The sequence below is a fragment of the Haliotis rubra genome, unplaced genomic scaffold (genome assembly GCF_003918875.1).
Source record: "Haliotis rubra isolate DU_JTF1 unplaced genomic scaffold, ASM391887v1 Scf574, whole genome shotgun sequence".
Lineage (NCBI taxonomy): Eukaryota > Metazoa > Mollusca > Gastropoda > Lepetellida > Haliotidae > Haliotis > Haliotis rubra.
The window spans coordinates 92,164-226,468 of NW_025767273.1; the positions used below are offsets into that span (position 1 = coordinate 92,164).

At 40.5% G+C, this 134,305-nt stretch overlaps 1 protein-coding gene across 1 annotated transcript; it reads left to right on the forward strand.

The window, feature by feature from the left end:
* Positions 1 to 6,364: 6,364 nt before the first annotated feature.
* Positions 6,365 to 104,226, forward strand: LOC124254527 (girdin-like). The gene is given in 28 exon segments (XM_046688342.1): positions 6,365 to 7,044; positions 7,431 to 7,519; positions 22,833 to 22,941; positions 54,646 to 54,715; positions 56,169 to 56,311; positions 64,712 to 64,831; positions 68,063 to 68,217; positions 77,616 to 77,697; positions 79,384 to 79,455; positions 84,760 to 84,846; positions 85,662 to 85,808; positions 86,278 to 86,413; positions 87,032 to 88,264; positions 88,267 to 88,418; positions 89,026 to 89,153; positions 89,888 to 89,977; positions 90,652 to 90,690; positions 90,692 to 90,769; positions 90,887 to 90,983; positions 91,391 to 92,161; positions 92,547 to 92,586; positions 92,589 to 92,691; positions 93,328 to 93,417; positions 93,552 to 93,606; positions 93,731 to 93,845; positions 98,998 to 99,096; positions 100,132 to 100,283; positions 100,883 to 104,226. Coding segments are annotated over 28 exon segments (5,481 nt in total). The 5' UTR covers positions 6,365 to 6,999; the 3' UTR covers positions 101,867 to 104,226.
* The last annotated feature ends 30,079 nt before the right edge of the window (positions 104,227 to 134,305 follow it).

A 134,305-nucleotide genomic window follows, 5' to 3' on the forward strand; every position in this document is an offset into this window, starting at 1 on the left:
TATACATACATAAACACATACACACACAAAATCAATGTGTGTGTGTGTATATATATACTTGTTTAACAAGGATTACTCAAGGGAGCTCAGAGTAATCCTACTCCCATGGCTATTACTTGTCAAGGTTGGGCGTCGCCGCTTCACTGGACCAGGATTGTGCACGTGTCTCACGTGTCTCACGTGTCTCACGTGATACAACGTTCACGTGGTTTTATTAATGCTATGGCATCGTTCTTCCAACATAATACTTCTTTGAACGGCGAGCTACCGATGGCTCTTCAGAGCGGATTGAGTGTTAATAAACAAGATACCACCCGATACAGCAAGAAGAATGAGCTCTTGTCCACTTCCTCAAATAAATTATGACAAAAATACAACCTACAGCTTTTTACAACTGTATCTGCGAATTATACCGGCACTGTTGTTGTCTGGACCCGTCACTGTTGATATCCTTTTATAAAAAAACATAACCAGAAAACTATTCTTTAAAAAGTATTTTCTTAAGTTTTCATATTTTGAAGAAATCAAGAAAATATATATATATACAATGTAAACACACTCTCAACTGTCTCTCTGAGTATCCAATAAAAGTTAAAGGTTGGCGATCCACAAAATAGAAGATTATTATTGGAACGGGTTCAAAATGAGTAAAAATGATTAAAAATAGTAAACCTTTAAACTATTTACGTACTACATATACAAATTATTGTGTTAAGATATAAGACGAAAATATTCAATTCTCTTCGTGCGGAAGACAAATGTAACTCTCCGCGTTCCACGACTGAAATTCGGGTCGACCAATGTTACCACATATCTGGTAACAAGTGTGGACTAAATTCAGTATGAGTTATGCAGAGTGAACCATAGTGGTGATCCGATTAATTGAAATAATCGAAGATTGGTCGCAGTGACTAAACGACCAAGCAATCGATCATGTTTTCTCCTAATCGATCACAAGCAATTCTGGAACACTTGTTTTGATCAACAATATTTTTCACAAGGTTGGTTTTGTCTGTTGCATTTTATAAACACTATAAGCTCGTTCCAAGTCATGATTGAATTTATCTTAAAGACACTAAGAAATTTATGGTAACATACTAGTCATCCTTTAAAGATGTGAAATTTTGCCCAAACCCCCAAAATAACTACATGTTTTTTTCTTTATTTTTGTGTGCATTAACAAATTTCATAAATGAGGCTAACCAATTATTTTCAATGATTGATCGGTGGTAGTGAACCAATCATCAATTATGAGATTTTAACAATTCCCAACACTAGTGAATAAGTATATATAACCTAGGGCTGTATACTCCCTGTAACACCGATGAGTTGTGAGTATAGTCCAATACGTCATAGAGAGCATGAATATGGAACTCGTTTCTCCTTTCGTGTTCAGATGTAATAGGATTTGGCATGTTTGGGAGTGCTGGTAATCAGTTAGAAGACCTGCCCAGAACCAGGCGTATTTTCTGTTCATATGGATTAATGCCAGTGAATGTTGTGTGTGCGTTTGTAGTCTAATGATTCGAGAGTATTGTGACACTTCTGATATTTAGAATTATTTTATTATACACCCCAGTTGTGTTACTATTTGCTGTATACACATGGAATATATGCGGTAAAAATAGAGATATCGCTTGTCTTTTTGGTTTCCTTAACCGTTCTAAAGGTTAATTGACAGGCACCCCGTAAAGTGCTGGCACTGGCTTATCAGTGTTATCACCAATCAGCACCTTCCTACCTGTCTGAACTCACACAAGTCTACCACCCATCTAGAGTCCTCCGATCTGCCCAACAACATCTCTTCTCTGTTCCAACCCCACGTCTGAGACGATTTGGTCAGAGATCATTTACTTACAATGCCACCACTCTCTGGAATAAACTCCCAGATTATCTTAAAGGAATCCCTACTCTGCAAATGTTCAAAGACAGTCTCAAAACATTTCTCTTCACTCAGTTCTATAGACTCTAATCATTTCTAGCCGCTATCTCTTAACCTCGTGATGTCAGAATCTCTTATGTAGCGCTATGAGCATACACTTCGTGTCTGATTTGGCGCAATATAAATGTACTTATTATTATTTTTTTATTAAATGTTGTTATTTTAAGGCGTCTGTGAACTGCCTGTCTGCGTTATGGGAGGATACCGTTCTAAATTACCTATTCTAGGAAACTATATTCGACGCGACCCCCTAATTTTCCCTTTTCTACTGTCCCAAACTGATCGATACTGACGCGAGTTTCACCAGAACGTTATTCAGTTGCATTCAGGAGAAGATTGAGTGAGGTTTTATGCCGAGTTTAGCAATATTCCAGCAATAACACGACCGGGTGAACAAGAATTTTAGCTTCACACATTACACCCCATGGGTAATCGAACCCGTGTCTTTGGCGTGACAAGCGAACGCTTTAACCACAAGGCTAATGCACCTTCCCCTTCAGGAAAAAGAGGAAACACATGTGTACTGCTGTAATATCAAGTATAACATTTCTGGCCAAAGCTGCCATTGTACCATTTTTAGTAAAGTATGTAAACCGACAAGAAAGGTCAAATAACGCGAAGAATATGAAACAATGATGCAAAGTCGTCATTCAAGTTGGTTACAGCGTTCGTTCGTCAGGCCGAAGACCCGGGTTCGAATCCCCACATGGGTACAATGTGTGAAGTCTATTTCTGGTGCACCCGCCGTGTTATTGCTGGAATATTGCTAAACGCGGCGTAAAACCATACTCACACTCTGTAATCTTGGCTGATAATTACTGTCAGTGGCACTTAATGAGAATGGCGACTTAATTAACGCTTTAGGATACGTGTTGATACAAAAAGACAGATTGAGAGGCTCTGACTGTGAGCAGAGTTCAGCGTTAACAGGAGCTAAACATATCAACATGATAAAGATAAATTTCGTTAATAGTGTCCGCAACACAGCTGATTCCGCGTTAATTAGTTCCAGTGAGATTCAACTGTTTCCTTAGAGGCTGTACCAGGGGGCGTGTGTTGTGCCCTTTACACGTGCTTTTGGACCTTCAGAGTGATGGACCGAGTAATCAGTAAATTGATTCCAGTTAGGTTGAGCTGCCTCATAAGTATTGTGTCAACGGACCAACGTTAACCAAGTGAATTTCAACAACCCTGGTATGACTGTCAGTTGGTGTAAGCTAAACTCACTTAAATATATGTTTTGAAATCCAGAATCTTTGGAGTTTCGTTCTTCACAATTGATGTCTACAAAGCAATGACTGCCCCAAACTCAAATCAACTGATCTGACATATTTTCATTTTATTTTTATCACATACAGTATAGCGTTTCTCTTTCCATTTCAACCACATTCCTCAGTATGGCATCAGAATTCACTTACGTCAATGCCCACACATCCGGGTACCGCCGATCATTCTCATCGACCGCACAATCATTGCCGTCTTTCCAGGGCTATCCAAAGCAGGAGAGTCGGCTATAATAAAGGAAGCGCCAGTAAAATATTACATAGTTCTTTTCGATCAGCTCTCTGCGCGCGTTATTTGGCTGTCAGTGTCACAGTGACTGGAATCAATGGATGCTTTGAGTGTGGAAGCAAAGCAAAAACTTTTCACTGTGTAGGATTTGTTGGATGATGCTCTTGGTAAACTTTCATCTGTGCAATGTTTTTGTTTAGAAGTATCCTCCATTGTTGGTTTGTCACTGTAAGTAGTAACACCTTTCACTGTTTTTCAGTTTAAGAGTTCTGGACAAATCGCCTGAATCGGATGGTGATATCCGATGGTAACATATTTACCTTCTTACCTGAATTCAATAACCTTGTGGAAAGTCGTCAAACTGTTCTCGTCTAAACAAACGCGCAATCTTAAAATCTTGCTATGTACATTAATGTAATATTAAGTCTACAAAGATACATTAACCTTTGGTTCTTTTTCGCTTTTATCTGCCATCTTGACATATATATATTTATATGACTATAGTAATATTGTATTCTCATGTACCACCGTTGGTGGTGTTTTGAGTAATAAATTGAATTGATAACGAAACTCTGAGCTGTACAATTTCTCTGTTTGGAAGTATCCTTTGCATTTTTAAGCAACATTGTTGGCCGTATTCCAGCTATGCGACGACAATATTAAATAACGTCTGGATCAGACAGTCCAGTGATTAATATCATGAGCATCGATTCAATAGGATACGGCATGCAGTCAACCACGTCACCGAGCTTAGACGCCTTTTACGACAAGCGCTGGTTGCAAGGTGCATTAATCTCTAAAAGTACTTTCTCTGAAAACTTAAGAAAATGTGCATGGGTCGGTGACAATATCACTTGAAAGCATTTGTTCCACCATTAACAGTAAGAAAAGTAACATTAACCGGTGAAAGCACTGTCCACTTGCATAAAGCAACGTAACTGCTTGTGGCAACATTATTCACGGTTAATAATACAAAATATAATGATTATTCCGTTTTTTAAACAAAAATCCTAAAAATAATAGCAAGATTCAACACGAATAATAAAATATGTATATATTTTTTTAATTAAGCAATATAGGTAATTAAATACAGTATTCAAAAGGAATATCCAAAATTATAATAATCATACATGTTTGAAGAATCAAAACGGGCCTAATTCAAAACGAATTTAAATTAATGTCACACCTTATCGTATCTTACTCACTTTCCTACCGAGAGCCTGGAATGATGTTGTTTTTTGACATGCGCTCATATTTGTCTCAAGCCATGGCCCTTAATTACTGCAATTACTGCCACCGTGTTCAGGGGATGTTGCCACGGTGCCTTAAAAACATGTTGTTTTTTGGCACGTGTAACATATAGATTGGCACCAACTGGTCTCCTCGTTGTGTTTGTTTAACTGTATCAACATAGCGACACCTCTGTAGCAACTCTTGATCGATGTCAGCAACAGGTTGTTACAAAATAGATTAGTTTTGACGCTGTGTGTAGGAGATACGATCGTGATTGTCATGTGTCTATTATAGATAAATATATAAGGTTTTGTATATATAAATCTTGATTATCTGTCGAAACCGAATCTATTGCGCGTAAATTGCAAAGGTGAGGTGAAAAGTATCAAATGGAGCCCTGAAAGTCAGTCACGGCAACAACTTTTCGCAAAAAGGGTATGTCCTGTTCTACACCACACAAATTGCGTGAAAGGTAAGCATTCTTTTACTGGTTAACACCAAATTACAGCAATCGTAGAATACGACAGCCCTTGTAAGCAATCGAGTCTTGAAGAGACAATCAAGTGATTGTGAACCAGAAAATTCTGTGATCCTCTTATCAGATATGTAAATCGGATAAACAATTATATTTTCACTCAAGTCAATTATATTTTCAAGTCAGTAAGAAATCGAAACTTTTGAAATCATAATGTAAGTGTTGTTTCCATCCAACCAGTCATGAAGGTACGTATGACATTTGTGATGGAATAATCTCATCGAATATGAACCTGATTAAATTCAAAATTCGATTTAAAATCAAAATAAATTGGAAGTGTAACGACTCCATCAATGCATCTGTGGTAGTTGAGACGTGCAGAATCTATCGCAACTCTATCAGGATCTGCTGGTCACGACCATATCTGTTTATTTCCGAATATGGGTTCAGAAATAGAATCATGTATATATGCACTGAACTGAGTGGGAACAGTTCTCTCTAAGACATCGCTGAAATTCAATCTTAAACGTGTACAGTAGGCCAAATATGTCTGACACGTGGTAATCAAACATTGTTTTGGCATAGCATTTTTACATCAACTATTACCTTCTGTACACAGGTCCTGTGTTATACTTCTTGTATTAATCATGATTGTAGTGCATAAATGTTTTAAATGTCTTTATCATTGATGAGTTTAGGAGATGTGAGAAATATTGGAGGAATTTTTAAATACCTTCGGCTAGACAAGTATCACTTAGTGCCAACTTATTTGTAGTAAATATATTTTTCTCTTACCTTCGAGTATGAAATTATGAAATTTTAATTTCAGTGCATGATTTACCTTAGACATTAGCGTTATTTATAACAACCCGATACGTAAATATTTTGCAGATACAGAGATGTCTCGAGTTGTCTCCCTTAGATTACACAGCATTTTCGACAGGTGTCCGTTTAGTCAACATGGTCGCTTCAAAGCGAGTACAATGCTGCAGTTCTAAGATATTTTATGAACGAAGAATTTCACCCTTCATTGAACTCCTACGAAGCAATAACCCGCCTTCTGCAGAGCTGAAGGCAAATTCATAACACTCGGTTTACGCGCCACTAACAGAATACCATAGTAACTGGTAAATATTCCCTGCGGAGTGATACACTGTCATGTCAAAGGTCATATAGCACTAACGTGATTGGCTGGACCTGAATGCAATGGCGTGACACAGTTTAGAGAAAATGTGAGGAAGAAACCGCGGAGACTCGAATGTATGCAAGTCGCATATATGTGTCATTTCCTGTCCACTATCTTTCCAAGACCGCACGTACACAGGACTTGACAATGTAAAAGAAAGTTGTCCTTTCCATTGAATTCAGCGAAGTGAACCGGCACGCAATAAGCTGAATGATCCCCCGACGTAATCTGCAAGCTTATTGCCGTCTCAGTGTTGTGAATTTCAAGGCCTGTGCATGCTTCTACCTGTCTGAGATTCTGAGCCATTGTAAACACTGAGTCAAATGGAATGTTATTCATCAGACCAGAAGGAGTATGTGTTTTCGGTGCGGTTAGGACATTCGGATCTTACTTACTCTCGCCTTTTCTCAGAAGAAATTGCAAGATCGAGAGTTGTCAACAACAAATGAATGACATCTAGGAGCTGGATCCCCACGTGTGGATTGTGTGTGTTTCAGTGGAGGAATTTCTTTATCTATTTTGTCTTGATCTTATGGTTAGTTCTATATCTAGTCCAGTGTTTACAAAGCCAGCATCAGCGTGAGTATGAGGCTGATAGAGCGACCAACGAGGATTTACCTGTGAGAAAACCCAAGCTTGAAAATTTTGAAAATGGCAGAGGACAGGGCCTACATGACGAACCCTCTTGTAGTGTGGGTGAGTGTTTTCAGCGGAGTCTGTCGTGTTACGACTGAAATTACATGTATTTTTTATTTTTGTTTCTGACATTATGCAGCACGATAATAATGAATTCATAACCGAGGTTATTGAACTGCGAGCAAGAAAATAATAGGACAAAAATGTTGAAGTATTTTCAACATTTATTTTCGTGTATTCCTTTTGTTTTGGGATAGATGCAGCACGCCAACACATAATTTACGCTAGAGCCAATTTAACGGAAAATTAATTAGACAATTATGTCTTCTGAGGTAATTTTAACATTTAGTTTACTGGCAGTAGACCTAAATATGATATGATTTTAATATTCTTCATATCTACAGGCCAACACTGAATTAAGATTAATTGTGTTATTTTCAATTCAGGTGGAAACTTTTCGAGGCAGTGACAGCCCACCTCTGAAATACAAGGATTTATACGATGGAGTTTTCCTGTGTGATGTCATGCAACAGATGTGAGTAGAATCTAGAAACAATGCCGAGTAAAATTGTGTCCATATCACGTTACCATTGTCAAATTCTCATAAAATTGTGTTAATTTGTTTTAAGACCATTCCATGATATTCCCATTCTGGACATGAAAATCACTCCAGTAAAGAATGCAACAGAATGTCCCCAGCAGCATGGCCAAGTTTCTTTGTGGAGTATTGAGTTGATCACACCGGTTATTCCTCAGATAGGATAAATAATTGATTGTAAAGTGAATAGTCTCATGCTAGCAGGTGCTATATATGTGACTGAATATTTCTCGACTGCGCTTCATACCTGTTGTGACCTTTCATGTCTTGATGCTGGTATGTTACTGATTTGTATTAACTCATGTTGAAATATCACACAATAACTCAACATGGACTATACTAGTATAGTTAGACTAATGCTTAGTTTCTGAATATATATAATTTTGATAGTAACAAACAAGCCCATTTAAAGTGAAAAGGAGCCCTAGGGAGACCAGAGATTCAGAACCTGAGGAAATCTAGACTTACTTATTTAGGGCTTTAGCACTGCAGAGAGAGCTTGGCAGTAGGGAAAATAATGTGGTTCAGGGACTGAGACAGACTATAGTATAGTCATCCAGTCTCTAGTAAATAGATTAGCCTGATAAGGGAATATAAACCGGATATTGTTTGATAGCCATCAATGTGTGGATATTGTTTGATATCGTTCGATTATGTCCCTTATCAAGAAAAACAAAGAGTAGTTGCATTTTTTGCACTTTTTTTAGGTAAAAAAATTAATGTATGTTTTCTTTAAATACGACATGGAAAGTTTAAAGATATATTTGATTTGTTATAATTGGTTCATTGAGTGTCTGTGTCTTTTGGCAGTAGTTTGAAGCCTGACTCTGGTAAAAGTCTGTTCGGTCTAGGAAGCTGAGCAAATAATTGTCCACATAGTAACTTAAACTTCTACTGAAAATGATATCGAGCCATGGGCTAGTAGACTCAGGATTTTTTGCCGTAAGCTGCATCAGTTTCCTATTGCAGATATTCTTTGGTACAGCTTATTGTCTAAATAAGAAAACTGGTTCCCCTGACCTACCAACCACTGACCCTTGAAAAACGATTGCCAGCATAGCTTATCTATCAATCGATTAGGGGGTTAAACTGAAGTGATTTGGTTGTCAAGCCGGTTAAGTGGGAACTATTATTTTAATTCGATATTCTGGTCATTTTGTGTCCATGTATTTAGCCACAGGCACCTCAGTCAGTTAAATTCAGCTAGCCTTGCATCATTAACCGTCATCAGTGCCTGCATGTTGGTCACGCTTCACTGACCATGTACAATGGTGAGGAAGTGCGGAGGTGGAGGTAGGTGGGGAAGGGGTGTTTGTTCCCAGGGGTATTGTAATCTCCAACTGGCTAAACTGCACTCAGCATGTTCACGCTCCACAAAGGTCAATGTCACCCGTGGTACGTGTCAGCGTACCTGTAGTTGCACCTGTGGTTAGATAATTACTTGATTACAGGTAAGAACTTCAAAGGCTGATCTGGGCAGGTAGAGTGTGATGGGAAGAAACTGTGGAGGGGAATACTATAGATATGGGGGATCAGTAAGATTATTTGCACAGATGAGAGGACAAGGGAATTCCTTCAAAATAAACAGAGGTTTTACATATCAGACAAGTTGTTATCATATCAGCAGGGTTATATATTTGCTGGTGCTGTCATGTTGCATCTGGAGACTGATTGAGCCAAGAATGGACCTAAAATTAGTAAAAATGGACAGCCTGTTTTGTTTTATAGATTTAAATAATGAAAGCTTTTGTCAGTTGGATCAATGATGTCAATGTTTCACATATTAAAATGTTTTATTCTGTCAATAAATTGAATTCACCTACCTTTCATCAATAGCCACCATCTGTTTTTCAGGAGTTTTAGTCACCTTAAAGTTTTATTTGAATCATTTTGTGATAAAAATAATTAACCAACTTCACTTGGTCTAGGTTTTTGTAAAAATCATCAGACAAATTGTGAGGTCGGCATCATTTCATCGTCATCTATATTGTCCAAGCACCACAATCAGTGGGAGAAGAAGAACTTTGTCATCTGGATTATATTTTATTTTTATGGTCGATGGATCTGTAAAGTAAATATAAAGTCTGTTTTTATAAGCAATTCTGTTAAGTAAAGGGTGTTTAACATGAGTTGAGTCTGTCTGGACAAATGTACCTTCAAGGCTGGAGTATGATTTTAAAAGGGTGTGTCTCAGTTGGCTAAACTTGAAGTGTTTGCTGAGATCATTCAGAATATTTTTCTTCTTTGAAGATTTACTTTAACATGTCTAAGAAAACACAAAACACACCAAGTAATCAAACAGTATATACATCTTGTTCAAACTTCCAGTTGCATTATTACATCAGTCAAACAATATTTGCTATTTGGTTTTCGTTGTGGAAGTTTTGTTGAGTCTCTCAGAGTAGGACTATTTACACAAAGTATTCTGTTTACTTATATTGTAATGATAATCTCCAAAACAGTCAGTGACAACTGTCAGCTGATAAGATATTGTATTATTTCCTCATTTATTAGAGGCAGCATTTAGACAACTGGCCAGTAAAATACCAGCAATACTGAGCATGTTCAAATTATATCCTGTAAACAGAAGTGTCGCAGAAAGAAACTTGACTGTCACTGTCAATGGTTCACTGTAGCATATTTGAGTATTGAATTGAAATTTTTAACAATAAATGTGTTAATTAACTAGGGTGAAAGGTATATCATGTAACAGTTTATTTTGTCAAATATAATGCACATCAATATAATTTGGCTTTACCTTTTCTATTTTTAATTAAGTTTATGAATGGCTTTTAAAGCTGTGTATTACCTGAGATCTTGTGACTATTGTGATGCTGATGTGCAACAAAAGATAGCAATAAATACCTGTTTAAAACCTCTTTCTAAACACTTATTGTTATCATAAAATAATAAATAACAATATGCATGAAACCCACTTTTGTCTGATGATGTTTTAAACCTGAAATGTGCTGAAACTGAAGGCTTAAATGTCACCAGCTCATTTATGTGTTCACCATACTTACACATGGGCTATGTTACTTACGAGAGGGAACTACATCCATTCCTGTTCTATAGACAGCATATCATGATTCCATAAACCAGCATTTAAAGTATTGTTTTTACCTAAGTATCTATGACATCATAAGCATCAGTGTATCGTTATCACACAAAATTGTTGTAAGAAATGTTTTTACATGTATGTGCAGAAAGGTATGAAAAGGAACTGTATAATTATGCAACAATAATATTCATCACTTGTATATAGAACCATAGAATATAACAATTATTAATCCTTGAAGATAGCTTCCAAGGGCTTTAGTTTAGAATCTCGAATGCAACCAACAGTATGACCTTACCCCTGTTGCCTGTGTTGTACAGAACACCTTGAACAATGATTCTGTTTAATGTCTTCTGGAGAGGACATGACAAACAGAGCATTGTTTTACCATGCAATTACATTAATTTACAGGTCTGTGATTAAAATCTGTCAGTGCAGTATTGCATGTGAGTTATTATCACTAAGAGATAATGGCTTTGTTCAACTTGAGGTGAAACGCAAGATAATCAGTGTTGTGTTGCTGAATTAATGAGGCTGGAGGCGTCTGACATTGATGTACTGGTCAGTGGTGATGTAAGAGACGCGTCTGCTCATCAGCACGGCAACACTAACCCAATGGGGATTCCAGGAAATAATAGGTCCTCAGTTTTCCATGCTTATTATAGGAGTGTGCTAATGAAAATCCTTTAGTCCTTTCATTGACTTTTGTGATGGCATTAACACTGAGATTTACTGAAAAAGATATTAAGAGATTTGGGTCACTAACCCCATGGGGATTCAGGAAAGAATAGGTCCCTAGTGTTCCATGCTTATTATAGGAGTGTACTAATGAAAATCCTTTGGTCATTCATTGACTTTGTGATGGCATTAACACTGAGGCCTACTGAAAAGGATATTAAGAGATTTGGGTCAGGTCAGGCTAGCTGGTACATTCAAAGTTTTGGAACAGACTGCATGGCGTCATACCTGATAACATGGATCGGCTCTTTAAGTTTAAGTCTATATCAGGTCAAGAGAATCAGCCACCTCATAGTGCTGATCCACTGTCCTTGCACCCTATTGTATTCAAAGTTAGAACTTGTCGAAGTAAGAACCTATACTGGTCCTCAGTGGTGATCCAAGTCATCTGTTGGTCACGCAGTGATTTGGTTCATAGCTTGTCATAATCCCAACAGGGTGGATATATCGATCACAAGATCGCCACAATACAGATCACCAGATTTTCTGGTCCAGATTCAATGATATACAGGCCACCATTATAGTTTTTATGATATTGATGACTGTGGGATAGATGCAGCACGCCAACAAATAATTTACTTTGAAGCCAATTTAATGGAAAATGAATTAGACAATTGTGCCTTTTGGGGTAATTTTAATAATCTGCTGGAAGTAGACCTACATGACACTGTCCTTGTTCTTGAATTGCGCCTGTTCTATATTTTTATCTTTACTTTAAGCAAGTTGACATGACTGCAATAGTACAATGGTCAGAGAGCTAAAATAGTTTGGTTTTTAAAACAGGACCCTGGTCAAGGGGTCAAAAGCAGGGTCTCAGCTGACATGATCTCCTTAGGTCATGTGTTTGCCTAACCTTGCACAATCAGCAACAGAACTGTCCACCAACATCAACAAAGCCAAGAGGGGCAAGTGGGCTATGGTCGTTACATGTCATTGATCCTCATGAGGATGTGGACATTGACAACTACAGCACCAACATCAGCGCTAACAACAGCATCAATACAGTTACTCAGTTGTTGCAACTTGCCGCCAGGGTGTCACTTTTCACAGCTTCAGGGGAAGTGTTGTCAGACATGTAGTGTGTTATTTTACATTGGCAGGAAACTTGCAACACAATATGTCTAGTGACAGAGGGGTCTCGAAGCCCTTGGGGTCAAAATCATTACGAACCAAAATAAACACTCTACAAGCCCCCCTAATAACTTGTTGAGAATGTTTTAGCAGAGATGCTGAACATTTTGTTTCTTTAAATGGAATAAAATCCTATTTAATCATTCTTCAAAATGGATTAAAACAAGAAAATGTGCATTTTTTTAGAACATATGCTTATTTTTGTCAACTTGGTCATTGCAGCTAAAGTGTTATATTTGTCTGAATTATGGTGAAGACAACTTCGCTAAGTGAATCGATTTCAGTTTTAATTATCAATCTTAACTGATGGTATAAGTGTGTTGCTTCCAGATGTTGCAGGTAGTTTCTTCTATTTCAACATGTTCAGTGTGAATGTGACATTTAGTTTTAAATTAAAAGTTTTAAAATTGTCTTGAGTTTATAGACAAAAATCAACAATGCCCCATTGGGCTACATGCTTTCTACATCAGTACATGTGATTCTTTGACAAAGAAACATGGCAGTCCAGTACTACATCAATACCATGCATTATAGGTGAGGACTCAGTTAATATAACAGGGAAGTTTTTTCAAGGATGAAAGTCAAATTGTTTCCAGAGTCAATGAAATATTCCAATACTTCCATGAGACTGATGTTATGTAGAATTTTGCCAGTCTTCCATTTGCGAATGTGCAAGTGTGCAGCATGTGATACCTAATCGTTCCAGTTCCCCTATCTCTACCCACAATGCACCAGCTTGCTTTAATCACAACCACAGTCTATTTGGGGCAGTTTATCCTATACCTCTCACCTGCTTTGTATTGATTTTATTTCCCATTGGAAGTATAAATGCCAGTGCATTATAATGTGCTCTGGTTAAAGTAATTCTTGGCCAGGACAAGCACCCCTTTTGTTTGCTCACCATTGTGATTGGGGGTCATTCACCAGCAAGAGAAAAGCCATTTACTGAAGCTTGGAGATCAGTCTGACTAACAAAGAGTTTTCTCGTTCAGGTTTGATTTTTATATCTCCATCATGGTGGATAATAGGTGCCAATTCTGAAAGCAGGGTAATATAAATGTCAAGCCGTCAAGATCTTAGATTTTGAAAAGTGCAGGTGTACATATCCCTCCTCACAAAACAAAAACACAAATACATTGACTCTAGAGTAAGGCCTAGTCTCTGAAAATATGCAATTTTTAAAGGAACAGGTAACCACATTTAAATTGAAAAGGAGCTCCATTGAGATTAGACTAACAACTAGTCTCTGAAATGAACATATTTTACTGAAAAAGTTCATAGTAAAAAAAAATAATAATAATGAAAAGGAGCCCTGAGACTTTCTTCATTTTCCTGAAGCTGAGGAAATCTAGACTTGCCACATTTTCTAGAATTGTGTTGGCTTTCTTGGATATGTTTGCTTCAGGGTCTGTACGACAGACTACATTGAGATGTAAGCTTCAGCAATTGAACATGTGGAAAAAAATGTAGATTTGCTTTATTCTACAGCAATATACCAAGGATGGAGATGCACACCCAATTCACCGTCTATCTGGATCAACCAGACCTTCATTAGACTAGTGTTTAGTCTCAGATTTTAATAGAAACAAGCAATTTCATTTATATTGAAAAGGAGTCCCAGTGAGATGGGAGATTCAGAACCTGAGGAAATGTAGACTTTGCTTCACTTAGGGCTTTAGCATTGCAGGGAGGGCTAGGCAGAAGGACAAATATTGCGGTTCAGGGACTGTGCAGTAAAGGTGAGGAGAGGTGATATGGGGTTTAACGTCGTGCTTGAGAATATTTCGCTCATATGACGACGTGCATGCGTGTGTATATGTATGTGTATCTGTGTCTGCTTGTACAAGCCCAGACTTAAGCTGGTTTTATAGTGCTAGCCCACTGAGATACCATGCCGCAGTGAAGCATGAATACCCCACTCAGACACAGTATACTGACTCCGAGCCGACCAGTCCTTGTTGTACCCATTATTGCCAAGTGCCAGGCAGGGACCAACAAGTACCATATTTTAACGTCTTTTGGTATGATGCGGTCGGGGATCGAACCCGCGACCTTCCGCTCTCCGGGCGGTGCTCTAACCACTACACCACGGAGGCGGTCTTCACTTAAGGCTTTAGCATTGTGGGAAGGGCTGGGCAGAAGGGAAAATAACGCGGTTCAGGGACTGTGAGACAGACCAGACCATCATCGCCATAGAAATGTGTCAGAGTTTGGTTCATGTATCAGTTCAAGTGAATAATTGTTTGCAATATTTTGGTCAGAAGTATCGATACAATTAAGAATCTGGTCATCTCTTTTATTGTTCATGTTCCAGCATTAGAGTCAGTATAATAGCATTACATGAGATTTAATGTGTAAACCTACTTAGCCTCACAGCATGAGGTGTGCAGCCCAGCTTGTCCAGCTGAGGTCATTTAATACCTTCTCATTATTCTCCACGAATTCAATCAACACCTTTAGCCCATTCCTAATTACGATCACTTAAATTCATTCATCATTCTGAATCCGATTCATAATTACACCTGGTTGAATCATTCACCTGCTGTTTCCTGTGTGGGATAGTTCAGGCCTGATTACAACCTGCTTATCTGTAAACCTGGTCGTCTGGAACATGACCAGACTGGCTGGAATCTCCTCTCAATCAGAGAATTCGTTCTGGCAAAACCATTGCAAATTTTAGCATTTCCTTGTAATCATAGTATTCTGTAGATTGGTTCCTGAGGTTGACAATGACACCATGGTTAAATATCAGTTGTAATGGTGAAGCTATGAGACTGTGACCCTGCTGGTAATCTTGAGACATGCTATTTGTAGATTTTCTGATTTGTGTTTGCTGTCATTAACATGATTAATAGATTTGGGATGTGGCAGGATTGATTTACACATGGGCATGATAGGATCTTAGATACCAGTATTTCTACCTAAAGCGTGTTCAGATATGTCTATGCTATCTGTGATGTCCCAAGCTGTAACTTGTCCACACTAGGTAACATATTACTGATCACAGCATTGCCATAATTTGAAGCATCTTGATTGCATGGCTGACCAATGGCTTCATCCTTCACAGGCAATGTGGTAGCCTAGTGGTTAAAGCTTTTGCTCGTCACACCGAAGGCCCAGGTTCGATTCTCCACATGGGTACAATGTGTGAAGCCCATTTCTGGTGTCCCCCGCCGTGATATTGCTGGAATATTGCTAAAAGCAGAGTAAAACCCAATTCACTCACTCACTCATCTTCACATGCATTCATTGCAATGGTTTTACTGTAAGATTTAGATCTGAAAGTATGCTGCGAGCAGCTGAAAAGTGTTTAACATGGAACATCATACTCATAGTTTAAATGTATTAATTATTCATTTTCATTTTGATGTGAAAAAGCACTAATAGTACAATGTAGTTTTTCTCCTCTCTTTGTTAAGGAATCTGGTTCATTAATGGCACAAATGTTCTGTATTCAGAACATTAAATTATTTGAATGCGTATCAGTATCAGTCACCAATATGCTTTGTATCCCCTGTTCTTTATGATGGCATGAGTATGACCCCTGTAAAGGTCCAGGTGAGAACGAGAGCAACCCATGTTTGGCATAAGAGGCAGCAGAGGAGAGCAAGTGGTCAGACCCGCTGACCAGGTTATGTTCTTGCCATCCCATTGATGTAGATTGATGCAGAGTCTTGTCCAGACTCAATTATTGACAGACCGCCATATAAAGCCTTATTATTGCTGTGTGTGGAGTTAAAGAATGAACGAAGAAACCAACAGAATTCAAACCCTCTTATTATCATGATGCTATCCCCGCTCCATGATAATCATGATGCTGCCAGGAGAGAATAATGCTATGCCATTTACTCACATAGGTTGTGACTATATAGACTGAATTTTGAAAGAAAAACAACAATTCCTTATGAATTGAAAAGAAGCCCCAGTGAAAAAATGAGTCGAGATTTAGACTTGCTTCATTTAGGGCTTTAGCATTGCAGAAAGAGTTAGGCGGAAGAGAAAATAATGCGGTTCAGGGACTGTGAGACAGACTCACACTTAGTCTCTGGAATATATATAATTTTGCCAGAAAAAAATAAAATTCTTTTTAAAATCGAAAAGGGGCCCAAGTGAGAAGGGACATTTTAGAAATCTAGACTTGCTTCATTTAGGGCTGTAGCATTGCAATAAGGGACAGACTAGTAACTATACAACAGTATACCATTCATCATATTCCTTGCTCATCATACAACTCACGTTCCCCTCTGTGTCTCCACATACAGTTTCTCTGTGTTTAATATAGCTCTACCTGGTCCACAAGCCACCTTTTCATTAGAGTTATTGCTTCACTCTATGTGGACATGAGTTGTGAAGAATTCAGGGTCCATGAACACAGACTCACCAGATCACTGGTCAGGTCCTAGTCTGTCTCACAGTCCCTGAACCACATTAATTTCCCTACTGCCAAGCCATCTCTGCAGTGCTAAAGCCCTAAAAAAGCAAGTCTAGATTTCCTGAGGTTCTGAATCTCTGGTCTCCCTAGGGCTCCTTTTCAATATAAATGGGCTTGTTTGTTACTATCAAAATTATATATATTCAGAGACTAAGCCTTAGTCTAGTCAGGTCCCTGTCTGCTGGATTGGAAACAGTTCGCTGTTGGCAGTTTGCCAGAGGTGGTTCTTTGTCGAGTTCTGTCATAAATCATATGTGAAATACACACTGTGAAATTAAGTTTGAATGACAGAAAGGCAATATGACGCTATTGAAATATTAAGTGACCTCACTTGAGCAGATTCGCTAAGATTAATGGCAGGAGATTATGAACACTTTTTCCGACTCTTGCTGATATTGTTGTATTGTAGTGTTGTCATTGACTCTAGACCTTAGTACATCATCAGTCAGCTCCACAAGAGCATAAGCAGGAAATATATATGCAAGACAAATATGAAGTGGTTATTGTAGTGACAAAAACACTCAGAACCTAACAGTGACAGTGATATACTGGGCCTGTGATTGTAGTGGCATGTCTGTCACAACTATGGCTGAAATATTGCTGATGTGACGTAAACTTAACTCACTCACTCACTTTGTTGGTGTTGAGAGTTACATCAGTCTAGCACTAAGATATTCCTGTGAAAGAGACCAGAAGTGAACCCTTCATTGATGCTGCCTTCGGTCAAAGATATTCATGACTCTTGTACCTTATCAAATTATTTCAACAACGGCATTGCTGCAATCACGTTTTGAAACACAGCCATATCAGTGATGGGATTATGGCTTCTGTGGCTCCAAGTTGGAAACCAGTTTTCGTCAAGGGCATGCACTTACAAGAACATTGGGTAAGAGGAGGAACAAAGCAATGGTTGTGCAGGTCACCAGGGGTTTGTGGAGACCTGGTCACCTCACTTGACCCTGAAGTGAAGTGACCCCACTTTGTACTAACTTGGGACTTTTGAAGTTTCCAAATGCAAGTGGACCTAGTGATTTAGAACAGCTGCAAGAACATATGCTAAGGAAGTAATTTGATTTTGAGCCTTGGTGCTTTGGACAGTCTTAGGAATTCCAATTCTGAGGTTTTGTTGGCTTCTACAGCTTGACTGGGACATTGCAAGATCGTATTATCCTTAGTGAAGCGTCTGCTTATCTGGCTGCACATCCACCTGTTCCTCCAGGGCATGCATGCATACACATCCATTAGAGACTTACAGGTGTGCAATATTACTCGCAATCCACCATTTCGGATGCATAGAAATTAATGGTATATTATGTTTATCAAAGGCATGCATATTTTCAGCTTCTTGGTAAAGTCTATATAATCAAAAAGCAGTAGAACTGTCTTCATAAAGATGAAACTATTGGCAACCATATAATGTGTCAATACAGCATCCAACAAAATAGCAAACGACTTTGAGGTTGCTATAAATGTGGGTTATATTTATTCAGAATCTTCACAAAGTACTTGTGATTGAATGCATGCAATATACCATGGTATGTATTGCAGTTTATGAATCATTATTGTTATTCATTGCAATACAAAAGTCTGGCTAATACTCATCGTCACTACACACACGCACACATTCTGCTCTCATCTGGCAACGCGTTCAGGATCACCTCAAGGTGCTCCCTGCGTCTGCTGAAGCTCTGACTTGAACTCCTGCCATCTGGTTCCAGTTTTGATAGTTTATGCCTGTTTTACAAACAAAACAAAGTAATGTCTCCTCCAGGTATTTAGGGAGATATTTCAGCCATGAAGTCTCCAGATCAAACTGTTGGAACAGAGATGTACAGATGGCATCAATCAAGTCTGGATGAAGACTAAACAAGGTTCAAGGGGATACTGGTCAGTTCTTTCAACAGATGATAATGGCCATTTACATACATGCATGGATTACTTACATGTCGGCCTTCAAGTTGTCTTCAAGAGCAGTTAAGGGCCATTACTGTGAATCTGACCATTGCAGTGACATCTGCTGATGCTGCTTGAGGCTTTAATGGGTTTAACTCTCATGGTAATTGTTGGGATTAGGTCTTCCTGGGTTTAATGGGTGCTTTGTGGTTTGATTAGAGTTTCAGGTGACTAATACTGATGGACTGACAGATTAATTCAGTGTAGATACAGGTACTGCTTTTGAAGATAGCCTATCCCTGAGACTGACAACACAATAAGGCCAAATTTAAAAAAATGTTGTAGTTCCAATTACACCTCTTTAAAATTTAGTGTAGGTAGGTCGGATATTTAATTTTTACATATTTTTTTTGAGAAGTAAAGTACAAACTAATGACACATTTATTCAATCAAGCCAAATGACCGATGACCATCGGTGCTGGGAAAGAAATCAGTGGTTTCTGAAAGCTCATTTTATTCATACCGCTTTAAAAAATAGGATCTGCACCAGAATTCAAGGGTTGGTCAGGTAATCGGAACCACAACATTTTCTTTTTTAGGCCTAAAAGGCAATGCATACATCTGCCTTTATCAGGGTTTTACACCACTCAGAAATGTGCATTTAGTCCACAGGAATTTGTAAATGACACAAAAATATTCATTGTCCCATATTGTTGACAAAAAGTATAAGTGTCCCTTAAATTCAGTACTCATCAAACCTTACGGTAAAGGTGCTCTATGCATCAGTGTACACCATTACCATACTTGACAGGACGTCATATTTCCTACAGGAACCTTTACAATCAATAATTGTGAACTTTGACCCACAGTTTTGTAAGTCAAGGTGAAAACCTAACTATATTCAATGGAAATAATGCTCAGAACTACTTTTCTCTCTCTTAGGATAGTAGGAGTAGAATGTAACATTACTTGAAACCATTTGGATTAACAGTTGATTAAATTTCGGTTTTAATCTGATGAATCAATGTTGTGTACTGTTAAAGTTTTGAAACATGTTAATGAATGGTTGTGGTTTCTCGGGACCTGTGAGTCCTGTTTTCGCATGTGATATGTAGTATGTATATTTGTTAGGCTCAAATTTCTGAAGGATTGGAATTGACTATAAAAGCACTGACAATACTTACTTTCAACTAAGGCAGACCCTGTTCAATATAGACATTACAGTGTTATCACCTGTCTTACATCATGAACTTCTACACAGATAGCTGTCGTAGTGCTGAGAAAGCTTAAGGGAATAGGGCCAAGGCTGTTTAAATTGTCGTTGTCAAATGACAAACTTTTCCTGTTTAGAAGGACAGGAATAAAGGGGTATGCACAAATTAATCCATCAAATGTGAAATATGTTCGAGAATTGTTAAATCTCTTTTAGCACTCTGCAAGTTCAGATGCAGGTAGCATGTGTTTTTAACCCATAAATCTGGTGTTGGCATTATGGCCATTGGGTGTGAAAATGGTGACCTTGCTTTGTTTATAATTAATGCTGGTTGGTGGCAGAGTCATATTGCTTTAGTACACAGCGAGACCTCCTGACATCAGTGACACAGTATTATAAACATAGCATGCCACATTCCAAATGCAGCTAACAGGTTTTGTATGTCTGTAAACATGTATTTCAATAAGCACCAAGATAAAGAATAACATAAATTTTAAAACTGATATGTGATTTTCGATGTGAATGTAGAAACTGTGTCATTTTTAATCCAGTTCATCAGTTGGTTTTAGTTTTGGTTTCACAGAAGTGATTAACATCCGAAGTGGCGGTGGGGTAGCATAGTGGTTAAAGCGTTCGCTCGTCACGCAGAAGACCCGAGTTTGATTCGCCACATGGGTACAATGTGTGAAGCCCATTTCTGGTGTCCCCTACTGTGATATTGCTGGAATATTGCTAAAATGAGTGTAAAACTAAACTCACTCAATCACTCACTCATTGAAACTTACTCAGTAACCACATTAAGTTGACCTACCTTGGTATTACCGGAATACTTTTCAACTGGTATAAAACTCACTCACTCACTCACTCACTCACTCACTCACTCACCTTCTCACTCACTCACTCATATACAATCTACACAGTTATTTCCTGCATAACTTCCCTCAAGTGCAGATTTATGATAGTGTTTGTCAAGCAGCAGTAAAACAATTCAGCCCGAAGTGTAGGAATTGATTTACCATTGTGTTGTGTGAAGTTCCTAACAAGGAGCCGTGAATGAAGATATAAACATTATAGACACACTAACACAATGGACCAAGCTACAAGCACCCTCCAACCATAATATGTCACTGAAATGCTCTTATAACTCATGCCCCTCTACACTCATGTTTACACAATACTGCACAAGGTTTGGTCAGTTACTAACCTTTGAATGTGTGTATGTGTGATGGTACCATGGAAACACAGTAAACAATATAGTCTTTGAAATTCTTTATTTGCATATCTAGTGCCCACTTGGTGTGAAAACAAAATGGACATTGATAAAGCAACTCTGACGTAGGTATTGGATTTCAAGTAAATGGCGATTTGTTCAGGCTGCGAGGTTCTGTTACACGCACCGGGTAGAAACATGGTTACTAAGCTTGCATTGATAGGTTGTCTCGTGTGTGCCGCGTATAGGGGCACAGATAACCAGGTAAATTATAGTTCTGTAACTTTAGGAGTGAGTAATCGGGGTGTAAGTACTTGAAGCGTGTGTCACGATGTGATTGTACAATGTGGAGCGGAACAGATGTAGACACTCGCCCGATTCAAGTCGGGTTGACGTTCACTACGGAAAACTCATGGGTTCCGTCAGGTGTGGTGACACAGTATAGTGAACAGTAATACTTATCATTATCCGATACCAGTTATTACCACAATCAAGATGGTTCATGACTTGAGCATAGAGGTATATCATTGCAAAGATGATGAAGAACACACGTTCCTTGATAGCTGTGTTGCATTAACCACAAGCCAGTAGTAACAATAGTCAGTGAAAAATTGGGGTTTTCTTTACCTTCTTTCAGTAGTAAATATCCAGGTTTAATTTAGCTTGACATAATGTAATAAAGTTTTAATATTTATGGTGAAGACTTTGTGTTTCACCAGGTTGTGAGCACTGGAGTTTTGACAGTAAACATGTTAATGCTTTCATCCTCGATGAGTCAAGAGCTGCTTTATACAATTTGCTGTGTTTAAGTACAAAGAATTGCCATTCCTTCATGAAAGCCCAATAACTTGACAAATTCCTGGGCAGGTCACCAGTAGCTTGTGTTGGTTGTGGACGTAGATCAGTGGTTACGATGACTGAATCATCATCTTTCCATGATACCATTTAAGGAATGTTGTATCTATCAGCATATGTATCTGGTCCACAGACAAATGCAGGGCTTTTCAGGGTATATTTGGAATGACACTGACACACCACTCAATAAGGAAAGATGTTTCATACATTTGGCACCTTCAAGAAAGTGACCAATGAAGTTGTTCAAGCTTTTGTTCGAGTCTGTTCTGTGTCATATTTTATGTATTGTTATTGTTGTATCATATCACAAGCATAAAATTATAATACCCTTTCATCCATGATAGTAATGGAATTATTTATTATCCTGATGGCCTCAACTTAGGAATTCTGGATAAGAAAGGTCGCATGTGACCAATGTTGGTTATAAGAGGTGACCAAACCGTGACTCAGATGGTTCCCTGATTGTAGAGGATGTTTCTTATAATATGAACCACTGATGTACAAACTTTATGGATTACAGCATTTTGTGAGTGCGACGTTTTGATGCACATCCTTGTACCGAATGGTACCTACTTTTCAAATACAACTCGAAGAAGTCGACCATTGATGTGTCTGGCCCCGACTTCATTATGTAGAGGTCGAAGTGATATAAGCTAATTATTGCTGGACAAAACAGCAAACATATAAAATACGATTTTGAGATATGATTTTGTGTTTCAGTGACCCCAGACCTGCATACCAGAATCTACATAGGGTAGTGGAGGATGACGCTTCTATCCGACAGCTGAACTGGGATTTGCTCATCAAGAACATCCGAGCGTACTATCTGGTGAGTCCTTGTTTTGGGGGAGGTTTTGTCTCTTGTTATGTCATGGTCAGGTTATATTAAACAGAACATTGCTTCCAAAGAGACATGGATGCTCTTTGCTTCATATCAAAATCATACCTTTATCCTATTTTTATGAAACACCTCATTTTTGAAAATGCTGGTATTTTTATATGCTTTGTACTAGCAGACATGTAAATTTATTAGCCTGTGACTTCAGCCACTTGTTCGAAGCTCAGACTCGTAAAATTATATTTGATCTAGAAAGTTCACCTAATAATAATCCTTATCATAACACTAAAACCTAGTCAAAGTAGTGTTGTGAGCCATGTTAAGGCAAACATACTGAGACTTTTCTGGAACAAACTGCCATTTCCAACCCAGGCACCCTGTATATTTCTATGGATGGAATTGCCAATTAGAAATGCAAGCCATCGTGAAAAGTCAATAAGTATTTGCCAACTCAGCACTTCTTGAAAATGTCTGACAGTGCAAGTGTAGCATTGCTCCTATATGTGTGTCCTCTTTCCCTTTATCCCACATCCTAAGTTTTGTCAAATCAGTGATATTTCCCCTGCTCTGTTCTGTACATTGTCTGAGACATCGACCTGAAACTGGTGATGTTGATATTGGACCCAAAGATGTTCTAGTTGTTACCATGGAATTTGCATTGCAAGAATCACTGATGCCTGGCGTGGTATTATTTACCCGACAGATCCGGACAAGGAAGAATAGCTACCAATATCTTATAATTACAATTGATGGCAATCAATGACATTCCTGTACTCATGACAAACTTATGAATTAATTATGAAGAAATTCATTGTTTACACACTCTTGAAGAAATACAAAAGGAAATCAATTGATTGGATGATGAAAGTGTCAAATTGTATGTGATAAATGTTTTCAGGCACGATATGAAAGTTATTCATTATAAAAGGAAATAAATGAAAGAAAGGACAGACAGTTAATGAAAATATTTTTATTTTTGTTTAAGGGTCAAAGGGGCGGTGGGGTAGCCTAGTGGTTAAAGCGTTGACTCGTCACGCCGAAGACCCGGGTTCGATTCCTCACATGGGCACAATGTATTAAGCCCATTTCTGGTGTTCCCCGCCGTGATATTGCTGGAATATTGCTAAAAGCGGCTTAAAACTAAACTCAGTCAGTCAGTTTAAGGGTCAAACTGACTTAATTTGATAAAAAGGCAACATATCTTTGAGTTCTTGAAGAAAGTCTAGAGTAGAAATTATTAAAGACTACAGGTCTTGTTTTCTTGATGCTTTTCATTTTTGTTGGGTTTTTTCTGTTATTTTTTAACTAGGTCTTTGTCATGCCAAGGAAAATATCGATGCATTTGATGTAATAACTTAGGTTCCTGTTGGCATGAAGAATGGTAGTTTTCAACAGGAATTTAGCCAACTGGAACCCTGATGTAAGAGATGTATTGTGATAGTCCAAGGTTGTCAGTGAAGTCAGTGTTTTCCTTTCCCACCAGATAGTGGTGATTGGAATGTCAGTCAGTCAGTGGCGTGGATAGCCCAGATAGGTGCTGCAATCATACACTGGGCACTTGTCCAGCATTATCATTTTATGGGGTCATAATATGCCAAAATCTCTGTCCAGGACACTTTGTATCAATATGTCCCTGTTGCCGAGCATGTGTCGTAAAAGTGTGATATCTGAAGCCCAATTGTGGTGGCATTTCACTTGGCCACCCATGTTGGCTTGAGACGTGAACCAACATGGCCACCATAGGCTGGCATGGATGATTGTGTAACTTGAGTGTGGGTTACTTCATATTGAGTGACCAACACCCAATAACAGATTATTATGACTGCATATTTACAGGATATGTTCTCATAAAGTGAACATTATATGAAAGTCTGATGAGGCTAGATTGGAACATTGTATTGCAGTCTGTTGAGGCTAGATTAGACTTGCACAAGTCTCTTAGGTAATAATTCAAAGTTTACATGATAATTTCTATAAAATATGAATAACAGACTGGCATCCATAGACTGTCAGCTTTTCTAGACTTGCCTCTTTAAATGATAGAATTACTATACATCCATGGACTTAGCATTCAGTACAGCCTTGGAGCAAGACTAAGGCTAGATGTGGACTTTGTATTACAGTCTCTTGAGACTAGATGTGAACATTGTTTTCTTGAGACTAGATGTGAACATTGTTTTGCCGTTTGTTCAGGCTAGATGTGAACATTGTTTTGCTGTCTGTTCAGTCTAGATGTGAACATTGTTTTGCGGTCTGTTCAGGCTAGATGTGAACAGTGTATTACAATCTGTCCATGTTCCATGTCTGTGACACCTCCGTGGTGTAGTGGTTAGAGCATCCGCCCGGAGACCGGAAGGTTCCTGGTCTGTTGCCTATCATACAAATAGACGTTATTTAGGTACTTGTTGGTCCCTGCCTGGCGCTCGGCATTAATGGGTACAACAAGGACTGGTCGGCTCGGAGTCAGTATAATGTGTCTGAGTGTGGTATTCATGCTTCACTGCGGCATGGTATCTCAGTGGGCTAGCACTATAAAAACTGGGCTAGTACAAGCAGCCGCATACACATACACTCATCGTCATATGAGCGAAATATTCTCAAGCACGACGTTAAACCCAATTTCCCCTCACCTCACTTAGCACTCAGTACAATCTAGACGACTACAGTATGCTACAATGTAGAAGGCGCATGCTACCAGGTGTCAAAACCAACACAACAATCTCATCAAGAGCAAATGTAAACCACAACCTGTTCACGCTGCATGTAAACATCCTACCAAATGTACTGGCATGTTTTGCATCTAGCCTGACCTCTGATCGGGTAAGATTTGAGGCCTGTATGGAGGGTCAGCTTTGACAAGCAAGTAATAAGGGGATATTGAATGCCCAATATGAATGGTGAACCAGTGCAGGGCTTTAATCCTGTTATTGATTGTGTGTTATGGGAGTGTTGGGCAGGGAGTCGTATAGCAATCGGAGCTAGTCAGGGGTGAAATGTATCCGACAATTAAGGGCATAAACGTCTGCTGTCTCAAATACACATCATGGTCACTCATTTTGGACGAACATGGACAAATCCTATTTTATGTGCTAGATTATTGTACTTGTACAATAAATGTTTCTTCAGGTTTGTGTGATTTCTAATTTGCACCTGTTCATGTGCTGGCCCATGTGAGTCACATGTCTCTTAAATTGACTACTTGAGTTACAATAAGTGGGACAAAGAGCTTTTGTGAATTATTCATGATAGTTCACGTAGTGAGTTCATGCATTTCATCAGTAAATAAAACTGTTAAAAATGGAGGCAGGCTGAAGAAGTTACATTGCAAAATATGCACAGTGTTGTAACTGTAGGGTTTAGAAATGGCTCATCATTGGGTAATGGTGGTTCATGTTACCAGGCTAGCTATTCTCGAAGCGTTCGTAGCCCTACGAACTTCTTAAGCCCATTCTTAACACATTGGGTATGATCAAAGTTAAGAATTCTTAGGGCTACGAACGTTTCGAGAATAAGAGCCCTGGTGTGTCCGGGGCAAGTACTGTGACCCTTCTTAATTCAAGTTCAGATTTTCCATAAACGGTTGTAAAATATATATTGACTTATTAATTCCAAATGGCCTGGTTATAACAATTTTAATGTTTTTATCGAAATATGCACTTTTCCGTGAGCTCAACATAGCCCATCCCATAATATGGACACTTTGTGTAAGTCATGAAGATGGGAACAGAAGTTCTTAGAACAAATTAATTAATGGCAGCATCAAGAATGTTTTTCATATTGTTTGATTAACTTAGATATTTTGACAGGTTTTATATCCCTGGATAAGCATTAATCGTTAGGACAGTCATATTTATCAAGTTTAGTATCCATATATGTATATACATCCTGATAAATGTAGACTTGGAGAACTGATGGACTCAACAAATCTGATAATTTATCATTCTTATCTAATACATGATACTGAATTGAGCATCTGTTGTCCATGTTTATTACATTCAGTATTCTGGGTGTATCTTCTTGACATGTAAGCTGGATTTGATAGGACAGAGTACTTGTCCTATAGAGTAACAGATAATCTAACTAATTCATCTAGATCGAGTCCAGTCAGTCTGACACAAGGCTGTTGTTGTCCTGGTCCATGTGTAACATAAGCAGATGATGGTGTACGCGACTTCTGTAATCACATCACTGTGTGTTCACATTCATCAACAGATTACAGTGACATTTACTGCAGTGTTTATGTTACCAATTGCATTGTCTCCTACGGGTTCTGGGAAAAGTACAGGTTCCCAGCGACCTGCGAATGTCGTGAGAGGCAGTTAAACGGTCAGACTCAGTGGCTTGGTTGATTGCATGTCATCGTGTTGCTCATGTTCTTAACCACTGGATTAGAAGATCCTGACTCGATATTTGCAGAAGGTCGTCCTAATCTTTGGGTTTAAACAACAGAAAACCAGGGCAGACGGCAGATGAAGTTCAAACTTTGTAAACAGTTCTAGACTAACGGGATCAGGTGGTCAGGCTTCGCTGACTTGGTTGACACGTCATCAGTTCCCAATTGCGCAGATCAATGCTCATGCTGTTGATCACTGGATTGTCTGGTCCAGACTTGATTATTTACAGACCGCCGCCATATAGCTGGAATATTGCTGAGTGCGGCGTAAAACTAAACTCACTCACTCACTCAAGAATAATTGTTGAAATTTTTGTCTAAGTTGATGATCAGAATGATTTGGGAATTTTGTGTACCATTGTCGAAATTCCATGATATAGTTCCATGGTCGACCAGCTTTCTACCTCAGCATGCTCTTTAAAAATACCGATTGCATTGCAGTAATCTCAATCTGTAATACACGTTGTTACCACTGACTAGAGAGGCAGTAGTTAAAGAGAAGTCTGGTGTGTCACTAGGAAGATTGGGAATAATCACCTATAGTGTCTAAATGTACGATATCTTGGGGTTGGATATGACAATTATAAACGTTAGGGAGAAGTTTGGCATCCAAACTGAATGTGTTTGTTACTTAGGTGGAAAATTCATTACCATCAACAGTCATAGCCAAAATAGGAAGCTACCAGACAGAACTTAAATTTTAGCATCATTACAAGTACATTTTACCCTCGATGCATTGACTGTTGTTTCTAGCCTACTGGACAGAAATCCATTTAACGGTGGACTAGTGGAGGTAAGATCGCTTTAGTACCCTGTAGGGTTGATGTATTTAGTTTCTCTGGCCCCAAACTATGCATATAAATCTTTGATCTGGATCCTTGTGATCCGAGTTCATTATCTCGGATTTTTGAACACCGATGGTATGGCTGTAGCCTGATTGTTTTCTTGTGTTTCAAAGAAAAACATTGTCATGGTGCCACCAGGACTCGCACTTTAGATGCGGCATGTCCTGACTGAACTCTTAAGGCCCTCGTGTATAAGCTACAGCTTTTTGTGACATAAAGATCAACACATGATAAAGTCAGTGCAGGTTATAAGGACCCATACAGATTTGAAACTACGAGCCTGACATGGGGTATTACAGGACACAAATTCCTGCGTCCTAAACACATAAAAATTGACAATGGACCCAACGAAAGTTATTAGCATATCCACAAGGATGCAGAAAAAGTCCAAATACTTTTGTAAAAATTCCAATCAAGTATCAATAAGTTATCACTGAGTTATCTACTAGCTGAGTTATGGTATCATTTGCAATGTCATTACTGTAACAATTAAAGTGTTGATCATGATGCACAATACAATAACAGTATTAGTAATAATATTTAAGTGTCTGGGACCCCCATTTTGTTGTCCAAGACCCCTGAAAATTATAACCATGAGTCCCAAGGACCCTCAAATACAGGACTCAAGGTAAATCCCTGCTGACACAAGATCTTCCTGCTTCTGTCCTTCAGGGAGGAGCATATTTTGAACACTTCCCTTTGGAAGATTTGATAGGGGATGTTCAATATGACTTTTCAGGCTATGTGGTTCCAGGTTGTCAGTGTTAACCCTCCCTAATGGATGTCAATATACACACTGCCTTCAAGCATCTATGTCTTGTTGTATCTGTAATTGATTGCATTCCTGGAACTGTTTGAAATACTCTTATTTGACTGGCAAATTTATTCATGGTAAATAGCCCAGCTCCACACATTGGACAGGCTTCGTGTGCCTGGTCTGTTGTTTGGGATGTGGTTCCATATTGGCATGTTCATTAAACAGCCTCGTTTAATCAGCAGGAAGCACGACAGGAAGCACCTTCCCAAAATAATAATCATAATGTTGGAGTCGATTGATATATTCCTGTGACCTGCATGAATCTGCCAGACGCTGTGTGCTGAGATGTCTATTTTGTATCCTGTCCACTACAGTAAAACAGCCTGATAGTTTATCATCGGGGTCACTTGTGGCGCAGTTGTCTCATCCCTGATTCATCCTGATTATTGACCTCACACTCTCTAACTCATTTATCCAACCCTCACTCACTCACTCACTCACTCACTCACTCACTCAGCTGTGAAGATCCGGGTTAGAATTGGTCTTCTGTAACCCATGCTTGTCATAAGAGCTGACGGGATCAGGTGGTAGGGCTCACTGACTTGGTTGACACATGTTATCATATTCCAATTTCATAGATCAATGCTCATGCTGTTGATCACTGGATTGTCAGGTCCACTCTATTATTTACAGACAATATAATAGCCATATAGCTGGAATATTGCTGAGTGTGGTGTTAAACAACAAACAAACCAAACCACTCACTCACTCACTCCATCACTCTGCAAAAATTACTGAAATGTTGAACATTGATGAGGCATCAATGTAATACCCTCGTAAACATGTATACCAGCTCTAAAGACTGTTGAACACAGAAAATGATGGTTTCAAGACTAAATCATGAAGTATTCCTACAGATACCCCAAGTTTTTTATGTCTATTTTATTTGGGGATTTGTGTGGCATGGGGCAGTTTGAACAATCAATTTGTCTTGCAACAGTGGAAATAGACATATTCAACCCTAAACTCACACAATAAAAGATGGCAAACTGTGAAAGCCCCAGAATGTCGCAGCCCAGATTGCCGGTGCAAGTCACATTACGATCTACCTTTGCTTCAGCTTTTCTCTGATCTTGCAGCTTTCAAAGACAATCTACATACAAATGACCACGGCTTTATCCCAAACAGGCGTTCCCACAGGTAGTCAGGGTGCCCCACAACCCCTGTCGAGAAACTGTTAAGTTTAGGGATTTATTGACCAGCTAAATATACCCTGTTATTGTCGCTAGATTACAGGTAGGTAGTGCTGGCATGTGGGGCTATGGTGAGGATCGGTTTCCATTCTCAGCATATCCAGGGTAAACTCAAGTACCATGGTTCGGGACTTGTCCAGAAATCTTCATTTGGCCCGTTGTTGTGTTCAGGATTATGCGATTATCTCAGCTTTAATCTGCAGCCATGCTGGACTTATCCTGTTGTGACCGATTCGTCGGGGTCATTTGTCACTGTTGACCCCCTGTAAATAGAGGAAAATATGGTGTAGCCTTTATTCTGTTCTTTGTGAATGAGTTTGTCAGAGGTCAGTTCTCCAATGTTATATGACAGGATCATTATTGATAACAACATGGCCTCTTTATGACCTGTTGGTGGTAGATTTGGTGAGATACTGGTATCTCCAGGCCTTTGTTGTAGCCGATAACCCAGATAGTCATCTGTTTGTGTAGTGAGGTATATAACATGATTCTCATCATCTGATGATATTGGACAAGGAATGCAGATACAGGTTAAGATTTCCATAACATGTACCCACTCAGATCCCAGACGATGGCTGATGTATATATATTATGTCTGACAGTGTACTGGGAAGATGACTATCACCTGTCAGTCAGTCACATGCTGTCACAGTCAGGTCTTTGATGTGACACGGTGCTGTCACGAGAACTGCTCGTGAAAACATTTCCCTCATTAATCAAGGTTATGGCCATCATCTCAATACAGTGCATGTAACATGAAACTTGGGTTTGATTCCATGGCTGTTCAATCGGCTGGTAATGACAAGGAGGGGATTAGTTGCTTGTTCAACATTGTCCACAAATAGGAAGTTAAGTGCCCATGGTATTGTTATTAGATGGATAAATGGTAATAGAAGTTTGTATTTGTTTGTTACTGGTTGCCAGTAAGATATAGTTTTCAATAGAGATAGGTGAACAAGAATTTAAGCATTTCATGACAGCTTTCCCAAAAGGGGTGGTATGATAAGGTAATGATAAATTAAGTTCCAAAATAATATTTTTTCTTTATTAGCATGAAACTTATGAGACGTATACTAATGGCTTGGGACAGGTGTTTTTTCTATTGTTTTTGGTTTGGTTTGGGTTTTTGGGGGGGTAGTTATTAAAATGCAAATGCAATTGTTTACCTCCCTCATTGCGAAATGCACAAATGTGGGAAAAATGCTTGTAAATGACATAATTTTCAAACTTCAAATGAAAATCCAAGTAAGAGCATGTCCCTGCCCTAAGATAAAAATATTGTCATTAGTTGCAAACATGCAGTTGTTAACTTTCTTAACAATATCTACAGGGTTTGCTTAATTCTTGAATCCTACAGATAATGCATGCATCGTTTAACACAACTCACTCACTCACTCACTCACTCTTATCAAAATCAAATCAAATCAAATCAAATCAAATCAATCATATCAAATATTTATTGTGCAAACGTTCCATACAGAAACAGTGACAATATTCTATAAACTACATAAACAAGATATATAATGAATCACATATATATGATAAGCAACAAAACATATAATAATACAAATGTGTATAATAATAATAATGGCCTAGGACAATCAGATCTTCTATATTTGTTTAAAGTTATACATGTGGTAGCAAATAATTTCTATACTATTTGGATCATTATTTCTAAAAAGGAGGTTCAATTTTTCAGTGGTAGTAAGTCTGAGAAAGTTATTAATTTTAGAGGAAAGGGAGTTAAGTAAGGATTTTCTTGCATCTGAATATTTAGTGCAACACATGAAATGTGGAGCAAAACTGAAACCACAAATATATACAAGTACAGACATGATAGACAGAAAATGATCAGATTAATTACATTTTCAGGCTGAAAATTATTGACTTCTTAAAATCTATCCAGAATTGATCTGGTTTACATTCCATCATACAGGTTACAGCATGACTGCTCAGGTCATATTTTACAGCCCTGGAAGGCCATTGTTGTAGAGAAGTTCAATATGTTAATCATTGATACATTGACTGTTCTACTCCACATATGTTACCAGTGGAACGTGCTCGGCCTTGTAATGTTTAATACATATCAGTTAACATACCTCTCGTATACATGTGTTACAGTATGTTTATGTTAAGAGCAAGTTTTGTTCGTGTCAGTGTGTCGATCACCTATTGAAATCCACTGTTGACACAGTCAGGTGCTCCCATGTTGATCTTTTGAAATCTTAAATGGCATGCGAAGAAAAATACTCTGAGTAAATCAATCTCCATTATCCAATATTTACTGAGAAAATACATTATGATTGTAATGGTGAAATAGTGTGTAGAACAGGCTTTTGCTGGGATAATAAACACAGTTTTTATGAAGGCACATGTTCCTACTATAGGGTTCAATGTTTTAGGGTTCAACCCAACATATTATTTTATTTTGGTTATTTGATTATGTTTGCTGAGTCAGTTCATCTAGTGTAAGATGTATTCCCTGGATTATTACGATTTTACAATTTTTAAGTGACATTGTGTTATAACTAATCAAGTGAATGTTTTTTAAGTACATGTTCCTTCTCTGCCTGACAATGGCGTTGATTGTTGCTCATGCTTTTAATCATTGGTTTGGCAGTGCAGGGCAAAAAAAGATGGTTGGTTGGTTGGTTGCTAAATGGTGCAGCTCAACAGCACTCAGCATTGTTCCAGCTATATGGTGGCGGTCTGTAAATGATCAAGTCTGGACCAGACAGTCCAGTGATCAACAGCATGAGCATCGATCTACGCAATTTGGATACGATGACATGTGTCAACCAAGTCAGCGAGCCTGACCCCCCGATCCTGTTAGTCGCCTTTTGAGACCAGCATGGGTTGCTGAAGACCAATTATAACCCGGATCTTCATGGGTCTCATCTACTGAGCTGTATACAGTAGTATACTGTATATATACATATGTTCTTTTCATAGTTATAATGTAAACATTAGTGATTGTTATTAGAGAACATTTTCTATTCTAAAATCAAACATTTAAATGCCGCAAGGAACACAGACCTCCCTTTGTATCTAAAACTGTTTGTGATGTTCCGATGTAAACCTGAAATTAATCTGATCATCTGGTAGACATTTCACCTGCAGTCTGTATTTACAGTTGTCAGTTGAACACTGTTCTGTTTCTGTTAGTCTTGTATCTGTAACTACCGTGGACGTTTAACTGTCAGCTGGGTTCAACACTGTTGTATTGCTCCTTGTATCTTTGCAAAGCATGGGTGTTAACAGGTGTTGACAACATGGTGTATTGGAATTGTATCAGCTTACATGATGGTCACTCCTAGCTTGACCTCATCTGACCTGATCCAGACCAGACCATGTGTAGACCATTAGTGGACTCATTCAGTGAGGTCTTGCAGGAAATGATGGTGGAGATCTGGTGCAAGTGAAAGGAGATTGGCATCCAAGTTCATGATTCCACTGAAACGTGCAGTAATTATGGATCTGATAGCTTCTGAAAAAAGGGCCATGTTTGTCTTGAGGCATGGGAACAAATTTCTTGAATGATTTGGCAACTTTAGATTGCTTCAGCTCTGCAAATAAGCATTGTTCTAGCCCTATAATCTATATGATTATATTTTCTATATTGGAGATCTGTTTTTATGCAAGACGAGTATTTCTAGGACTAAATGTTAGTCTCCAGACATGAGTATATCTCTCTGTACTTGTGTTGGGGGTGGGGATTCCATTAAGCCAACAGGGTAGCCTACTGAGGCAATGGCTCATCATAACAAAGACCCAGGTTCAATCCCCAGTGTGTGAAGACCATTAAACCCCACGTATATGACCCTGGAATATTACACCAAACATGTGAATCCTCTATTCACTCCCTTCTTTACTGTTAGAATGTTCACTGCAAATAACTGCAGTGTTAAGTACCAGTAGTATTCACTGACTGACTGTTAGAATGTAAAGAACGATTCCATGTCATGCTGATAGTTGTAACCACTGTGGTTTCAAGTCACAACTAAGAATACCTACCACAAGAGGATTTACATTAGATCGTTTCCCTCGTGATCCTTGCTGAGTGTGATTGGCCATTGTGAGTGCAAAGCCTGGAGCAATGATGTTACTCTGGTGTGATGTTTGAGCTGCCTGTTAAACCACTGTTTCACCTCTGTTTACCAAACCATGACAAACTCTTGTGTCAACCTGTGTTTCTCTTCTGCCTTGCCCACTGAACCAGTGACTGATTGTGTGTAAACGGGCAACAAGCGGACAATTCCAATATCTGAAGTTAGATCTTTCCAACTTGTTCAATTTTAAAAGATTTGAGAGGCATTTTAGAAGTTGTCAAGATGAAAGAAAACTAAGTTCTATGGATAGTCAACTTCTTTATTGCAATATATGCGACATTTTGGTGTAGATACTAACACCACTTGCTGGATAACTTTGTTAGTGACCCCTCCGTGGTGTAGTGGTTAGAGCGTCCGCCCGGAGAGTCCGGAAGGTTGCGGGTTCGATCCCCGACCGCGTCATACCAAAAGACGTTAAAATATGGTACTTGTTGGTCCCTGCCTGGCGCTCTGCAGTAATGGGTACAACAAGGACTGGTCGGCTCGGAGTCAGTGTAATGTGTCTGAGTGGGGTATTCATGCTTCACTGCGGCATAGTATCTCAATGGGCTAGCACTATAAAACCAGCTTCAGTCTCGCCTAGTACAAGCAGCTGCACATACACATACACACGCATGCACGTCGTCATATGAGCAAAATATTCTTCAGCACGACGTTAAACCCAATTTCACCTCACCTCACCTCACTAACACCACTTGCTGGATAACTATGTTAGTATCAGCACTGAAACGTTGTATTGATTGCAGTGAAGAAGTTGATATCCATATAACTTAGTTTTCCTTGTTCACTATTGAGTGAGGGATTGATTTAATGCCACATTTGTATCACAGCTTTGTAGGGGAAAGTTAAAACAAAGGTCATGCATGTCTCTAAAACTTTTGAATCTTCCTGCTCGAACATCATTGGTAAAAGCATAAATTTCTGCAGATTAATATATATACATTAGAATATTACTAGCTGAGCATACAAGATGGAACAGAATTTGATGAGACTATATATACTGAGGTAAACAAATAAGGGAACACCACTTCATGGCAGTGTTCCTTTATATATTCTCAGATTTCTTCCCACAGCCCTATTCAAAGTTGGTGATGAAAACTGGAAAATATTAAAAGGAACGCTTGAATTTTCCTGTGTTCCTTTTTTTGTCTCTCTCAGTATATATCCTTTGGAGAAACCCATTATCCTCAGATTGTACCGACAGACCACTGATTGTTATCAGGGTAAATTCTAGGATTCGAAAGGGGCGGTGGGGTAGCCTAATGGTTAAAGCGTTGGCTCGTCACGCCGAAGACCCGGGTTCGAATCCCCAAATGGGTACAATGTGTGAAGCCCATTTCTGGTGTCCCCCGCCGTGATGTTGCTGGAATATTGCTAAAAGCGGCGTAAAACCAAATCAGTCTAGGATTCGATCCTGAGATAAGCAGATCCTAGGACAGCAAAGTATAGTGAATGGTAGTGCTGTAGGCAACAAGGCAACCCACGCCCTGCACTTTTAAGGAACAATAGATGGGCTGTTTGAGCAGTGACTGCATTGAGCAGTGTCTTTGGAATTGTCCATCACTGGCCTGATCTTGTGATGGGGTAATGTCCACACTGTCAGTGACCATCAGGATGTGTGAAGTCATGTTGGCTGTCCACTGTCGCCTACTCAAACAGGAACAGATCAGGGGAGGATTGTTTTAACATGGCGCTGACCCGAGACATTTCACACCTACATGTCCATAAGGATGTTGGCGTCTAGAGGTAGAGTGATGGCTCATGTATGTATATATATGGTGACCTGTACATAATGGGTATGAAAAACAGTCAGATATGTTTTGAAAGCAAAATGGCTAAACAGATGTAGTTAATTTATTATTATTATTTAACCCTTTTTTGTAGTATCAGTAGTATTTCAATAAGCACACAAAATTATATTTGTCTTTTGAAACCAGTTAATTTCAAGGATGAATTTCTTCACTTACCGGATATTTTATTTAGGTTCACTATGCCAATACAAGAAATGTAACAACCAAGATAAAAGTACTGACTTCGTCAACTCATACTCCGTAAAAAGTTTCTGACTACTGTCACAAATGACTAGTCACATTTTCACCCTATTTCTGACCCTGAAAAAGCTTCTGGAAACCCTAATTTATATTTTCTATGAAATATGTCATGCCATTGTTTTCTGTTAAATTACTCAAGTATCTTTTGTCTGTTGAATACAAATTTCCACACACATGAAGATTAGTTCCAGTATGGCAGCAGCTCATACCCTGTGTCCACCGCCTTCAGAACAGGTCATCTCTCAGCAACACAAACATGGCTGCCTTGGTGCCTGCATACCAAACATTGACATCTTGCTCCAGCAAACTTTGACCAAAACCAAATTTTATTTCATCTTTGTTCATGTGATGCTGACACAAGGAATGGACATATTTCTTTTATTTTTTCCTTCGTTGGGTTTTTCAACGAGTGCCTTGTGGAGGTAACCAAACTGAGTCCAAATATTGTGATTAAAAAAATAAGATATTCAAAGATTTAATGATCGCATACCCGTGTGTTGACCATGGGCATTTGAACAGTCACATCAAACACAGGAGCTTCTGGTTAGCTCAGCTGAAGCAACATAGTTAACTCAAATGAAACCTTTGATATTTCAGACATAAAATTTTATAGAAAATAAACTTGCCCTGAAATGACCTTGAACTGAACCAAAGGTGCCATTGGCAACAGTTCCATGGGTATCATTTTAGTGTTTTCCCAATGAAGATTTGCAAGTGATTTGTAAAGCAGTGATGGAAGGAGAGGGGACCCTCAGGTTGTGTTTGATAAGATTTGCTTTTATTATCTCCAGTTTTCGACAAGAACCCCATTACTTCAATGCTGTTTTGAGAGCACAGCATGACAAACATTCCGTCGATGCCATTACTACAACAGTGTTCTTGATACTCAATGACAAAATGCTGGGGGGAAAGTGAGGATGGTTGTACTCAAAATCTTTATGAATGTATACTGGTACATCACAACCTTCTATAAAACTATGTATGATTTTGTGTTAGGATAATGCATGAGGGGTTAAAGTTCTGATCCTGTTCCACAAAGAGATATTAGTGCTACGATGATCATAAGCCTATGTTAACATATTGCAGTTACGATCACCCTCGCTAAAGCGTTATGGAACGTCCCAGATTACCATCATTTGGGTTGTAATGATTCTGAAGAATGTCTTTAGTCATTGGGACTTGAAAGCGTGGCATCAATGATTAGCTGATGCTCTCTGTGGTGAAGAGCCATGCTGGAACTCTTTAAGTCATTGTTATTGATTCCTCCATATGTTGACCTTGAGTGCATGGTTTATGACTGCTGGTATTGATGGGGGATGAAGTATGCATCATTACGTGTGTAATTCAACGTCATGTCCGTGTTGCAGGAAACTCGCATAATGATCACTCCACAAACAGTTCCAAGGAAACAGGTGTTTTTATCTTGTTATATAAGTACAATGGATATAATCAGATTCCAATGGCCTTCATACGTCTTGCGAATTCCTTTGTTGTTGCATTGAATCCTACCAAGCCGGCATTTGAAATTAATTTCCTTACAAAGCACAAGTGTCAGCTGTTCAGGGTAGCTGAAATAAGTAACCGAGGACAACACAGGATCAATGCCATCTTGTTTTATCTACTGGGTAATTCTTGTTGTGGTAATAAACAAGGCGTGAGACGTATTTCAGGTTTTAGTGGAGCAGGAGGATCGTTACATACATGTAACATGAAGCAGACTGTTGAGACTTAATTAGCATGACAGAGCTTATTGCGTCTATTACTTAATCAATTCTGTCATTCTGACGGTAAAAGAATCTGTATCCAAACATGGCAAAGATATAAGAGAACTTGTTATCCATAAAGTGTTGTACTCCCCAACTTCCTAAATGCCTCTCAAGGAAGGTAATTTCCAGTAAGAATTTTGATTTCCTCATGTAGGTTTAAGTTGGACAAGACTGATGAAGTTATCATGTTTCAGTTTTTCATTTTGCCTTCTGTCAGTATTGGGGTGGTGGGGTAGCCTAATGGTTAAAGTGTCCTCTCGTCCCGCCGAAGGCCCGGATTCAATTCCCCACATGGGTACAATGTGTGAAGCCCATTCTGGTGTTTAGAAAGGCAGACTTTCTGGGTAGACTTAATTACACTTTTTCCACTAATCCATAGAGTTTATATGGTTTTGAACCTTCAATTCAATTATAAGCAGCAATGTCCACAACATCCATCAGTTTAGGCTTTCCTCTGATAGTGACCCTCTTGCATGGCTGTAGTTAGGCTGAAGGGGTCGTTGTCGGCACGGGTACTACAGATATGTACCCCAGATACGTTTCTATATACAGATATGTACCCTGGCCATAATGAGAATACAGAAACGTAGCCTAGGATGATTCCATTCCCATTGTGTCGTATTCTTGATCGGAACTGTCATACTGTTGTATTAGATACATGTGATTGCGTTATGTAATTAATGAGAATACACAGTAACGGATATTTTGCGATGCATATGAATACCAATCGCAATCAGTTGAACGGGAACAACTACATGCGGTTTTGGTTTCGGATTGCGGAATATGGACTCATCCGCCTTTTAGGGTACCGGCTACGTTTCTGTATTTTGACTTTGTTTAGGGTACATATCTATATACAGAAACGTACCTGGGGTACGTATCTGTAGTACCTGTGCTGACAATGACCCCTTCAGCTGTAGTTAGTGTTCACAAGTCATCAAACCCTACTTAAAAGAAAACGGATAATAGAGTAATCACAGATATAGGATCCTTTGTATGCAGAAGAAAACACAGAATATGAAACATGTTAAGAGTTATCTGCAGAGTGAGTGGTGATGTTTGGACACACCTAACCCCCAGGTCAGCAAACAGAGACTGACCACAGAGTATGGAGCTTGACCCTATACACTTGTGTGGGAGGACCCCACCTGGACAGTCCAAACACAGCATCTCACCAGCACACCTGCCTCAACACAGGCTGCCCTGCATGGTGAAGATGGTCAGGGTGTTCACACCTTTTAATGAAGTGTAAATTCCTGGTGAATAAATATTTGGAAGGGGGCCAAAGCTGATTGATAATGTTCGACAAATGGTCATTGATCGATAATTATCTTTGAGTAGTTTGTGTAGTTAAATTGTTATTTTTTGGTTCGGGGATTGTTAGTGTTTGATACATATCCACTTTAAATATGTTCATGTTTAATCAATGATACATATTTGAGGGTGTCCTGCTTATTGACCCCTATAAGAATATGGCCCTTGGATTTGATTTTGAACAGGCCATCAGTGTCACATGTACTTGGGAAGGCTTCACAGGTACAGGCTTTAACTCATACATATTCGAGTCAGAAACTCGCCAATTTGTAACTAGCTCATCTTTTGTCCAGGTGCTGAAAAGTCTTCTATTTAACATGCAGTTTGTATAGGCACACTCAACAATGTCCGTCTAACTCCCCCTCGCATCACACCCACGTCTCTGGAGTGAAATCAGCAGGTCACGACCCTTACAATCGGCTGCGATAATGACATAGAGTTACTTCTCTGCATCAGCACGTCCTGCCACTTAGCGACTCTGAATGTTTCATTCGTTGGTGTTGGACAAGCCGCGGTCCATCATTGTCCTTGCTGTCTGCTGTCAATACAGAGTCTTGTGTTGGAGAGGCCATAGCAGTCATTGGTTCTTGCATTAGAGCTGAGTTGGGGCATTTATTAAAGACTTGTCACCCATAAAGCTGTGGAAGGTTTTCAGCGTCATGCTGAGCATGTCCCTGGTTTGAGAGCAGGTGATTATAGTGGTTTATCTTGACTAATGATGTAATTTAGTTTAAAATCCTGGATGAAAAATGTGGCCAAGTTCGACATTATTGAATCTAATTCTGAAAATTTATGTTTGTAAATTGTGTGTAATTTCAAAGAGTACAAAATTTTAAGATTTGTTTAATCCACAAGCATCCACATAAAAATCTGAAACTGCATCACACACTCCATCCAAAAGTCTGAAGGCACAAGCTACTGCTGCTCTAAGTGTCCCTGTCTACAACCAGCAGTCCAGAAGACATTGTCTACATTGGGCCTCCACAGGGCCTCCGAGTCACTGTTTATCTTTGTTCTGCTTGCTTCAGTGATCCAGGGAATCACTCTGGCTCAAGGCTGCACTCAGGAACCATTCAACTGATACTAATTTATAACATCAAATTGGCATGAACAGAACTTCAAAACCAGCAGTCTCCATATTGGTACAAGTTAGCCTGGCAGCAATGACCAGTGACCGTTCCCCCTTCCTTGCTCACCGTTCTCTGTTCCCTGCTCCCCATTCACTGCTCCATTCCCTGCTCCCCGTTCCCTATTCCCTGTTCCCTGCTTCCCGTTCCTTGCTCTCCGTTCCCCATTCCCATTTTTCCCATTTTCCCTGTTCCCTGCTCCCCGTTCCCTGTTCCCCATTCCCTGTTCCCTGTTCTACAAATAAATTTCAGCAGTTGCATTTCCCCTGCTTTAACATAACTTATGACTGTCATTGTGTTAAAATGGTTTCCTGGAATGGGGCCAAGGCTACAGTAGGGCAGGGGTGATATAGGTGGTTGTTGCTTACAGGCCTTGTAAGGATGACTCATTGAAGGTATATCTTGGGGTGCATGTCATACTCGGGTAGGTTTTACTCCACTGAAGATTGTCAGGTGTCTGGGTTTTTTCAGGACCTTAGGTTTTATTGAGGTTAGTCAAGCAAAAATATACTCTTGCTAATTCTTGAATGATATCAAACAACAAAAGTGTCTATAGATTTCCACAAAAATATAAGTTGATAACAAACCCACATTTAATAGTATTGGAGACAGGGTATTTATTCAGTCTATGCTTCCAAAGATTTGTTTTCATTACTATGTTGGAAAAGTTTAGGATATCCACCATGTCCAGAAATTAAAAGAATATGTTGTTCCCCAAGCCCTATCCTTTAGACAGTCAAATGCTTGCAGACTTGGTTGTGATCTTTTGATCAGTGTAACTATTGAATGTCTGGGGAAAGCAGATGGGTTTCTGTACATCATCCATAGTGTAACTATTGAATGTCTGGTGGAAGCAATGTAGAGTTTCTTTACATCACTTACTGGATAACAATTAAAGGCCCTGTTTCCTGCCTGGGTGAGCCAGGTACAGATATGTATGTTGTCGCCAGGGATGTACCTTAGACACAGTCACACACAGTGTGACATAATGTGCCTGTGTCACAGCTAATAACACTGCAAATATGGCCTCACCTCGTCATGGAGCTTCTCACGTTTGCTGATATCCCAGCCACTCAACAAGCGTTGATCAAGTCACTAAATCAATCAGAGGACACACAACTGTCTCTAGAGTTCTGAAGGATGGAGACACTCCGATGTTTTCTTGTTGACTTGAAAGTTTGCCTCTGTCTCTCGAACACACCCAAGGACATCAGCCAAATTCATGGTTGCAATTCTTAGCTTTTAAGCTTTTAGTTAAAATGTGATGTAATGGCAAATATTCCCATTTGCTTGGTATTAGGTTTCAGAATGGAGATAAGTAAGTCAGTGTGTTCAAACCTGGCCCAAGGCCCATCAGGTTTGCTGCTCCAATCACTGGTTTGTTGTATCCATCCCTATGTCATGAGTCTGTTGCTCAGCTCAGGCTATTAATCACTGGTTTGTCTGGCCCAGATTTCATCATTTTCTGTTGTATCCATATGTCATGAGTCTGGTTTGCTCAGGCTCATTAATCACTGGTCTATTAATCACTTTGTCTGGCCCAGATTTCATCATTTCCTGTTGTATCCATGCATGAGCATGTTACAGCTATTAATCACTGGTTTGTAAAGTTCACTGTTGTATCCATGTGTCATGAGTCTGTTGTGTATTAATCACTGGTTTGTCTGGCCATTTCATCATTTCCCTGTTGTATCCATGTTTCTATCTGTATCCATATTTTGAGTGTATTGATCCATGTATCATAGTCTGTTGCTCAGGGGGTAATCAATGTGGATCAGATCATCCACAATGAGCTGTTCTATACCAATCACGGGTTTGTGTGGTCATTATTTCCTGGATGCAGCATAACAGCTATGCTAAAGGTTACTGTACAACTCTGTCAGACTTTAGTGTCAGGGATGTATCCAGGATTGAACTTCAAGCCATGCTGAGAAACTGAGGGGGAAATTGGTTTGTTCTTTTCAAAGAGCTCTTCTAAGATTGCCAGCAGCGCAATACTGGTCTGGTGATTGGTAATTACAGATATTCCTGCAAGCCTCAACTTGGGTTTGGTGTCTAGTGTTTAATGAAACTTAAATGGAATATCTGTAATGTGTGAACTTTCCTGACTGCTAATCTTCTGGTCAGCAGAGGCCAGAAATGGTTTCAGTTATGGGATCAGAGGTATTTCTAAGCTGTTGTCCACATACTTCCAACACGACATTGTGGTCAAGCCTCTTACATGGGCTTTGATGGTATAGCTAATAGGTAAACTCAACACACTGTCTTTATGCCACACGAGTATTCACCTTGTGCATGGATATGTGAAAGCCCCATTAGACTTGGAAAGTCCTTCAGTAGATAATCATGGGAATGTGTGTGTTAATGGTTGGATTTACTGAGCTTAATCCTCAGTTTGAATTACAAACTTTAGTGTTTTGTTACATAAGGTCTTTGAATTGGTATAACAATACATTGATAGAGAATTATATCACGATACAAGGTCCATGATACAATGCATTATTTACGACAACTGTATTGTAATACAAACGATACATCACATTACAGGTTAAATTAGTGTAAAAACATGTGAATTATAACAGAAGCTGTCCATGAACCAGTTTATACAGATGTCCAGGCTGGCTATAAGTAACAGCATTCACAATGCCATCTAAACGAAGACCCTGGTTCGAATCCCCACATGGGTACAATGAGTGAAGCCCATTTCTGGTGTCCCCCGCCATGATATTGCTGGAATATTGCTAAAAGCGGCATAAAACCAAACTCAGTCAGTCAGTCCTGATGCATCCAGATGATATTGTTACCTGCAGCATGAAGATGATTATTAAATTCAGTATTGGTTATTGAATGAGTTATTTATAGAGTCAAGTTGTTGAATTCTACATGGTTACTGTTTGTGAAGTCCGTCCTTGGTATTCTCGTCTGTAGTACATCTTGCTGGTGCAAGGAAACTTAAATTATACTCATTCCCCTCCAGATGAAAGCATGTTGACATATGCTTCCTTATCAGTTGCCCCTAGCAAAGATTCAATGTTGTTTTTTGAGTTATTATTATTTTTCATTTGTGATGAGTGGTTAAATAATGGGATCAGCTCACCTGAAGACACCTGTCGGTGGCTGAAACACACCTGCACAACACACCTGTACAACGCACCTGTTCAGTGACAGTCAGAGGTCCCATGCAGCTGTCTACAAATTATCACTGCACTGATGCAGGGATTATTCCACTCAAATGAATTCATGTCCACTTTAGTATGTGTCTTGATTTAGGTCAATGCCTAAGTGATCATAAATCTCATGATTGGCAGTCAAAAATAAATCTGTGTGATCTGTCTTTGCACGGAAACCAGCGAAACTGGTGTTTAAAATCTTAATATAGATGCTCACTTCTGCTTGACTGTGGACTTTTCAGATACAAGGGACTCACATTATGAAGCGATAAATGGAAAGATGTGTTTTCCTACGTAAGTGGGCATCTCATTGTGAACTACTTAAGAGAAATTAATCTGTATCATAAATTGTAATGCCAGGGGTGGAAATAACCCATTGCCCGACGTCCGAGTCCAGTGTTTTTTTCTGTTGGGCAAGCAAATTTGTATATCACACTGTACCAGTATCCAGTTGACTTTCCAACGTTAATTATGTTGTTTATTTAAAAAATCAACAAGAAAACGGCCGGTATAGTGGAAAAATTATCAGGGCAAGTGATGTTACATGTGCCACTGTACCGGAGTACACTAGCAATTTTAAAGTTATTTCCACCCCTGAATGCATGTGACAAATTGCTTGATAATTAAATTTGTCGCGATGACTTTTTCTATTTGTAAATTAAGTAATGTTATGAGGAAATGTGTATTTTAAGAAACTGCTTAAACTTTGTAATTAAAATGTTTATACATGCAGACTTGGTCTCGTCACTATATGACTGAAATAATGCCAATGCAACGTAACATTTTAACTCACTCACTCCCATACACTAAGACCAAAATGTACAGAAAATGATGATGAAATAATAATGATGATTATAATGGTGCAAGTATGTGTACTCTGTGATGTTGATGTTAGCAGGAAGAATGGAGGTAAGAAATGTGATACTGATAAGTAGAGTTTCATCCAAAAAGATACAAGATTTTGGTTTGTTGACTGATGTTTTTGGCACAAAATGGAACAACAACATGCAACCAATTTATGGATACCAACTTGCTTGTCAGTTGAATTAAATGCTGTGACAGAATGTACTATAGGTGAAGCAAGTCGAGATTAAAGACTGAACCCCTGACTGTCTGGTGACATTTCCACATCAGCTTGTGACACAGGTGTAGGGGATGTGGTCGAGGAGATCCTCTGTGGGGCAGTGGGGTGTGGAGGGAGGCAAGGTTCAGCTTCAGTGATGGGTGTGAATAGCAGTCCTGACTCGCTGAATGCAGGAACATTTTTATTTGAATTTCAGTTCATAATCAAATAGACGGCTTTGTTAACAGACTGCATGAGTAGGGCTGAATACACTTTACTTAATGTGACTATAATGCCTGAGAAGCTAGGGAAAGTATTCTGTTCTATTGAGGAGAATTTTGTGGCGTTAGCATTTTACCTGTCAAAATATATTAGCTGGATAATGTACATAATGGATTTTCTTCCAGAGCTCAAAATTGCATAGGCATTTCCTTTTGAACTGTTTGACATTGCTCTGTGTAGATCTGCACGGGACATGTGGCAGGCTGTGGTTAGGGTGTCACACCACTTACATATGATTTTCCATATGTACATGGGAGGCATTATCCATTCTGAGGTATTTGATAAGTAGCATAAAGACTTGCTTGCTTACTCACTCAGTCACTCACTCACTCACTCACTCACTCTTCAAAATTCATACTAGTTTGCTATCTGGAAATTACTAAATTGAGACGAAGACAAGTAAAAATCCAATGATTGTAGTCCTCATCGATAAAAGGCTTTTGAGGGCAATATTTCTCAACCAGGTCTCAGCGATCCAATTTAGCTGCAGTTCAGAACTGGATAAAACTAACAGGAAAGATATGGGTACCTCTTTTTGCCCCATACAAGCGGGGCATACAGCAAACTCAAGGCAAATGAAATCAGTTTTCCATTCATCAAAGAATGAATTTCTTTCACACTCACTCATTGACTCTGGGTCCTGAGGCTTGGCAAGAAATCAGGTGCCATAAAAATACTTAAAAAAGAGAAATTAGGTGCCATTAAAAAAAATATGAATTTAATTGTCACATTAAAATCCTTGTTTATTCCCCACATGGGTAGAATTAACAAAGGTCATACTTGGCTAAAGTAGAATGAATAAATACTAAATACTACTATTAATGGCATTAATCTCACTCACTAATGTAATTACAGCGAAAGTTTTTGGCAATTCATTCTTTCCGTTACTCGTGTGCAGCCGGAGCATGTTAAGGCATGGCTTGGTAAACAATAAAGATCAGATCAGAAAGAAGAGTTCAGAACTTTTTATCGTGTCTCCGGTGTCGATTGTGAATGTTTGTTGAGTTGTGTATCGGAGCATGTCAAGCAGCCGCGTTACGAGGGAAAGAGTTATTTAGACACATTGACCCCATAGTAAACACAGGGCTAGGGGAGATCCTTGTCAATATTGACCAACTATTTAAAGCAAGTTTGGTGTGAGTGCACATTGCGTGGTAGGGAAATGAAAGATAATGCAGTGCGATTGCATTGGGTTTTCAGTGAGCCCTAGCTGAATTCATGGATATGTGTTCGTCAGGGAATGCTCAGATTAAATCAGTTTAATGTTCTCTTTGTAGAATCTTTCCTCGCCTTAAAGGTCATTGACTGAAGTCCGTAGAGATAAGAATGTGAATTGTTCATTTTCTAACAGAGCTCTTTTCCCATCTTGAATGCCATAAAGAAAATATTCAAATTTCAAAGTGTTTGACAGACAATTGGCTTGTGTCCCATTTCTGTTTCTTCTTGTAGAAGAATGTGTTTACTTATGTAATTTAAGTGTATTTATTGGGAATGGAAAACACTTTATTGATTTTAAACGTCTTGAGCTTGGAGCAATTTGGCTGCCTCGTCTTTTGTTGTTGCTAATGTGTAAACTGGATTAACTTTCTGAAGTGGCTGTATCCCTTTCACTGCTCTCCACACCCTTTACTAACTCAAACCTTCTGGCTCCTGCCCATCACAACCCACCAGTGTTCAACATGGCGTAAATTTCTTTCTCACATGGCCTCTTGTCCTGCCCTACTGTCTGTTCAACATGGCCTGGCTCTTCACACTATTCCCTGTTTCTGATATGGCCTCTCATCCTGCTCTGAATCCAACATGGTCGATCTTCTTACTCCACACCCCAGATCTTCACCCTCCACCTTAAAACATTGTCACATTCTCCTCACCCCTTTCTGTAGCCGACATGCCATATCTCACCTGGCCCAACATTCTGTTCCAGCATTGTATGGCTCTCATCACTTCAACCTGTGCTGAACATTGCCTAACTCTGCTCTTTCCCATCCATGGGTTATCTCCATCCCCTCTGTCCATCCTGGGTTATCTCCACTCCCTCTGTCCATCCTGGGTTATCTCTACCCCTTTGTGCGTCCTGAGTTATTTCCACCCCTTCTGTCATCCCTTATCCATATCATATATCTCCACTCCATCTGCCCTTCGTGATATTCTCCACCCCTCAGTACACCTTGGGTCATCTCCACCCGCTCTGTCCTCCCTAAACCAAATCTTGTATCTCCGCTCCCTCTGTCCCTTCATGACTTATCTCCACCCCTCAGTACACCTTGGGTCATCTCCACCCGCTCTGTCCGCCCTAAACCAAATCTTGTCTCTCCGCTCCCACTGTCCCTTCATGATATTTCTCCACCCCTCAGTACACCTTAGGTCATCTCCACCCGGCTCTGTCCTCCCTAAACCAAATCTTGTATCTCCGCTCCCCTGTCCCTTCATGACTTATCTCCACCCCTCAGTAAACCAAATCTTGTATCTCCTCCCCAACCTGTCTCCCCATATGGCCCCCACTGACATGGCTAGTTGGTCGGCGCTGTGATCCCTGGCAGCGCCCTGCTCAAGAGCTGGGATAATCCTGATCAATGTGCAGCTTACTGTCCTCATCCTGGATTTAGAACAATTACATCCAAAGGCAAGAGACGTTAGAGTGAGGATTGGCTACTCTGATTCTGCAACTTGTGCCAACGTTGAAGTTAGTTCCCAGATCTCTCTGTAAATAGGCTTGAGGAAAGATGTCTCCAGAAGTTACTGCGGAGGTATTTTGGACTTTTGGCATAAAATCAGTCAGTTGAAAAACCTGACATTGTTGTCGTGTTTTAACACCAGCGCGCTTGACAACAGTTTCTGTGCATTGAGACGATCAGGACCTCCTGACAGGATGCAGTCATCTGTTGACATGTGTCATAGTTCAGAGTGAGTGAGTGAGTTTAGTTTTATACCACACTCAGCAATATTCCACCTACATGGCAGCGGTCTGTAAATAATCGAGTCTGGACCAGACAATCCAGTGATCAACAGCATGAGCATCGATCTGCGCAATTGGTAACCAATGACGTGTCAACCAAGTCAGCGAGCCTGACCACCCGATCCCGTTAGTCCATATTTCAGAAGGTGTTTCCAACAGTGTGAAGACATCAGAAAAATACAACTTTGTTCACTTTTATTGTCTCCCTTGATATGACCAGGATACAGACTGTGGAATATGTGACATACAATATACTTGGATATAGAATATACATGCACACAGACACAATTTTGTGAATGCAAGAGTCTACTTTAAACTCCACAGTGATGGTACGTTGTTCTAGATGCATCACCAATCCTGTGTACATGATCCTTAAATATTGCTGACTAGCATCAAGCAACATGCTCTTTATCATTTTGATAATCCACTGTCCAGTTAATGGGGGACTGGGGCGGTGGGGTAGCCTAATGGTTAAAGCGTTGGCTCGTCCCGCCGAAGACCCAGGTTCGAATCCCCACATGGGCACAATGTGTGAAGCCCATTTCTGGTGTCCCCCGCCGTGATGTTGCTGGAATATTGCTAAAAGCGGCGTAAAACCAAACTCAGTCAGTCAGTAATGGGGGACTGGTGTAACCTTCCTGGTATTTCATCCAACAAGTGTAAAGTCACGAGAATCATTATTTATAAGGAATGACGCCTGTAGTGTTTAATGATAGTCACAAGGACTGTAACAATGTAGCAAACTATCCATAAATTGCAGTTGTCAGTGTCCTGATAGACAGTACTGATGATACACCAGGCCAGCAGGAAAGAAATTGCTATGCTGAAACACTAATTCAATACAAGTCTCATGTACTGATAAGAAGTGTAACAGTACTGTATCATAGGTTAATATGGGGGAGTGAACTCTCTTTGTTGCCCCAGTTTTGTTTACACTTGGATTATGTTGATAAATTACAGACATCTCCCTAAGCTGTTGCCAAGCAAGCAAGGAAGCGTTCTTAAATGTTCTAGTGCAGTGTTCAAGACTCGTCTTTTGCATCTTTTCAATTCAATATTCAGAAACATTAATGTTCTCAAACTTTAAGTTTCGTAATAAGATTGAATAAGATTGTTGCAAGAGGCAAATGAATAGATAATACCTGAAACAAATTCAGCTGTTTTTTTAATCGGTGAGGATACAAAATGTCAAAATCAATATCCATTATGAGATTTACTGAACATTTGCTGTTCATTTGCTTTTTTAAGTCATGAATCAAGTAAATATTGCTAAATTTGTATAGAGCACCCTTCTTCATTAAAAGGCTCATGCTATAAAATGTTCATGACCTGATAGTTATTATCTTGTGCAAAACTGTAGTAACAGTGAGAACTTGTGTATTAACACTGTACATGTCAACAGAATGTTGGTTAGTGAAGATTGACATCAATGGGTGTATGGTGAATGTTGTAACCCCAAAACCTACCTACATTCGTCACATACATACATGACAGCTCACAGGTGTCGTTTCCTGTTGATTACCCTGAAGGTCGTTCCTCCTTAAGACTTCATGGTGGTCACACCTGGACATACCTACACGATACCTACACTGGATGTCTAGCTCCATGTCTCATAACACAAACACTGTGTTTTGATAATTCTGTTGGATGTGTTGTGTTAAAATCGGCAAGACTTCCGCCCGTATCCCCCATAAATTTTAACCATGAGGAAAAGTTTCTTTGAGTGGCATTTTTAAAAGTTGGATATGTCTTTCAGTATGTTAAGATACAATTAAAGAAACATGCTAAAACTCATCCTTACCAGATGAGGAATATATATATTCAGGTGATATGATTGACTAGAATGAAATTTAAGGGGGGATACGGGCGGAAGTCTTTCCATAAAATCAGCAATATTACATGTAATATAAACAATAACACAATGTTATATACTCATGGAAACAAATAAGGGAACACATGAAAGTACAAGTGTTCCTTTATTCTTTACCAGGTTTCTTCACAAGGTATGTATTGCACTGTGGGCGAAATTCTGGAAATAAATATAGGAACACTTGTACTTTCGTGTGTTCCCTTATTTGTTTCCATGAGTATATATTAGAAATAATACATTTTGGTAGCTGAAAAAATTACAAAAATTACAAATAATATGTTGTGATGGTTAAAAAAATGTTACAAATAATGTGGCTATAGCATAGTACAAAAGACAGTAACTGAAAGGTTTTACGAATAATGTATCGCAATAGCTAAAAGCAATGTCACTATTGTATCATTTTGCCTGAGAAATCTTACATTTAATATACATACATACAAATATTTATATAGCGCTAGTTTCTGGCATCTGCCACTCAAAAGAGCTGGAAATGAGTCTGGAAAGACATTGGTCAAGTTCGGTAGGCGGCACTGAACAAATGAGTTTTCAGTTGTGACTTAAATGCTGGTAGATTCTCTTGCGATCTCAGGTGCATAGGTCGACTGTTTCACATTACTGGACCAGCTTTTGTGAATGAATATGTGACAATGGTTAAAAATTGTTACAAATAAAATGTCACAGTGGCTAAATATATTACAAACTGTACACCACAGCGGCCTGTAATAGTCATGCACAGTATTCACTAATAGCGTCTGACCCTCTGACAAATCTGGCAGATTCCCCAACGGTCTGATAGAAGTCTACAACCCGCCGTCCCCAGTGTCGGACTGTATATTTCACAATAACTTTGACTGAAGTTGTTATATGTGACATGTGACACTTGTTATAAATCTTATGTTTGTTAATAATTTCAGTGCCAATTATAACAGATGTTAAATCTGAAATGTGTGTTTAATTTTATTCTATGGGTCCTGTGAATTTTCAACGAGTCAGACAGACATCTGAAACTTACAGGACCCATGTCCTGTTACTTGGAAACACCATTAGTGAACACTGCATGCCAACCAGATATTGGGCAACATCAAGGTGTGGTGACTCTATCAACCAACTAACTTGGTCTGAGATCCAACTGGGTTACTTGTTATGACAGGTGAGACAGTACTGGGACTTGTTGTAAATTGGGTCCCCCATAGTGGATAATGAAGGTGGTCAAGGGAGCATGTGGCCATACCGGTATGAACAGAACTTTGTGAAACTGTCATATAGGACTCAGATCACAATTCTACTGCGTCCTCTTGATTCAACTTTGACAGGTGCATTCATGCTATCAAAGGTGTGGTCCTTCCAGATAGACAAAGTCCATACACTATCACAGCTGGGTAGGGCTGTTAGAAAGACATGGTCAATACATTATCACAAAAGGGTGGAGCTATTGGGAAGAGATGGTCAATACACGACATGCTAGTCCTTCGGGACATTCTGGAGGATGAGTCCTGAGTGACTTGTCCGCAATACATGCTTCACTTCTAGTAATGAGCTGGAATCTCCACAAATCTCTGTCTGTTATCCTACCATAGTCAATGGACAGTTCCCCCCTGCCCCCTGCCATGATCCCGCGAGACAAGTCAGTGGACAGTTCCCCTGATCCTGGCCATGATCCTGGAGACAAGTCAGTGGACAGTTCCCCCTGCCCCTGCCAGTCTCCCCCCTTCAATATAAATGGGCTTGCCACGATCCAGGGGACATTGTACACAGACACAGTAACAGGCTTAGTAACCATACATTCATGTATACTCAATACAAACCAATTATAGGCACATTTGGACATGCCTGCTTACCTCAAAGATCCCGCTATAATCTGACTGATAAGTATTGATAATGTGTTCTCATCATATATAATATCTGGCTGTAGTAGATCATGACAGTGTGTGAACATAATTTGATATATAGCCTGGCAATCTGCGGAATCCATGCCAGCTTTGTCCATATGGAACTGGCAGTATTCAAATGCATCGGGATTATTGCAGACTACGTTTTAGTAGGTATGCTTTTCCAGTATCAGAAGACTGGTTGGTGTCAACTCTCTCAGTTACTGACTGTCAATGACTACCACCCCAACCTTTGCTAAAGATGCCCAGAGACATTGATTGTGTACACCTCCTAAAGTCTGTTTGCAGTGAAAACGTAGCGATGAATTTCGCTTTAAACAAAAAAGTAAATCAAATAAAGTGAAATTAAGATTGCGAATCCTCTTAATTTTACCTTGCCAATTGAACATTTAAATATCAGAATTTTATTCATCTTAGGATAAAAGTTGTTTTACAAACGATCATAGATTCCAATCGCTATTATTGGTTTGTATTACAAGGGGGTAAGCGTAGTGGTTGGAACAGTGAAACAAATGCACGTGCGGTACATGATGAGCGTTAACTTAGACCAACCATATTTGTTCTAGGTGTTTCATCTAATGTGCATACCCCCTTGTAGTACAAACCAATAATAGCGGTTTGAAACCATGATCGTTTGTTAAACTTATTTTATTCTAAGTTGAATAAAATTCTGAGAGTTACATGTTCAATTGGCAAGGTAAAATCATGAGGATCCGCAATCATATTTTCACTTTATTCGATTTACTGTTTTGTTTAAAGTGAAATTCATCACTACGTTTTCACTGCAAACAGACTATAGACATTGATAACTTATTCCAACTCCATGTCATGGACCACACTCATACCACTGTGTCCACCCTCCCAGTGTCCACCTACCCAGTTTATACCACTGTGTCCACCCTCCCAGTGTCCACCTACCCAGTTTATGCCAGTGTCCACCCTCCCAGTGTCCACCTACCCAGTTTATACCTGTGTCCACCCTCCCAGTGTCCACCTACCCAGTTTATACCTGTGTCCACCCTCCCAGTGTCCACCTACCCAGTTTATGCCAGTGTCCACCCTCCCAGGTTCACTCCCACACTTCCCAGTTGTCCCATTGTGTACTGTCCCACCCCATCAGTCCATCCTCCCACTCCATGATTGTGAAACCTACCCTTCCACTGTTCCACTAACATTAATGCCTTCCAATCAAGTTCATAGTTCCAATACCTGCTGTTTGATACCCAAGTAGCCCTGGGTTTCTAAGCCCTACCTTCCCAGTCCATCATTTTGATGCCCACCCTTGTACTCTGTAATTTGGACAACCAATATTTCATTCCTTGAGGGTGATGGCATACCCCAGTAATTAAAGCATTCGTTCACATGCTGATGCCTGGGTTCAATTCCCCATGGGTTTGTACACGAAGCCCATTAATCCTTTGGAGATCCAACCTCATTTACATCATAGCCATAAATTCCTCTTTGGACCTAAAATAAATCTTTAGAATTTTCAACAGTGGTCCTCTTTACTGCCTAACATGGCTAAAGGTTTAGAGATATACCCACTCACTTACATGTCACTCAGCTACAAACCAATTTGGATATGTCTGTGAAAACTATGTACAGGGTGGCTAACATTTACTGACTACATGTTTAATCAACCAGAACCTACTGAGAACTTGTAGCCATGCTACTGGCAGAGAGCCAAGCATGTTTGGGAGACAACATACTCCTGTGTGGCAGGTTATATGGTGCGCACTGCAGAATACTGCAGATAATAGAGTTTGAATCAATGTGTACCCTACCACTCATTTATGGTTGATTTAATGAGAGTACAATCAATATTTGTCATGTATGTAGACATATCCGTGTAGAGATAAGCTGATGACAGTACAGCTGAGGTACTGTTAGCTGCCAGGTAACTCAAAAGTGTTCACTGCAAAAAAATTGATAAAGAAATAATTAAGATGTTAAACTGTGTCCATGTCTTTTAAGACAGTGACAGCTGAAGAGAGTCATATTTGTTTAGTCCAGTAGAGTATTGGAGTCCTCCTCTCTCAATTTTGAGGGTAGACATCATGAGTTAAATATGATTTGTCATTCAACATATATAGAATTGTTATGCATTCTGGACTAACAGCTTAACTTCAGTGTAATTTAAAGATAAACCATTAGTCCTTAAAGCCCTTTATTTAGGACAGTGACTTTAAAACCTAGGCCATGTATGTATGTATAAAAGTGTTTTTGTGTCAATTAGTCTAAACATGTTTTTAGGGCAGTGGGGTAGCCTTGTGGTTTAAGCACTGGCTCATTACGCTGAAGACCCGGGTTCGATTCCCCACATGGGTACAATGTGTGAAGCCCATTTCTGGTATCCCCGACCGTGATATTGCTGGAATATTGCTAAAAGCGGCATTAAAACATACTCACTCACTTACTCACTAAACATGTTTTCAGTATCTTCAGGGGCAGTGGGGAAAGCCTAGTAGTTCAAGTGTTTCTTCATCATGCTGAAGACCTGTGTTCGATTCCTCACGTGGTTACAATTTGTGAAGCCCAAGTCTTGTGTTTTCTGTGATGACATTGCTGGAATATTTCTAAAAGCTGCATAAACAGGAATCAGTCACTTCTTTCCTTTGTGGTAAATTTCATCTGAATATTTTAGGATAAACATACTTGACTGAAATGTAGTTGAGCTCTTGAAACTGAAATCTCTGAAATTGCATCTAGTCTCAAGATGTGTTTTAGGGGTTTTTTCAATAAATTTGTTATTGTCAATAGAAGTGACCGAAGCCACTGCTTGCTTCGGTAACATTTATGTTGCAATATTTCATTTTAGACTTCAACTGATTTTGACTTTCTTTCTTCCAGGAGGTACTGCAACAACTGCTCATCCTCAAACTTCCCAACATCCACGCCATCTGCCGCGACCCACATAAAGGTAATGTTGTCATTTTGTAGCCATCAAGTTGTATACCAATGCATCCTTTACATGGCCAGTTGGGCTTACCGTCTTCCAGTAGTACACCATCAAACCATGTCATCTGTATTGATTCCAGCCTGTGTGTAGATATAGATGCTATCTGACATGTCTGGGTGCACACAGTACACTGAGGGCCAGTCAGGACTTGAGTGTGTTGAGGAGGGAAACTACTCCACTGATAAAACTGTCATGTCTGTCGAGCAGACGTCTGTCAGCTGAGTTGCTACTGTATTGAATTATTGTAAAATTAATGGGAGTGTTGTCAGTGTGATCGGTTGAAAATGATTTAAACGGGATTTGAAGCCTGGATATATCCTAGACTGTTCACTGCCTAGATTTCCTGATGTTATATCTCGAATTTGAAAAGTGTGGCAGTTGTCATGGCAAGAGAGTACTGCATCCATTGTGTATTGCATAAATATTTATTAAAACAAATTAGATACAGTTATGAAAAAGTCTTAGGATATATTTACTTAACTTTGGGTTAGTCAGTAAATATCTATGTTGAAAGTTAATTGTCCATCTGTGTCAAACTTTTAGTCACAAGTTCCATGCAATTTCTTTACATCTGAGTCGATTGTAACATTGTCTGTTGATCATGTCAATGAAAAAGTTTATGTGACCAGTGAGTCTGTATCCTTTGCCAGTCCAACCTCTATTGCAAGGATTGTAAGGCAGAATAGTATATCATCACCTTCGACTGTTTGAAGTGAGGAACTATTAATGTCAGTGTTTGTGGGTAGTATATGCATGTTTAACAAACAGCTCAGTGCCCTCTTATTACCTGTTTATTGTATTACAGTCTTCTGGATCAGTGCTCATACTATTAGTTGCTCATTTGTGTGCATGGGTCTTCTCCCCTTCAAATTCGCTATACTATATGTGCTATATTGATTACAGTGGAAGAAAAACTAGTTCTTGGAAGTATCCTCTTTTATTTGCTTTCTGTCACTTATGGAAATTCTGGGCTGGAGTAGATTCTCAACCCTGCTTGTGAAAGAAAATTTGCAGACTTGAGGATCAAATAGCTACACCTGGTTGATTATAAGTCTTCGTACACCATCGACCTGGATTGGTTTTCTACTGGATTACATTTACATGCCATGATATTATTGGTGGACGATTGTCACAGTGGCAGGAGACCAAGGAGTCCAAATTGAAACCAAAGGGTTCCATGTGAGTATGGGCCCTTTACCATCACAAGGGAACTAAATGGGTCAGGTGGACAGTGGCTTGGTTGAATACATGACTTGGTACCCTGCAGTATACAGCATTGCTCATGATATCAATCACTGGGTTGTTTGGTCCAGAATCGAATATTTACAGAATACCATCATATTCCTGAATGTGGGATGAGACATAGCAGGAGAATGACATGAGAAGTCATTGTAATAAACTAATTGTGTTGCAGACTCCAGCTTTGAGGAGATCCGCAAGGTGCTGCTGCTGGTGCTGGGATGTGCTGTCCAGTGTGAACACAAGCAGAGCTTCATCGAGAACATCAAGCAGCTCGAGATAGAGGTGCAGCATGCCATCGTGGAACACATCAAGGAGGTACGTACCGTTCAGGAGGCAGCAATCATTCAGCTCAATATTTCTTGGGCATCCAGTATATCACATAGTTGTTATCCTAAGGTTAGCCTCTTCAGCATACCTGCATTTGTTTGGATCGTGTGGAGGTTTTGAGGCATGAGGCAGAACCCTGGCTTAGTAATTGTCCTGACATTCTGTAAGTTGGTTAATTAGTGGACTCTTCCAGTGTAATAGCATCCTAATGGTTTGTGTTTCCTTGTCGAAGCCGATGTTAAATTCACAGTGGGGAAAAGTGTGTGAAGCCTTTCTCAAGTGGTATCATAGGTATATTGCTGAACTCTGTATAATCATATTCATTGTTCAGTGGTCAATGATGTAGTTGTGTTAACAGTCTTTGTCAGAAGACTACCATATTTCATTGTTTGGAGACCTACCATCATGTGATAGTAACCTCAACTGTCATAGAAGATTGTCTTCGGCAGCCCGGGGTGGCGGGGTAGCCTTGTGGTCATAGTAGTCGCTTGTCATGCTGAAGACCCCTACATGGTTACAATGAGTGCAGCCCTTTTCTACAGTGATATTGCTAGAATATTGCTTTCTGACGTCATATTGCTAGAATGTTGCTAAAAGTGGCGTAAAACTAAACACACTCACTCACTCAGTTTGTCAATCTAAGTTTGTAGTAAGTGGTAGAGACTTGTGGGATCGGGTGGTCAGGCTTGCCAACAGCATAGCTTGATGCTCATGATGTCAATCATTGGACTGTCTCGTCCAGACTCTACTATTTACAGACAGCGTGTGCAGCATTCAACAACTATCACACACACAAGTTGTATGGGGGCTCATTACTGTTTCGGGACTGCCTCCGTGGTGTAGTGGTTGAAGCGTCCGCCCAGAGAGCAGAAGGTCGCGGGTTCGATCCCCGACCGCGTCATACCAAAAGACGTTAAAATATGGTACTTGTTGGTCACTGCCTGGCGTTCGGCATTAATGGGTACAACAAGGACTGGTCGGCTCGCAGTCAGTATAATGTGTCTGAGTGGGGTATTCATGCTTCACTGCGGCATGGTATCTCAGTGGACTAGCACTATAAAACCAGCTTCAGTCTAGTCTAGTACAAGCAGCCGCACATACACACGCATGCACGTCGTCATATAAGCGAAATATTCTCAAGCACGACGTTAAACCCAATTTCACTTGACCTCACCTCATTACTGCTTCATAGCTGCCAGTAGATTAATGGCTTGTATTCCCCTTGTCCAGACACAACTGGAACTGAGATCATTTCCCACTGCAATCCAGGTGTCCGATGATGTGTGTCCATTGTAAGGAGCTTGTGATAGGTGTCCCACAATAAGGAATGTTTGGTTTTGTTCAGGTTAGATAATACAGGTGTGTGGTATAATTGCTTGACCTGGTGAGACTTTGACTGACAGTGGGTCACGATAACACGTACATGTCTCGACAGAAGACATTTAGTAAGGCCAGGCAGTCACTTGATACTTGAACTGGTATATTGAAACATGGTGATTGCTCAATTATAGGAAACACATACGGTACGACAAAGGCGACACAACTTTAGGGTGATCCTTAACTCGAGCAGAGCCACCTGCTGGCTTCTCACATTTGCACAAGATACCTCAGAAGTATAACATACTAAATATACCACTCGTCAAGAGGTTGTCATTATTATGTTCTGTATCTACCACTGAGCTACAACTTCAGTGTATTAAGTGCTAAAGATCTCTACCACTTAACTTGTACATATACTGAATATAATGTCCTAAAAGTACCACTTATCTAGGACATCTATAAATTAAGTGTTGTGAAGCTCTATCACACAGCTAGCACAACTGCCGAAAATATTGATGCTGTATGCAAAAGCTAACACTAAATTAGGATTAATTAGGACATGTATAGCTAGCACTTAATTAGGACATTTGAATTGAACATGTTACAGCTAATACTTATCTTGGACATCTCCTGAATATAAGATGCAAAAGCTACCCCTTAACTAGGATATCTCCTGAAAAAAGCAACCACTTAACTGGGGTATTTCCTGAAAAAGCAACCACTTAACTGGGATATTTCCTGAATATAGTTTGACTAACACATACAAGCTGATCTCAAATATACAGTAGAACTTCAGTTTTCTCTTGCTGATGTTTTAAAGCACTTCATTTAATAACTTAAACATCACTGATGTTTGTTTGTTATGAAGTGGTCAGACCTCTGCCATTAAGTGTAGGGAGGTAATCAGAATAGCATTGACCCCCTGAATGTAGAGTCAGTGTCCAGCTGGGCAATGTGTGTGCAAAAAAGCTATCAAAGACAATTGCTAGGTGTGTTTAGGGATGGATGTATGAAGTGAACTTTGATGTTGGGAATTGTCTCATTACAGAGGCACATTTGTGTCTGTGTAGACATCTTCAGTTTATCCCCTCCCTGCTGGAGAGTGAGCCTGCTGTAGGGTAGCAGCGTGCCGATTCTTTCATGTTGGGCCTGTGCTGAAAACATATGTCCTTCCTTTAATTAAACTGGATGTTGAATTATTGGCAACACTCTGTGATTGGAATAGAAGGGAAGAGTTGGCATCTTAAAGATCCTTCAGTTATATCTTTCATCTTGAGTATTTTAAATATCTCAGGAGCATGGATAGATTTGTTTGTTGTTTATCGCTGCCCTCAGCAGTATTAATACTTGAGTCTGGACCAGATAGTCCAGTCGTCAACATCATGAGCATCGATCTCAGCAGTATTAATACTTGAGTCTGGACCAGATAGTCCAGTGGTCAACATCATGAGCATCGATCTCAGCAGTATTAATACTTGAGTCTGGACCAGATAGTCCAGTGGTCAACATCATGAGCATCGATCTCAGCAGTATTAATACTTGAGTCTGGACCAGATAGTCCAGTGGTCAACATCATGAGCATCGATCTATGCAGCTGGAATATAATGATGTGTCAACGAAGTCAGCATTTCTGACCACCCAATCTTGTTAGTTGCCTGTTATGAAAGCAGGGGTTGCAGAAGATCAATTCTAACCTGGATCTCAGTTGTCATAACAGCAAACACCCATGAGTTTCAGTTTACTTTTGTGTCTGGTATAGAAGATGATTGCCGTCAGCTACTGGTTTGCCTGGTCCAATGTTCCCTAGTGTTATGACTAGTAATTATGATATAGCCATGTCATTGACTGTTATGATAAGACCAGAGGTGAGGTGAGGTGAAATTTGGTTTAACGTCGTGCTTGAGAATATTTCGCTCATATGACGATGTGCATGCGTGTGTATGTGTATGTGCGGCTGCTTGTACTAGCCTAAACTGAAGCTGGTTTTATAGTGCTAGCCCACTGAGATACCATGCCACAGTGAAGCATGAATACCCCACTCAGACACATTATACTGACTCCGAGCCGACCAGTCCTTGTTGTTCCCATTAATGCCGAGAGCCAGACAGGGACAAACAAGTATCATATTTTAACGTCTTTTGGTATGACGCGGTCGGGGATCGAACCCGCGACCTTCTGCTCTCCGGGCGGACGCTCTAACCACTACACCACAGAGGCGGTCAAGACCAGATGTGACATGTTTGTTGTGTTGTGTTGCATCCCAGGTCACACCATTAACCAGTTCTCCCAGATTATGTTTATAGTTTTGTCATCATCATACCTGTGCTCATGGATTTCACCAAAGCAGTAAGGTAGTATTAAGGGTTTTCTTCCACATTAAGCGGAGATGCAGTGAAATATCTGATATGCTATTCAAAGCTAAACCAAAATACCTGTGTTGATTAACATTTGGAGTGTTACAAATGAAGGAATTGTATGGTTACATAAAAGATTATTAACAAAATATAAGATCTGCATCGCTTTGGGCTTTACTCCCACATCAAACGGACATGCCGTAAAATGGACGGTGGGGTAGTTTAGTGGTTAAAGCGTTCGCTTGTCACGCCGAAGACCCTGGTTCGATTCCCCACATGGGTATAATGTGTGAAGCCCATTTCTGGTGTCCCCCATAGTGATATTGCTGGAATATTACTAAAAGCAACATAAAAGCATACCCACTAACTCACTCACATGCCATAAAAGAATGGAATACTGTTCAATTTAGTGACATTAAACCCAACTCACACAGTATCAGTTAATCTCACACCATCAGCTTAACACTTTACTAGCTTCCTGAAACAGCTTCAGTAATTCTCAACACATTGCTGTGTGTTCAACTGGGAACAGAATACCTGCACAGTAATTGTCATCCATCACACGTCTACCATGTGTACAGTACAAGGAGAAAGTAACACATCCTTAACAAGTCCCTTGGTAAATTCTCATGTATAACACACGTACTCTGGGGATGTTGTAAATACAGGACGGGATCCATCTAGCAGTGCCAGTATAATTGATTCTTTATGCAAAGCCTTCAAAGAGAGGCGGCAAGGGGTAAGTGGCTTGTAAATACTACAGCAGCATGTCAGATGGCAGATTCTTCATTAGTCTGTCTCACAGTCCCTGAACCACATTATGTTCCCCACTACCAAGCCCTCTCTGCAGTGCTAAAGCCCTAAATAAAGCAAGTCTAGATTTCCTCAGGTTCAGGAATCTCTGGTCTCCCTAGGGCTCCTTTTCAATTTAAATGGGCTTGTTTGTTACTATCAAAATTAAATATATTCAGAGACTAAGCATTAGTCTAATTCTTCATCAGCTCCCTCGTGGGTGACGCATGTATGAGCTTTTCAGACACGTGTGTGTGACCACCTTCAACCACCATACCATGCTTGTGTAATGAAGCGTTCTGTTTATCATAAACTTGAAGTTGACATGGCTCTCTAGTTTATCAATAAGTGTCTTCATCTCGAAGGCCTCAGCCAAGATCCATGAGCTTGTGATACTGTCTGGAGTAGAGCTGCCAGTAGGGACTGGAGAAACGTGCTGTCTCTTAGATTAGGCATGGGGACTGATAGTCCCTGAAAATATGTAGTTTTGAAATAAATAGCTTCACTTAAATTGGTAAGGAGCCCCACTGAGACCTGAGGTACAGGCGTGGGAAATCTAGACTTTCTTCATTTAGGGCTGTGAATGGAAAGACAAGAGGACTACTGGTAGATGGAGTATCATTTCAATTCATTTGTTATTCTTGTCTTCTATCAGCACCTTTTGAAGTTGTTTTTTATTCGGACAAAATGGTTTACAGGGATGAGTATTTTCCGCGGAATTCCGGGAATTTCATAAGGCCTAGGGTCATTTTTGTGAATCGTCTAAATCTGTTGACAATTGTATGAATGTGCTTCAGCAGATATAAAGTTTTTTAATGGTTGCTGTGTTCATGATATTGTCATTTCTGAGCCAGGTTTAAAGGTCTAAAAATCAGGAGCTTTGGCTAGTTTTCAGAGTTTTTCTCAAAACTTCATTTTCATCCCTGGGTTTATTCACTTATTATTAAGCGTCCGTTTGATAAGGAATTTTATGTATGTTAGTGTAATTAAGTTTTAGATTCCTTCATCTGTATCTCAATTCATCCATAATGGTTAGACCAATGATTAGAGCTGTACAGTTTGCTATTTGTAATGAGATATGGAAATACAAGCTTGAAAAGTCTCATTCTCTATGGAATAGTCAGGTGGGTGGTAGTACGGTGGTACATGTAGCCCATCACACTGAGCGTCTCTGACATCTGGAAGCTGCTGCTGTATGAGCAGCTAATCTGTATCACCTCACTTCCCCTCACTGGGAGTCACTCAGTCAGAACATTGCCCTCCTCGGCTTCTGACCCATGTCAGCACAACAGTGTTGGACCTCCACTGTATCACTGACAGATAGTCAGCTGATGGCCACCGTATCTGTCAGCTGGGCTCAACACTCTCAAGTAATCGTGGAAATATTCAAGTCCATGTAATGTAAACCAGATTTAGGATGTCAGTGTGTGGAAATCTGATGATGGATATTTATGTGAAATAGATTTTTTCTGTCCTAATGGTATTGACCTGAGTGTGTTGGTGCTCAATGGCTTTCCATTCTACTGCAGGCGGTGGGGTAGCCCTGTGGTTAAACTGTTCACTCTTCAAGCTGAAGACCCGGGTTCGATTCCCCATATGAGTACAATGTTTAAAGCCCCTTTCTAGTGTCCCCAGTCGTGATATTGCTGGAATATTGCTAGTGGCGGTGTAAAATCATACTCACTCACTCACTCCATTCTACTGCAGATAAAGATGATATTCAGATTTGTTCATACAAAGCTGTGACAGTCTGAAGGGTACAAATGATGCTTGAAATGATATGAGAAAAGGTTGGGTTTAATTTTTTGGGGTAAAATATGAAAATAGATTCGGGCATGTCAGATATTTACAATCAGTGATTGTTTTCAGACTTTAAACATTACATTGTTGAAAGATTCCAGAAAGATAATTTCAGTGCTGGTGGATTAGAAAGGTATTTTGCTTCACAGGTTTGGTCAGTAAGTTAGAAGTTGTGTTTGATACACAGGCCTGAGGTGTTTGTTGGAAGGTGTATCTGGTCAGTGGTAGAGGGGCAGACGCCACGGATGTTTGCTTTGAGACTGATGGACAACAAACACAGACTGGGGTGGTAACAGTCTCACTTTCTGTTCAAACAAAACAACTAAATACATACACCTTAGTGATATCCTGGCAACTCACTCAGTCAATATAATTTATCTTACCTCACACAGAAATGTCGTTTTCTCATTGGCTGAGCGCTCTTCTATTATTTTCAATGTACCATCTTACAAGCGAGTAACATTTCAGTGTACCCCGCTGTCAATGGCAACTCATTTGGCACTTCGTGGTAGTAATTCTTTATCTCGAATAACATTGAATCATGTATGATGTACGGAAATTACCGATGTTTTGCGAATGCAAATCGATGGAAGGAAGATAACTCTAAATCTGTTTTTCTTGTCAGCAAAATCTAGCAATGGCTACAAAAAAGATTTGTACCCGTGCTTCAAGCAATTCAAAATTAACATTAAGGTGTTCAGTAAGATAAATACTTTGTTCACTGGTCCCTCGGGGTCCATGGGTTGATGTACCCTCGATGTTTGGGACTCAGGGAACATAAACAAACATCGAGGGTACATCAACCCATGCACCCTCGTGACCAGTGAACAACTTAAAATGTATATGTTATGAATATTTTCATCTTTGCTCACATGACCCTTGACAGTCAAGATAGCTGTTGTAGGTTCAGAATGATCAAATATAAATCTTTCATTTAACTTACCTCTATTTCATAGCCATAATTTCCATTTTGGCTCAATTCACATTATAAAAATTATGGATTTCTGGCAGAGGTCCTGTTTACTGACAGTGATCTAATGAACAATCAGAAGGGAAGTAGTATCAAAACTAACTGAATATTTGTGAACCAAATGACCAGAAGTGTGAATATGAGCAGGGTGGAAAATTAGGACAGAGGGACATTTACTCCGAAATGGACAATTATTTGTTGATGTGTTTCAACTCTGTAGTATTATCGTAGAAGAATTATTGAAGAACGATTGTGGGAATTGGGCTGTTTTCCCTGATGATGCATAGGGTTTGGAAAGTCAAAAGAAATCATGAATCATTTAGGTTATGATGTAGCCAGTTCATTGTGGTCGCCAACCATTCTTCTTTGTTACATACTTTCTTAGACTGTCTCCATTAGGTACGGCTATGGCAGGACAAGATATTTATAATTTTGACAATTACTGGCAAACAAGGATAAATTGAGCACCGACCTGACAATTGACCCATATTAGTATGTATGAGTGCTGCCCACTATTGTTGGCAAAGGGGCCCCAGGTTGTCCACAATCAAGTGTAGTGCGACTTGCTCCACCAATGTGAGAGTCTTATGAGCAAGGTGTGTGCATCTACGTGCGAAATCAATTTCATCGTCATGCAATGCACGTGCACGAGCCTACATCTGCTCTACCTTTCACAAACCAAACGGTTTTGCTCATTTCTGTGCACTCGCCTACTTTTCGTAAACGCGTTCTCTGCGCTGGTCCAACTTATCCTTGTTTGCTAGTAGTTTCAATATCACAGTCAGTCTTTCACTGTTGATCATTTGATCAGAAATTGGCGAGCTCATGGTTAATTGTAGGATGACCTTGTTAATTATTCTGACATGTTAAGTGATTTGACCTGTCCTGTGTGATCGTGAATCTTGTGATAGGCTGAGGATGGGATGTTCTAAGATAAAATGAAATATACTCACAGAAACGAATAAGGGAACACATGAAAGTAAAAGTGTTCCTTTATATATTTCCAGAATTTCACTCACAGTGCAATACATACCTTGTGAAGAAACCTGGAAAAGAATAAAGGAACACTTGTACTTTCATGTGTTCCCTTATTTGTTTCCATGAGTATATGCATGATGAAATGACATTCATTTTTGGCGTTACGTGTTCCAGATCACAGATGACAGTGAGGCTGTCCTCCCCATCGAGCCCCCAGCAGAGCTGGAAGCGTACACGGAGAAGATGTTTACGCACCTCACCAGGCTGATCAAGGAGAGGGACGATGTCTCAGAGGTACTTCTATTGCCGTTCACTTGGAACGTTTATAATGTTTGAGCACAAGGTGAACATGTCTCAGTCGTGCAAGAGTTGTCTCCCTTTAGTGTATTGACAGTGTTGGTTAAAGTCTGGTGTATTAGGCACATGCTCCTTGCTGCAAAATGACAATGGGCCTGTTGAGTCAGGATGGTGACTTGGTTATGTCATTATGTGTCAGAAATATGGGCTTAATATCAACCTCTGGATTGTCTAGTCTAGGCTTAGTTGTTTACAAGGGCCATGGTAGAGCTAAAATAATGGTGACTGCCGCATTGAGCAAAACTTCACTTCACTCACTCACTCACTCACTCACTCCACTCACTTAAACTCACTCACTCATGCTCACTCGCACTCAATCAAACCCACACACTCAATCAAACCCACACACTCACTCACTCACTCTCTATCTCGTGAGATAATGGAAAGAATTGGTACAATCATTTCACTGAATTGTAGACTTTGTTTCCCATTGCTGTTTGTTTCTGGTGGTGTCAAGAAGAGGCCGACCCAATAATTACATGAAGGAAAACATCAATATGGAGCCATCAGAACTAATTGGTATTGATCGGAATGTCTCAGTAATCTTCCATAAAAGATGTGAAGATAATCAATAGTGCATCTGTGTTGATGAAGCTCAGCAAATGATATGCAAACAAAGCAAGATTGAAGCAGAACGGCGACATTAAACAATCAATATTTGTTTCCTGGAGTGTGAAGACCCACAGCCACGCCCTCATCCAAGGACTTTGTAGGTGCAGATCGATGATGAAGCTTATGTGTGTGCTCTCACAAAATGAAGATGTTATCTACCTACAAAGCCAAGCACGGTCTTGCTCCCAATACTTGTCTAACATGTTGTCACCATACTCCAATTCACGCAATCTTCGTTCCAACAGCCAGGATCTTCTCACTGTGCCTTCCTTCAGACTGAAAACTTTCGGACAGCGTTCTTTCACCTATGCAGCCCCTACTCTCTGGAACTCTCTTCCTTATGACCTCAAAACTATTGACAATTTCGACTTGTTCAAGTCCAAACTTAAAACCTACTTCTTCCAGCAGTATCTACCTTAATGTGCTCTTGTATTACTTCTGTACATATGTTCATACTTGACTCTGTAGCGCCTTGAGCATGTCTGTCGAGGTGGATTGGGCGCACATATAAATATGCATTATTATTATTATTATTATTATTACCTGTATTTGAGATCAAGTAACAAATTTGATAAACGACCCGGTCAAGTAGGCAATGGAAGGGACAAAATCAGTTTCATGCTCTGAATCTGAGTAATATGCACAAATATGAACAGTCAAAGACTGATTAAGGAAAGATAATGTATTGATTAGAATCAGGATGTGGGAATCACATATTTTATCAGTGTTGATGAGTCAGTGATGCTGCTGTAAAATCTCAGTCTGATGAACCCATCAGGTGTCAGTCTGTCAGTACCTTGTTATGAGTTGAAGCAGTTGTAAAATATCATCAGCTGTGAGTCTGTGAGTGTGTCACCCTGTTCAAGTGTAAATGATAAATCCAGGTTCCGAATGTACGTGTTTCAGTTTTTCATATGTCATGATTTACTGCTCTTACAAACTTCCTCATTTGTTAAAAATGGAAAAAATTGAATTGGACTATTCTCCTCATGAAAGGTCAGACTTCATTGGGGTGGTGGGGTATCCTAGTGGTTAAAGTATTTTCTCGACAGGCCAAAGGCCCGGGTTCAATTCCCAACATGAGTACACAATGTATGTACGTGCTCATTCCTGGTTTCCCCCGCTGTGATATTGCTGGAATATGGCTAAAAGCGGCATAACACCCAATTCACTCACACACACACACACTCAAACAGGTTGTTTTGTTTGTTTGTTGCTTTGTTTTGGGTTTTGGGTTGTTTTTTTTATCTGTGTGTTTTTTTTTCTTTTTTATCATTGCCCCTAAACTGGGTCTGCCTGGCCTGACTCTGTTGTGGTTGTGTTATATCTGGAATACTGCAACATACAACAGCATAGACCACTCAGTTAGATGTTCGGAGTTAGTCACTGGGAACAGGTCGTTGAGCAGGTCCAGTTGATGGTGGGTGACACAGGGTTCCAGGGGCATGATATATATGAAGGAGGAAGCATGGATGGCAGTTGGTGATTCAGTCTGACGTAATGTCTGCAACTGCACACTTGTCAACTACTGTCTGGTGTTGACGTTGCTGCCATCACCCTTTGATAGACGGTGCACTTTCAGAACTCGGGACTGAGTCACTCAGTACAACAGAACTTGCATTGTCATACATGCCTGTATAAGGTTGAAGCCCTGGTGAGGTGGCTAACATTCATGTTATGAAAATAATTACTGCCCTGCCTTTCATCCTTTTAGTTGGTGTATAGATATTGTTTTAAAACTGAATGATCAGTTTATGTTTATTTGTTCTTGTTTTGGTATCTCTTAATACCTGTGAAGATATAGGTTAGGGCTGGTTTTGAGCAACAATTTTTTTTTGTAATAAACAGCAACAGATGGGGTCGGGAGGTCAGGCTCCCTGACTAGGTTGACGCAAGTCATTGTATCCCAGTTGTGTAGATCGATGCTCATGACGTCAGTCACTAGATCGTCTGGTCCACACTTAAATATTTACAGGCCACTGTCACGTTGCTCAGTGCAATATTAAACACCAAACAAACTGTACAAGGGATTTTTTTAAACAATGGATATTAAAATGTGATTGCTTATACGTATTCTAATTTGAGTGATAGTCAAATTATTATATCGGAAACTATAGTCCTAAATTTAGGGAGTGAGTTGGCTGGACAATAATTTCTGTTCATTACTGAAATTAAGTACTGCACTCAACAAAAGTAGATTTGGTTTTATTCTTCCCATGTGATGTTCAAGTTATTAAGAAAAACAGCATTTTTTTGGCAAATGTTTAAGAAGTAATTAATACATGAATCCACAATGTACAACCATTACTACCTGTCTTCAAGTAACCTATGTGTATTCAAGTACCTTCTTTATTAAGGTACCCCTGGGTATTCAGGTACTCTGTTTTCAAGTATCCTGTATGTATTCAAGTACCTTGTATATTCAGGTAAACCTATACATTCAAGTACTCCATTTGTGTTCAGATATCCTCTGTATTGATGTACCCCCTGTGTATTCAAGTATTCCCTCTGTATTCAAGTATCCTTTGTGTACTTAAGTGCCCCTATGTGTTGCAGCTGATGACGGACCTGTCCCAGGAGCGAGACTTCTACCAGTCCCAGGCTGAGGGTGCTGCAGCTCCTGTAGTCCCCACTGTCACCCCCGAGAAACATCATCTAGCAGTGGAACTCGCTGAGTCCAAGGCCAAGCTACGTCGCACTAGACAGGAACTGTAAGTCTCGTTATAATTTTTGTATGCTTCAAATGGGGACTTCGGGAATTGAGTTTCAAACATCAGGACTGAAACGTGTGTTATATTTGGGATTTACAAAGTGTGAGGCAGCTGACTTTACGTGTTTGCGATTAAGTGCCTGACTCTGAGGGTGTGGGTTCAAATCCCGGATGGGACTCAACTCAACTCAAAAAGTACTAGAATTTGTACTTAACTAAGAAAGTGTAATCCCAAAATATAACATGTGTTACATTTGACCACTTTCTAATTGGCATTGTGTAATCATCAGGACTGAAGTTTTAATTTTGTATTTCTGGGTGCGTGCCATTTGCATGGAAGAAAAATAAGACCTGCCCGTACAACAAACTAAAATATGCAGTACAAATACAGTAGACTTGCTCTGCAAATTTGATTCAAGACATTCCAGATGTAATGTTCGCTAAATTCTGTTTGTGTGGTGGATGTCTGTCAGTTAATGATATACCTATTAACGCAGTCATATTGTCCCATTTACATGGAGGATACAACATGAAAGGAGAATGGGCACCAGTTGAGCATAGTTCTTTTAGTAGAGAAAATTCAGTATGCCCTTGACCTGTTGGGATTCCAGGTAAAAAACAGGTCCCCATTAACCTATTTTTGTTGTAAGAGGTCACTCTCTTGGACCTTGTTCCTTGTGGTCGGCCAAAGGCCAGCAAGATGTGGTGATGTCACATCATTAGTCTGTCTCACAGTCCTAGACATGCTCCAAGGCTGTCCTGAATGCTGAGCCCATGGATGTATTGTAATTCAAGCCTTCAAAGAGGCAAGTCTAGATATGCAGACAGTACAAGGACATCAGTCTTGTTATTTATTATGTTTAAGAAATTATCATTTAAATTATTAATTTTTACCTTAAAGACTTGTCCCAGTCCCTGAACCACATTATTTTTCCTTCTGCCTAGCCCTCCCTGCAATGCTAAAGCCCTAAATGAAGCAAGTCTAGATTTCCTCAGGTTCTGAATCTACCATCTCACTGGGGCTCCTTTTCAATTCAAATGAGATTATTTGTTACTATCAAAATGATATATATTCAGTGACTTAGCCTTAGTCTATCACATCATATACAATCTCTTAACCCATTCAACACCGGAAAACCGGCCAAGACGTCACAGTCCCCAGACACCGTAGGCCGGTAAACCAGCCAGGCAGTAGTCGCATCAAAATGATCTATAATTTTAGGAATATAACTAACATATGATTCTTTTATCAAATCTATCACTTTTCACAATGTCTGAAAAAGCTTATTAAATTTCAAATGTCCATATATTATCGACAGGATTAGAATTATAAACTATTTTCGCAATGTTATTGAAAAAAAAACAATTCTCGGACACATGTTTCGGCAAGGGTCCACAGCAAAGTTGTCAAAGAGCAAAGTAACGATGTTTCGAGAAAATAGTTAAATAAACTGAAGAATAAAATCCACAACAGTACTCATAAAAGTTGTCAAATGTACATTATAACTTACTATTTCCATCTTTTTTGAGCGATCGTGTATTGTAATGCAAGTGACATCTCGGCTTTCGTCGCCTTGAACTTCACGCTCGGACATGATGTTTAATGCTAAAATATATGCATGAAGCATATTTGTCACAGGTCATAACCTAGCACAAAACGTCCACTAAGTTCCATAATATATATATATATAGGTGGTGATTTATTGCGTAACACGTTCAGAATTTACCCAAAACTTTCGTCTGAATCATTAGTTTTCGTTTACGAGAACGGTATCCATTGCTGTAATATGATTGGCTGCCTTAGGTCATGTGTACGATTTTAACCAATCACAATGCTTATATCAGACTGTGGCGAAAAAGCATCATTAGAAACGAATTTTTATCCAATACAATCGCTTCTTACAACTGTGAAAATACTCTTGGCAAGGGTACAGTGATATTGTTGATGTTCAGAGCTTTCGAACGATACCCACCATCAAACGAATCGTCTCACATGTTATTCATACGAAGCTTCGAAAACCGAGGTATTTCCCGCTGTTGTATCATATTACTGAGCGGAAAGTCACTGATATCGGGAAATAGATGACCATTCATATTATTTGAGAAATCTTTTTAAAAATAATTTTCCGATTACGTAAAAATGAAAATATAGAAGAAAAAGGTAAGGGGATATTATGACATGTAACAAATGGAAAAAATTGCTGCATTTTTTGCTCCCTTCGTGGTTTATCTGGACATTATAAATTTTTAAGCTTGCATTTTCATTAAAAATTAAATTATTTACATTGTAGTTGGATTATTTGAATAATATGATCAAAAATAAATTCATATTTATAAACAGTAGGATTAGACCTTTCAAATGATGTATGATATGTAGTAGCAATAATGTTTTACAAGCTGATATTTTCCTTGATAAACATAGGCTCCATCTATGACCTCAGAGTCTCTGGGAACTCGGTGTCATGGCAGTAAAAGGCTTTTGTTGACTGGTGTTGAAAGAGTTAAGCAAACTACAATACATGTTTCTTGTTTCAGTTTTAGATAAACATCTTATGAAATTGAAAAACTAACCTAATATATGAAAAATATTTCCATTTGCAATTTAATTGCCTCTTTGTAATGTTTATATGGTGCCACATACAGACATCAAAGCCCTGTAGTTTTTAAAGTTTTCTCTAATTATCCAAAGCAATTTTAAATCACTTTGCAAGTCTTTCATAACTCAGACTGCTCTCATTTCAAGATAAGTGTGTTTGTTAACAAACAAGAAGAAAGTCAGTCATGTGCAAATTAAAAATGGTGTGATGGTTAGTGATCGCTGGGCCTGAGTGTGGATTAGATTGTCAAACTAACTTGGCTGACGCATGTCATCATACCCATTTGTGTGCAGACCTGTGAAGATCCACGTTAGAATTGATCTTCAGTAACCCATGCTTGTCTTTAGAGTCGACTAACGGGATCGGTGGTCAGGCTCGCTGACTTGTTTGACACGTCATCAGTTCCCAATTGCACAGATCGATGCTCATGGTGTTGATCACTGGATTGTCTGGTCCAGACTCGATTATTTACAGACAGTCGCCATATAGCTCGAATGCTCCCGAGTGTGGCATAAAATCTTAACTGACTCACTCACTCAATTGTGTGGATCAATGCTCATTCAGTCCATCACAAAGAATTAACGTTTGGGGACTGGGGTAGCCAGGGTCCCCATCCACAAAGCGTTCATAACGTTATGACCTGTCGTGCTCAAACTCTAAACTCAGTCAGTCAGTAGGCGTTTACTTGAATGTCGTAGCACAACAAACGCTTTGTGGATCGGGACCCTGGCATTTACTACCACCATATGTTGAAGTGTCTCATTACACAACAAACATACAGTATACCCTTGTACCTACTGAGTGGACCTGTTGAACCTGCCACGTTACCTGACATTATGAACTGCCTGTCTTTTGTTGTTACCATGTCCATCAGCTGTCTTCTCAGATGACCGACCTTGTTGCCCTGTCAGACACCATGTTGCTATGATTGTCCGTCATGTTCGGCCCATTTGTCTGGGATGACAGTCTATAGTGACTTTGTCTTTGTACTTAACCTGGAGGGAAATAGTGTCATGGTAGTGTTCGTTTAGCCCACGTTTCTGTCATCATTGTTGAAGTCGAGGATTAAGATTGTCTGCTGATTGCTTAATTAGTTTACAATTAATTGTGTCGCACTGATTTAGGACATTTTCTTACAGGAGAGTCTTCTGATCATTTCTTAATTTGAAAACATCTGCTGGATGTTTTAGACATAGACAATTTCTGGGATATGAACCAGCCAATCCTTCGTAATGTTTGTGTGGATCCCACAGGGAAGTAGTTCCACAAATACATGCTTGGTATAATGGTGGTATTGGGTTGCCAATAACTCTGCTCAACATGTACCATAAGTATCATCACATCAGTAGACGTAGACTGACATGCAGTCCCAGAAAGACACAGCCTCTGTATAAATATTGCTGACTGTGCTATATTTACAATTCACAAAATTCATTTCATGGTTCAGTTTCATGGTTCAGTTTTATTAACCCTCACATAAGGGAATCATTTGTACATCCAGGCTGATTTTGAGCTATTATCCCTCTGTTTGTTTTCAAATAGCCATTTGGCATATGATCAATTATATATGTGCTCTTTTCACTATTTTGAGTATCCCATGAAACAGCCATATGTCATATGCCACTGTTTTAGTATCATGAAACAAATTGGCGGACATGGTGTAAGACAATTGAATCAGTGATGATGATGATGACAACGATGATGATGATGATAGTGACGATGACAATGATGATATTTTGTAAGGTATTTTCTTCGGTATGTGTTGAGCTTCAGGACTCACCTGCACATACTATTTCTCTAGTGTGAGTGTCATCATTCATCTCAACTGAAGCAAATCAGTAACAACGCCTTTAAAATCACAAAGCGTGGCCCAAAGTGAAGGCTTACCTTCCAACACTTGATTACAGTTATAAAGCCACATTAAGAATGACAGGAATGCAGAGATCCTGAACTGCTGTACAGGCTCCTTCTAGAGTCAGGCCTGTACTGAAATATCACTGTGTGTCTGACGCAAACTATAGCAACATGGATGTGAACGGGCTTCACAAGAGATGCCCAGCTCTGTGCTAGTTCCACAATGTCTGGTATATACTAATAGATGTCTCTCGATATCTATTGGAACAGTGATCAGCTATTTTTTACTTCTTTATGTCAGGAAGTAAAATATCCCTGATCAGCTATTTTTTACTTCTATATTAAAATATCCGTCAGGTTTTAACAGAGATAGTGTGATGTTTAGTTCTGTGTATGTTGGAAAGCCTATTAATAGACAGTTTGGTGTATCATTGAATAGTAGTTCTTGAGTAGTATACTTGAATTTCTGGATTGGAAAAACATTAACAATAATTTGCTCCTGTTTGGGGAAATGGTATTTGAAAAAAAGTTCTGTTGTTGAAATAAGAATATACCCTGTTTTAAGGGGAACCAGAAATTATACCCCAGTCCAACTTTACTAACAATCCCCTTTTGCCTGTTGCTCAAAGGGATCTTAACACTATGACTGTTGTCGGATGTATGATTGTGTTAGTACTGAGGTCATTTTGTGTAATGGCTGGTCAGTTATTATTGGTTTGGTATGTCCGGGACAGTGGGGTAGCCTAATGGTTAAACTGTTCACTTGTCATGCCGAAAACCCGGGTTTGATTCCTCACATGGGTAAAATGATGTCCCCTGCCGTTGTATTGCTGGCATATTGCTGAAAGTGGCGTAAAACCATACTCACTCACTTACTCACTCACTCACTCACTCACTCACTCACTCACTCACTCACTCACTCACTCACTCACTCACTCACTCACTCACTCACTCACTCACTCACTCTCTCACTCTGTCCAGCAACATGGTTGTTTGTGATGAGCAAAGATGATTTAAAACCAGATGCCCCTGTCATGCCTCTATCTCTATGAGACTGCGTAGTTGAAAAGCTGAGATAGAGGAAGTATGCTTGGCATGCTCAAGGTATGCTTGACCAAGTGTCCAGTCTGGAGCGAGCACACTCCCCTACACCCACTACAAACATAGAGCAAGCCCCTCTCTGACATACTAATACAGCTTACCCTCCAGCGACCCCCTTCCTGAACCCCCTTATACAAAGTAAACACAGGCGTGAGCCCCTATAATTGATTCAACATCCTTGACCATGGGCCATGGGTTATCAGGTGAAGACAGGCAGATGTCTTCATTTGTTGGTATAGCTAGCAACATGGCTGGCAGTTAAAGTTTACTGGGATTTGAGCAAAGGATTTTTTATCAAGTCTGTGCATTTAGCCATGACTAACAGACAACATCTAGTTGCAGAAATAAACATATTTTAAAATTAAACAACCATCTTGATAAAATATGATGAAAATGAGCCAAGAGACTTTCTTCATTTTAAGCCTTAAACTGCAATAATCTAGACCTGCCAAATAATCTAGACTTGCATGGGCTGTATTTGACATATTTGTATCAAGGTCTGTATGGCAGTTTAGCCACTGTAGGCTGAATATCTAGTATAATTCTGTATGGAATAGTAAGCTTAACTAATATAATCCACATAACATTAAGTTGGATGAAACTGATGCTAAGAGTCATGCCAAGGTTAGCTGAAGTTTTGGGCACAGACTATCGGGATACATTGAAACACTCAACTACAGTGAATGTAGAAAGATAGTTGCAGAGAATTTCCTGGTGTAATAACAATAATATGTTGGTCAGGTTCATGATGTGAAGGTTTGACTGTGGGATTAGGAACAAAATCCTCTCAAAATCGCATTGTTTTCATGTATGTTGAGGAAAGAAAATTTCGTATTGCACAAACACAAGCTACTGACACAGAGAAGCTAACAGAACATAAGTAATATGAAAGAAATGAGTCCTGTTTTTATAGAAACATTTGAGATATGGTTGGAAATTACAGATGCTGAGCTTGTGCTAGTGTGCAGTATTTGTTTACGTGTTATTTGAACTTAAGAATGAAAGTATGGGTTATTTTCACATTCAGTACATACAGATAAAAATAGGAGAGAGAGCAGCGAAATATTCAGGCTCTTCAGAACCTCCTTGATTTCTTGTTATGCATTGTGTAAATATTTCTACAGCAATTGAATATTCTTAATTCTGTTTTGCTAGGTTGTTTATGGTATTGTTAGAACTGTTTATCCTGGGACTGCCCCGAGCATCTGTCTGAGACTGATACTGATGCTCCTGTTGTGGACACATACAAATGATAGTGTAGAGTGAGGTCCCAGACTCCACAGGGCCGTTTGTTTCAGGGGAGGTGTCACCCCTCTCAGCTGACCATCATGAATGGCCTCAATTAGCTGCCTCCCAGGTGGTCAAGTACCACAGGTCTTTGTCCATCTGGTCAGCCTGATTCAGACTATTCTGCTAGATCACAGTGCAGCAGGGAGAGGGTTAAGGTGGACATCTGTGCTCTAACTGACGAGGGAGATTCAAACACAGTCTGTAGCTATGGCAGCAAATTCTGGGGAAGGGAGGACAGAAACAGCTTTGGATTTGTTGGAAAACTAACTTGGTACCAAGATAGAAATTAAGTTGTCATTGTTGATATGATATGATGAAGTCTCATTCATGGATGGTTGTTATGTATGCGGGTTGGATGCAGTTATATGATGTAGTTTACTGGATCATGAGAGTGTTTTACAGGTAAATGAACTTTGTTTTTTGTTGCTTTTGCTGCTGCCAGTATCTTGGATCTGTTGATATCAGTGACACTCCTTGTAGATATACATATGAAGATGACCCTAACATGCGTTAATAGATATAATATATATAGCGCTTTGTTATCCTAAGTTATCTGTTCATCATTCACTTCACAGCTGCCAAAACAAATAACATAATATTAGGCCAGACCAATTTTATTTCTTGTTTAATGGATCCACCAGTTGTATTTTTTCAAGAATGAGAAAAAAAAATTAAAATTAATTTTCCCAGCTCAAAAAATAAAATTTTGATATTTTTATTGGCCAAAAATGTAAATGTGCAAGAAAATGTTTTAGATTGTTTTTTGCCCCATATACACTTCATAAATTCCCGAAAGTAAAATACTTTTTGTATTTCTAAGGAATATTACTTTGACTGGTGATATTTATTTATTTTTTTGTTTTTTTTTATTTTTTCCTCCTGCTTTTACGTATTCTGAGGTCAAAAATCCATAAAACAAGAAATATAATTGGTCTGGCCTTATTTGATTAAAAAATAATATTACATGGAAATATGGTTACTGATGCTGGCATTGTGTGTATTTGCTGATTGAAATTTGACTTGGAAGAGTAGATTTTCTCCGTGTTGCTATGACTGTGTTTTCCTATTTGGATTCTGGTGTCCCCCGCCGTGATATAGCTGGAATATTGCTAAAAGCGGCCTAAAACTAAACTCAGTCAGTCAGTCCTATTTGGAACGTCAGTGATTCATGACTACAGAAATGGTGTTTAGAAACAGAAAGTGGAGAGTGGTCTTGTCTGAAATAATAAGTTTCACTGTGTACTATGTTTCCAAGAAGCAGGTCCAGGATCAACTGATCCTAGTTTTGTCACATCAAACTTTGCTTGATGGACTGGTCTGGTAGGCATCTACAACCTTCATCCCATATTAACCTAATGTAATATAAGTAAACTGAGGAACTGTTCAAAGCAGTGTCCGATGTCTGTCCATGTGTCATTACCTTCTGTTTTTCAAGGTAACCAGGGGCATTGGGTAGCCTAGTGGTTAAAGCGTTAGCTCGTCATGCCGAAAACCCATGTTCGATTCACCACATGGGTACAATGTGTGAAGCCCATTTCTGGTGTCCACCGCCGTGATATTGCCAGAATATTGCTAAAAGCAGTGTAATACCAAAATCACTCACTCACTCAAGGTGACCACATTGGGTGCGATATTGAACATGGATTCTGACAGATAGATCAGGAAATCAGGTTCCGGCTTGGTTGGAGGCATCTCATTGTTCCCAGACAGCATGGATCATTGCTGACAATATCCATCACTTGATTGTCTTGTCCACATATAGGCCACTGTGATATATAGAGAATACTACACTTGGTCTCATACATACATTAACTTAATTATATCGTAAACGCAAAAACGTCAGGAAGTTTCACAGTATATAATTCGTATGTAATGAGACCGAGTGTGGTATTTTATTTATTACCCATGTCTTACATGCATTAAATTGACAAAATTGCGTATTTTTGTTATGTTTTTGGTTTCAAACCGAAACCGGTTCCATAAAGAGGTTGCAGAAGAGTTTTGTACTGTAGTACAATATTTGCATGACGTCACACTGTAATGATGTCACTGCCTTGGTAACCGACGTCACGATGCATGTCAGTTGTCATCGCCTCGTACAGCCTCCTACAGTAAACTACTCCGTAGCACCTCGTTTCTTGGTTTCCAGTTGCTTCATTCGGCTAACATCACTGGTGGAAACATTGCGTTTATGTTTTGTCTCAGTTCAACTCACAATTAAACAGCGACACGGCAACCTTTCGCAATGTTTACATTCCCACAATGCATTTAAGTTGTAGAATGAATGAATTCACGTGTTTGTTATGAATGAAAAAATAGTTACATCAGAATGTGACCTAATTGAGAGGTCATCGGGTTATCCAATCAAATCGTTAGAATCTGAGGTCAAGTCACAGGTCAACGCGATACGACACTTGTGTGACGTACGATATTAGTATGCAACTACCCATACGTTGACCTTGTGGGTAATAAAACCAGGATATTGCTGAGTGTGGCATTAAACAGCTGACTGACAAAACCATATTTAGCTTTGTCTGACAATCTGTTTCTGTTCCAGGGAAGAGAAACAAGAACAGTTGTCTGACATCAAGGATGAGCTGGAGGACACGAAAGGATCAATGGCCAAACTCCGGAATGAGGTGAGACTCAGTTTCATCATTTTATCATAAAAAGGTTACTTCATTGGGCTCTGTATTGGCAAAAACATTGCATATCAATATATGCCAATTTATCATCCAAAACTGTGTTCCACAGTAGATATCGCTTGTGTGAGATATCGTTTTGACAGTAGATTTTGTACAATGCCCTGACAATGCTATGACGTCATGAACTTGTTGACGTCACAATGTTATGACATCGCTACACTGCAAATCTAATGGCAGTACTTTGTTCAGAGATGTACATTTTTCATTGAAAACTAATGAAGAGTGATTTTTTATGATAAATAGAATCTCACCCTCGTGTCTTCTGATATCAAATATATCAACACTCATTGATAAAAGTAAAAATATCCTCAGCAAGCCTCGGATATTTGTTACTTTATCAACTAGTGGTGATATATTTGATATCAAAAGACACTCGGGTGAGATTTTCTATATATCACAATACAGATACCTGTATTGCAATGACATGTATTGTGATATAATTGGGAGCTGATTGACACTGAGTGTACATGCTGATCTTATTTACTCAGCATGGTTAATCACTTGCTATTGCATGGTTGTCGATACAGGCAGAACATGACATAAGAGAAAATCGCTTCTGATTTTCTGAGAGTTTGTCCATCAATTTTGAATTGAAATTTCATTTGTAAATTGATATCTCAGATTTCATGTTAAACTTTAAGATGTAGTGTTTTTATCCAGGAACATAGAAAAACATTTTTCATCATTTGAAAAGCATATGTTCGTATGGTGTAGTCTGGTGTAGAAACATTGATTATACATTTATTGTGACTTGATCTGATGAAGTGTTAAAAATATTAAACTGAGTTTACAAGTACTTGTCATGAAACTAAGGTAATTTGGACGAAGGAAAATTGTGACAAAACTTGATCTGATGGACTCAGGTTATTCATTTCTTTTTTTAAAAAAAAATTACATTGTTGTGTGACAACCCCTTCTTGTTCAGTCCCTGATAACGTGTCAGCCACTCTCATCTAATTACATGCACTATAGAATTTCTCCAGCCCATTGGATTACATCTGACAGGCTTGTAAGGACAATAACCTGATATTTGGGATTACATGTTTTCCTGTTTAACTAGATCCTCAGATTTGAGTTTACAGTTTGAACAGGTTACAAACTACATGAGAAGATGAGAATTAAACCAAGCCTCAGGTTAAACATAAAGCTGAGGTTTCATTACAGATCACTATCTGGGTTTCATATAGACGATGTGGTGAACTTGAGACATACATGTCATTCTATGCTAGAAAAAAAAACTTGCGTAGTGGGTAGCATTCCTTTCCGTGGCTATTTTAGTCTTACTTGACTGACTGCTAGTGTTACGAGTAAAACCCACTTTTTGAGATTCCTTAAGCCGACCCTAGTATGTACATTGTGCGATGATAGGATCCGCCTCATCTCTGACAAATAAGTGTGTTTTGAGTGAGGCTGTGTTCCGCCCGAGTGACCTCACCGTATATGTGCGGGCTGCAAGCGTGTCGACTTGAGGCTGGTTAAGGAGACCTATGAGTTTGTTTATCTGATGGATAATAGTGGAATGGAATCATTCAGATTTACGGTGGGAAGTCCATTGACGATGACTTCACCGTGACAGGATGTGTTTTGTGTGAGAGTGTTATTTTGTTGTGGTTATTTCAGAACCTTGATCTGACCCAAGACGCGCGGGCAACTCGGGCTCTGAGAGACGAGCTGGATATCATTAAGGAGAAGGTCAGTATGAAGTTAATGGACATGGTCCAGTTTCCCATCATATTGTCACTCTGTCCATCAGCTGAGTGATGGTTGGCAGGTGATGATGGACTGTCATCAGAAATAATATGTGTTATGGGTTGATGGTAAGCAGGTGTCCACTTGGTGGCAGGTTACTTGAGAGTGACTTGTAAACACAGTCACATAGTGTTGACAGAAGAAGAAGGCTGAAGTTGTCTGATGCTTTCACTAAAACACAGGTTGACCAGTGGATGCAGTATCGATACTTTCACTAAAACACAGGTTGACCACTGGATACAGTATCGATACTTTCACTAAAACACAGGTTGACCAGTGGACACATGGCTTCGGTAAGGACTGATATGCAACAGTTTCTGGTCTTAAAATAGTTTATGTCAAAATTCAGGTGTGTACAGGTGTGCTTAGAATTAATGGTATGTGTTGGCTGTGATCAATTTTAAACCTTCTAGGAAAGATTTTGAAAAGCATCAAATTATTATTTTGATGATTATGATATTTGTTGCATTTTCTATATTCACTATTATTTATGATTTATTCACTATGTCACAGTCCCATCAGATATATTTTGGGTTTGAAAAATCAGTTACACAGTAGTTGGAGAGTTTGGAATTTGACAAAGTTTATCAGTTGTCGCTGATGTCTGGTGCGGCTGCCAGTGTGTTATCGACAGTGTTATCTGTTAGCTGTTACAACAGTTGCCCACACCAAGGTATACTGGCCTCCTTTCCAGCAAGTGTATCTGTAGCTGAAGTATTAGGCCTGTAAATAGAAATCTAGAGTTTCTGTCCGCAATGACGTGTAATTGTGTCCACTTTCATGAAGATATCACCTAGTACATAGCAGTGAGTTATTACCTGCAGTTTTACCACTTGTCAATATGTTTTACTGAGCCAATGGATGGGTCCCTCTAACAAGCTGTGTGGACTAACAGTGATAATAGGAAATTATTATTGTTTCATTTTATCATTTTTAAAACCCTTTATTTAAATAATGTGTCATGATGGCTTCAGCTCAAAGCCAATTTAAAAAATTCTATTCCTGTCATATAAGGAATGGTCAGTAATATGATAATTCATCATAATATCACTTCCAGATACATGTGCAGGTTGTATTTCTAAACGAGCCCATCCCACCACCAGCTTACATGGTATGGGACAAGTATGTTCCTGGGTATAAGGTAAAGCAAATGCCTTTCCTTACTGTAGACTGCTTGCCACATTCTACTTGTGATCCAATATTACGGTACCTATCCCTCATGAAGATCCTGGTTTGAAGTGGCCAGCAGCCTATGCATGCTTATCATAAAAAGCAACTGACAGGATGGGGTGGTCAAGGCTTGCTGATTAGGTCAAAGCATAAAATTGTAGCGAAATGCACAAATTGCTCATGATGTCAATCAGTGGATTATCTGGTCCAAATTCAGTATTTAAAGACCACCATCATACAGCTGGAATATTACTGAGTGTTTATTTAGATCCAAACTACTGTTAATTATATAATGTAGTGTTACAATTTCCAGTTAGCAATTCTCAGGTTCAAATTTTGTTATAAGAGCTTAACATGAATGACCATGAGGCAACTGCAGTATGTGCTCATGCTATCGACCAGTGGTTTGGTCCAGACTATTTATGTCATGGAGCTGTAGTATTGTCAGCTGATTGTACTGAAGTTACAGTTACATTGACTGTCTTATAATATAGGTTATTGTCAGAAATTCATCAAATTTGAGGAGGCAGGAGACATATTTCAAGTTTCTATTTTTCAAAATTGACTTAAAGTATGCTCCTTGGGGGTATTGTGAGCAACTGTTGACCATCAGGAGGAAGTAGTGTGTAGGTTGAGACAGGAATTAATACTTGGCCTGGTGTGTCAGTTGGGAAGAAGGAAAAGGTTATGAGAATCACCAGAACTGTTTTTACATCCTGCTGAAAGTCAGTCATAGTTTGATCCCTGAAGTGATATCATGCAATCTTGGCAGACTCTTTCAGATAGAATTAAGATTATAAAGATTGATTTCCTTGTTCGAATTGACATTTTATTTGATCAGTATTGTTGTTTACAATGCATTGGCTGTAGTGTATGTAGGAAAAGGCTTGTAACATGGTTGTAACATGTAACAGTGAGTACAGACTGTAGTGGGTTATATGCAGGATAAGGGTTATGTTAACATGTGCTTTGAGACCATGCTGGTTCTATAGCTATGTGTAGCCTGTCTCAGTACAGCCTGCATTATAGTCTGTTTGCAGCAAAAACGTACCGATGAATTTCACTTTAAAAAAAAAAAGTAAATCAAATAAAGTGAAATTAAGAGTGCGAATCCTCATAATTTTACCTTGCCAACTGAACATTTAAATCTCAGAATTTTATTCAACATAGGATAAAAGTTGTTTAACAAACGATCATAGTTTCAAGTCGCTATTATTGGTTTGTATTACAAGGGGGAATGCACATTAAATGAAACACTGAGAACAAGTGGGTTTGGTCTGAGTTAACGCTCATCTCATACTTCACGTGCATTTGTTTCACTGTTCCAACTACTGCGTTTACCCCTTTGTAATACAAACCGATAATAGCGATTTGAAACTGTGATCGGTTGTTAAACAACTTTTATCCTAAGATGAATAAAACCGATATTTAAATGTTCAATTGGCAAGGTAAAATTATGAGGATTCGCAATCTTAATTTCACTGTATTTGATTTACTTTTTTGTTTAAAGTGAAATTCATCGGTACGTTTTCACTGCAAACAGACTATAAGTGGAAATGTCTGAAGACACACCATGTTAACTATAGCAGAGTGGTGTGTTGATAAGACTCTGCAGAGCTTGTGGCAGTACAGGTTGTATGTGATGATGTTTCATGATTCACCACAGTGGCTGTAGTTGTGTGGAGGAGAAAGCTTTGTAGCATGTCTCACTAATTTCCAGCTGTAGAAAGAGGAGATGTGTCAAGATACGCCACACAGGCGCAAGTGGAGACATGGCATTAAGATGTTAAACAGAGCAGGGCTTTGCTTGTGTGGAGTGAGGTCTTAGTCATGGACAGAGACATTTGGCCTACTGTAATGTGTTCATGCTTTTTCAACTCTTGTGGTAATGATTTGTAGCAGCATTTATTGAAGTCAACTTCTTGGATTTTTTAACTTGTATAGTAAGTTTGCATATGCTGACTCTTCAGGACTGTCGCCATGGTGTAGTGGTTAGAGCATCCGCCCAGAGAGCGGAAGGTCGCGGGTTCGATCCCCAACCGCGTCATACCAAAAGACGTTAAAATATGGTAACTTGTTGGTCCCTGCCTGGCGCTCGGCATTTAATGGGTACAACAATAACTGGTCGGCTCGGAGTCAGTATAATGTGTCTGAGTGGGGTATTCATGCTTCACTGCGGCATGGTATCTCAGTGGGCTAGCACTATAAAACCAGCTTAAGTCTGGGCTAGTGCAAGCAGCTGCACATACACATACACACGAATGCACGTCGTCATATGAGCGAAATATTCTCAAGCATGACGTTAAACCCAATTTCACTTCACCTCACCTGACTCTTCAGTAGTTGACACATTGGGTGAAAGGATTTCTTAGGGACCAGTCATGCATTATGGTAATGGTGGCAAGGAATCCGAGGTGACATAACATGACTAAAAAATAATTCACATATTTGGGGAGGGTCCTGTTGAAGTTGACATTGCATAATGAAATATTAGTGCTTATGCATTTTGTCCTTTCAGTGAAGGTCATGAATAGAATGTAAGAGGACATTGGGAGAGTCATCAAACGATATGACAAGCACTACTGGAGGGTTACTGTTAAAGCATAGAGAACTTCTCACCCACCAATCCCTGTAATGAATAATGTGTCACTTGTTACAAGCCCAATGTTAGGCCAGACCAATTTTATTTCTTGTTTTACAGATTTTTGTCCTCAGAAAAGTTAAAGGCAGGAGGGGAAAAATACATAAATAAACTCACCAGTCAAAGTAATATTCCTTCTAAAGACACAAAGTATGTTATTTTGGCAATTTATGAAGTGTATATGGGGTTAACAAAAAAAAATCTAAAAACAAAATTTCATGTATGTTTCCATTTTTGGCCAATAAAGACATAAGCGGGGAAAAATTAATATATATATTTTATTTTGAGCAGGGAAAATAAAATTGGTCTGGCCTAAAGTAGAAAATTTAAGTGCCTGTATGCTAGTACCCAACCACATGGACCTCGTGTCTTCACATTATATTTGAACACCCTATAGGAGTAGTGGCAGCAGCAGCATGTAGATGGTCCCAGTAGGCTGACAGGGACTCAGTTTGAAATGCAGTTAACCATGCATGAAATAGTGTAATGTGAATTACAGCCAGATTCTCTCAAGCATTGATTGGCTGTTTTATAGTACACACACTGATGCTGTTACCACATTCACCTGCTCCAGAGTCCCGGTGAGTCTCTGGAGATTATAGGCTGGATTTTGTGCCTTATAACCTATTTGTCATAACAGGTAACATAAACTGACCTGGGCCCCGTTTCACAAAGCTCTCGTAGGCCTAAGATCTTGTAACACCTACGATATATCTTACGATACCACGCTAAGGGCGTTTCACGAAAGTATCTTAGTACTCTTGTTGTTACGAGAAAACTTACGGTTTTGCTTTTGACTTATGAGAATAAAGCTCATTTACGAGAGCAAATACTTACCGTAACTTTTATTGTAAATTTAGGGTATCGTAAGCCTACGAGAGTTTCGTGAAACGCCCATAAAATCGTAAGATTGTGCTACGAGAAAAGTTACAAGATCTTAGGCTTACAAGAGCTTTGTGAAACGGGGCCCAGGTTGTCACACTCGGTGACCAGCTCAATATGTTGTTCATGATATCAACCACTGTTTTGTGTGGTTGACTGGTTTGGTTGATGAAATAATGGTGACTGCGATGTTAAACACCTTTCTTCAACTCGCCTGCTCGAGAAAACAACAAGCTGCCATGGTGCTGTTGATGTAAAACAATACTGTTAATCACCTTTGGACTGTTTCCTTGGCATTAGGTAGCCAAATGGTTAAGAGGGTTGGGTTAAACAAATCAAAGATTCAGGTCCTCAGGTCCTCAGAGGTATCGAATGGATCACATGGTCAGACAGAGTGACTTGGTTGAAAGCAATTTTCAGAAATATGTTTTGATAATTGTGGAGATTCACACATGTTTGTTCCGAAAAGTTGATCAGAGAAGAAATCTTCAGACTTTCATTGCAATACCTCAAAGTTGTGTTTTAGTTCTCATGAGCGTTCTTTCCCTCCACAGGCGAGCAAGGTTGACACGTACGAGAAGGAGATCAGCAAGTACAAGGAGCGACTGAATGAGCTGGAGTTCTACCGGGCTCGCATGGAGGTGAGCTACAGGCCCTACATACAACAACAGTAACAAACATTGTCCCATTTAAAAAACACAGAAATAATTTTTAAGACCTGTCTTGAATTTGGAAAGATTTATTGTAGTGTTTGTTGTATAATGTGAGCTGTGTGTTTGAAGATGTTGGTGTTACCAATACATCCATACACTACCATTTGGATTGTGTACAGCACAATGTTCAGGGACTCAATTTAATGAATGTATAGGGTCACCCATTAAAAGTCTGGAATTACTGGCCTACTGTACATTAGGGAAATAGACTTAGTCAAGCTTACTGGTAAATGGGCATAAATGTTACCTGATGTATTTTAGCATTTTGTTGTGTAATTAGATCTCACAATTTAGAAACAAATATATGCATTTTTGATGTGAGAAGGCAGTTTTTAATCCTTATATTCAGAGCATGTTTCAGTATAGAAAGAAAAGTATTGTCGCTGTAAATTTTACTTCTTTTTTCCCAAATACAGACATGTTTCCCTTAAGCATGCCATAACGCTGTGATTGTGCCCATCAACTCCACTAAAGTAGGATTGGGCCTGTTAAACTTAGGGCTTTCATCCCACTTTAAAAGATACATCAGAGATATAACTGGTTACTGTTTAAAGCAGCATTAGAACAAACTCACTCTTGCTACTCTCTCATACTTGGTTTAACTGAATCACAGCACGCACTCTCACTACACTTACAACACACACACACACACTCACTCACTCACTCACTCACTCACTCACTCACTCACTCACTCACTCACTCACTCACTCACTCACTCACTCAATGTGTGTGCCTCCTTGCAGGAGCTGAGGGAAGAGAACAACATCCTAGAAGAGACGAAGACCGTTCTGGAGGACCAGCTGGCAAGCAGCCACAAGAGAGTTGAGACTGTTCGCGAACTTGAGAATGAACTGCTCAAATTCCGCGAGCTCACCCAGGAAATGACTGCTGTAAGTATCGGCTGCTTGATGGCTACTGATGAGCTGAAACTTTGACAGAAACAAACAGTCATGACTTGAGACATGCAACAGAGGTTGAGGGATAGGATGTATGTCTTGACGTAGGTTCATTGCTAATGAGATGTGACTTTTTTATGTTGTCTGTAATGTTGGGATAATCTTAGTGAACAGTTTGAGAGGATTGTGGATGTTCAAGTTACCAAAGACTATATGTTTGACTGACTTCAAGCTTAAAGAGGTAGAGTAGATATAGATTGTTGTGTGCTCTGTTTTCTACAAATGATGCAAGGTTTAGTGTTATCAGAGACAGGGTTGGTGTTAACCCAGCTATATGGGCTCTCATTGCTCGTGCTGTCTGATGTAACATAGGGCCAAATGGGAGATGTAGGTTGTCTTGAATAAAACACCGACTATAGAGTCAGAGGTACCCTAGACTGTATTGTACACATTGCTTCTGTAGGAGAGAGATGGTGACCGGGAGAAGATCCAGCAACTAACTGAAGACATCTTACGACTGGAAATGGACAAGAAGAACTCAATGAACGAGAGCGCCAACCTGGAACAGGAACTTCAGGATGCCAGGCACAGGCCAGGAGGTGAGGACTGCTGTAGTGTTTATTCCTTCATGTCATGTTCATTCCTAGGTTAGCACATGTAGGGTTACGTCGGCGCCATGTTTCTATATCAGAACGAGGCTCTCTATGATGGGACCCATGAAGATCTGGGGTAGAATAGGTCTTCAGCAACCCATGCTTGCCACAAAAGGTGACTATGCTTGTAAGAGGCAACAAACGGGATCGGGTGGTCAGGCTCACTGACTTGGTTAACACATGTCATCAGTTCTCAATTGCGCAGATCGATGTTCATGCTGTTGATCACTGGATTGTCTGGTCCAGACTCAATTATTTACAGACTGCCGCCATATAGCTGGAATATTGCTGAGTGCGGCGTAAAACTTAACTCACTCACTCACTCTCTATGATAGTCATGTGACCATGTACAGAAAAGCTATAAATAGCATGCATTACACTCATTACACTGCTGTGGTACCATCTGGTTCATAGACCTGCCAGCAACACTAACTCATGAAGGTTGATGTGAGGAAACCTAATGTTAATTATGTGGACTAGTCACAACGTGACCTTGACAGTTGTAGTATTTTGTTGTGACCAAAGTACTGGTGCAGTGTATTACATTAATGTTCTCTGTTTCAGTTGTAAGTGGCTCCCTGTCTGACCAGCTGAGTGAAACGTCAAATGCTCGGATCCTACGACTGCAGCTGGAGAACCAACAGCTGCACGAGAAGCTCCAGGAAGCATCAGAGAATGCACTGATCCAGAACACAGCCATCAACCTGGAGAATGAGAAGGAGATCCAGAGACTCTCCAAGAAGCTGGAGAAGCTCCAGGAAAGCAATTCCTTGGCTTCCCAGGAGTGTCTGGACATGGAGGAGCAGAAGGACGAGCTTTGTCGGGAGAAGGAAAAGTTGATCGTCACCCTTGAGATGGTGAAAGAGAACAGTGATCGGCAGGTGCGCGAACTGGAGGCTGAGAACGAGCATCTCGCCCAAACCATTGATGTTCTCCGGGAACGTAATGAGAAGTCAAATGATGCTCGGACTAAAGATTTGGAAAGGGAAAATCGAAGACTCCACGAAACAGTGACAACTAAGAATGCTATGCTTTCAAAACTTGAGTTTGAAACAAAACAATTAAACAGGTCGTGTCAAAAGTTGAAGGAAAATGTTGATAAGGTGCCAGAACTTGAGGATGAAAATAATAAACTGGAAAAAGAGAATTCTGAAATGCATAAACAGATTACCACGCTAGAATTAACCTGTGATAAACTTAGTACTGTGGAACAAGAGCTTTCTGATTTAGATGTGGAGAACAGGAAGTTGTCCAAAACTGTGGAAACTTTGCAGAATTCTCTCAGGAAGAAGGAACAGTTGGAGGAACAGAACATCAACTTGACAGTGGAAAATCAGAAACTACAGAGAACGTTAGACTCTTTACGTGATTCCTCAGAGAAAAATTTCCAGTTAGAAAATGATAAGGATGTGTTAAATAGAGAAATACAACAGCTGAAGAAATCTTTGGAATCTCAGAAGCAGCATAAAGCAAAACAAGAACAGATGGAATTTGAACTGTTAGACATAGACAATGAAAATCAAAGACTTCAGAAATCTCTAGATATCACCACGAGGAGGATGGAGCAGTTAGAAAATGATAACAGCGATCTAGAAAATGAAAATGAAAAGCTTGCTAAGACATTAGAATCAATGAAAGTATCAATCAAAAGGTTAGAAGAGAAAGAGAAAGAAGCATTGGAGACCGAAACCGAATTGAGCGAACTGCAAAAAGAGAAGGTTGCTCTGGAAAAAGAGAATAAGAAAATTAGGCAGTCGCTTGATGTACGAGAATCGTCTTATGAGGAGGTGACGGCACGAACGCGGCTCTGGAGCAGCAACACAAGTCTCTGAAGAAGTCCATGGAGAAACTGAAGGAGACCTGCGCCCGTGTCCGGGACCTGGAGAAGGAGAACAAGGATCTCCTGCAGGAAGTCCATCTGGATAAGAAGACCATCCCTGCTCTCAGAGAGGTAAGTAGAACATTGTCGTGTGGTGGTAGAACGCAATGGCTCACCCGTAGGTATTTCTGGTAAAAATATTGGGCCCCCTTAAAAATCTTTGCTTGTCATAAAGGGCGACTAAATGGATCGGGTGGTCAGGCTCACTGACATGGTCATTGTATCCCAGTTGCATGTGGGGTGGTAGGGTAGCCTAGTGGTTAAAGCATTCGCTCGTCACGCCGAAAACCCGGGTTCGATTCCCCACATGGGTACATTGTGTGGAACCCATTTCTGGTGTCCCCCGCCGTGATATTGCTGGAATATTGGTAAAAGTGGCATAAAACCAAACTCACCCAGTTGCATGTTTTGGTGTTCATAATATCAGTCATTGGATTGTTGATTATTTTGAAACCACCATCTTATATTCAATGTATTGCTGAGGGCTGTGTTACAATGTCAATGAAAAGTACAACAAATCTTTTGCAAATCATAGGTATCTGTATATAAGTGTAACAATAGTCTCGTGCGCTTTTATGCTGGACCCAAAACTAATTCTAGTAACAACTAAGAGTTATTTTACAGACAGTTATATTTTGTCCGTTTTAGTTTTCTGACTTGATACTTCTGTGTGCTTCAGGACCTGGTGAATGAAAAGATTAAGTCCACCACTCTGTGCAATGAGTTGGAGACCTTGAAACATGAGCTGGAGCGTGTAGGCATCAACAAGGAGAAGCTGGTCATGGCTGAACAGATGCAGGACGATAGGTAAGACGGGAACTTTGTGGACCCAAATTCCAGTAACTCCAGTATCACTACAGACCCAACAGAATCCTTGACACAGGTTTAATGTTGACACATTGATTGGCAACATACACTGTAACTCATTTCATGACTCCACGGGAATTTCAAATGATTAAGTTTCACAGTATCTTTTTAATGAGGAAATCAGATACCTTATTCAGTGTTTCTTACACTGATGACTCCAAGCTTGTGGATCCTTTTCACACCCAGAAAGGGAGTTTAGTGTGTTTGTAGGGAAGGAGTAATTGTTACACCATGTTTTTATTCAACCCAGATGTTTAGCTAATGGGATTGGGACAGGTCCAGATTTTCTACCCGGGTACCCAACCCCCATTACCCTATCCTACCCGGATACCTGTTATGTTAATTCCTGACAAAAATTGTAAGAAATGGCAATATATTCTTCAGATCAGAGGCTAAAATTTGGAGTTTTTCCATATCTTAACCATGTATTTTATTCAAAACAGATGGCTGTAAATTATATCTAAATCTTCAAAGACAATACAACCTTTTAATCATGAAAGAATAACATATTACATTGTTTAATCTATTAGTCACATGATCATAATGGGTCCCGGGTATTGAGACAGGTACCCGGGTCCAACTGATTTCCCACCCGTCCCGGGTATCTAGGTTACCCGTCCCAGTCCTATTAGCTAGGTACTCACTACATGTGGGATGTGTTTGATTCTTGACAGTCGCTACCAGGCACTGGAGTCCATGATGGAGGATGCCTTCAAGAAGAGCCTGGATTTGAAGGAGCAAAAGATACAGCTATTAGAAAGCCGGTGAGAATAACTGTCCTTTTTAAATCTGCATGATCTCTTTCAATAGACATTCATTGTCCACACATTGTTTACTGCAGGAATGTAAGTGATGTCTTCAAAGTAGGAGTCCCTTTTTTGTGTTGAGCATGTTCAACAAGATAATGCTTTCCACAAAGTTACCTCTGAGTTATGGCTATTTTACATAGACGTACACAGACTAATGAAAGTCATAGCACTTGGAGGAGCAAGGTCTGCTCAGCTATGTTTTGAAAATTGCCTTTAATCAGTTGTGACAGTAGTTCTATAGCTATGTGGGATCACTGTATAGAATGGGGTGCATTCCACATGTTGTGTGTTCTAATGTTCTGAGGGGGCGGTGGGGTAGCCTAGTGGTTAAAGTGTTCGCTCGTCACGCCGAAAACCCAGGTTCGATTCCCCACATGGGCACAATGTGTGAAGCCCATTTCTGGTGTCCCCCGCCGTGATATTGCTGGAATATTGCTAAAAGCGGCGTAAAAACAAACTCACTCACTCACTCACTCTAATGTTCTGATGTTGACTTCCACTCATTAGTTTAACTAAGACAGTTCCAGCAGGTCAAGGTCACTTTTTGAAAATGATCCAGCACATTGTGGTCCTAGAGTTTTTGTGTTCTGAGAGTATCTGCAATGAAGTTGACTTGTTTGGTGTCTCAGGTTGGAGGAGTCAAAGAGCTGGAACCAGAAGCTGAATGAACCTGCGAGAGGCGCGACGTGAGTCCGAGATGCTGAAACAGAGACATGAAGAAGAGGAGATCTACAGGGAGAGTGACAGGTCAGGAGCTTCTTCCTGTAACATTACACCTGTGATGTTCATTATGATGATTAATTAAGCTATAGTATTGGAGAGTTTAAATTTTTTGTCATGTTTACTCTGTTGCTGTTGTAACAGGAAGAATGAGTCTGTGCGGTCAGAGCATCACCATCATCATCATGCCACACAGGACATCCTGGATCTCAAGGACCATCTGGTGCAGGTGGAAAGGACGGTAAGTACTTCATATACACCTCCAGTAGGGCGGTTAACACACATGGGGTATGTTCCCTTCCTCAAGAGGATTTTATGTTTGCATCAATGCATTAGTACTATATACAAAGTCTATATTCTTCAGTTCAGGTTGGCTGTTCCTAGATTGATGCTCATGATACTGATCACTGGGTTGTCTGGTCCAGACTTGATTATTTACAGACCACTGCCATAGAGCTGGAATATTGCTGAGTGGCGTCAGTAAACAAAAACAACAGCAAGGTTGGCTGTTACTGTACGTGAATCAGTGGATGGATATTTTGTTTTGATGGCTGCACAAAAAATTGTGTTTAAAAACTTACAAATTGGTATCAGACACATTGTAGCATCAAGTAGAGACTTTTGAGTATGTCTGTCTTCTATTTCCAGAATGCCACACTGATGTCAGAGAACAGTAACCTTAAAAGCCAGAACACCTACCTGAATGACCACATTCAGAAACTAGATGATCAGAATCTCAACCTCCAGTCCCGGACATCCTCCCTCCAAGAGCAGTTCGTCGCCTTACAGTCTCAGAATGCCAAGCTCCAGGTTGAAACCACGACCCTCCAGTCCAAGTGTTCGTCTCTCTTTTCACACAACAACGCTCTGCAGAGTCAGATGTCCACCCTGGAGTCGGAACACGAACTGTTGATCCAGAACCATGAGGACCTCCAGACATCACATGAGTCCTTTGTGTCAGACCATGAGTCCCTGCAGCAGCTTCATGAGCAACTGACAACAGACTACGAGTCCCTCATCTCCGAACATGGGTCCCTGAAGTCCATCCATAAGTCTCTGAAGAACGAGCTGAAGGACCTTCAGGAGCAGCTGGACTCCTTGCTGCAAGGGAAGGATGATGTCAACAAGCTGCGAGAGGTTCTAGAGCGGGAGAGAGAGCAGCTCAAGTCTGAACTCAGGGCTCTGGGCAATCTTCAGATGGACTATGACAAGCTGCGTGATGAGCATGATCGATTGAGAAGTGGTTACGATAAACTGAGTCAAGATTATCGCGGGGTTTTGACTGATCACAAGCAGATGAAGAAGGACAACCACACACTGAATCTGAAGAACACGGAGATGACGGGGGAGGTCGGGGAATATAAAGACACCGTAACCACCATGGATGTGGAGATGCAGAAACTGGAGAACAGGTTTGATGTGAGTATTGCATCTGTATCAGAGGCATGGGATAGAATAATGGAGAAGCTTTAAGTCTTGTCCAATGGACTACTCTTGGTTTAATAGCCATATGGGTACTCTTTGTGAAGCCCTTCCATCCTCTCTGGTGTGATCTTGCTAGGAAACTAAAACCTTCATTAGACAATACCATTATCAGTGTCCATAATTAAGTATGAATGTCAAAGGGCCTTGTCACTGCCCTGATGTCAACAGATGAGAAAGCACCAAGATTCAGGTACTGTTGCCAGGACCTATAGGAAACCAGCAAATTGGGTGATAAGCATATTGTGTTACATTACCATGTTAACTTCTGGTGTGTTTTTTTTTGAGGATTTGATGGCTATATTGACTTTCTCCCCTGCAGGCACTGTACCAGGTGAACCAGAAGTTGGATGAGGAGAACCGGCATTGCTGTACCAGGTGCAGCAGCTTCTCAATCAGAACCAAGACCTCCTTACTCAGGCCCTCAACAGCAAGGACCAACAGCAGGAGGAGCAGAAGTCCTACATGTAAGTAATGGTAGACTCATTGCTGTGATACTGTACCTGGTGGGATGGCAGTCACCGAGAGTCCTGTGTCAAGGTAATAGCAGACACATAGGTGTACTGGATCTTGCTTTGGTGTGTAAGGTCTGGAACTACAAGCCCACATGAACATAGTCAGAAGTCCTACATATAAGTAATGGCAGACTCATCATTTCACTGTACCTGGTAGGACGGTAGGTTCCAAAAGTTTTGTGTCAAGGTAATAGGAGACATGTAGGCATATGGTACCAGGTTATAGTAGCACAACAGGCACCAGAAGTCCTGTGTCGAGATAGTAGCTGATTTGTTGGTGCACTGTGCCTGGTTATAATGGGAGAGCAGGCATCAGAAGTCCTGTGTCGAGATAGTAGCAGACTTGTTGGTGCACTGTGCCTGGTTATAATGGGAGAGCAGGCATCAGAAGTCCTGTGTCTAAGTAACAGGCAACACATAGCTGTACTGTATCTGGTTCTGGTGGGTAAGGTCTGGAACCAGAGGCCACACATGATAAAGTCAAAGACTCCAGGGTGCTCTGTACCTGGCTGGGATAGGACAGGGTTATTATTTTCATGAAGAAGCCCTACATTGAACTGTACTTACTCATGTTAACTACCACAACAGAGAGAAGTTGGCTGACCTGCGTCGGCAGAAAGAGCGTCTGGAGGAGAAGATCATGGAACACTACAAGAACAGATGGGACTCCCCCAAGAAGTAAGTTGTCCACTGTATTCCTCACTCCTACACTGCAGACTATACAACCTGTACACATCATCTCCTGGTTGCGTGACACTTCACAGCCTCAATGCTGACATGTCTTCAACACAATGTATGTCTGTCTGTTCCAGGAACAAGGGTTTCGGTGCAATGATAGCCAGGAAGGCCAAGGGAATTATTTCTCGGGTAAGAAATATGTTTGTTATTTATACAGTTACCGGTTGTGTTTTTCAGGTTTTGAGTGAAATTCACCAGAATATTTATGCACACATGCTTCTTAAAGGCTACAGTATATTATCGGGTATTCCAGAGACAGCGAAGTAAAAGTCGACCAAATCTGGCATCAGAGAGTCCTGAGAACTCAACCATGGGATCTATGTCACATGCAGAGTCAGGCGACCACATCAACGACAGTCGGAAATCAGGTAGGCTGGTTGTGGGTAGCTGGAGGTGGTGCATGTGGTATAAACTATATATACAACTCATGTGGACGGGTTGCACACAGTACATACCTGGTAATGGTGATAGTTAAACACCAGGGGCTTCTTTAACGAAGCAACCTTTACTACGGTTAACCTTAACTCCCATTCTTTAACATTGACCTAAGGTTACCTTAGTGACTTACAATCATCTTAGTGCTTTGTGAAAGGGCCCTAATTCACAAAGCGTTCGTCATGTTACGAGCTATCGTAACTATATAGTTAATTATTGGCTTCCGAATATTGTAGTGCTACAAACTCTTTGTGAATGGGGCCCCAGTGATGAAAGTGGTGTAAATATCAAGCTGGTATAAAAATGTATCTGACAAAAGAGGTCCGTGATCATGAATATTTTTAGGATTTTTTCTTCTTCTTTTTTTCATAGTGAAGACTGAGCACACGATTTCATACAAGATATCCCAAAAATATTCATAATCAGAACTATTTCAGTTCAGTACATTTCTTAGACTGGTAGTTGGACGGTGTAACAATAGTTCTGTTAGAAGTGTAGCAGTGACTTCCAACTTGACTGTAGAAGACTAACATCATTCCACATTAGGGATTTCAGTTAATTCATTAGGTGCCTTGATTAGGGCAGTATTGGGCTGGTGTATATGCACGATTGCTCACATTCACCTCTAGAAATAGTGGGTGCTTCATCTTGAAAAAAAAAGCTGTTTTTAACACCTGCATGTTGTTCACTTTGTAATTTGTGTACCTTGCATGCCGCATGATCAATTTCTTCTGCATGTGATCTTAACATCTTAACATCATGCACAGATTATCCTCAACATCACGTCATTTGGACACTCGCCTGCTTCTGTGCTCTGTTCACAAGATGCTGTTAGAGCGGCAACTAATAAATGGTGCATACCTGAACATGTAGCATCACAATAATATCGCATTTTGCCAGTGAAAGCACAATTGCACTGTTTAACTTGATTTTACATTGTAACACAACACATGCATTGTAACACTGTGCCTAACACCGGTACAATGTTTATTACCAAAGGGATGAAATTTGAAATGACAGGTTGTGAGACACTAACACTCACGTCATTCGAGGTTGACCCATCCTAACTATGTACTAGCAGTGCAACAACCACTTCACTCCAGGGGAAAATTTCTGACTGCACAAATGGCTATGCTATGTGGAGTTATGTCCCCTGGTTGACCTTCGTGACCAACTCTTGTTATTCCGGGACAAGCCGAATAGCGACAGGCTTTCATATTGGCGCATGAACATCAGAACTATTTTCAACAAGAACAATAACTCTATCCTTGTTTCATTCCAATGTTCTTAATATCACCTAAGCACTTGTACATTGTATTGCTGTTTTTGTTTTTACTTATTTATTTTAAAGAATTAAACCTCTTTGATACAACTAAAAGAAGAAGAAAAACATATTTGTTAAAGACATATTATTACCAGCTGTTCAACTTCTATTCCAATTATATTTCTAAATAGGGTTTCATAATCACAAATGGAAATTGTTTTATTGAATATGCCCCCAAAAATATTCTTTTTCTTCAGCTACATTAAATCCCAAAGAAGATATTCAAAAATTACTTTAAAATATTTCTCAAACTGTCATACCCCTGGTAGAATTTTAAATGAAATCACTGTAAATAAAATGTGAATGTTCTCTTTCTCTCTTTCTTCCCCCCTCCCCCCCCCAAAAAAGTCAGATATCCCCAGAGATGTGAAATATAAGCACAATGTTAAAAAATAAAGTTCATTAGTTACATACAGATATAATATCATTGTTTTGAAACTCATAGCGATATATAATTACATTTCCTAAAAATGTTGGAAGCGCACGTACAATCTCCAAAACAAGCCCGCAAGATCGTTAGAAATACACTCAATTGGACCCATGAGAGCCGTTAAATCAACAAACACACGTGCATGTAATTGAATCTCTTACCATTCAGGGCATTATTCTTGTTAAAAACTTCACATTAGGCAACAGAATCCTGTTAGCTAAGTTCTTTGTACTTTCACAATGACGGTATATATTTTTCATGATTTATTGAACAAAAACGTAATGCCAAAAGCGATTTGAGTCCTCGGGGATTATTTTTGTCAAAGCACTGCAATCATTACGTGCGTTCTGATTGGTTTGTCGTATTTTCTTCTTGGAGGTTACGGAAAGGGGCAAATGGTGATGAATGCTGGTTGACCAGATCTTCTCATCTTTGGTTTTCAATGGTTACAATGCTTGGTTTGTCAGAGCATGGCCATGTGTTCCTGCAAAGGGAACTGTCTGCAACCAACACATAAATACCAAGCTGATATAATTAAAATACTTTTGGATGCATGGGTAAGACCACATCTCATTTACTTGCTCCGATCCACACCTCTCCAACCTCTAATCTCCACTCTTCTCCACTCCATTCCATCAACACAGCACTGTTATTCAATGTAATAGTTGTACATCATTGTACAGTTCAAGACTTCATTGACCACCCTACAACAATGTACAAGTTATGTGCACTGATATTTTCACCCAGTGCTAGATCTAGCTGCCTGCCATTTCAACCACAAGGGAACTTGGGAAGCACTCTAACACATGATTAACATTGGCATGATTTTTGTCAAGAATTTACTTGCATGGTCAGTTTATTTGCACAGTGTTTTTGGTTTTTTTGGTCTAAGAAATTTGTTTGACAAATCAAAAGATTAACTAATGGATTGGTCTGAAAGTATTTAAGCATGACAGACAATATAATAACAAAGTTGTCATCTTTCCCAAAGTACTGTATTTATTTATAAAAAATTAATTGTAACTCTTTTCTATGTAACGTTTTACGATGAAGTGTTATTTAACAAGTTTTGTTTCTGACACGATGTTTTGTTTACCACTAACTCAGACAAACGAATGAGGCGGAGTAGCGAGGGTAGTGCGCGTACTGGCCACACCCAAACTGGCAAAGCAAAATAAAAGTCTAGCCAAATCAACCACTGCTCTCAACTTCACGCAATCTCCTAAGGATAGGCCGAAACTCCGAGGTAATGATTTCTGTCTTGTGCAGTTCTTCCGTCCCTGCATGGATATCGCAGTCTTGGTGTTGTGCTTTTCTTATTATTTACCTATTGTGGTTGTGGAATAAATTATTTCTTATTTATTTTGTATCAATCCAGAAAAGGCATGTCAATAAAAAAAAATTCAGTTGGTTTAAGTTTCAACTCGCGTCAACCATCATACTGTTTATGCTAATAAGGGAAGACCAATTAACCATCATTTTCTTCATGCCTTTCAGTTAATGTTACGTCATATCAACATTTAGTTCAGACAATTCTAACTACTTCATAGATTTGTGTTCGTCTTATTCTTTGTACTAATATTCGTAGTATCTCAATGGATTCTTGTCAGCAGATTTTTAAAGATAATATGTGGAATAAATTTGAGTTGGTGCAACCACTGCTCTACTTGGCCCTCATGTACAATAATTCCCTCTTCATAGTGCAGGGAGGAGTTTGAAATATTGTAGACAGCATTTCATGTGTGGTGTTGTCTTTGGTAAGGGCCTTTCGATGGCTCTCAGTGAGTTCGATGTTAGTATATCTCAGGGGATATTTTTGATTATTTCCTCACAATTTGTATTCAGCTCTATCCTTTGTGCATCGAAAGCAGATTATATTTCACTGTTGACTATGTAGATTCTGTGTTGTCCATGTTGTGTGTTGTTACCATGGTGACTACAAGCCTTGTGTAGCACCTGCTGGATGTCTTCAGAAAGCATGTCCTCAACAGATATGCTGCAAGTAGAGATATGTGTTGTACTTAGGCTAGAACATGTGTGTATTTGGCAAACCTGTCCATCACCAGACAACTCCTTTTGACAAACTAATTCCCTAGTTACTAGGGCTGTGTATTGGCAAATAAAGTGTATTGCAATGTATTCCAATTCTGGTACTCGTATTCCAATATGCAGTGTTCACGAATGGTGTTTCAGAGTAACAGGACATTTGGTCCTGCAAGTTTCAGATGTCTGTCTGACCCATTGAAAATTCACAGGACCCATAGAATGAAATTAAACACACATTTCAGATTTAACATTTCTTATAATTGGCATTAAAATTATTAACAAACATAAGATTTATAAACAGCAAACAAGTGTCACATGTCACATATAACAACTTCAGTCAAAGTCATTGTGAAATATACAGTCAGACACTGGGGCCGGTGGGTTTTAGACTTCTATCACACAGTTGGCGAATCTGCCGGATTTGTCATAGGGTCAGATGCTATTCATGAACACTGATATGTATTGCTATATATTGGGAGTTTCAAGCCTAGATTTCCCAAGTTCAGGTTCTGAATTTCCCATCTCACTGGGTCTCCTCTTCAATTAAAATGTTACTATCAAAATTATATATATTCAGAGACAAAGCGATAGTCTAGCTTTGGCATGACAAGTGAAACTTTAACCACAAGGCTACCCTATTGCCCGACATTACATGGTATAACTAGAATACTGTGTTCTTGGCTTAAAGTTATAGTTCCGTCTCCTATTCTCACGTGTTTCCTATTCTCACGGTAAACACGTTTTCTGCCGATATCGCTGATGCGTGACACCGAGGGGTTGTTAACCTTACCGACCGGTAACTAGGAAGTGGCCCAAGTCAGCGAGAGATCAAAATCTTGCAATGTCACAAATTTTGGTGAGTTTATACCAACTTGGACATATGATTGCTCTTCCATACACTCCATAACGTTACTTCCTCGTTATACCGGAAAAATGGGAGAAACCTCATGTCGTCAATGGCAGATGGAATTGTTTATCACCGGGCTCACAAGTGGTAACTCACCTGATGGATCTAGCAGCTGATAGATGCAGATGTTAGAGGAGAAGGCCCTTCATTTAAAAACAACAAGCATTCATACGAGAAGAATTGTTTGTGTTATTTTTTCAGCCGATATCTGTAAGTGCCGCGAGAATAGGAAACGCCTTCATGTGAGCTCAGGTCAAAGAGCAATGTTACTCATATCTGACCAGGTTGTGCATGCAATGGTGGACAGGTTTGCCTCGATGTTGTTGCTTTGTTTGTGTACCTGTGCTGGGATAATGGGAGCTTGGTTGTTCGCTGCAGGTGCAAAATCCACTGAGGATATCGTGAATGACTTGTCACACAGTGGGAGCGGGGAGAAGGACTCCTTGTCGTCAGGCAACTCCACACAGCTTCTTCCAGGTAGTGCACACAGTATTTAGAGTTTTGAGGGTGATGCAGAGCTATGTAAGCCAGTCAAAATGTAGTGGTTGTGGGACTTTATGTGAAGCATTTTGTAAAGATTTGATTTTGGCTTGATGGAAATAATTATTCCAAAATCCTCAAAGGGTTTACCTTAATTTTAATTTGCTGTTTCCAGGTTACAAAGATCTCAAGTAACCAATGTTGGTTGTAAGAGGTGATGGTCACAATCAGTGACCTGGTCAAACAGCTTGCCGTCATATATCAACGTCATTGTTTACTGTTCAAAATATCAATCACTGGATTGTCTGGTCCAGTTTCGATTAAGGCTGATGTCATTTAGCTGGAATATTGCTGAACGCTGTGTCAAACAAGCAAACTAGACCTGGCAAATTGTTAGGATTCCACTTGGCAGCAGATGTCTTTAACATGCAGAGAATTGTACCATAGGAATCATGTGTGAGCTTTCAGTTGATATGAGAGAAGCCGCTTTGGGATTCCAAGTTAGGGTAGGTCCCCAGCAACCTCTGCTTGTAAAAAGCGAATTATTGGATGGGATGACATGGAAGATGATTGGACTTAGTAGCTGCCCAAAAATGGTTTAAGCTCTTTAGTTAGCCTACTGTAAGTATCAGGTAATATTTGGGATATAACATATGTTATATTTGGTATTACCCTTTCCTGGTAAAGTACAGATTCTAGTACTTTTGTTGGGTTGAGTGCCATCTGGGATTCGAACCCACATCCTCAGAGTCAGGCACCTAATCACCAGCATACAAAGTCAGCCGCCTAACCCACTCAGCTACCGCAACTTCCCTTTGTGTGCTGGCAACTCAACCCAACAAAAGTACTAGAATCTATTCTGTCCCGAGAAATGGTATTCCCAAAAATAACATATGTTACATTTGACCACTTTCTAAATGGCATTGTGTAATATTTAGGATAGACTGATTTCCCAGAGATGAGCTTTTAAACCATATAGCCCAGCTGGGATGACATGTTCTGCATCTTGTGTACAAGCGCTGATATGTGTAGGTTTGGGGCGTCAGTACCAGGCTGCAGATGAGGAGGCTGGCTTCATGCCGCTGTCACCCAAGTCTCCTGTTGCCCGGCGACCAGGCTCACCTGGAAGTGAGATGCTCACCTTGGCACAGTTCCTTAACGAGGCCAACAAGCAGAGTCCTCCAGTAAGTCAGAACATGATCAGGCTGTAACATGACTTGGTCAATAGATTTTCATTTACATGCATATTATCAGTGTATGAAATAAGGCCCGTCCAACTGCCCAAGACGGGCTAGATTTCAAACGGACGGTCTAAAGTTTACGGCCAGCCAGCCCAACCGTCTGGTAAAAAATTTAGATAACATGTTCCATACATCTGAATAATTTTCTTTGGATTGTTTGGTCTGGTTAAATCCATTTTGGGCTGGTAACATTTTGAAGTTACCAGCCCTGATGTCTGGCAGGGTTTTTGGCTTATTTCGTACACTGATATTATCGTGCTGTGCAGTCATATGAGTGGAATATTGCTTGTGTGAAAATGTTTTAATTTTTATTTAATTGCTGTAATAGTTTAACATAATATAACAACTGCTAAACAAGGACCATGTAAGTAGGCAAAATTGAATCCACATAAAGTGAAGCTTTGCTTTTAAGTATAATTGTATTTTCGTATGATTTTAAAGCCAGGGATGAGTTCTACCGTAGTTCTTGTTCTTGTGTGTAATTCTGAACTACTTTTCATCTCATTATCATTTTCTCAAGTTGTATGAATGTTGTGTTCCAGAGGAAGTCTGTAGACCGGAGGAGCCAGGATGAAGAGTCCCGTAGTACGGGGAGTGCTAGTTCCGACCCGGCAAGTCGTGCCATGAGGAAGCCCTCGTCTGTGTCCCAACAGCATGACATGAGCCATCGCTACAGTACCCATGGCAACCATGGCAGCCACATCCCGGATGTTGCCGCATCAGCACAGCCAAACACAGATCTGAACATGTCTGTACTGTCAAGGATATCAGGTGGAAGTGCTAACATTCCAGAAACATCTCCACCTCCAAGCAACCGACAAGATCTGAAAACATCCACTCCTAAAGCTAATACTGAACTTTATGGTCCTCGAGCCTATACATACGAAAGATCAAAAACACTGGAAAATACAAAATGGCAAAATATGCAAAACTCTTCACAACGCCTTCCAGTTGAAGATGCCCGTTCACCACCTCACACTTATGCAAAGAGATTGGAGGACTATAGGGCTCCTCAGGGAGCTGAGACAAGTCTCTTGAACACGTCCACTGTGTCTTACCAGTACGGTCAGCCCATACCTCAAATGTCTAGTCCAGAGCCAGTACGTTCTCCTCCTCCACCTCCAGGTGCCAGGCCGTCCCAGAGAGAACTACCTCCAACTCCAGTAGAAAGAGTCAATCTGGCTCCAGCTGAGCGACTGGACCGTCTGACCATGATGGGCAGTGGCAGCTCATCCACTGATCAGGCCTCCCTTCCTGGTCACTATAGCAACAGGCAGAGTCACATGGGTGATGGTCGTGGGTACGATAGAGAGAGCAGCTCCGGACATTTCAGTCGGGAACCAAGACCACAACCTCAGGGAGGTATACGTGGTCAGTCACCAGCTGCACCTAGAAACTACAGGTCTCACTCGCCAGGAGGAAGTAGTAATCACTATGCAACACCAAGCAGACCGTCCTTGCCCAGCACTTCTTCTACCAGCTCCCAGGAGAGAGGGCAGGGGAGACAGACCTCCACCGTATGGTAGGCCAACAGGAGCAGCAGCACAGTTCCAACACAGAACACAAAACAGTTTGGTTCCTAACAACCGTCCTTCATCAAACCGTCCTGCTAGTGTCATGGGTCATCCAGCCTTCCAGGTTTCATCTCAGGGTTCCTCCAGGACTGACCCTATTTATTCCACAGTAGATAAAGTCCGATCCAGCCGACCAACAACTCTGGAAGGTGGTTCTGGCACAAAGCCTCATTCATCGGCATCACAGACTAATGGCCCTTACACTCAGAACAGCTACACTTCTCGGTCACAAACGGCAGAGCGGCCAAAGTCTGTTCCACCACATCTGTTCAATCAGAACATGAACAATGACTATCAGCCCTCAGCTCAGAGGCGAGGTAATGTTCCTCCTGTGCCTCCTCCAAGGAGGAGTAGGGAACCAGGGCCAATAAGCCAGCCAGGAAACACGGTCAGTTTAATTCGTGAACCGGGCAGTCTAGGATCTCGGCCCTCAATTGACGGCTCCAATGTTCCTGGTCCTCAACAACCGTCCAACAGTCAGATGGGGTTGTCAGCCACAGCAAGGCTCTTGCCCAACACTGCCCGGCATCAGACTCCTACAGCCCGTATACAGCCGCAGGCCAAATCCTCATCCAGTAAGACTGCTCAGGCTGTCAGGCCAGTCAAACCTGAGGACCAACCACAACAGAGACCTGACCAAGGTCAAGGTCAAGGTCAAGGTCAAGGTCAGGGACAGGGTCAAGGACAGGGACCAAACAAGAGCTCTGTGTGGTATGAATATGGTTGTGTGTAGCCTTGTGTGTGTCTTTAGGTTTTATCAAATTCATTCCAGTTTATATGAAGCAAATGTTTGAACATATGTTTATGTTGATCTTGTAGTAAATTAATATCACAATATTCTCAGTTAATGTTTGTAAATAAATCACAGGCTATAAGACTGAAATTAGTACTGAAAGGACTGTTCCAGTTCCCAATGCAATATCAGGGACCTGTTATAAGAATTCTGTGATATGTTTGGCTCCAGATACCAAATGTATATTAATCATTTTAGTACATAAACATTCCAGCATTTAGTGCTCTGTAGATTCTTAACATGTACCATGCAAGTATCCCATTTTTTCATGATCGTGTTTGATAGGAAAAGATTTTACAGTCAAAAATGCATTTTTAACCCTTAAGCATTGATGGATTATCCCAACTGCTTTGGTAATGACCATGATTGTCATATTGCTTGATTCATTCCCATACATGGCTTTGTTATATGTTAACGCTTTGCATCTACTAAGTTGTTACAGCTCAATGGAAAGCTATGTAAATCTAAGCACTACAATTGTACAGCTCTATCTCCAAGAAATGAGGATTTTACAGGAAAAGGAATTTCAATAAATTCACCAAATTTCCAGAAAGATGTGTCCAGTCGTACATTTAATCACGTAGCCACCTGTTGCCTGGCTTCCTTCTATCCTGAGCATCCATCATTGCTGCTTACTAATGGGTGCTGGTGTTTTTCTCTCTCCAACAGGCATCGCAGATGACTTGATTTACTGACTGCATGCTGGGTCTCTACCCAGGTGGCTCGTCTGGGTGGTCACCAGTTGTCTCCCTTGGAATGGGTTGTTCAGCATGTTGGAGTCTCTGTTCTTGTTTCACACAGTGGAAGCTTTGTTTACTTTGGTTGTATTTTTTGTTGATTTATTTCCCTGTTAGACTGTTGAATTGTTTGTGTTGTGCTCCATAACCCATCATTGTACGTTGGTGTTGTGACTGGTGACGACTCACGCAACACTCAGATTAATCCTGTACGGCCATGTTGAAGTAATGTTCGTGTCAGGAATCTGCAGTGGTGTTCCAGATAATCTGTGCATATTTTGAGTGTTGTGGAAGTGAATGGTAGTTGACTCATGCATGCTTTGGTACCCTCGTAATCTTGGTGGCTGGTAACATCCTGGTAATCTTGTTGCCTGGTAACCTCATTCTTTCTGCTCTCTTGGTAATCTTGCATGTCCTTTACAGTAACTTTCAGAGCCTGAAGAACTCTGTCATGTAATCAATAATCATCAACTTCATATTTTAACCCAAGCTCGATTGGATTATCTGGTTGAGACTTGATTATTGCCACTGTCATAAAGCTGGAATATTACTAGATGCAGCACTGAACAACATACTAATCCTGATTCGGGTTCATTAGAGCGTCTTATCCCAGTGGTAAAGGGTTGGGTATCAGAGAATGACAGCTTTGTGCAAGGAACTCTAGGAAGTGGTGATTCTACAGATATTCTGAGCTCTCCTCTTTAGCAGGAGCAGCAGACTGTCAAGTGAGATTTAAGGCTTCTTGTCATCCACATAACCCAGGAAAATATATGTATGCAGGAGAATCAAATCTGAGAAGGATTTGTTTCAAATTGCTTCATCCCGTGCTTTACATTAGTGTTTCATTGGCTGCATGTAACGGATCTAAGAACACAGATGCATGTAACGGATCTAAGAACACAGATGCATGTAACGGATCTAAGAACACAGATGCATGTAACGGATCTAAGAACACAGATGCATGTAACGGATCTAAGAACACAGATGCATGTAACGGATCTAAGAACACAGATGGATGTAAGAATAACCTGTATTTAACGGATCTAAGAACATATCTGCATGTAAGAGTTATCTGCATGTAACGGATCTAAGAGTTATCTATATGTGACAGATCTAAGAAATATCTGTATGTGACGGATCTAAGAACATAGGTGCATGTAATGGATCTAAGAGATGTCTGTATGTCGCGGATCTAAGAACATAGCTGCATGTAACGCATCAAAGGATATCTGTTGGTGCAATATTTGAACAGAAGCAAATTGTCCTGTGTATAATAGACTGGTTTGGTTGTGTCCCCATTCCCCTGTCGCCTTGTGTCGTGAGTCTGGTTTATTTATTGTAGTTGTATGGTTGTGAAGTGTCTATCTGCATGACTACCTATGTCCCAGACTGTTCGAAGGAACGAATTGTTTTACCTATCCCATTATGTCAGAACTGTTCAAATAGTTGGGATCAGGGTATCACATTTCACTAAAGGTTCAATACTTTGCCATAAGTACATTGAGAGATTGTGTATTGATAGACCTATTTATTTATATAATCTGATAAGAAAATAAATTCCGGAACTTATTTTCTGATTTTATGTACGAGCATTTTCAAGCCACTGCTATTTAAACTGACTTAAATTTTGGATTCTCATTCTCATTGCATGTGTTGTCAAGCTTTCATGACTCAAGGTACCAATAGCATCTCCACAAAGTGGATCATTCAACCATGTTTGGGAACATAAATGAAAGCAATATACCATTATATTCAAAATATGGCATGAATACTTAGTTTTATGTTCAAGCATTTGTGATGGTTTATGTGTATTCTGACTGTAAAATATAACTCGGCTGTCGTTTCCTCCGTGATGGAAGCCATTGTTTTAGCAATCCTGTGTATCCGTCCAAACAGTGTTATCATCGTGTATATTACCAATCATCATGTATTGTTCAATCACCCCCTGGCAACCATTGCAATTCTCTTCTCACTTTCGGGAGAAGCGAGCATTACAAAAAATCAGTTTACATGGAACTAACCTGTGTGAACCTTCATGGCTTCTATAAAATAACAGCAAAATCTTTGTTCAGCAATAACAATACACCTGCAATATATGCCTCGAAATATGTTTGGATAAGCTCTCTTTAGACGAAATTGTACTAATTTGAGAATTGAGTGTGTGCCTTATTAATCGTTATGAAAATTTGTACGACTACCTAAGTTTTCATTTTGTAATGGTAGGTTTTCAACGTAACCACATTGGTGAGTACATGACTTTAACTGCTGAGAGGAGAGTGGTCTGTTGTGTTTGTCCTGGCCCAAACATTCAGCTATGTGTTGCATCAGTAACAAGGCAGAGACTTCTACAGGGCACAATATGTAGATCCACAGACAATGTCATAAAAGATCATTTTGATCTGCAGATCCAATGGGCAAACAGTCCACATAGACTACGGATGCTTACATATGTTATCAAACTTACATGGTGTTGATCTTCAGTACATATCTGACCGAAATCTTGAAGATCAACAGATTTTTACAAATGTAATTCTATTCATGTTTTAGCCCAACAATGTGAACCTACAGATCATTTAGGCCTATAGACCATGTTAAGCTACAAATCATTAAGACCTACAAGCAAAATACTGTCAAAACAAACATGGACTTTTGGGGAAGGAATGGTTGTCATGGTTACATTGTATTATATCATTCGTTTTAGCAATATATCATTTTTACCTACCATCCAGATAGATTTGTCATTATGTAGATAAAGTTGTAGAAATGAAACCATTACGCATTTATTTCGGGATCAAGTGCCTCAAATCTTTGTGATATAACTTTTAAACATATCAACGACTAACTCTAAGGTCCCATCATGTATATAATCTTGTATACTAACAATATTTTCATGTTCTTTGTAAAACAATATGGAACATTGTCACCGATTTGTGTCGATCTAATGAAGCTGAAAGGTTTGTGTTCCAACTTCTTGTTAATATTATGAACAGGTTCTGTAAGATTTGTACAATTAAATGAAGTCCACAGAGCTTGGCATTTTCTGTTTTTCTTGACATTCATGCATATTAAAATATTTTACTTATAAAAGGGAAATTTAGTGTATATACCAGAAAAAGCATTGAAGCTTATATACACTCTAAAGATTAAGTGGAGTAGCCCAGAGCTTATAAATAGCTGAAGGCTGGGTTTGATTCCCTATATGGGTACGGTGTGTGAAGCCCATTTCTTGTGTCCCTTGCTGTGATATTGCTAGATTTTTGCTAAAGTGGCATAAAACCATACTCACTCACTCACTCACTCAAGATTAAGTTCCATATAAACTACACAAAACAAATCATAGAACTCCTGATTCTTCATGTGACATGTAATAAGTAGTTCCTTAACATTTTAGGGGCAGTGGTGTAGCCAAGTGGTTAAAGCATTCACTCGTCATGCAAAAAACCCGGGTTCGATTCCCCACATGGGACAATGTGTAAAGTCCATTTCTTGTGTGCCCTGCAGTTATATTGCTTGAATATTGCTAAAGCAGTGTAAAAATAAACTCACTCAACATTTTTGTGTGGTATATATAACTGTGCAGGAATGACCTGATCATCTATGTCGCTATATAGATTTGCCTCCCTTGGACGTCCCAGAATCCTGTGACAAATTTCTTTTTGTAAATATTCTGTTTGTAAATAATAATGTAATGAATATATATGTTTTTTGGGGAAAAAAATTGGACTTTGTACTTGAAATGTTTGTGAATGCAAACTTGATCTCGTTACTATATGGCTGGAGTAATGCCGATGTGACCTAAAACCCAACTCTACTCAACTGTTACATTGGTCAGAATCCAAGGTTCGCCATGATTATGGTCATGGGTTTGTCAGTATGGTACAAATGGTCATTGGTTTCTGCTCAGCACTGAACCAAACTCGTTCATTCACTATACTGAAATGGGATACAACGAACCTCTATCTCTGGTTGTCACAAATTCCTGACTGCCAGTGGAACTGTTCACAAAACTTCTAAGAGCAGATTCATAAGAGAATATGCCAGGGAGTAACCAGTGTGGATGCTTAGGGCAAAGGGTTTTCTTTGCATTGAAACATTCACTTCGCCTTGTAACTGAGTCTGAGACTGTCTCAGCAGAGTATCCACATGCTTGCTTGCTTGCATAATCACCGCACAGGCCACGTCTCCAGAACATGCTCACAACACAGGCCACACCTCGAGAACATAATCACCACACAGGCCACACCTCGAGAACATAATCACCACACAGGCCACATCTCTAGAACATAGGCCGCCTCCGTGGTGTAGTGGTTATGGTACTTGTTGGTCCCTGCCTGGCGCTAGGCATTAATGGGTACAAGGACTGGTCGGCTCTGTGTCAGTATACTGTGTCTGAGTGGGGTATTCATGCTTCACTGCGGCATGGTATCTCAGTGAGCTAGCACTATAAAACCAGCTTAATGCTGGGCTAGTACAAGCAGCCGCACATACACATACACAGGCATGCACGTCGTCATATGAGCGAAATATTCTCAAGCACGACGTTAAGAACCCTCTAGAACATGATCACAATACAGGCCACGCCTCTAGAACATGCTCACCATACAGGCCACGCCTCTAGAACATGCTCACCATACAGGCCACGTCTCCGGAACATGCTCACCACACAGGCCACGCCTCTTGAACATGCTCACCATACAGGCCACGCCTCCGGAACATGCTCACCATACAGGCCACGCCTCTAGAACATGATCACCATACAGGCCACGTCTCCGGAACATGCTCACCACACAGGCCACGCCTCTTGAACATGCTCACCACACAGGCCCACGATCTAGAACAGTATCACCATACAGGCCACGCCTCCAGAACATGATCACCATACAGGCCACGTCTCTAGAACATGCTCACCATACAGGCCACGCCTCTTGAACATGCTCACCATACAGGCCACGCCTCTAGAACATGATCACCATACAGGCCACGCCTCTAGAACATGCTCACCATACAGGCCACGCCTCTAGAACATGCTCACCATACAGGCCACGCCTCTTGAACATGCTCACCATACAGGCCACGCCTCTAGAACATGATCACCATACAGGCCACGTCTCCGGAACATGCTCACCACACAGGCCACGCCTCTTGAACATGCTCACCACACAGGCCACGCATCTAGAACAGTATCACCATACAGGCCACGCCTCCAGAACATGATCACCATACAGGCCACGCCTCTAGAACATGCTCACCATACAGGCCACGCCTCCAGAACATGCTCACCATACAGGCCACGTCTCCGGAACATGCTCACCATACAGGCCACGCCTCCAGAACATGCTCACCATACAGGCCACGCCTCTTGAACAGTATCACCATACAGGCCACGCCTCCAGAACATGATCACCATACAGGCCACGTCTCTAGAACATGATCACCATACAGGCCACGTCTCCGGAACATGCTCACCATACAGGCCACGCCTCCAGAACATGCTCACCACACAGGCCACGCATCTAGAACAGTATCACCATACAGGCCACGCCTCCAGAACATGCTCACCATACAGGCCACGCCTCTTGAACATGATCAACATACAGGCCACGTCTCCGGAACATACTCACCATACAGGCCACGCCTCTAGAACATGCTCACCATACAGGCCACGCCTCTAGAACATGATCACCATACAGGCCACGTCTCCGGAACATGCTCACCATACAGGCCACGCCTCTTGAACATGCTCACCATACAGGCCACGTCTCCGGAACATGATCACAATACAGGCCACGCCTCTAGAACATGCTCACCATACAGGCCACGCCTCTAGAACAGTATCACCATACAGGCCACGCCTCCAGAACATGATCACCATACGTGCCACGTCTCCGGAACATGCTCACCATACAGGCCACGCCTCTAGAACATGCTCACCATACAGGCCACGTCTCTAGAACATGCTCACCATACAGGCCACGCCTCTAGAACATGCTCACCATACAGGCCACGTCTCCGGAACATGATCACCATACAGGCCACGCCTCTAGAACATGCTCACCATACAGGCCACGCCTCTAGAACATGCTCACCATACAGGCCACGCCTCTAGAACATGATCACCATACAGGCCACGCCTCTAGAACATGCTCACCATACAGGCCACGCCTCTAGAACATGCTCACCATACAGGCCACGCCTCTAGAACATGCTCACCACACAGGCCACGCCTCCAGAACATCCTCACCACACTGGCAATGTCTCTAGAACAGTATCACCACACAGGCCACGCTTTCAGAACATAATTACCACACAGGCCACGCCTCCAGAACATAATCACCACACATACCATGTCTCCAGAACATAATCACCACACATACCATGTCTCCAGAACATAATCACCACATAGGACACGTCTCTAGAACATGATCACCACACAGGCCATGTCTCTAGAACATGCTCACCACACAGGCCATGCCTCTAGAACATGCTCACCACACAGGCCATGTCTCTTGAACATGCTCACCAAACAGGCCATGCCTCTAGAAAATGCTCACAACACAGGCCATGTCTCTAAAACATAATCACCACACAGGCCACGCCTCTAGAACATAATCACCACACAGGCCACGCCTCTAGAACATGCTCACCACACAGGCCACGTCTCTAGAACATGCTCACCACACAGGCCACGCCTCTAAAACATGCTCACCACACACTGGCCACGCCTCTAGAACATGCTCACCACACAGGCCACGTCTCTAGAAATTGCTTACAACACAGGCCACGTCTCTAGAACATGCTCACCACACAGACCAAGCCTCTAAAACATGCTCACCACACAGGCCACATCTTCAGAACATGCTCACCACACAGGCCACGCCTCTAGAACATGCTCACCACACAGGCCGCGTCTCTAGAAATTGCTCACAACACAGGCCACGCCTCTAGAACATAATCACCACACAGACCACGCCTTTAGAACATAATCACCACACAGGCCACATCTTCAGAACATGCTAACCACACAGGCCACGCCTCTAGAACATGCTCACCACACAGGCCACGCCTCTAAACATGCTCACCACACAGGCCACATCTTCAGAACATGCTCACCACACAGGCCACGCCTCTAGAACATAATCACCACACAGGCCACGCCTCTAGAACATGCTCACCACACAGGCCACGCCTCTAGAACATGCTCACTACACAGGCCACATCTTCAGAACATGATCACCACACAGGCCACATCTTCAGAACATAATCACCACACAGGCCACGTCTCTAGAACATGCTCCCCTCACAGGCCACGCCTCTAGAACAGTATCCCCACACAGGCCACGCTTTCAGAACATAATTACCACACAGGCCACGCCTCCAGAACACAATCACCACACAGGCCACGCCTATAGGACATAATCACCACACAGGCCACGCCTCTAGAACAGTATCACCACACAGGCACGCTTTCAGAACATAATTACAGAACATACATAATCACCACACAGGCCACGCCTTTAGAACATAATCACCACACAGGCCACGCTTTCAGAACATTATTACCACACATACCATGTCTCCAGAACATAATCACCACACAGGCCACGCCTCTAGAACAGTATCACCACACAGGCCACGCTTTCAGAACATAATTACCACACAGGCCACGTCTCTAGAACAGTATCACCACACAGGCCACGCTTTCAGAACATAATTACCACACAGGCCACGCCTCCAGAACATAATCACCACACATACCATGTCTCCAGAACATAATCACCACACATACCATGTCTCCAGAACATAATCACCACACAGGCCACGTCTCTGGAACTTTACCCACAACACAAACCACGTTTCCAGAAAATCGACCCCCTAACACATGAAATGACACTAGACCATTCAAAACCACACGAGCCACGCCTCCAGAACAATAAATGCCTCAAACACGTCTGTGAGGCATTAATAGCTCTGTTATTAGAAATATGTCCAGATAACGCTCTGTATTATTGAGAATGGTTCAGTTTGTGTTCCAGGGACTCTTTATAAGACTACATAATGCTTATATAGACCCCATGGTGTTATATTAGTGTATGCCTGTTACGAGCACATAAGGTGTACGATGCATACACCTCTTCATCACATGTCCAGTATGCAATGTGTTACTCCAAACTGCCAAAGCTATTAGTTACGACCTTCCCTGAATGATGACCAAATACCTCGGGGATTACAGCGACCCTGCACGGATGACCTGTGACTGACCGGACGCTGGGCCAGTTGCCATCAAGTTAGGCCACCTGACAACGGGACACGCCACCTGCTGCATTTACGACGCTACAACAACGGGCTGTTGCCAACAGCTAAGAAATCTGTAATAAGCAGCTGTGTTAGCAGCTTGCTGTGTATTTCCCTGGTCAGCTTGCGTTTGATTTATTGGAACTCATTGTGTTTGTGTGAAACATTGGTTTTCCATACCAGCATCATTGTCATTGTCAAGAGGTTTAATTGTTTGAGATGATGACACGAAACAGTGAATAGCTTGCAGATGGAAAAATGTAAATATTGGGCCCCGCGAAAGGATATCTGCTCGACGATACTCTTGCCTTTTGTACAGTTAAGCCCAAATAGGTTTAAGGGTTTCCCAGAGGCATATCCCTAAGGTATGGTAGTTACACCCTTTCTGGAAAGGGAATCTGCAAATACATTGCAGTAGAAACAAAGCACCTGGACAGCCTGAACTAACACATAACATGTCGCCTGACCTAACATAACACAGTCAACTTCATTTTGTTTTACCTCTTCTCTTACTCGTGAAAATCCGGGTTAGAATTGGTCCTCAGTAACCCATGCTTGTCGTAAGAGGCGACTAACGGGATCGGGTGGTCAGGCTCGCTGACTTGGTTGGCACATGTCATCGTATCCCAGTTGCGTAGATTGATGCTCGTGTCGTTGATCACTGGATTGTCTGGTCCAGACTCGATTATTTACAGACTGCCACCATATACGTGGAATATTGCTGAGTGCGGCGTTAAACAACCAGCCAACCATTTCTCTCTAGAAAAATCCAGTCGAGGCAGAGAATCTCCACAGTCACATGCCCGACTGGCTAGTGAATTTTCATGGGGTCTCTTTGTAAATATATTACTCTCTCCGACTTGTTAAGTTAAATCATGCTAGACTATGGCCTGATAAAATTGTTCATCATATTAGCAGCTTAAGAAACCTGTGTCTACATTCAAATTTCGGACTAGTGAATTATTTTGTGGGCTAGTAACTTTCAGGCATAGCTAGCCCGACTAGCTTGCAAACTTTGGAAACTATTTCGCACACTGGTAGTCTACCACCCCACATCCGATACTACGTCAGCCTCGTTTATTGATTAAAGAGCTCTTCGCACGATATGTAGAAATAGTTCACACGAATTATTTTGCACATTGAATTAGTTCTTGTCACTGAGCCTTGAAATACAAATGAACGCCAGATATGCATCGAGCCTTCAATTAGTCTCCATCAATGATACGGGGCGGTGGGGTAGCCTAGTGGTTAAAATGTTCGATCGTCACGCTGAAGACCCAGGTTCGATTCCCCACATGGGTACAATGTGTGAAGCTCATTTCTGGTGTCCCCCACCGTGATATTGCTGGAATATTGCTAAAAGCAGCGTAAAACTATACTCACTCACTCAGTCAATCATCAATGATACAGATATACACTACACAATACAAGCCGACAGCCTCTATTTGAATGATGCAAGTGTCTTGCATTTGCTCACAAGCCATGTCAGCTCGAATATAGCTATACTATAATCGGGTGATCCTAAACTTATTTTGAGTGGTATATCACGGTGTAATTGTGTTGGCGCTGGACTACAAGGTTTTAAAAATAACACTTATTATTCCACTTCCCCACCATAATTCCGGACATATTATATTAATAATCACCACTATGCTATATGAACGTGTAATCGCCGAGACCACATACTAATGCAGAGATGTGCTGAAAATTTAACATGACCTCTGATTACAGTATTCTTTAAGAACTATAATCCTTTAAACTAAATCAACTAAATGTATAAAGTGAGCGAGAAGCAACCATTATGTAAACGCCAAGAGTTTAAAGCGCTGTGTCTTCAAGCTGTAAACCTTGGTTTTGTTCCACTTCGTTTTATGAGTACATACTTAAAAGTCGGGTGTGAAAACAGGCATGAAACATGATATTTAAGTTTTCATATCACCAGATCAAAGCGTTAGGGAGGGTATTTCATACCTTATTGTAATTCAAATCAACAGAGTTCGACATTAAACCCCATTGTTCCCCGCCTCATCAAATCGACAGATGAAATCATTCGGCTCATCTCAATCTCACATTGATAATGTCGGTCATCAGTAGGTGGAATCCATATTGGATTTACTAGTTCACGTGACTATCACGTTACGGCGGTCATGATTCAAGGCGGCTCATGGACTAAAATCATCGTTTGAAAATCACAGGCCCAAACATAGGCGGATCCAAAGGGGGGTGCAGGGGTGCGCACCCCCGCTTTTGCCCTGAAAGTTTATTAAATGACCATTGAAACTCGGGTGAAAATTATGTGTGCACCCCTCCTTTTTCAATAGTGTGCACGCACGCACGCGCACGCACACGCACACGCACGCACACACACACGCACACACACACACACACACACACACACACACACACACACACACACACACACACACACACCTTTCTCCAAAAGCTGTATCCGCCCCTCCCAAATACAACGAATTTACGTCACACATTTTATGAGATGCAAAGTCATGGTAACAAATCATGGCGTATCACTGACGCATGGTGTTTGCCCAAACTAATTGACTCCTTGTAAAGGGTCATGCAGAACATAGTAATATCGTATCATCAATTAAGAATAGAAACCACTGCGGTAAACACTTGATTCTGAGATATTCGTATACATGTATAGGACAAATAGACATAAAATGGTTTTCATATCCGACATTACAAAATGGGCATAACTTTGGGATTCGTCAGCAGATGAAACTCTTCCTGTGTTTATGTTTAGATCATTGAGGACCCGTGAAGGTCCGGGTTAGTAACCCGTGCTTGGCGTAAGAGGCGACAAGCGGGATCGGGTGGTCAGGCTCGCTGACTTGGTTGACACATGTCTTCGGTTCCCAATTACGTAGATCGATGCTCATGCTGTTGATCGCTGGATTGTCTCGTCCAGACTTGATAATTTACAGACTGCCACCATATAGCTTGAATATTGCTGGGTGTGGTGTAAAACTAAACTCACTCACTCACTTACATCATTGAGACCGACTACCATGAATACCTGTTTACCGTCTTCTCCACGCAGACACATAAATCACTTGCTTAATAACGGTGTTAGTATATACACCGACACGTCGCACTCATTGCAATAAAGAAGTTGACTATCCATAGGTGATGACGGTGTTAGTATCTACACCGACACGTCGCACTCATTGCAATAAAGAAGTTGACTATCCATAGAACTTGGTTTTCTTTCATCTTCACAACTTCCAAAATGCCTCTCAAAGAACCTTATTAACTGTGTTAATATCTACATGACGTAGGATATACCGCATATCATAGTTTAAGTGTGTGAGGGGCGGTGGGGTAGCCTAGTGGTTAAAGCGTTGGCTCGTCACGCCGAAGACCCGGGTTCGAATCCCCACATGGGTACATTGTGTGAAGCCCATTTCTGGTGTCCCCCGCCGTGATGTTGCTGGAATATTGCAACATATCAGTCAGTTAAGTGTGTTACTATAACAAGATTCGAACCTGAGCAATCCGCTTTTTATGCGAACACTCTACCCACTGTGCTATTTCCCCGTTCAAAACTGAACACAACTTCTGTGTAACTCGATATAGGAACGTGACGCACTTTCCACAAAGCATGGACGACTACGGCAAAGTAACGTAAGCTGGTGTCGGTCGCCGGACCAGAACTGTTGTCTTCAGGTGTGCTGGCGAGGCAGGTATGCGGCGACATCAAAGAAGGCGGTGTTCTGGTGCACGTGGGGTCACCAGGTGAGAAACATGCGGACAGACAGATGCCTCTCTCCGACGGACGCCGTGACCCGGAAATGTTGTAATACTTATCAAGGCTAATGTGTGTGTCTTTATCTAAATCTCCAAGGGAGAAACTGTGTCAGAAGGGCTACATGCTAAGTCGTATGGGAGGCCAACACAAGCAGAGAAATTTTAAGCCCCGTGAATTTCGCAACGCCAATTACGAAGACAATAAATGGGTGCGACCCTCATCGTTCGCTAGAGGCGGAGATGGCAGGCTGTAAATTTCAATCAGTCATTGAATACACGTATCTATATGGTTATTGTTTTTATCAGTTGACTATATCCATCGCTGACTCTAGGCTCGCATACGTGTCGGCCTAAAGTTTGCAAATAAGCATGAGTTAGCGACATACTCAGCGCCAACGTTGTGCGGGGCAGTCTGATCGCGTCAGATATGTTTTTCACACATACAAACCATCCGCAAACGGTTGTAATTGTGTTCCTTTGGTACAAGAAACGTTTGAAGTTGGTATAATGCGATTACCGTATTTCCTGTAAATAAAAATACAAACGAATGTCACTTGAAAAAATTAAAATGTTCGTGTGTGTGTGTGTGTATGTGCGCGCGCGCGTGTGTGTGAGATATGATGATGATTTTTATGGAGAAGCATGTACAATTTGAACGACCCCCTAATTTCTTTGGTAATAAGTGAGTGAACCCCTGCATGGCATGTACAAATCATACTCCCTCAACCATGCTGCTCGACTATTACTGTCTGCATTGATTTTGTACATGGCATGCATATGTGTGTGTGTGTCACTTACTTTGAACATAAATTATGCGAATTGTACATGCTTCTCTATAAAATCATCAGCATCATCACGTTTTCATTACGTATATCTCTGTAATAATTTATTCCCATTAAACATTATACAGTCTTTTTGTAACATAAACACAACACCATCGCCGAGTTTAAAGTGATGACTTTCACGAGACAGATATCAGTTCAACCAGTGGAACCGATCCTTGAAGACAGGCAAGGTGTCCTTAGTCCAGCACTAAATAAAAGTGCAGATTAAATAGTTAAAAAACACAGATTGCGGGAGATTCAATATCCATATGTACAGGTGAGTGAGTGAGTATAGTTTTACGCCGCTTTTAGCAATATTCCACCAATATCACGGCTGGAGACACAAGAAATGGGCTTCATGCATTGTACCCATGATGGAAATCGAACTTGGCTCTTCGGCATGATGAGAGAACGATTTAACCACTAGGCTACTCCACCACCCCTTAGCCCGTAGAAACAGTCCCATGTCACCAATGCTACTGATTTGGAGAGACAAGTCAAAGAATCAAACTAAAAAGTAGGAATTAAATGTGGACATATGAATCTAGAATTATTTCGATGTTAAATTCGGCTTTGCAGCAAAAACTCTATATATGTATAGCCTATGTATGAAGGGTTGAGCAAATTTGTTTATTCAAGAAACTAGTGAGAAATGCAGCCTCCTGCTCCTATGATGGAGTGTAGTTCGTTAAATGGTAGCTGCTCCTCTTTAAATACCCTACATCCACTGGGTCGGTCCCTCGACTGATGTCGGATAGTAAAGCGAAGCAGTACACGCAGAGATGGGACGTATGCTGCTGTATTTACGGTAATGGAGAGGGAAGCGTTAGACGGCAGTCTCCCACTGAGCATCTCTAGCCCCACGCTACTTACTACACAACACTGTACAACAAGTATAGGCGACACACCAGTCACAGATTCATACACACACTGGAATAATACCGGGGAGTGGGGCGTTATGACCAGGGGACATGGAGGCCGACTCCACGGTGACAACGCCAGATGCTTATTTTGGCTCCGCTTGCAGGCACCGACTTAAAGGTGGGTGGAGTATGTGTTTAACGAAGTGACCCTAATATCTGGAACAGTGTGCCACTGTCCATTATAGCGTGGCGTGCATCTGACCAACCGAGAAAAATGTCAAATAGTGAAAGCGGTATCTGTGCTGAAGTAGTCGTAGTAACAGCAGCAGCAACCGCAGTAACAACAGTAGAAGACGCCATTGTCACAGTAGTAGAAGCAGTTGCATCTCTGATAGTAACCGTAGTAATAATATCCGCAATAGCAGTAACATTAGTATTAGGGGTTGCAGTAGTAGTAGCAGCAGCAACCACAGTAACAACAGTAGAAGACGCCATTGTCACAGTAATAGAAGCAGTTGCATCTCTGATAGTAACCGTAGTAATAATATCCGCAATAGCAGTAACATTAGTAGTAGGGGTTGCAGTAGTAGTAGCAGCAGCAGCAACCACAGTAACAACAGTAGAAGACGCCACTGCCACAGTAGTAGAAGCAGTTGCATCTCTGATAGTAACCGTAGTAATAATATCCGCAATAGCAGTAACATTAGTAGTAGGGGTTGCAGTACTCCAGAGGCCCAGATAAGCTGCGTATCCGGGTAAAATACGCATAGAAAATATCCAATTACGCATTGAAAACATAATTGTTGCGTACCAATTACGCATTTAAAATTTTAGATACTCAAAAAGTTTAAAACAAATGCGTACGGAATATACTTATAAAACTCGCTTGCGTAATGAAAAAGACATCGATTGCTATCAAGTTGTACTGTTAGTATAGGACAAGTGTATAGGATGAGTGATTTTTTATGAAATCATTCCCATTATATTAATGTTGGTTTTGATTAGGTATGACATAAGGCAGAACATACCTGCTTAGTAAACTTACTCAATGACATATACTTAGGTGAGTAAAATGACTGAAATACGCACATATTTGAAAGCAGTGGGTAACGGAAAATGAAATACCCACTCAACATTCATAATACCCACTCCAAAAAACTACAGTGGGTACAGTACCCACATGAGCTAAATCTTATCTGGAGCTCTGGTAGTAGTAGTAGCAGCAGCAGCAGTAGAAGTAGTACTAGTAGTAGTAGCAGCAGTAGTAGTAGTATAGGTGGTGGTGGTGGAGGGGATATCAGTAGCAGTTGTATTAGTAACGGTAGTAGTACGATTTGTGCTGTAGTAGTCGTAATAATAGTAGCGGTAAAAGCAGCAATAGTTGTAGTATCAGTATCAGTAGCATTATTGTTAGCAGTAGCAGGAGCAGCAGCAGTAGTAGTAGTAGTAGTAGTAGTAGTAGTAGTAGTCTGTCTCACAGTCCCTGAACCACATTATTTTCCCTACAGCCTAGCCTTCCCTGTAATGCTAAAGCCCTAAACGAAGCAAGTCTAGATTTCCCCAGGTTCAGGTCTGAATCTCTGGTCTCCCTAGGGCTCCTTTTCAATACAAATGGGCTTGTTTGTTACTATCAAAATTATATATATTCAGAGACTAAGCCTTAGTCTATAGTAGTAGTAGTAGTTTGGGTTTTTTTCAATCTGGAGGAGTAGGCACTAACGAAGTGACGACACGAGTATGTGTGCTGAAACAGCAGAGTCGACGCTAACTCCAATGACATGAGCACAAAAGCACTTTAGGCTTTGTCATCGTAATGCCAGGCCTGATGACGTCAAACAATGTCGTCAAATGTCTCCAAGACATTTTTTTCCTGGGTCGGTCAAGCAGCACATTCGCTGTGTTGCAGACACAGGGGGCGGACGTCTGATGACGTCAGAAATTTAGAATAAGGAAATATCCCAACATAAAACAGATTTCACATGACTTGTATATATACATGTACTTACATTTACATACAACCATCGTGAACCGGTTCTGGTAAATCTATGTTAGATTTAGTGTACCCTCACTGATAATTAAAAAAACACGAACTGACATACCTTTGTGCATATCCAGGTAAATACTCTATTCACTTTTGACAAGGTTATTTTTATCTTCTTTTTTTAATACAGAAAACCTATACTTTCATATATCTAGTGTCCTCTTAGGTATGTGTAAGAGGCGACTAACGGGATCGGGTGGTCCGGTTATTTTTATCTTAATTTTTTAATACAGAAAACCTATACTTTCATATATCTAGTGTCCTCTTGGGTATGTGTAAGAGGCGACTAACGGGATCGGGTGGTCAGGCTTGCTGGCTTGGTTAACACACGTCATCGGTTCCCAAATGCGCAGATCGATGCTCATGGTGTTGATCACTGAATTGTCTGGTCCAGACTCGATTATTTACAGACAGCCGCCATATAGCTGGAATATTGCTGAGTGCGGTGTAAAACTAAACTCACTCACTCACTCTTAGGTATGTCTGAAATAACGGATAATCCTTATGAAAACTTGAGTAGTATGTGTCTGAGTCAGTGTATAATGTCCACAGCTATACTGATCTTTAAGCCAACGGTTTCAACATCATGGAAACAAGTAGGGCAATAATGGTTTTAATTATATATACGTATAAAAATAGAAAGGAAATGTATGTAAACTCTGTCAAAAAAGAAACGCAACCCCTGTATTTTAGAGATTTTGATCTGAAGTTTTAGGACGACACGGCATTTTTATTATTTAAGACAGAAGTCTGAAATTTGGCAGAATAATAACCCAGATGGGCATGTTTAAAATTGTTATTTCAAAAGTCATCTCACAGACACCAGTTTGTCACCAGGGGGGCGTCTTTCTCAGTATCTCGTATGAGCACCACGAGCTGCAATCACTGCACGGCATCTCCTTGGACAAGAACGGATAAGACGCCGGATTCTTTCCTGGGGAATGGCTCTCCACTCCTCCTGCAGTGCAACGGCGAGCTGTTGCAGCGTCTGTGGCGGCGGCTGACGTTGACGTACGCGTCGATCCAGAGTATCCCACAGGTGTTCAATAGGGTTGAGGTCTGGTGATTTAGAGGGCCATGGCAAGACATTGACGTTGGAATTCTGCAGAAAGTTCATTGTTGCACGTGCAGTATGAGGCCGGGCGTTGTCCCGTTGAAAAATCTGTGTCTGTTGGTCAATAATCGGGAGAAGGTGAAGCTTTAACACGTGGTTGGTGTAACGTTGGGCTGTCAGGTTCCCTGGAACGATCACCAAGTCTGATTTCTGGTTGTATGAGATGGTTCCCCAAACCATGACGCTTTCTCCGCCAAATCTGTCCACCTGTCGGACGCAGATGGGCGCAAAACGTTTATGACGTCTCCTATACAGACGCTGTCTTCTGTCGTGACGTTGCAAAAGAAAACGTGATTCATCAGAAAACCAGATGCGCCTCCAGCTTTGTAAAGTCCGTATCCTTACGTTGTTGCACCACCTGAGTCGTCGGCGTCGATGTAGGGGGCGTAGTACAGGTCCAACAACTGGTCTACAGGCACGTAAACCCGCTTCTTTCAGACGGTTCCTAATCGTTTGAGCTGACACTCTCCTCAAACCTGGTATTTGTGTGGCAGTCACGGTTGGTAGGGCATGCCGATTACGCAGGTGATGGACCCGGATGTACCGATCTTGAAGGGGGGTCGTGATTCTTGGCCTTCCACTTCTCGGGCGATCGTTGGTCAAATTGAAGTTGTTGTAGCGGCTCCAAAGTCGGGATATCGTTGTTTTGTGAACATTTAGGTGCCGTGCAACAGTTCCAAAACTTTCTCCGGCTTGAACACGACCAATGGCGATATTTCGGTCGGCAGCACTCAATCGTGGCATTTTTAACACAGCTTTTCGGCGACAAATGAATGAATATAATACGAAAGCACATGGGCTTTTTATACACCCCTACATTAACTGCCATTTTCATGATTTGCATGTGGTTTTTTGTGCGAAGTCACCATGAGGGTTATTTTGCGTTGTGACGGAATAAGCAATAAAATACACTTATGCGCGTTGTTTGGATGACGGAATAAGCAATTCGAATAAAAATACACTTATGCGTACAAATGACAGAGTTGTTTCACACAGAAAATGATGGTAATCTGACTTTCATTAATTACTGGATGTCTGTATAATTTCAATACATACAACCAGAAATTATTGAGAATAAAATTTTTTTTTTTTTAGTTTCATTAACGTAATAATGTGAATATTAGCAGAACATTCAGATTTAAAGACAAACGTTAGTATTTTGTCAGTATCTGAGGACGGGGGTTGCGTTCGTGGTCCATGCTGTCCCAATATGACAGAGTTTATCATTTATACAAAGGTTTTTCAATTTGTTTGGTCCAGAATTTCAGTGTATCATCTGAGAAAATCACATTGTCCCAGTTAAAATTTCTATGCTGTAAGCACCTGTTCAACCTTCGCTCCTTTTGTTCAGGTTTCATGATCGGTGATGGAATTCCTCGACTTTTCTACCAACCCATTGCATGCAGCTCAGTTCTAATTGTCTCCTTACAGACAGCCACAGTTCCTCTATCAATCATATCCAGCCTTAAGTTTTCTAAACTCCTTCGTTTGTTTTTAGAAACAAGAATACCAAGCCGCCTCCTGTCACCGACAGTAAATTTTCTGGGCCTACCTGCGGCTACCTGGTGCTCAATGCCATATCCATTTGCAATATTTTTCAAAACACGGTAAACAGTGGACAAAGGGATGCCTGTTCTACTTGAAATCACTTTAGCTGATCCGATGACCGTGTTATAATACTCTAAAATCAATTTCCTCTTCTCTAAATCATCCATACTGAGGATCACTGAAAATGTCGTCTGCTAGCAAATAAACAAAGGGGGATAACTCTTCACAAACTAATGAAAAAGGATTGACAGAGTTGTCTCTCTTGAATGAAACCAAGCACTTGATAGCTGGTCAAGGTTGTTTATACTAGAAATCCATTTAACTATATTCCTAAAATTCTCAATAATTTCTGGTCATACTATATTATAGATATGATATGAATGTTACGCTACTTTGTTGACAATTAATATTTTTACATCCCAAAACAAAAAAAAGATATGTGAGAGTCTTAGTAAACTTAGGCTCAGTATTATTCGTTACACCGCTATAATGTGTATAGCAGTGTAATGAATAATACTGAGCCTAAGTTTACTTAGACTGGATTTGTGAAAGACAGTACCACATAAACGACATGAGTGAATCATGAATCTGACGTCATTTGGCACCAGACTTGTGTCGACACACGTGCATATTTCTGCAGATGAAATTATAAAACATGACTTTGAAAGTTTAGCTTTCTAGGTTCGGAGGTGAAAATATCGGAAATCTGATAGAAGATCGGATATAGTAAGCGTAAGCACAATATCTTATGACATAATTCAAGACGATGTGTAAGTGAATGAGTGAGTTTACTTTTACGCCGCACTCAGCAATATTCCAGCCATATGGCGGCGGTCTGTAAATATACAAGTCTGGACCAGACTATCCAGTGATCGACAGCATGAGCAAGGTCCGGGTTAGAATATTGATCTTCAGTAACTCATGCTTGTCGAAATAGGCGACTAACGGGATCGGGTGGTCAGGCTCGCTGACTTGGTTGACACATGTTATCGGTTCCCAATTGCGCAGGTCGATGCTCATGCTGTTGATCACTGGATTGTCTGGTCCAGACTAGATTATTTACAGACCGCCACCATATAGCTGGAATATTGCTGAATGCGGGGTAAAACTACACTCACTCACTCACAAACATTTCCCATCCTTTTCCCAAACGTTGTATCCACCCTTTACAGGACTAACCTAAGATCAACTAAACAAGGTCGACTTCAGCAAGCAAATATGAGTACCAGGGCACCATCTCTGAACTTTATTATCTGTGCCAACGGTATGGTACGTCACGGGACCGGCCCAGCTTGAGTTCGACGTCTGTGGTCAGAATATGGCCAAATCTGCGATGGAGAAACTGTTCAGCCACGTATCAAGGTATATATGTCTGCATCCAGTTGATGGGAGATGTAGGGGCTCGTTGTTTTCATTATGACGGCATCTTTCTGCACGACAACACTATACGCATACAACACCAACATTGCTACGAGACCACAGTGTACTGGTCATCCTGGAAGGCCCGTGAGAGCACTTTCGCCAAGACCTAGATAGCTGCGTACGACATAATCACCTTGACACTATTCGAGACCAACTCGTGTTATTCCGGGACAAGACGAATACCGATCTTGCAGGTTACGGAAAGGGGCGACCGGTGACGAATAGGAACCTCTCGACACCATTCGTGACCAACTTGTTATCCGGGACACGAATACCGATTGCAGGTTACGGAAAGGGGCGAGTGGTGACGAATGGATTTTCCGTGTTATTTCAGGACGATATTTGACGAATGCCCTCGTCAAACGACGAGTGAGCCAACATTCCCAAGGGGATCCATAAATATGGGCCAGACTGACCAAAAGCGTTATTGATTTGTCATGAGCTTGGTCAAACTGCGGACTGTTGTCCAGTTTGGACAATGACATCACTGTTACGTGTTCAGATGCCCCGAGATGGTCAGTTCATGATAAGACAAAGATGTCAAATACTCGATAGGAAGTCTGGACACTGCAGGGATAATCAAACGACGTGGGATAAATATGGGCCGACTTTCCGAGATGGCAGATCAAAGAGTCAAATACTCCTGACACTGTGCAGTTCATGGTAATACTAGTCAAACAATCATTCCTTGAGAACTGCGTAACAATCAAATTGGTGGCGTTGCCATGGTGACCATACTTTCCGGCACTGTTGACATTCACGTGTTTTTGTGTGGTATTCCTCACAGGGTGCAAGAAAATTGTAACTCAAGTTCAATTTCAGTTTTGTTTTCGTTCTTGTACTAATCTGAGTAAAACATGTTACAGTTACCATTTATATACGCGGAATTTGGTTTTCACAGAATACAGCAACGTGTATAGTGTTTTTGTAATTAGGGACCGTTCATAATCTATGGCAGTTGGGGGAGGGGGGCACCCATTTCGTTCTGGGGAGCTAGGGGATCATCAATTTTGTACACATTAACAGGGGGGGGCAGCAATTTTGTACATACCTATATAAAAACAATATGCTTAAAAATTATGGGAAGGGGAAGGGCATTGATTCTTTTACATGACATGCAGGGGGGTCACTTACTTTGTACATAAACTTTATGGGTGGATCAATCACATTGTACATACTTCTCCATAAAAATCATTGATAAATTATGAACGGTCCCTTATCATATGAAAAAGTGGGTAGTGCCCAAGTGTATGGTTTACTGGACGTGCAGGAAAGATACCAGGCCCCGTTCCACAAAGCGACCTGGGCGCTACGACTATCATAAGCCAATGTGGAAGTATGGGTATTGCGATCACCTTAGCTCTAAGAACACTTATTCTCTGAATATATACAGTTTTGCTAGTAACAATAAACCCATTTGTATTGAAAGGGAGCCCTGGTGAGATGGGGGGATTCAGAATAATGATAATAATAATAATAGTGGATATTTGTAAAGCGCCAGTGTCCACCCACTCATGCATGCTCATGGCGCATTAAAACTATTTACAAAAGAAGGGAAAATGTCAATTATAGGCTTTAGTAAAAAGCAATGTCTTTAGGTCCTTCTTAAAAGAGTCCAGGGTCGGGGCGAGTTTGATTTGGAGTGGTAGAGAGTTCCATAAGAGAGGCGCGACATGCTGAAAACTCCTCTTTCCAAAAGAGGTGAGCCGAGCTTGAGGTACTTTGAGGAGCTGTTTATCCTGGGAACGTAGAGTCCTGGAAGGCACATACTGAGTTAGGAGAGATGAGAGATATGTAGGGGCAAGGTTGTTGAGACACTTAAAGACTGTACACAGAACTTTGAAGTCAACTCGGTATTGAACAGGAAGCCAGTGCAAAGACTTTATCACAGGGGTTATATGATCATATTTAGAACTCAAAGATATAATTCTAGCGGCTGTATTCTGCACTTTCTGGTGTTCTTTTCATGTGTTCTTTGGATATTCCAGTGAGAAGGCTATTGCAGTAGTCTAGGCGGGAAGACACCAGGCATCTGACCAGGATATGTGCACTCTCTTTAGTGGTGTATTTTCGGATGGTACCCATGGAACGAATGTGAAAGTAGCATGTCTTACACAGATGATCCACTTGTGCAGACATGGAAAGGTCCGACTGTAGCTCTACTCCAAGATCTTTAACTTGTCGTGATGGGGAGATACAGGCAGAAGCAATCATCACTCGCTCAACATCTACCTAGTCGATGTGCTGTTGTCTTCCGACCAATATTACCTCTGTTTTGTCGTCATTTAACTTTAGTTTTCTTTCGGTCATCCATGACTTAATTTCAGAAGTACAGTTTTCAATTTGTTGTAGGGTGTCAGAAATTGATTCAGTGTTAAATCTATTCATCAGTTGAACATCATCTGCATATGAAAAATGAGGATAAATGACGTATAAGAGAAACCACACAGGTCCCAACACTGAACCTTGTGGGACTCCAGTTGAACATCATCCGAAAACTGTCATAAGACATATACAGACTGCCGCCTGACATGGAGATAAGATGCAAACCAAAGAGCACTGTTCCACTGATACTAACTTGATTCTGTAAAATATCCAGAAGCCAGTAATATATAATGATCAAACGCATCAAACGCTGCACTGAGATCTAAAAGTGTGGGACTCCACACGAGAGCACTGTCTTATCCGAAAACTGTCCCAAGACATATACAGACTGCCGCCTGACATGGAGATAAGATGCAAACCAAGAGAGCACTGTTCCACTGATACCAACTTGATTCTGTAAAATATCCAGAAGCTAGTAATATATAATGATCAAACGCATCAAACGCTGCACTGAGATCTAAAAGAGTCAGCGTTGCCATGTCACCAGAATCCACTAGACACCTGAGATCATTAACAACTCTCAGGAGCAAGGTCTCTGTTGAATGCTGCGGACGATAAGCAGACTGATAGTCATCAAGGATGTCATGGAGGTTGATATGCTTCATCAGTTGTCTGCTTTCTCCACAAGTTTTGAAAGAAAAGTCAAGTTTGAAACGGGCAGATAGTTCTTGAGTATGTTGGTATCAAGTTTGGAATTCTTTAACAGTGGAGTAATAATGGCATCTTTCAAACATGTAGGAAAACACCGGATGAAAGTCTTTTATTAATAATGTCGGTTATAACTGGAAGTAAATGATCGAGATGATCAACCACAAGATTGCTTGGCATTGGATCATTCAGACAAGTGGTTTTGTTGGATGATTTGATGAGACTCAGAACATCCTGTGGAGTACAAAGTGCGAACTCCCTCAGAGGAACGCCATCAAACAAGGTTTCCTCGAACACCATGTCTGGCTGTGTATACTCCCTGAGAAGTTTCTGGATATCCAGAATTTTATTCTCAAAGAATGAATTGAAATCACTGGCAAGTTGTGTAATATTATCACATTGAGGAAGAACAACTTCTTTCGTCTAGCCCATAATAGATTTTATGAAATTGTGGAGATCTCTAGGTTTTCCTACACACTCTGTGATTTGCTGTTTACATTACAAACGCTTCTGCTCTCGGACGATCTTGCAAAAAGCATTTCTTTGATATTTATACATTTGACGATGTATCTCAAGTTGAGATTTTCGCCACCTACGTTCTGCTTTACGTCTTTGACGTTTAGCTTCATGAACAAGTTCATTGTACCAGGGACATCCTGTACGCTGTACAAAAGTACGTTCCTTCTGAGGTGCATGACAGTCCAGCAATTGGCGAAGTGAGTTGTTATACAATTCAGTCTGCCCATCACAGTCTGATACAGGATTTGTGACAAGATCCGATGTTGCCAAATCTTGACTGAATTTCACATTGTCAATTCCTTTATGATTACGACATGTTTTTGTAATTATTTCATTCTTTGGCCTCTGCATGTAAAGAGACAAGTGTATAACACAGTGATCAGAGACCAGGTTGTTGTCCACAGTTACATTGTTTATGAGAGAAACATTGTCTTGAGGAGTGACAACCCAGTAGAGGATATGTCCTGACTTATGAGTTGGCGTTGTGACATGTTCCCTCAGAGAGTGGGAATTAAGCAAGCTTACTATTTTCCGCACATCTGGTTTAGCTTTATCATCACAGTGGATGTTGAAGTCTCCAACAAACATACAATGTTTCCTGGAACATGATGAGAACAGTTCTGATAGATCATCTGAAAAATCAGCATGTGAGAGCTTATTTCTTGATGATGGTGGTGGGCGGTATACGGAGACAACTCTGAGAGATGTGTTGAAAGATGAAATGACAATGTCTATGTATTCAAAAGACACAAAAGTTACCTTTGGTTTTACCACATTCACAACAGGGGAGGTTCTGCATATCACTGCGACCCCACCGCCCCTGCCTTGTCTGGGAACATGTGAGAAACGAAAACCTGGAGGAGTCATTTCTGATATCAATGCTTCATCACCAGAATCTCGCAACCATGTCTCAGTTAAGACGAGTACATCAATATCTCCACTGACCAGCATGTCCCTAATCTCTAAAGTTTTGTTTCTTGATGACTGTGAATTCCAAACTGACACCCTCAAATATTTTCTGGAAGTTTGTGGATGAACTTTTGACAGATTGAGTTCACAAATATTTCTCTTTAATTTTCTGCCAGCACGTTTTCCTCTCTTTGTTTTCCGAACAATTGAAATCCCAAGTTGATTGAGGTTTTCAAACAGTCCAGGTGAAAGTCTTGGCTTAGAAAGGCTTGATGCTGATTGTTGAATAGCCACCAGCTCCTCTCTATTGTATCCAATGCGGCCTTGATTGGTGCCCATTGTTCCTACTTGGCCTGCCTGTGCTGCTCCACTCTAGCCATAAATTATGACAGTCCCTAAGATTAACCTGAGGAAATCTACACTTGCTTCATTTAGGGCTTTGCTATTGCAGGGAGGGATATAGGCAGTAGGAAAATATTGCAGTTCAGGGACTGTGAGACAGACTACAGTAACCCATGCTTGTCGTAAGAGGTGACAAACGGGATCGGGTGGTCAGGCTCGTTGACTTGGTTGACATGTCATCGTATCCAAATTGCTTAGATCGATGCTCATGCTGTTGATCACTCGATTGTCTGGTTACAATCGGTTATAATCGTTTGGCGTTAAAAAACAAACAAACAAACCCACCCATGTCTGCTCTGTCGTATTATTGGCTAAGATATATGGAACGCTACAGCTTGAAGTGGCGTAGATCTCGCGTGATTCTGGTATATTTACAGGTGCAGTTGCATGACATTTCCGAATAATACTGAGTCTAATGCGTATCCTTTCGGGTAAAAGTACAGGTTTTTCGAGTTACAGTATATATTTGACAAGTAAAGAAAAAGTGAAAACTATCTTCATTTGATAGTCCACATGAGCTTATCGGACTTTCTGAAATGTATCTTTCATATTTGTGAGCATTGAGGTCACTGCAGCCGAGTAGCCGGCGGGAATGTACAATTTGAGAAAAACGACTTCCATGGTTGAGATTAAAACATATACGAGGTGGATTTTCATTCCTTATTTTTCTTTTAAAATTCGACAAGGACTCCAATGAGTAAGATGTAGAGGTAATTTGTTCAATAGTTTAATACTATCGGGTAAAAACGAATTTTCGTAATTACTTGTTCTGCAGTTAATATTTTGAATGTTATTACGATTTCTTAGGTTTTATTGGTTTGAATCTGATACACAAGGAGGGACAAGACTGGTTAGATAGTCGGGCGTTAAGTTATTAACCATTTTGTAGAACAAAATTATTTTTATTATTTCTTCTCATGCCTAAGGGCTGGATATTTGTTTCGACATATAATTTGTACAACATATGTTACAACTGACCACTTTCCAAATAGCATTGTGTATTCATAAGAATATGTATATATAATACGAAAAAATCTTCTGATTTATCTTTATCGACTAAATGTATCCCATTTTCTGATAAGAAATCACTCCAGTGGAAACATTGCAGTATGCGATGAACAGGAATTTTTATCCAAAACATCGCATGTTGTCATTTTTGCTGACAAATCTCTAGAATGTCATTAAAAAGTTAGAAGTTATTCCTGTTTACTTTAGTTATTTTTTAATACGAGAATTCAAAAGAAACTGATTTCTTTTTCGGCAACCCGGAAGTTTCTGATCAGTTTTAAAGAGAAATGAACAAAACAAAACATTTTTCCAGTAATTGACTTTTTCATAGTTTCATGTGGATTTCATAGAAGTTGTGATGTGGAAGATTGTCATATGAATTACCGGTAAGCATATTTTATCTCATGATCGAAATCGGGATTGAAACACAAGCAAAACATTACTTGTAAAAACACCGTGCCCAAAAATCAGATTACAGTTAGTCCCTTTATATTAACATATTCAAAATGAATATTATACACTTGTACAATACATACAGTTAATCTGTAACCGTAATCTCGAGCCAGTGGTGACCCAGATAATGAGTGTGGTTTCTTAGTTCAGTATTTTATCCAAAGTGTATTTCTATTATTATAACTAAACTGACGTACAAAAGAAACTGCACACCTGATGCTTTGGTCAAATGTTTTCCTAACAACAGCGTAATATTAAGAAAAGTGTTTTGATTGTGACTCACAATTCACAAACATTGTGTACGTGTTGCAATAACACCATAGATATCGTACCCAATTGGAACATTGCTAGAAAAATATTTACTTTTTAAATAGTCTCAAAACAGCAGGTGTGTACTTTCTTTTGTACATCAGTATACTATTACTTATTTAACATTTTACAATGCAATCGTTTCTAATATGAAAGGATCGGGAAGCGGTGAGGATGGCACGAAAACAATGATACCTATAATGGAGGGTTTAAAACAATTAAACATAACTGTGGACAGTTCTACGTACAGACTTTAGTTGAAACACCCTGCGCCTTCATCATCAGAATCAAAGAGCACAAAACCTCGTTGATCAGCTTCTTTAAGTGGTATTTAGAATCTGGTATGCTGTGGAGGACCACTTTTTATGAACAGACAACTTCATTGCAATAGACGCGAGGGCTGATATTGATACTAACACCGGATCTGCATGCTGTGGAGGACCACTTTTTATGGACAGACAACTTCTTCATAGCAATAGGTGCGAGGGCTGGTATTGATACTAACACCGGATCTGCATGCTGTGGAGGGCCAGTTTTTATGGACAGACAACTTCATTGCAATAGATGCGAGGGCTGGTATTGATACTAACACCGGATCTGCATGCTGTGGAGGACCACTTTTTATGGACAGACAACTTCTTCATAGCATTTGATGCGAGGGCTGGTATTGATACTAACACCGGATCTGCATGCTGTGGAGGACCAGTTTTTATGGATAAACAACCTCCTTCTTTGCAATAGGAGCGAGGGCTGGTATTGGTACTAACACCGGATCTGCATGCTGTGGAGGACCACTTTTTATGGACAGACAACTTCTTCATAGCATTTGATGCGAGGGCTGGTATTGGTACTAACACCGGATCTGCATGCTGTGGAGGACCACTTTTTATGGACAGACAACTTCATTGCAATAGATGCGAGGGCTGGTATTGATACTAACGCCGGATCTGCATGCTGTGGAGGACCAGTTTTTATGGATAAACAACCTCCTTCTTTGCAATAGGAGCGAGGGCTGGTATTGGTACTAACACCGGATCTGCATGCTGTGGAGGGCCAGTTTTTATGGACAGACAACTTCTTCATTGCAATAGACGCGAGGGCTGGTATTGATACTAACACCGGATCTGCATGCTGTGGAGGACCACTTTTTATGGACAGACAACTTCATTGCAATAGATGCGAGGGTTGGTATTGATACTAACACCGGATCTGCATGCTGTGGAGGACCACTTTTTATGGACAGACAACTTCTTCATTGCAATAAACGCGAGGGCCGGTATTGATACTAACACCGGATCTGCATGCTGTGGAGGACCACTTTTTGGACAGACAACTTCTTCATTGCAATAAACGCGAGGGCTGGTATTGATACTAACACCGGATCTGCATGCTATGGAGGACCACTTTTTATGGACAGACAACTTCTTTATTGCAATAAACGCGAGGGCTGGTATTGATACTAACACCGGATCTGCATGCTGTGGAGGACCACTTTTTATGGACAGACAACTTCATTGCAATAGATGCGAGGGCTGGTATTGATATAGACTAAGGCTTAGTCTCTGAATATATATAATTTTGATAGTAACAAACAAACCCATTTATATTGAAAAGGGGCCCTAGGGAGACCAGAGATTCAGACCTGAACCTGGGGAAATCTAGACTTGCTTCGTTTAGGGCTTTAGCACTACAGGGAAGGCTAGGCTGTAGGGAAAATAATGTGGTTCAGGGACTGTGAGACAGACTAGTATTGATACTAACACCGGATCTGCATGCTGTGGAGGGCCACCTTTTTATGGACAGACAACTTCATTGCAATAGAAGCGAGGGCTGGTATTGATACTAACACCGGATCTGCACCGAAACGTCGCGTCTGTTGCAATAAAGAAGTTGTCTGTCCATAAACGGTTGTCCTCTTCATTCTTTGATCCAATCAATCAGTAAATCAACTATCTCAGACCCTGTCCTCAACTGATCCAATCACAACACCAATCGGGACAACATCCAAATCCTTCATGCCTTCATGCAACCACTAAGGGAAAACAGTAACAGCCCCGAGTCGCCGCCGCAAGCCGTCTATTAACAGAGATCAAGGCTATTTCATCCATCCGCCTCTATGAACTCATCAAGCCATGTTTTTTCGCCAGTAATCCAACCTTGTAATTTAATAGGGTTTAATTGGCTTCCTGTTTAATTGGCTTCCTTGCCGCATGCTCTGTGTCCATCACGTTACAATTTAATCCTTCTTATGTTAATTTCCTTACGTATGATAAGTGTTGTTATATGTTAATCCTACACCATATATAATTATGTTCATATTTAAGCGTTGCTTGACAACGCATAAGGATCTTTTCAGAAACCACGCATCACGCCGAAGGCCCGGGTTCGAATCCCCACATGGGTACATTGTGTGAAGCCCATTTCTGGTGTCCCCGGCCGTGATGTTGCTGGAATAGTGCTAAAAGCGGCGTAAACCCAAACTCAGTCAGTCAGTCAGAAACCACGAAATTACAGCATTACACAGAAGACGTTATCCATTAATTATTTTTCCACGTTGATTTCTTTTAATTTTTAATTATAGCGTTAATTTTGGAATAACATCTAATCAGTGGTCTTGATATATTTAGTGCTAACTTTAGTAAACAAGGTTTGAACACTACTTGTTTCTATTTAGGAAATATATTGCTGGTAAATAGTGTTTGGGCCTTGTCATTGATATGCAAATGAGTATGTAAATGACGTGTAACACTGGACTGGGCAGCATGATGTTGTACCACACGTGCGGGAGACACGTGATTGTGACAAATTTGCAATCAGATCTTTCACCCACCTTATTTTATATGATTTGTTTGTTTATTTCATCGGAGGCATTACGTGGAAAACATACTCCCACCATATTTAAGGATATCAGATTATGTTGTTTAACGGAGTGGTTGAATACTCTCAACATCCCCATCAGAAAATGGTGGCGGTGGGGTAGCCTTGTGGTTAAAGCGTTAGCTCGTCACGCCAAAGACCCTGGTTCGATCTCACACATGGGTGATTCCTATTTCTGGTGTCCCCCGCCGTGATATTGCTGGAATATTGCTGAAAGTGGCGTACAACTAAACTCACCCACTCATCAGAAAATGAATTGGTTTCCAATTGCAAGTTAGATGGGTTTCACTCATTCTCTTCCCACAGAGGTCCCGACCACGTCCTACCAAAAGACGTTAAAATATGGTACTTGTTGGTCCCTGCCTGGCGCTCGGCATTAATGGGTACAACAAGGACTGGTCGGCTCGGAGTCAGTATAATGTGTCTGAGTGGGGTACTCATGCTTCACTGCGGCACGGTGTCTCAGTGGGCTAGCACTATAAAACCAGCTTAAGTCTGGGCTAGTACAAGCAGCCGCACATATACACATACACACGCATGCACGTCGTCATATGAGCGAAATATTCTCAAGCACGACGTTAAACCCAATTTCACCTCACCTCACCTCCCACAGAGCTAGGTTACTTGTCGGGAGATATGAAAAGTAACCTCTGTGGATGAGAATGGGTTCCACTCGACACCTTCTGCACATGTCCACTATAGATCCAGTATGTTCTTAATGCCACATTCATCGATATTCCAGCTAAATGACTGCGGTCTGGAAATAATAGTCTTGACAAGATAATCCAGTGAACGAAATCATGAGCAACGATGTACGCATTTGGGATACATTGACATGCATCGGGCAAGTGTGCGAGACAGAACACCCGATCCCGTTCGTCGCTTTTTGACTAGTGGGGTGGCGAGGTAGCCCAGCAGTGAAAGAGTTTGCTCGTCACGCGGAGGACCCGGGTTCGATTCCCAAGATGGGCAAAATGTGTGACGCCCATTTCTGGTGTCCCCCGCCGTGATATTGCAGGAATATGACTAAAAGCGGCGTAAAACACAATTCACTGACTCTTTCGACTAGCGTGGGTTGTAGAAGACAACCAGTTTTTCTATCATAACGGCCGAAGACCCGGGTTCGAATCCCCACATGGGTACATTGTGTGAAGCCAATTTCTGGTGTCCCCCGCCGTGATGTTGCTTGAATATTGCTAAAAGCGGCGTAAAACCAAACTCAGTCAGTCAGTCTATCATAACGGATTAGATCCAGGCAGTACGATATCTTTGAACAATGAGAGCACACACAGAAACCGGATGGCTGATGTCTATCACAAAAATGGACGTTTAGGAGAACCACAATAGTATATGACCTGTTTGATACGGGAAAAGGCCATTATACATTATGGGTTATTGATGCTCTCTTGCATTAATAATCATGGTGGTGGTGATGACTGTTGAAGATTGAATATGAGAGCTAATATATTCTACTCATGA